General features: G+C 37.6%; 3 protein-coding genes across 7 annotated transcripts; 2 read left to right on the top strand and 1 right to left on the bottom strand.

The window, feature by feature from the left end:
- Positions 1-22,259: 22,259 nt before the first annotated feature.
- On the top strand, positions 22,260-34,205 carry PLA2G10 (phospholipase A2 group X). Its single transcript, XM_086473351.1, has 4 exons — positions 22,260-22,326; positions 28,374-28,539; positions 31,079-31,185; positions 33,889-34,205. Exons 1-4 carry the CDS (start codon positions 22,260-22,262, stop codon positions 34,032-34,034), a joined length of 486 nt encoding a protein of 161 aa, XP_086329477.1. The 3' UTR covers positions 34,035-34,205.
- Positions 31,852-42,371, bottom strand: BFAR (bifunctional apoptosis regulator). 4 transcript variants are annotated; one of them, XM_086473350.1, is made up of 8 exons: positions 42,336-42,371; positions 40,746-41,076; positions 39,698-39,899; positions 39,126-39,295; positions 38,325-38,469; positions 37,916-38,086; positions 37,200-37,402; positions 31,852-33,705 (listed from the first exon to the last, which is right to left on the bottom strand). In XM_086473350.1, the coding sequence occupies exons 2-8, from the start codon at positions 41,009-41,011 to the stop codon at positions 33,597-33,599; spliced, it is 1,266 nt and encodes a 421-aa protein (XP_086329476.1). In that variant the 5' UTR covers positions 41,012-41,076; positions 42,336-42,371; the 3' UTR covers positions 31,852-33,596. The 4 variants fall into 4 exon arrangements, with proteins under 4 accessions (XP_086329476.1, XP_086329474.1, XP_086329475.1 ...); XM_086473348.1 differs by lacking the exon at positions 31,852-33,705 and adding an exon at positions 35,111-36,303; XM_086473349.1 differs by lacking the exons at positions 31,852-33,705; positions 42,336-42,371 and adding exons at positions 35,111-36,303; positions 42,215-42,231.
- A 4,132-nt stretch (positions 42,372-46,503) lies between these two features.
- On the top strand, positions 46,504-108,771 carry PARN (poly(A)-specific ribonuclease). Of its 2 annotated transcripts, XM_086472859.1 has the most exons (24): positions 46,504-46,539; positions 46,938-47,015; positions 47,772-47,851; positions 49,442-49,509; positions 49,604-49,685; positions 50,426-50,486; positions 51,195-51,360; positions 51,570-51,635; positions 52,388-52,426; positions 54,365-54,407; positions 55,049-55,129; positions 57,266-57,322; positions 58,399-58,476; positions 59,641-59,684; positions 60,157-60,199; positions 61,915-61,990; positions 63,858-63,968; positions 64,053-64,122; positions 71,023-71,078; positions 75,650-75,736; positions 82,661-82,735; positions 98,631-98,820; positions 105,077-105,270; positions 107,899-108,771. In XM_086472859.1, exons 1-24 carry the CDS (start codon positions 46,521-46,523, stop codon positions 107,949-107,951), a joined length of 1,917 nt encoding a protein of 638 aa, XP_086328985.1. In that variant the 5' UTR covers positions 46,504-46,520; the 3' UTR covers positions 107,952-108,771. The 2 variants fall into 2 exon arrangements, with proteins under 2 accessions (XP_086328985.1, XP_086328986.1); XM_086472860.1 differs by lacking the exon at positions 49,442-49,509 and having other exon boundaries at positions 47,772-47,832; positions 49,655-49,685.
- The last annotated feature ends 23,559 nt before the right edge of the window (positions 108,772-132,330 follow it).

Below are 132,330 nucleotides of genomic sequence, written 5' to 3'. Positions count from 1 at the left end.
TTCTGCTCCCGCGCAACGGCGGGACCCGGGGCTTTCTCCGTCACTCGCCCGGGATGAGGATTTGTGAGCCCGGGCACTTGTTCCATCTGCTGGCGCTGTGCTGGAACTCGCAAATGCGTTTATGAAAGCTCCTTTGCCAAATAATAACTCACGAGTGAGCAGGAGGCGTGAGGACGTTGCTGTGCCGTGAGCGCCTCAGCAGCAGCCGTGGCTGATGTCACCGGCAGCAGGTGGCGGCAGGAACACTCCCCGTGCGACAGGCAGCACGTGCCGCCCGTAGGGCGGTGCTGAGTGACGGACACCTCGAGGGCTGTCTGAAACGCGAGGGTCTGAGGTTTTTCCTCCATACGTTGCTATTCTAATAATGCCACCTTTTTTCCAGCAGCATTCAAAGTGGCCATGTCAGCAGCGCAGTGACCAGTCTTGTGCAGATATCCCTGCAAATACGGTGATAAAAAAAACATTTAAGGCACTGATGTGGCCTGTATGGTAGGACTGTAGAAAGAAAAGCTTTACAGGTTTTAATGAATATAGTACACAAATTATGCTACCATTAACTGAAACTGAAATGAATACAGCAAACTACTAGTTTATTAGGTGAAGGTATGCTGATGGAAGGTTCCCTGACCTGGTGCAGCATACCTGTATTAAACGTTGTTCCGGTCTAATTACAGCGGAGGGACTGTAAGAATAAATTGCTGAAACTGCCTTGAGGCTTCTCCCAGCTCCAAAAGGTGAATTACCTCCAGCTGATCTCAGTCATGTCGATTCTTGAGACTTAGTGTTGCAATTTCATGGCAGCAGTCAGGTATTAAATAGTTAATGCTTAAGTTTATAGAATGAAATTTAAAAGCCCCGTCAGACTCAATGTGAAATTGGGCATTTGCTTACTGCAGAGGTGAGAGAAACAAAAAGAGTAAAAAAAAAAAAATGCATAGAACAACAATTATACCCATGGATCATAAACTATGAAATAGACCACAAATATGGTAAGCAGGCTTGTCCAATTCCACGTTAGTATTGTCTGAACACCGAGCAGCTTAAGAAAGCAAGCAGGATGATCATTTTCATCCAGAATAACAAACCATTGCTGAGTTAAAATCAGGCTGGTAGTAGCACAATGAAAATATTAATCCCAGCCGTTAATCCTTTTGATTTACAGGTATTACATAAATCACGTTGCTGATTTTTGTAAGCCTGCTGTTAGGATTGGCTACCTACCATTCACCTTTAGAGAAAGGCTTGTTGAGAAGTCCACCGATGGGCTGGCTACTTGAGGAGTGTTTCGGATGTAATACACACTGCAACAGCGAGCCTGGAAATTGCATCAGGTAAAGTTAAATTATTCACGTGTCCATACAAATACCCTACCTATCAAACATGTAGAAAAGAAAGTAATTTTTGTGTTAGAATTAACAAAATTGAACAAACTGTTCCAGTGTTACAACGAATTGTACCCTATAAAGCAGTTTTAGAAGCACAGCCATGTGTATCTTGGCACGGTGTTAAAGTGGGAGCTGTGGAGCCGTGGTTTCACTAGTAGGTACAAGGTGTGCAGACTACCTTGAGAATGTGGCAAGACAAAATAAATGTCCGACCACCACCAAGTTTTTGTGGAAGTAATATATTTAGCTTTTATATAAATCAAAATGGAAGAGGATAACAAGTAATTATCTTCCTTCCGTGTTTAAATTAATTACAGCATATAGTAATTAACTACTTGGAGGAAAAGAATAGTAGTTAAACCATCTTGAACTAACTTTTCATGAGTTAACTGATGAGAATTAAACTCACTACCTTTCATTTTAAAATATTACTTGTGGAAGCCTACATAAACTTACCCGATTATTATTTTGACAATTTCAACTGCTGACCTAGTAATACTGAGATGAAAAATGGAACTTCATTACTGTTGTGTGAGAGAGAGCTTAAAATGTTCTTTAAAGGGAATTTGGAAACACCCTATTTCTGTATCAAGAAGGAATTATCCCTGTACGCTGCTAGAACATGGCTAAAGTCAGCTAGAAAAATCTTGCAGTTGCTGTCTTGGAGAATTACCCTTCTCTTAAAAGCAGTTTTAAGAGGACAGATGTTTCATCACTATTTGTGCTGATGCTTTTAAACAAACAAGCTAGGTTAATTATTTGACCCTAGAAGGAAAAATCCCATGTGTGAGATCTAAGTAGATGCTGTACAGCTTTCCCACGCTTTGGAGAACAGCAGGTGTCCTGTGCTGAAGATGGCCCCTGTAGTAGAACGGTTCATCAGAACCATATGTTTTAGTTGCTTTCATAAGACTGACCACGAACCGAGCTGAAGTTGAATTCAAGGAATTCTGTATCTCAAGTTTCAAGCTGAAAAATAGGCCAAATAATGTATTGCAGGACAGGCTACGGTGAAATCATGCTACATATCACTACATTTAAAGTATTTCAGTTTCAGGATGCTTATTTTAAAATCCCACCGATTTTTTTTTCATCTTTTATTTGTGTTTTTTGTTATCATAGTCTAAATTTTAAGTTTAGAATTCCATATGTTCAGGAGAATCTCCTTTAAATGTTGCACTGCTATAAGATCTTGAAAGATATAATCTGAACAACAGTTGTTACCTGTGTCCCATTATTTGCAGGATGCTTTGAAAAATAAGTGTGAGCAATTCCTTTTTTCATTAGTTTTACCTTAAATCCAAACTAGCTGTTGCAACTCTCTTTTCTGGACTCAGAAATGGGAATTTCTGAGGTCATGACAGGATATTTGGCAGTAGAAGTGGTGACGCAGCTTCTCCATCATAAAGAACCCCTCATGTTCCCACACCTCTATTGCCCCCTATCTTCTGCAAATGCTAGAATTGTGGGGGGGTGGTGGGGTGGTGGTGAAGGGAATTGACGCAGCAGAAAAGCAGCGGCTGTTTCAGCTGAAAGACTGCCTGATCCAGTTCACCTTGCAGCCACGGTAACAGCTGTGTTGGCAACAGCTAAAGGCACTTTGAACAGGGTCCTGAAATTGTTGGCACTCAAGTAGACAAAGACATCAGAAGAGAATACGTGAGAGAAATCAGCCAAGTTCCACAGCACCTGACATGGCAGAAGTTGCAGTATTAAGTATCAAGATGAAAACAGCAGAAATAAAGATCGTCCTGTTGAACTAGGCACCCCACAAAGGACTAACACTGACTGTTGGTACGCACGGCAGCTGGAGTTACTCCTGTTGTCCTGTGGACACTGCTAGACTTCACACTGAGGTCAGGACATTCGCGGAATGGAAGGGTGACAGGCTAAAGACGTTCTTGGTGGCTGCTATTTCAACACCTTGGTTAGAGCAATACGTTTGTGGGTGAACCTAAGGGAAAATAAAAGGCTGGCATGAGCAGTCTTTTTCTCTATTAAGCAAATTAGACGTGGATTATTCACTTTAAAAAAGATAAAAATCCTGTAAGATTGTCACTGTTACTAAGGAATAGCTTTATTTTTCATCTTGATGTTTTTTACCATTCTATCATGACTGTCTATATAGTTACTAGCTTCAGGTTGTGATTTTATAATGATTTTATTTTCCTGGCTGAAATTTCTTAGAATAAAGTTTTTAACCCATTAGTTACTTATTCAGGGAAGTGTTTAAACTGAAGAACCGAGTCCTGCATTCCAAGAACACCCAAAGCGCACTCCAGGATTCAGTCACTGAAATATGTCCTTGTTGCTCTGCCGCTGGGTCATTGTACCTTCCAAGCTTGCTATGTTTCTGTCTGGCTTTGGATTCAGCCAAGCTACAGCCTGAAAAACGTGCAATCATAGATTTTTTTTTGAATAGTAGTTATTAACACAGAAGAAAATACATATTCTATCCTTTCCACTGCTTTTCAAGTAGATGTGTCCCTTGTTGTTAATCTTAAATTACGATAATATCTTAAGATTTATGAATGAGTAGTTAATTTTAAAAAATCCCTTGTGAATTCCCATGTTTAGGTAAAGTGATATTTTGAGCTAAGGAAGAGTTGGCACTTAGAGGAAATGGAAATTAAGGCATTTATGCAGCTGCTTTTTTCAAAAGCATGGCCAGCTTTTTTAAACATTTTTTTCCCACAATAAGCTTATAAAAAAACCAAGCAAAGGGACTTCTCTTGAACTCTGAAAAAAATTTTTGGAGAGGAAACAAAACCAGTCTGATTTGTATAATTCAAATGTTATAAAGTAGATTGCTTTAGAACCCATATTTGTTAGGTGCTTGCTGATCAGGAGGATTACATAGCTATGAACGATCATTTTAGATGAGTGGCAATAAGGTTTTTTCCCTTGTATTCCTTCATCTGCAGCATCTGAAGTCCTTATCATGCAACACTTTCTGACATGAGGACTACAGTTCACTGGAACTTCTGACGTAAATAAGTTATTTATGTGTAAAGCTAATTCCAGGAATATATTGCCTTCAAAACTGTTTTGGTTTTGCTGTTTTGTTCTATTTGACATTTTTTTTTAATTTGAATCAAGTCCTTGATGCTTTCCCAGACCCAGAATTCTACCCTATATATATATATACACTTATAATGACATGGCTCTCTTTCCTTAAGCAGCAGTTATGGAATATAACTACACATGGAATATATGGTTGTTCCAACTCCATCTGTATTTTTTTTTAACATCTGTAAAAACAGTCAGTTTTGGTCAGACAAGAATACATGATTTAGCTACTAACAAAGGAAAAATACTCAACAAGAAGAATGTAAACATAAGTTCTAGAAATCCTTCATCAAGATAGAGCTTTATACAAAACAACAGTATGAAACACAGAACTCCTCTGGTGAAGGCGTGCTCACGAGTATTGACCTGAATTAGCCAGATTGAAACAGCTACGCCATATTATATCTTTAGGAGAAGAGAAAGCTGCAGAATTAAACTGAACTAAATTTGATTATGAACAATTACCTTCTGAAGGCAAGTGACTTTACCAAAACAATACCCTTTATTTTAAATAATCATGTGTAGATTAAATGTAGTTTAACGTAATCAATTCTAACAGTCAGTCTGCCGTTGGTGGGTGTTTTGCTTGTTTTTCTGGGGTGCCTACACTATTATTTTTCTATTTTCTGCCACTACTTGACACTCCTCTTCTTGCTTAGGATACCCAGAGATGAGCGAGTGTTGTGCTGACCAAAGCAGGAAGCCTATCGCGCACTTTCCTAGCCGGCCAGTGCGTGAAGGAGAACTCCCACGAAAGGCACTGCCAGTCTTAGGTTTTGTTTCTGCTTTTTTGTTGGCAGTGGTGGATTCTTAATATCTCCATGAGGAAACACTGAGCATTGCAGGGGAGTTACACTCTGGGGTGTTTCACCCGCTCTGTTGTGTGCGTGCCATGCTGTTGAAACCCCAGCGCACTGCATTGCTGAAACAGCAAAAACTTCTCCTTTACACATGCTGATGAAATTGTACGTGGTCATTCCCAGCAGTTAGGGGTCAAATTATGGGCTCGACTCTTGAAAATGAGATGAGCTTTTTTTTTTAAAAAAACAGCAACTGCATCAGTCTGTACTCTTTTTTTGAAAGCCACACAAGAACAGAATACCCCATACTAGACACCACCTCTGCAGGAATAAAAAGGAGTTTGGAAGGTTTTTTTACTTCATTGTTTCTTAAACGTCTCTATTATTATTTGATTACCCTTAAACTTGAGCTCAACGGCCTAACAGTATCGTCCTACGCAAACGGCGTGTTGCAAAGTCGCGTTTCTGCCTCGGTGCCGTAACGGCCGCGCTCCGGCTCCGGTCCGTTCCCCGCGCCCGGCGGCCCCGCCCTGGCGCCGAGGGGATCCCCGCTGGCCGGGGCGCTGCCGGGGCGCTGCCGGGGCGCTGCCGGGCTCCCGCGGGGCGCTCTGGGCTCTGGCGGCCGCAGCAGGAGCCACGCCGCGGGCGGCCAGCAGGGGGCGCGAGTCCCACGGCCGCCGTCCGCAGGGCCGGTCCGGGGCGCGGCGGCTCCGTGTCCCACCCGACCCCCAAAAGCCGGCAGCCAACGGTTCTTTTAGGTTGCCGTGTTCAAAATTAGAAGGGACTCCTTGAATTTAAAGAAAGTCCAGCCATGGCCGTGCGGTATTTTAGCACCGACAACAAACGCATTAAGCGGGGCCGGTTGAAGTTTGTCCTTGCCGGGCACCGTCCTGAGCGCTGGCTGCAGGGCCCTGAACGGCCGGGGGATCCGCGCGGGGGGGATCCGGTGCAGTGTGTGGCAGTCACGGATGGCTGGTGGAATGAGGATGCGCACAGAGCAGCTAACTGTTTTTCAGAACGGGTGACCTGTTGGGGACCTTCTGTTAGCCGGGGAAAAAGGGGCGGGGGGAGAAGCGCCAGTCTCTGGTTTTTACCTTCGGAGTCGTGAGGGTTATGATGGGCAGATGGGAGAAGGATCTAGGGGGTTTTTTCCCCAGCTGGCTTCACTCCCTAAGCTATCCAAGTTACTCATACCTCTCAGTGTGTTTGGAAACAAATCAGAATGCACCACTTTGCTTTGGCAGGGGGAAGAAAAAGGAAAAAAAAAAAATAGAGACATGCTTGTTAGGCTGTCAGTGGTGCTAGAGGTTAGACTGTCTCCTGATGTCACACACATTTAAACTGGAGGAGTGGCAAAACTGGAACCCTGTGAAGCCATACCTGAAAGTCCTCTTTGAGCACACTGTCCCAAAAATGCAGTAGCTACGTTTGTAATCGTCACAATCAAGTGCCTAGCTAAGATACCCTTCCTAAGTGTTAGCTGTCCAAAGTATGTAAAGTATTAGAAAATTCAAGATTCATTTGCAAAGCCGCACAGAGAGCTTTGAAAATATGATTTAAAAATTAAATGGAAGACATAGGAGATTCTGTATTAATTTAGACAAGAAATACTAAAGAGTAAATGAATTCAAGAGACTGATACAAATAAAAGTTCTGCTCTGTAAACTCTTAGATTAACTTCAGTTTTCCAGCTTACTGAGCCTTGACACTGCATACCCTTAAGATCTGTAAATCTTTTAAGGTGCTTTACCATTTTCTTAAGGAAGTCACAAATCTGCAAAATTTCTTACGATCAGACATAAAGGCTGTAATTCAACAGAAATCATATATACATTGCTTCAATTCTTGATTTAATGATATCCGACCTATTGCAGCTGATTATAGGTAACTTTGGCCCGGGTAATGAGCAGTCAGAAGCTCAGATAGTTGTGGGGGCAGTTCTCACAGCACCTCACTTCATGTCCAGTGAGCTGGACACTTTCTGAGAGTGCAGAATATATCTTGAAATATGAAATACTGATTTATATCTATCATCAAGATACTTTAGGGATTCAAGGAAAGCACATCATGAGCATACTGATTTGTCACTTCTTTCCGAGAAGATTTTAATTTTCATTTTGTTAACATTAGTTAGTCCTTACAACTTCTCTAAGTAAAAGAATATCAGAACTTTTCTTACCCTTTAGAAATATTTTTTTTCTTACTATTTATTGTGACTAAGGAGGTTTAAATGAGCGATCTATGCCCACTTGATTTATTGGATTATTTTATTCCATTCCATTTTCTCTGTACTGTTGTCTTACTTGTTTGTACGTTATAAACAGGCATTGGAGATTAAACTGAGGAAAATTACGCCTATTTGCTAATATAATATTTACATCACTGTTGTAACGAGCTAACCCATTATCATGAGCTTCAGCTGGTTACATCAGGTCTTAATTTTATCATTTTCTTTTCTGTAACTATGGCTGCGCTGATTAATTTAACAATGTAAGGTGTGTCTGATTACTTCCTTTGGCAACAGAATGTCACTGCATCCACTGTTAGCATGAATCTCAGGAAGTGTTTTATTCAACGTATAATGCTTGTTGTAGCTGTTCTTTTTGTTAGATTCAATAACTTGATTTTTCACCTCAGTAGTCCTGTCCTTATTTGCTTGGCATTATATTTAGAGTTAACTACAACAGATGTTTAATGCTAGAGAATTCTAGTGTAACTGAAAAAATGGAATATGAGTAAAGTGAATTGATCTCTTTTCTATCACAGGTTATATATGAGGTTTAAATCTGCCCATAAAGATGACGAGGGAGGGGGAAACAGTGGTTTATAATCTTAATTCATTTAAAGAAAGGTGCTTTAGCAAATCAGACTGGCAGAACTGAAGAATGCCTTTCTATACAGGGAGAGTTCCCTGCCAGAACAGCAAAAAACCAACCTTTTTTTTAGCTTTGACAAGACTTAGGAGGTCTCAATCTCTTAGTAATATAAAAGCCAAATTAGCGTGACTTCTGTGGGCGCACATTTAGTATGTTGTCCAAGAGAGGCTAGGGAGCAAGGTGTACACTGACTCTGCTGTCTTTGCACATACTCATGTCTACTTTAGTATGGAGACTAGTCCAAAAGCAGCCCATTTGCAGAGCAATAGCTGTGTGCATGTCAAATGCTCAGCACCAATGCAAATTTCAGGTGTTTTACTTTGGAATAGCTTTAGTCTGCAGACATAGGTTGAATGAGGTGGTTGGAGCACGCCTTCCCGTCTCACTTTACCCCAAAGGAATGCGGGTCATGTGCTCTGAGATGGCTCTATAAAATGAACCAAAGCACACTATGTGGGACAATCGGTGTGGCTCACTTCCAAGCCAAACTGCTCAAAAATGCTAAGATGGACACACACTTTGCCAGTTAGATTGCTCTTAGCAGGAATGATCTCTCTGAAGAAAGTTTTGCAGGAGACCTGTGCATAAACGAGCAGGAATCAAGACAGATTTTCTCTTTTTGCGGTTGGGTACCCTAATCACAGAGTGTCACAGGTGTATGTTTGGTTCTCTGTCACTAAATAAGAGACACTCCAAATTTTTTCACAATTTCAACGAAAAGGGTAGAGGCAGTAGTTGCTTACAAACCTCTTTAAGCTGTCAACCAGATTATGCTTTTCATAGGTGAGCTAAGTAGGTTAAATACCTTCAAAGCCTCTAAACTGTATCTCTTATATGCTGAAAGCTATTGACACATCGGCACTGGGTCTGCTCCCTGCAGCCTTAGGTCAAAATGGCTAAACGTTACGCCTCTCTGCCTTGCTTAATCATATCTGTATGTCTAAAACAGAACGTCCCCACTCATCATATTGGCTCTTAGGAACTCTTAACTCTCCATATACTATGGAAGAAGCTCAGGCCCTTCACGTAGAGAACCAACCACCACAACGCTCAGTTATAGACCAATACCTTAATTCCTGCAAACAGTATAAGCAGTTACTCATCAGCTGATCTTAAGTGTCATCCTTATTCCAAAATGTCAGCCAGTCATCCAAAACTCAGGTTTATAAGCACTAGCAAAAATGGCAAAGTATTTTCAAGCTAAGTATAAAAACCTACTTAAGGAATTCTTCAGGTTTACCTCTGACACATTCCAAGGAATTGGAGTTTCAAGTCCTTAACAGTACTGTTTACTTTTTGCTTTATATCATTCTACTTTATATTAGAGAATGTGCTCAAAATCACAATCATTTTAATAATCTGTCTCCTAAAAGGCAGTGAAACAAAAGCCACATTACAAAATGAACACTGAAAAACTGACTGAATTTAAATAAAACTTTAAATAAGGAGTGGCCAGACTTGACTAGGTTCTTTCAAAGAAAATACTTTTGACTGAAAAAACAAAGGAGAATTAAGTTAGCTGATGCACTTGATCTAGCTTATTTCTGGTTTATATTGCAGAGCATCAAACTGATGAGAGATGTTTTCTTTACAACCATTACTGAAATACAGGATTCAAAATACAACTTTTTCAGAGGGCAGAGGAGAGAAGAGCCTTCCCACCCTCCCAAAACATATGCACACCCTTTTCCAGATAAAATTTGCTTGTAGAATTCACCTTTTATTCATTCCTGGCAATCTGCATGTCAATTCTTGAGTTTTTTTGAGCAAGAAACTGTTCTAAAATACAAAAATAATAAATAAATATAGCAATTTCTTTTTTAAACTGCAGAAATTGCCGGTAAGTAATGCTGCTGTGTATTACAAATTATAAATGGATACAGGAATATTTTGGCAATGTGTAGATCAGTCGTCATCAACAGTCATTTCACTAAGTGATCTAGCAAGCAACTGAAACTTAAAATGTGTCAAAACTAGGTATTAGAAACTTGTACGTTTTCTTTTCACTCCTCTTTTCTATGGAGAAGCAGATTTTTTTGCTCCAAATTAGAAAAAAACCCACAGAATACATCATAATTGTGATCCTATCAAAAGAGAAGTATTTTAAAACAGTATTTTAACTGTTATTTGTCAAACTAGAAGGATTAGCATTTTAGGGAAATCATAGAAGTAGAGCAGAAAAGCATGATAATGTTTTGGATGGGGCTTTGCACAACCTGATCTGCGGAAGGGTGTCCCTGCCCACGGCAGGGGGGTTGGAACTAGATGATCTTGAAGGTCCCTTCCAACCCAAACCATCCTTTGATCCTATGAATGCTGCTGTAGACACCCTAAGGAAGTGTTTTCTTTAAAGAATCATGCATTGTATCCCTCTGTCCAGCATGCTGGTGTTCAAGCTGGTGTAACTCTAAAATTATAAAATCTCAGGGATTTAATTGACTTTTGACTAAAGTTGCTATATAAACAACACAATCATTGGAAGTTAGTGGTTTCACAGGAATTATTCAGAAGAAATTAATATCTGGAAAAATAAGGTTAGCACATTTTCTTTTTATCTGAAAGAGTCGGTATTCTGCAGTATGCATACTGCTCAAGAATTTTGGGAAGCAAGTGTAAACTACTGTGCTTCCACTGCCTGATTTAGTAGTGCTGACAGAACTGTAGCTGTGAGCTGTATTGTAAGCATCTAGGTATATACGAATTACTCCTATAAATATATGCAATTTCAGAAGGGACAAGAGTTCCATGACACTGGACTAACACAGTATAGTTCCAGAGTTCTAATTCTGAAGCATGGAGGAGAATCCAGGTGAATCGGCAGTTTACAGTGGCCATTACAAATAATGGCACTGAGGGAGCAGCAAGACCTTTCACAACAGTCTTAGTCCACATGGGTGTTACAAGGCAGGATATAGGATACGTGAAATAATGGAGGAATGTCTTTAGGAAACAATTGCAATTGCAACAGAATTGCACTGTCATTAACATGGAAGTTGCTGCAACAGGCAAAGTCCTGCTATTTCTCATACCTTAGTACAAATCAACTTTTAATTTATTTCATGCTCTTTTAATCTGCTTTATAAATCCATTTTTGTATTGCTAACCACTTGTGCTTCCACAAAATTTGGGGTTTGAGCTTCTATGCTGGAAGACTCAAAACAAACCTCAGATGGTTGGGTTTTTAACTTGAATGCTGTACTCTAAAATGTGGCACCCCACCCACTGGCCGTATACAAAAGGAGGTTTTTAATTGACTGGAGAGTTAACATTCTTCCAAACCTCGGTCTGAAGTGTGTATAATTATGCGAAGTCATTGTTAGAAGCTATTTTAAAAGGAAATGTGGCCTGCCTTCTGAGGTTTTCCTGTATACATAGAGTTTGGGCACAGCAGCCTTTCTTTAAAACTACATCATTATTATTATTGATAGAATAAGCAGCACCAGCACACTTAAAAGCACAGAAAAAAACCACAAGCTGCTAGGCTCTTCCAAGTTTCTGTCTCCACCTTGCCACTGACTTTGTATAGAGCTTCAGTTATCCTGGGTCTCCTCACTTAGATTTGTAAAACTGAGCTTTCAGGTTGTAACCCTGTGCAGCTGTTGCAGTGATTATTTGTTTACATAAAAATGTACTTTCTTCTGTAAACTGCTGAACCTCAGGTATTGGGTAGTCTCATCCATTTTTCTTTGTTACCTTTTAGAGATAGTAGGAATGTACTGGCCTAACCGAGGACAGAACCTAACCTGTAGTAAATATTGTTTACACTTTATTTATGTTTTCTCAAGACTAAAGTTTCTCTGGCAGTCAGTTGAAACATTTTAGTATTGAACTTACTGCCATTCCTTTCTTTTCTCAAAGGCTGTCCCAATTACTTCTACCAAATATTTTAACGAATAAACCACCTTTTTCTTGCTGAGAAAAAAAGGTTGTCTTTATTAAATTTTATTTTTACTCTAAAGCTTACTATTAGTCAACCAGTTTTAAATAAACCCTCCCCTAATGAGGCTGTCCCATCTCTGCTTCTGTGCCTACTCTTGATTCAACTTTTTTTCAGCCACAGGCCCCTTACAAGATATTCTTCTGTTAACAGAACAGGAAGTTCATTATTTTCTAAAATTGTGTGACTCCAAATTTAATTATATACTTTAAGCAGATAGAAAATATGCCTTGCTCAGAGAGAAATTACTTGGGCTGGTACAAGAAATTTCAGGGCCTGTGGCATACAAGTCAGATGAGATGGTCAGACCTTCAACTCTTTGAATAAATGACAAGTGTCTTAAGAAGCCAAAGAAGAAAAGATGGTAGGCAGAAGCCAAAACAATGTGATGAAAAACAAAATTCAAAGACCAAAAAAAAAAATTGAAAGAAGCAGCCTACCAGTAAGCAGTTACACTTGTTTCAATGGCAACCCTTCTGTAAGGGATGGTGCTGCTCAGTGTTCTCACAGGTTCCTAAGTCCAGTATTTCAAGTAAAATTAGGACTGCTGCAGCTCCTCCTCTTCCTTCAATTTGCAGTCATAATGATTATAAGAGGACCCACCTAATTCCAGTTCTTCCAGTTGTGGGGTAATCAGCTAATTATGATTACAGAAAACTGAAGGGGGGGATGCAATATATGTACTATGGTACAAAATGTTTCTTTGTATGAAATAAATTGATAGTTTAGTGCTCATGTTATTTAGTGCTTGCTTTCTGTCCAAAGGAATATGCATTCCCTGTCCCTGGGATCGGGCATGAAGTCATTACAGAGAATTAACTACTTTGCTTTACATTTTAATTCTACTTCATTGCATGCATATGCAAAACATGTTTGTACAAATCCATAGGCAAACCATTTGTTGCTTTAACAAAAATTAATAAATGAAAAATACTACTTGGTTGGAAGTAAAGAAAATGAACCTTCAGCAGCATCTCAGCACACAATTATCCTTGAACTTCCATGCATTTAGAAGTGTGATGTACAGTATTGACATTTGTTTTTTAAAATAAATACTGCACAGCTATTTTCTCTGGTGGCTACCCGAAGGAACAAATTTAACCAAAAATTCAGTAGTATGGTATTTTACAGAATAAATATTAATTAGAATTGCTTATGTAATTAAGTTTGGGTATGGCTCCCCTTGACCCTCCATTCTAGATAAGACTTGGACACAAACAAAGATTATCTGTTCCTGTCAAATCCTTCCTAGGGATTACACGCTGCATAAACTAATAAGGGTTTATCTTTCTTCTTTCTGGGAGAGGAAATAACTAGAGCAACATTAAAACATTCATGTGGCATTAAAGAATTCCAAACAGAATTAGGAAATTAAAAGGTTAGGATTCTGACAGCAGTATCAAATCACCAGACCTTACATGCAGACCACACGTAAAATTAAGAATACTCTGCGTATGCAGTACTGTTTTGTTCTGTGAAGTAGGAATGTCAAGTATGCATGTTTATTTTAAAAGTTAATCTGAATATGGTCAGCATAAAATTTTGTATGCAGCACCATATTATTCCTATTTTTCAGGGTGCCATAGTCACAAAACAAAGCTAGACAAAATTTCCGCCATTCAACAAAATTTAAATGAAAATACTTATGGTAAAGTAACTGAGACACAATTAGAATGTGCTAAGTTTTACACCATAAAAAGGTAAAAGTATATGTAGTACTTGCCATCTGAAAGAGTTTCATGTTCTCTGTAAAATGGCTATTTGGGAATATGCCTGTTTATTTCTGCAAACTCTGAAAGGCTAGTAGGTGAAAGCTACAACATAAGTTTGAGACTAGGAAGTTACCAAAGAAGGCCTCAGAGGAATGAACTACTTTGTTAGTAGTCACCACCTTTTGACTGCTGGTTCTTGAGATCACCTATGACTTGATGCCATATACATTTTAGAATAAGTGCTTTAAAGAATTTAAATTCATTTGGCAAGATTCACATCTTTAACAGTTGAAGAGAAAACTGTATTTTTAAAGCTTTACTATGACTGATTCCTTGCTCCCGCTTTTTCTTGCTGTCTTTCACATCCTGATGCTATTTAGCAAGGCCTATTACACACAGTGTAGCAAACTCCCTTACTCTCTACAGTAAATGCAAAGAGAATGACGGTTCTGTCACTGCTAGTACAAATGGGGTAGTTCATGGCATTTGATGTATTAATTTTATGGTGGCATCTTATATGCAGTTAAAGCTTTTTCTCCTTCATGCATAGGAACAAGAGTCTTCATACTCGTTATTTTAAAGCATACAGCCCCTCTATGTGTTTGGGATGACATGAACGTTATTAGTTACAGGACCTGTAGACGAGAGTCCTTCTAGATGGCTCTCTATGAAATTCAGTAAATACAGTATCACCATTAGGGATTTGTTTTATTTTAAACCAAAGAAGCAATTTATGTATTTGGACCACGTCATCTTCCTTGTATTAAAATAAAATCAAAAAGAACACCAAGGCTTAAGACAGCCAAACCCATTGGTGTCCTAGTTTTTAATTTGTACATTGAAAATCATGCAAGAGTTCTGTATGTCTTTGAAGATTCAGTGAGCTCCAAGAGTTAGGTATCATCGTCTTCCCTGAGCACTGTCATATTTACAAGGTACTGGGACTCTACTTCAGCACCTACCTTCAGATTCAACTGTTTTCTTAGCTTTTTCTGACAATGAGTCTACAAGTCCCCTACTCATAAGTGTCCTGAACATGTCTTCTCCTGTCCATAACTGATCACTTTGAAGGGAATACAAAGCCTATAGAATCATAAACTCTTTCTTAGTTTTAGGAAAAAGTATTCTTAAGCCAATAATTGATACTGCAAAGAAGCATATGCTTAGGTCTTTATAATTACAGGATATATAAATTGTTCTAAATTGTTAATATTATGTGGTACCCATGGCGTGTGTTGCCTTCCAAATGCAGTGGAAAATAGGCCTACATAGAAAACTTAATCATGTGTTTGTCATGACAGCATAGATTTGAGAATGTATTTCAACTCTTACCTTCTATTGAGATGAGAGTCCTCATTTCTCACTGGAAATCAAAACAGCAGCTAGTGGCTAACAATCGCAGCTAAGCAAACATTTTACTGAACATTGACCTGCATGTTGTGCACTTACACTTCATGCATAGTCCTCAGCAAATAGCTATTACATCTTTTGGCTGATTTGGAAGTACCTGGTTTATTTCAGGTATAGCAAATAATGATGTTAGTGCTGACAGTTCTCTGGTTCAATTACTCCTCATCTCAACCACACTGCAAAAGCAAAGAGTAAAGACGAGAGACAATCCAACAGCAAAGAAAGATATCCAGAGCCTGCTTGACAAGTGACACATACTCAGTTCTTCAACACTGTTGAGTCCCTTTTTGATCCCACGTGTCTTAAGATACCAGATTTCTGGTATCCACTTCTAAATTCTCTAGCTAATCCAAACATTCCACATCCCTTAGTACTTCCAGGGTTTATTTTGTCTCTCAACAATACATTCAGTAACTTCCCAGTTCCCAAAGCAGTCTGGATGGCATTTAAGCTGTTTGAAGATAGATAGCTGCTGTGCTGCTTAGCCTGGGACAGACAAAGGGGTACATTCTACTCACCTTTCCTTTGATGGACACTTAACTCAGGGGTTTTATCCTCTGCAAAGTGTCCAATTGCCATAAAACTCTTCACAGCTGAGGAAGCAGACATCACAAACAGCAAAATTGTGGAAGAAAGCTGTAGTACAAGCAGACCAGACCAATAGGGCGTTGCACCATTGACAGGATGAAAACAATAAAAGGTGAACAAGTAAACGGGTAAGAAAAATCTGCATTTTATTTTTAAGCACTTTAAAAAAGTTAGAGATAACAAAGAGCCAGAACACATACTAAGAGGAAAAGTTACACAAACTCATAATATGTGCATTTCTGTCTCTTCCCTCTTAGCGGAATGTAGTCGGCACAGTCTATAAGTCCGTGTTCTATCTTCACCTTGAATACTGCTTACAGTTCTGGAGCTTCCCCCCTCCCCTCATTAAAAATAGAACGGGAAGAAGATTCAGAAGTGGTCCCCAAGAACAAAGGCACAAAAATGGAATATCAGAACAGTAAGTTAAAACAGTAGGAAAGTAGTTCTTTATGAAAAGGGCACTGCTTCTGTTTATCTAGACAAAGCTGGCTAGATAATAAAAGTAGGCAAACAAAGTCTCGACTCTCTTTGAATTTAGTACAGGTGACTTCCCCTGTGCATTCGCATAGCTTAGTTGGTGGTATGTGGAAAAAAAGGTTATCAATTAATTTGTTATTGCAGTAGAACAGGCCTGCTGCCTTCCCTGCCTGCAGGGCATAGTTTCATGAAAACCTTTAGGCAAAAGGAAAAGTGGCATTGGAGTCTCTTTTCCTGGCAGGGTGGAACTGCTAGTTTGAGGCTATCTGCTATCACAAAACCATAGAATCACGTAGGTGGTAAGGGACTTCTGCAAGTTGCTCAAGGCAGGTCCCATTAAAGCAGGTTGCTTTGGGCCATGTCCAGCTGAGTTGTGAATATCTCTAAGGATGGAGTTTCCATAGCCTCTCTGGGCAAGCTGTTTCAGTATTTGACCATCCTTTGTTAAAAATAAATAAATAAATAAATAAATAAATAAATAAATAAAAATTGTTTCCTATATTGAATTTCCCACGTTGTAACTTGTGCTTGTTGCCGCTTGTGCACCCCTGGGAAGAATCTGGCTCCATCTTTTCTACACCCTTCCGTTAGGAAGCCATAGACAGCAGCATGACCTCCCCTCACCGTCATCATCTTTACCTAAGCAAATTAAGCTCTCTCAGCTTCTTCTTGTATGTCATGAGCTGCAGCCCCCTGAACAGTTTGGTGGCCTTCACTAGCCTTGCTTTATTATGTCAGTGCCTGCCTTAAAATGAGACACAGAGCTCCAGATGTAGTCTCACAAGTGCCAAATAGAGGGGAAGAATCACTTGACTCCAAAGCTACCAGTCACGTTCAGCCCAATATGCAGCTGGACACATTCACTGCAAGAGCACACTATTGACTCACATTCAACTTGTCCACCATGACCTCAACTCCTTTTCTACAAAGCTGCTGTCTGTTCAGTCAGTTCCCAACCTGCCCTACTGCACGGTGTTATGGCAACCCAGATGCAGGGCTTTGCATTTGCCTTTGCTGCACTTCACAAGGTCCCCAACAGCTCATTTGTCCAGTCTGACTAGTCTATCTGAGTAGCAGCCCTGCCTTCCAGGGTATCAACCACTCCCCCCAATTTGGTATCACCCACAAACTTGCTGAAAGGTCACTCTATCCCATCACCCTGGTCATTACATCAACCATTTCAAGAATCCCAGTTGATGCAACTGATATAAAAGAAAGCAAGTCAAATACCCTTCCAGAGATATGCTAGAGATTTCAAAATCTGTTTTACAAAAATGCCAGAGTTGCATTGCTTCTTCTCTAGATATGAAAATAAAACGTAGCCCTAGGTTCCACAAGGAGCAGGCCCTGGGTCTTTTTCTGGGTGCAAATTGCTGAAATGTAGAACTTGACTTACACTGTGTAAGAAATCTTCTGGTAGGCAGAGATGACTGTCAAAATTGAGAGCTAAGCAAGCCTGAAATTATTTATAGAGCCCTTCCCTAGAATCTTCCAGTCTGTGGCTTTGCTCAAAGACAGACAATAGATTTCCCTGTTATAAAAATGGACAGTTGCATCAGAATATACATGGTACTCCAAGAACATACTTGCAATCTTGTTGTTTGCCTTGGTGATTGTATGCACAGGATGGACTTTGTGCTGATAGCCATTATGCTTAAGGAGCAGAGGGTAGAATCTGGAACGGAACAAAACCAAAAAAAGACAGATGAAAAAAGAGAACTGTAGGAGTAATTTGGCTCCTCTACATACATTATAACTGTAAACCAGTTTCAAGAACGTTTATGTAATAACAACCTTTCCAGCACACAACTGGCTGTTACAGGCAGCTACGCACTCGCACAGTATTTCCGCAGGATGGACAGAATAACATTGCTGCCAAAGGGCATATAAAGGACAACGCTACAAACATGGTCCCCAAAACTCTCTCAGAACATCTTATGCCACTCAAAGGCTTACTATTACCAAAGACATTACAAGTTATACTATAGGCTGATACAGTCTTAAATTAAAGTTGGATTTTGTTCTGTATGCTAGAAATAGATCTGAGATAATAACCATGTACATCGGAAAATATTATAAAATGGCTTAGCAGAACGTTTTCTAATCTTCCATGTGGAGCTTGTCTCTCCAAACTATGCTTTATAACTCTCGTAGTTTTTTGGAACAACATCCCCAACAAAACAAGCTGAAGAACACATTGGTAAACAGGAAGCATTGGTTGTGAAAAGGAACTAAGAGAAGATGGGAAGAGATGAAAGAGAAGAAAGCCAGCCAAATCTCTAAAAACAGGAACAAAGGCACCGACTGTTTCCAAACAAGTGCTTGAATAAGTAAACCTGTTTGGTTTGGGTTTTTTTAATGAAAACAGCAATGATAAAGAAGTTGATCGTGTACCACTTGGACATTCAGTATCTGAAGGAACATACACTTGTAAGAGAAGTATTCCGGGCCAGACCCATGTCCCAGTCCAACGTCTAAGAAAATATGGGGTCACTTAGGGACATTTGCCAAGCATAGCAATGACGTAAATACAGTCAGTTAACTTACTGCTGGGAAGCAGCTCTTCAGTTCTCATTCTGATACCTTCACAGTGAGGCAGTTTTTTTCTTTCCTTATTTTCCTCCAGGAGTCAGTGCCACAGAAGAACCCAATCTGGGACATAAGCTGGGATGCACAACACCAAGGTGCATTTTCCCAACTCTGCTACAACCATCATACAACACCTTGAGCAAATCACCCTGCCTCCATTCCCATCTCTAACAATTGGAAAACAATTTCTTTCACCATTCTTTATTACTTCATTAATTCAGTGGGGCAGCAAATATGTCATACAGCTTAATTGTGACATTCTTAATGCAGGAGGATCCTAATTTTGTAGGACTTCACTTAGATACCCACAGACCATACCCCACTGCTCTCAAAATCACTACCTTCACCTTCTCACAGCAAAGTGGATAACTTGAGCTTAGATTAATCACATTTTAGACCATTGTAGCACTTTTCATCAACATTTTAACATTTTTGATTAATATACTCTGTCATCTTCCTGCATGTACAGATTCACAGACACTGAGAAGCGAGGCTTTTTACAACCAACTTAAGTTTGACCATAATATCGCTATGCTGTGAGATGTTCCTCCATACAACTATGTGTCTTGTTTATATTAATCTATTCCTCAGATTTAAAACCAACTTAATTAAAGCAACCGTTGAGCACATGCAACCTTGTTTGAGAAAGTGTATTTCAAAGGCAGATGCTTCCCCTGACCCTGCACAGCACCAGCCAACAAAAAGAAATAATTAATCAGTAAGGGGGAAAATGCCATTTGTCACGTACAACTTATATCAGTTACCAAGTGCTTCAGATAAAGGGAAAGGAACACTACAAAAAGCAAGTATGACAGCTCTGCACTGCCATAGAAGTTTTTATTTAAAAATTTAAAGGGGATTTTAAATCTCATTTAAAAAAAAATCACTGTATCATTGTAATCCATATTAATTTCCAATCTGTTACTAGTATATTTTCTTAGCCGTATGCTATGGCAATTAACTGGACAACCTAACTTCGCCTCAATAAAAGTATTTCCTTCTACCAGATTTCTCCCCCCATTTCACTAGATGTTCTCCTTTGCACTTCTACCACAACTCATAGGAAATATAACTCCTGACTTGCATTTCGTACTTCATCACTTTATACAGTTTTTGTCCCTTCACATCTTTGTCTGCTTTCTGCTAGAAGCAGCTGTAGTCTGAACAGTTCAGTCTCACTTGATTTTTCAATGGGTTTGAGATTCCTTTCTTTCTGAGAAAAACCCATCAACTGCAGTAATCCAACATCAAGTGCACTGACACACTGCATCAGTCAGACTGGTGAAGAACAAACATGAAATGTAATTCATGCTGCTTCCCTGGATACTGTTTTCATTGTCATATCCAATGGTATGCTGGATGGGATACTGTTCGACTGGAAGTTCACTAAACAGCTGTTGAACGCTATTAAAACGTTCTAATAGGTGTGACTTATTGACCGGAAGAGTCAGTAAACAAATGCAGTAGAAGTGACAGTATGGAAATAGAGTAACAGTAATTAGCGATGTGACTCCATGAGTAATAGGGAAATTGCTTTGACCCAGTTGATGGCAGTAGCAATAAAATCTTAAAAAATAAATAAATTAACAAAATCTATCCCAAATAGATGGATTTTCTGTTGTGACGTGTACTCTACCAAGACTTCTCAGGGCAATTGACAACATTACGGTTGCCACAGATCCTACTTCACTAGTATTCCCACCCACCTAGGTTGGGAAACACAGTGGTAGCTGTGGTCCACTATGCTCATAAGACCCAAAAGACAGGGACAGCCAGAGCAACTGGCAGCATATCACAGCAAACTGGATCAGAAGCTCCCTGGCATTGATCGGCAGGAAGTCACGGTCACACAGCAAGCCTCCAACAACTTTCGTCCCGTTGCTCAAAACCCTGCTTTCTTCTGGTTTGTCATACCATGTCAATGCCTTGTGCTTGTTCAAGCGCCTGGCACAGTTTTGACTGGGCTAACATGCCATTTCTGGTGTTCTGCGTGTAGCTGCACAAAGGTGTATCAGGTGTGCAAAGGCATATCAATATCCTGCCTTAAACTGATGTGCTTCCACATTTATCCCACGCTACCCTAACTTCAGTGCCAACACAAACATTTCATAGAGCGTGGATTAATGAGAGCACAACAAACCCAAAGCTGATCTGTCTGTGCATGCTTTTTGTCTTTAGGAATCGGACCACATGTGATTTTCTACTTCAGATTAAAGAGGAAGGATATAATGCAGAAATCTGAGCTTTTTACTGCAAAAGTAGGATTATCCTTCAGTACGTGCATGAAAAAACATTTTATTTCTTTGGTGAAAACACCATTCACTAAGAAAAAAAAAAAAAATCTGCCAGCTGCTCTCCAATAGTAAGATGACATGACCAAGAACAAGTTCTTGGTAAGCTCTGTTAAAAAACAAAAAATTTTGGTTTTTCTTCTCCTTCCTTATACTAGCTGTGTAGGTCTCAATGGAATCCAACAGGGGTCATATCCTGGAATATAATAATGCCAAAAAAGAAGAAAACAAAACAAAACACACACAAAAATCAATACTCAAAATTGCAGGTGTCATGATTGCTTGAACAATTGATAGGAAATGCACTGGTTTCAGTGCAATAATAAAAAGTCTGAAAAAATACTTGGAATGTATGAGCAAGGGGAAAAATCATGTAAAAGCAAGTGGTATTGTCTGTGTTGAGAAGAGCAATGAAAGTGATTGCAGTATGGCACCTTGTAGCTTTTACAAAATAATACAAGAGTTGGAAAGGGAATGGAAAAAATATGTGAAGATTACACAAAAAACCTGCTCAGTATAAGACTCTGTTTTGGTTGAGGGAAGGTTAAAAAGCTATTTTGATCAAGCTACAAATATCCTTAACCAGTTTAGGAGTTGGTTGTTCTTTAGTTCTCCAAGAAAAGCAGCAATGGGAGGTGAAGTCCGGCAAGTTCAGACTACAGGTACAGCACATCTTTTCAGCACTGGTTATGATTAACCACTAGAATAACTTACAACACAGTTCGCTGCCACCTTAACTCTTCAGATCTAGATTAAATCGTCTAGGAAGTGCTGTAATGCAAAGAGAAATTATAGCTACCCGAGCAGGGAAGTCCTGGAGGAGGCGAGCGGAGCGGAGGCTCCCTCACCAGGGACCAGCAGGCAGCCTGACTGAAGGGTCCCTCCGTGCCCGAGTGGCAGGTCCCAGCTCCCCGCAGCTCCTCCCTTCTGGCCAGACGGACAGCAGAGCTCGGGCTTCGGCTCTGGCTCCGGGGGCCCTGACTCGGGCAGAAAGCAGCCTTTTATAGCCGGCCGCAGCTGCTCTGGCTCACACCTACCCGCTCCGCTCCGAGCAGGGCACTGCTGCCGGGAGCCCGCATCCCCGCTGCCCCCGGGAGCCGCGCAGAGCCGCCCGCCGCGCTGCCCATGGGACCCCGCCGCCCGGCGCTGCCCCTGCGGCCGCCCCTCCTGCTCCCGCTCCTGCTCCTGGCCGGTGAGTAGCGCCGCGGCGGGGCCGTGCCGGGCTCAGCCCGGGGCAGCCGGTGCCCGGCGGCGGGGCAGCGCCCCGGCCAGCGGCGCCTCCCGGGCTGGTGCTGCCGGGCGCTCCGTACCCCGAGGGACGGGGCTGGCGTCGGGGGGGAGGTGGGAGGAGCGGGGAGAGGGAAGAGCGTTAGGAGAAGCGATCACGGCAAGCGAGCATCTTCGCACGTGGAAAAGGAGTCCCGGGGCAGGCTGCCGGCCGCGCTCGGGCGGGGCTGCCCCCGCGGAACGGGCCGGGCTGCCGGGCTGCAGCTGCCGGCCGGGGGCTGCACCGACGGCCCTGCCCTTTCTCAACCTACACCTGCAACACGGGAGTTTTGCTGGAGGGTCTCACATGACTTATTTAACGTTCGCCAGGAAGGTGCAAGTGTGTTAAAAAGTTCACCTGGCTGCAGCCCGCCTGTGTAATAGTGATTTTCTACAAAGCCAATCCATTTACCCACCCTCTTCTCATGCTCTGAGCGCACCACTCTCAGAGCGTTTCAGGCACAGAGCAGTTCAAAAGCTGGGACCTGCTAGAACTGAGATTGCCTACAGAACCATAACTGGGTTATTCTGAAAGAATGAGTCAGGCTTTCTGAACAAGTTATGATGTGAGAATGTAATTAAAGGACCCCTGCCTCATACATGAGCATAGTCGACAACTCACTTTGCAAGTATTTAATTTTTTTTTGTCTCCTATGTCCTATTTATTAAGCAGTATTAAAGACCAGTTGTAATAAATTACAGTCCATTTACTCATAGTTTTTCTGAGGTATTCATCAGTATAGTATCTGAATGTACTTATTTCTTTCACACTTCTGTGAAAGTATATTATCATCCCTCTTTTACAGCTAGGTAGGCAGGCTCACACAAAAAGGCATCCAGTAATTTTAAGTTGCTGTGGTGACACGTTAGAACCCAATTTTACCTTTGACTACTTAAAATTATGTGGAAGTTCCACTACTCAAATCCTGGTTCTCACTGAGTATTGCAGTAGTTTGGTACTCCAAGCAGGCATGCTATTAGTAGGAGCCTACTATTAGCAAACATCGATACGCATTGTTTTAAAGTAATTAAACTAACCTCATGCTGAACCTTTGTGACAGCTGTAAGGATAAAACCCAGTTTTCCAGAATAGCATTCGGCTCCTTAATTAAAATATCCTTTTTCGTACATTTCTACACAGCTTGCAAATTCAACAAACCAAATCTTGCAAATAGAAGGATCCCAAGGACAAGAGCCTCAATTCTTTCTTTTAACAGATTCTGTGCACAGAATGAAGTGGGGGCGGGGGGGAGGCAATCACATGATTAAAGACCATAAGGTAAGGTGCTTGCATAATGAGGCCAACTTAAGGTCCCACCAAGCTCACTGCCCCAGTTCTGCTTCCTGACCTCAGCATGCCTCTGTTATTCCCTCTGCATTTTGATCATCCTTGTCTTCATCCTTTGCATGGCACAAACCTCAGCAAGAACATGAAGGGAAGCAATGAAAGACTTTTTCACTGCTTCTGCCAGCCTGGAGTGGTCGTTACAGAGAGCCTGGCTTCAGTCCGATAGCTCCGAGTCAGGCATCGCAGTCTCCCGTTCCGTAGGCAGTGAGGAGGAAGGGAAATGCAATTTACTTGTTCCTCAAGGCTTGGTCCGCAGTGTCAGGACAGGAAAATTTATCCTTTCCAAAAATTTAATTGTGAGCACAGTTTGTGGAGACAGCACATTGGTAGTCTGGGCAACAAGATAAGGTGAAAAAGGCCATTCCTGATAGCTTACGAAACAAGAGGAAAACATCTAAGGAAAAAAAAAAAAAGTTTCTATAATGCATACAGTTCAAAGGTTTCCACTTCTGGAGCTATCTCGGCGACGTGTCAGAAAGTCTGCTTATTCCCAGGTTTGAAGTTCTGAACTACTGGTGCACTATGACTGTACTAAGGAAATACCACTATAGGAAACCTTTCATGTATTTAACAACATCAAAAAGTGTTTCTGTAGACTCAGTCTTTGAAAGAATGGCTTAAAATTTCTTTTAAAACCATAAAACATCATAGACTTATATGCTAATGATTAATGTAGTTATGTAATTATCAAAGCTGTGCATCTCAACTATATCTGCAAAAATAATTACTATGTTTGCATTGTGCCTATTGCAAAGAGTAAAATGTTATGGAAAATGTGACCTTTCACAAAAAATTCACGTGTTTCTAAAATGTGGGATTTTCTTCCATGCATATGGAAATTTAAGGGACTGGATTTTTAAATGGTATTCTAAGCTATCCAGAAAACTAGGGGAAAAGGAGAGTAGGAAAACATCACACAAAGACATAACAATGTACAGTATTTAGCACAACTTGAACTCTCAAGAGCTTATACAGGCAACACACCAAGACAGTATGATGAAGTTCAAACTCTCCAAACAAGGCAGGGCTCAAATTTGAGCAACAGGAATTACAGGTTTAAAATCAAGCACAACACAAATATAATGTGATTACTTACTGTTACTTTCTCTCAGGCTGTCTTTAGTGTTTACTTAATTTCAGCCTTCAGAAGTCACCTCACGGCTTTTGATCTCTCTGGCTTTGTCATTACAAGCACAAAGACCACTGCATAGATTTATTTGGGGTTTTTTCTTTCCCCATCTGTTATTTTATGGCGCCTAAAGTAGCCTTAGGATTAGTATGGGTTTGGTTTCCCTTCAACCTTTACTTTTAAAGCAGCTACGTCAATCCAGTTAAATCTGAGTTTGCTGATGGACTAATCTCTTAAGTTATTTTCCTCTCCCAAATACGTCTTTAAAGTTTTCTTTCAAGGATGAAAACAGTTGAAACTTTTAACAAAGTTCCAATTCCTATTATGCAATAAGCACTGGAATTAAATATTACAAGAATATTAAAAGCCATAACAAGACTAGACTCATTGTCTAACTATAAATTACTGTTGTACACTTAGCTGTACTTATTTCCTGTGACCTCTAGATATCAAAACAATGTGGGTTTGATTTTTTTCATACACATAAAACAACAAAATTAGAACAAACACAATCTAGTTCCCTCCCTTGCTCCAAATGCACAATACTGTGTTTGACAGAGCTGCACACAACGTGCACAACAAACACAGAACCAGATTAGACATAGAGGGATGACACTATTCTTTCAGGAATGTATAATCAAACCTATAGGAATACTCTTGTCCATAAAGATAAATGTGAAGTCTTCATAAAAACCAACAAAACCACAGAGAAGATTTTAAAAACACACCTTAATCATGAAACATTTGGAAACAGGCAGAATGTCACTTCACACTCTGACTGCATTCCACAGAAGTTCTGATAAAAATACTTTGGAAATTTTATTATGTTGCCAATACACAAATGCTACCACCATCATACCAATACTCTTATTATTCCCATAGTTCTATGTGTTCTAGGATGGTCTTTCACTGGATTTATTAAACTCAGGTTACTAAGCTGTTGGGACAGAGACTTTTCTGTTGGTTATATTCAGAGGATCTGCAGTACAATACAGTCTTGGTTTCTATCTGTATGTCCAGATGCTCTAACATAAATAAATTGCAAGGATAAAAAATTCATGTCCTTTTCTCTAAGTTACATGGCACATTTTAAAGATTTATACTTAAGCTCCTCAGGGAACAGACAGTTCATCACTTCTACTTTACATGGATTTAAATCAAGGGCCTGGGATTTGCCCAAAGTTAGCAAGAAATTCTCCAACAAAACCAAGAATATGACTTGGAAATTCCTAGTTTTCTCTTCCTGTCTTGTAGCTCTCCTCCACCATCCTCCCCCAATTGCCAGGAACTGAGACACAATGTAAAAATTCTTCACTTTCTTCAGAATCACTAACATCATGCAGAGCAAGCGCAGCTTAGACCCACTAACATAGTTCCTTCAGACATTACTGGCTAGATGCAAGAGTCTAGCTGAATCTTACTAAACATTTAAGAGTATAAGCAGTTGTCATTTGTTATGCTGCAGCCTTATTGCAGGGTTTTTTTCAGCTGGGAATTTACTGAACCTGTACTGACAGCGAAGATAGCACTTTCAATGCTATCATAAAGCTAAGAACCTGGTTATACTTAAATGTATGCTTCTGCTACCCAGAGCTGAAACATGTATTCCAAGCTGCCACAGAATGGGAGATGATCATGTGTCAGTTCCACAACGTGACTGTTATTTTGACATCTAGAGCTACAGGTTCCAAAGAGTCCACCCAGTACACCTTATGGCCCCTTGGGAAGGCACAAGAGTATCTTTTCACCCAAAACCCTATATAACTAAGCAGTAGATAATATCCTGGAATGGGAGCCATCACACAACAGATACTATTCACTGTCTTAGCAAGGAAGTTTTAGTGCCAATGGAACAGTTTTTAAACAAAACTGCAAGCGACTACATAGCCAAGGAAGCTCTTTTAAATCCTCAAGATGTGATTGCCTTTAGTCAATGGCTAAAGACGCGTGTGCAAGTTTAAGCACTCATTTCAACATCCTCTCCTCTCCCTAGTTCATGAGGCCACAAAGCAGGAGGGAACAAGATCTGGGAGTAGTCGCCAGTCAGAAAAGTACTAAATATTGTCTTAGGAAGCCTAGCTATCTTCATAAGGAAGGATTAGCTACAAACATTCTTCCTAAAGCCTTTTTTTTTTTAAAAAAAAACCATTCTCACATATAAAACAATTGTATTTCTTAATGAGGTGATTTCATGAGATGTTTAAATCCCTTTGTTTCACGAAATTGTAAGTGCTGGAGGTCACCAGCATCCGACGCATTTCAAGTTACTCAGCTGTGCTGGGAACAGCATTTTTGTGGCAGATCTTCCATTAACTGATTATAGTTAATCATATAATCCATTATAACAGACCAGTCTATTATAATAGATTATATGATTATACAGATTATATACAAACTGTATAATCACACAGTTATTCTGGAAGAAAATAAATATCAAAGCCATCAATGACAAAGTCTAAATTTTTTTTCTGCTGTCTCTCTCACAGATATTATCAGTTATTAAATCTTAATGTCTTTCCCAATCTGTATCTAGTACTGGTAGTTAAGGTTTATAAACTGTTCTCATACCAAAATAAGTCATTAGTTTAATTAGTAAGACAACTCTAATTCCACTAATTTGTTTTGTATTCATCCCACTACTTAAAAATTGCTGCAAATAGCTTGGAGCCTGCACTGCAAGCAAATGCTGCCCATTACCATTAAGGGTCTTTGATGCATTAGCTCAACCTGAAGGATGCCATGAGGCCCTAAAAAAAAAAAAAAAAAAAAAAAAAAAAGAAAGGTTATCTGGTGTCTCAACAGTTTTCTGCTGCTCTGGACTTACTACTTTAGTACTGACACGGGATAGTTAAAGTTCCTAAATACAGCCTTGTTCTGGAGAAATAATGGTGAGAATCCCTTACAACAACAACAAAACGAAACAGAAAAAAAAGCGCAATCCTTCTAATTTCCCTGGAAATGACTCCAAGCACCTGTCCATTTCTCTGCTCTACACCCACCCCACCACCCCTGCCAGTTATTTGGCTTCTTTGTCTAAAAATGAGGAAACCCAGAACCTCATCATAGAGGATGTATTCATTCAAATGTAAACCCTTACATTCTACAAAATAACAACATGGGCAAAATTGCATGTTATGGTAAGGAGAAAATACTGCAATGCTTAGGGCATCTAATTTTAGCAAATCAGTGGACCTAGACCACAGAATACAGGCTAGCCCTTGTCAGTTTTAAGACTGGAAATGACTGAAGTCTGCCATTGTATGCTGCCCTGATGGGAGGAAACCACTGCAGCTATTCAGAATGTCATTCAGTATTCTGCTCACCATAGATTGGGGTAAAAAGGGACTGGGTCAAGCAGTGTGCCTCAAAAATGTCAAAAAGAAAACTGCTTTATTTTCAAGTACTGACATTCATTATCAAAGTTAAAAAAAACCCAACAACTATTTTATATCTGCATGTTTGATTCAGTAAAAAAGAAGTAGTTTTTCTTCCACAGTTTGTAAAGGCACTTTTGGGGAAGCCCATTTTAGAAATCGAAGAGGAATTCTTGAATTAGCCGGGGCCATTAGATGTACTACAGGACGATCTCCCTTTGCCTACCTACGTTATGGATGCTACTGTGGTCTGGGAGGAAGAGGATGGCCCAAGGACAGAGTAGACTGGTAAGAGTAACTATGTAATTAAATGCTGAATGTATGCAGATGTCAGAGTAAAAGGACTAAAATACGAATTAGGCCTATTTAACATTAGTGAGGGAACTGAGTTTAAACACACCTCAGACTGCTAAGAAACTCTGAAGCATTAAGACTGTGTTACTACTTGCCTTAAACTCTGATTGCATAAATATTGGATTCACAGTACAATTCAGTTTCTTTGCTGTTACTGTTTGGCCAAGAGCTGAAGAACTAAAGTAATCTTGGAGAAGCTTTAAAGCTTCTCATATTCAAGCGATCTATAAAAGTAAAAATTAAAAAAAAAAATTGCAATTGAAAAATCTTTTGATTCTACTACCATCCATCCCATTTTATTAGTATCCAAAATAATACGTAGAAAATTATGCAAAATTCAACCTGTTGAAAAAGAACATTTGAATAAAAGGAATTACGAATTGTTACTAAAATAATTCTAAAGCCAAACCTTTGTGTTTAGTACTAAATCTCAGCATATTGACTACCATCAGTTTCATTTATGATTGAAGAATAGCTGACGGGAAGATGATTTTCTGGTTACAGTAGTTAAATAAAGGTTTTATAGTTTCAAGTTTATCATTACAATGACACATTTCCCCACCATATGTGACATCTCAAGTTCAAGTTTTTGGATGTGTAATCTCTTATTTTAAAGACAATTTTGAGACTGTAGTTGCTGCTTTAAAGACTGGGAACATATACAAAAAGAAGAGACTGTTATTAGTTCCGTCATCTGTATACCTAAATGTAACAGGAGAGAATCTCCAGTTTGCCAGTCTTTCATTGTAGGCCATTTTTTCCACTTTGTAAAAGTCCCACGGTAGTAAGAAGCTGCTTCTTTACAAAACATGGTTAGCTATTTCTGGCGGGGTTTAGTAGCCACAGAATTAGCTACGGTTAAGAACAAGCCAGAAGTGAGTGTACTTGCTCTACCACATTTGAACAGAATCAAGAATTGCACCAATTGAATGTAGAGACAAACATTCTTACCAAGTTCAACGTGAAGTTTTGAGCTACGTTGTGGGCTATTTACATTCAGAATTATGCCTGAAAACAAATGAAAATACAGAAATACTTCATCTAAAGTAAGGACATCCATAATGGAATTATTCAAATAATTACTGCAATTTGAGTTTTCTGCCTGCCACTTTAAAACTTTCAAATGGAGAAAATCATATATTGCTGTCATAAGGTAAAATATAAAATCCTTAAGCATCTGTTTTTATTCAAAATGCTTAAAAGATGACTGAAGTCATTCTAAAAATTTTTTGTAAACACATGAAGATAGACTGCACTATGGCAAAAGAAGCCATATTTCCTGGTTTATTTACCTTAGTACTGCTACAAAGACTGACTAGATTTTTAAATTTATTTTATTTCTATACATGAAATGGATGAATTGAGCTACTTTGCAGGCATGTGCTGTTCAATTGTTACATACTGCAGGACCTTTAAATGGCGACTCGTGTGGAGTTACCAAGTAATTACTTAATAAGCATAGGAAAAAACTGTAATTGCAAGTGAGAGCTCACAGAATTAACTTCTGTTGCAGACATAAATTCCCCAGGCAATCCAAACACCATCTAAACATCATGTGCCTACTGCAATATGATGGTTTTAGGCTACCAGGAGGAAACCGAATGACTGAATGCAAAGAGCTCATGGATACATCCTGTTCTTCCGCTGAGTCAAAAAAGAAAGAGTTTAGTTAGTTTGTAGCAAAAACTTCCAAGCTATCTAATTTCAGGTCCTTGTTACCTCCCCTACTTGCTGGTCTGAGCTTGCAATGATGCTACACCAGAAGATTATTTTTTTTTAAGCATTAAAATATGCCATTAATGCTTACCTGTACTGTTTGGTTCCTCAATGTGATAGAAAGTCTATGAATTCATGTCCCAACTATGACAAGAACAATTTTGAAATCGTAATTTTGGGCAAATTTACAATTTTTTTCATGATACCGAGCAAACAGTTTTAGTTGTATTAAACAGCACATTTCGCCTGCTGAGCTTTTCTGCCACCATCTAAGGACTTTGCTGTAAGACATCATTTATGATAGCATGCTATGGCCTAACCAATCTTCTTGTCCTATCCCCCTACTGATGTCACAGTAACATCAGTACCTGGCAGAAAATACAACAGTCATTACCCGACAGACTATTCTGGCTTCTGATCTTTTTCTTGGAAAGGGTTGGCAGAGGCATAACCACATAAAAGTTTGTGTTTAAAATTGAGAATGCTTTAAAGATTCCTTGTATTTTTATCTATGAGGACGTTCAGCTAGATCAATGCGCATCAGACATTTTCCTCATCATTGATTACATGAAAGAGAAATAATAATTTTCCAGGTGATCTATTAAATAGTTCCAGAGCAGGTAACTGTTGGTACATTCGCATGTTGACGTTTGTTATTTCACAGCCTGTAGAAACGTGCTGATAAAAACCATCCAGATTACGTGACCGTAAATCACCAGAGTATGAATTAAGGCAAACCCCTTTCTGTCACTCCCAGGTGCTGCTTTAACCATGACTGCTGCTATGGTAAGGCAGAACAAGCAGGCTGTCACCCAAAGATAGAAAGTTACCACTGGGAATGTGAAGATAATGCTGCTGTGTGTGGTGAGTGAACAGTTCTGGTTGTTTTTTTTGTTGGTTTGGGGTTTTTTGGTTGGTTGGAGGTTTGTTTTTTTTTGTTGGGTTTTTTGTTGGTGTGTTTTGGGGGTTTTTTTGGGGAGTTTTTTTGGGTTTTTTTTTTAAACTTTTACCAATTGTCTCATTGACTTCATAGAAAGACATTTTCTTAATTAACTATAGAATTCCTATTTTACCATCCTTCCTTTTGTGACATTTGCCAGGGTAAGCTGTGCCTCCAGAAAGCACAGCTATGACAACCAACTGAAGGTAGTTTCTTCTTCTTAATCCCCACCTACTGACATACATAAGCAAACAAAATTCTGTTCTACCAGCTTATATTTCAGAAAACATTACCAAAACCCCCCTTTTTTTTTACTCAGCATTTATACACGTTGAGGAACCCGTGTTATGCTACTTCCTGCAGGTCTCCAGCTGGAAAGCAACTACAAACAGGAGGCAACAAAATGACAACTGCTTAAAAAGGATCCTTTTTATACTTAGCAGAAAATACTTCACACCATTTATAAGTTTATGATGGACAAGTTTTTGGCATACTTACCACCGATCAGTTGCACAGCCCACTGCTAGTGGCTGCAATTTATGAATGAATTTGTAATTACAACTTACAATTTCAGACACTGAGGTAATAAAGTAATTGATGAGTATCTTTATTTATCGAAGTAATACGTCCACAAGCCATAAAATGTTAATTTGAAAATATTTACATAATTAGTTTACAAGTTGCAACAGATGGCTGACCACATCCTGATAAATTTTTTTCAATTGCTCCAAAACATGAATGCAATATACTTGCCCTGCTGTGGTGTAAGAGAGAAGGACAAAGAGATCTCAAAGAAACAAACAAAAAATGTTGAACAGGAAACAGCAGCATTTCTTTTACATTACTTGTTCACAACTCCCAAAGTTTTAGCAAATATTTTCCAATATACTTCAAACACCTTTTTAAAATAATTTCTCACAAGCCTCTAAAACTTGCAGGGTTTTTTCTTGTCGTTAGGTTTTGGGGTTTGATTTGTTTTGGTTTGTTTGTTTGGGAGGTGTTGTTTTTAAATCAGGTGCTAGGTCAGTTACTTTGCATGTAATTTTATGCTGCTATCTAGAATGCAAATCATCTTGAGAATTGGTTATTATTTGCACCACAAAAATGCAGATCCTTATAAAAACTTGTTTACGACACTCAGTCTGAGTTTTTAACTGCTATAGTTTATAGGCGACAAGCAGGCTGTTCAGAGAAAACATAAAAACCTCTAATTTATAAGTCAATTTAGAATTTGTTTGACCTGAAATCAAATGAAAGTTTTCAACGGTCTTTCCTTTCCTCTTTTTCATTCAACCCTTACTACTTTGCCCAAGTGGCTACCTCACGCAGAATCTCTACTTGCCAATTTCCTCCTCTGCTCCAGCAGTACTAAACACCTTCCCTCTCAAACCATCCAACTGTCAAGTTACAGTCATCTGTATTTGACTGTAAAGGCTCTGCTCCTGCACAGTCCAGAAGCTGACATTTCAAAATACTGGCCAAGATAGTAGGCATGTCACCAAGAAACAAAGCTGAAGCAAAGTCCCTGACATACCATGGAGAAGATTAAGTTTGCAACAGTAACAAGAGAAGGAATAGTTCCTCTCAGTTAATGTGTTTTTTGTTCGTTTTTCTTTTGTTTGTTTTGTTTTGGTGGTTTTTGTTTTTTAGCCTATCCATGTTGTTTATGCTGCTTATTCTACTGAGTAGTTCTTAGGGTAGCTAGTTACAGCATCAACTTATATACATTAAGAACACTTCCATTTCCAATAGCAGAATTTGAGTTCATTCACAGCACTGAACACTTGTTCTGCCCCTAGCCAAATCTCAAGCAGAGATTCAGCTAAACTTTCAAAATGTGAAATACTCAGACAAAATACAATCAAGGATTCTTCAGTTTACAGATAGTTGCAGAGAGAAAAACACACACATTTCTGGGTTGGCACAGTAATACCAAAATATATTGCTGTAGAAGAAAATGTTCATGCCAAGAAGAAAGATTCACGCCAAGAAATCTGTTAAGTTACAACACTACAATTATAAAACAAATATGGCCAGACATGGATTTTATTGTAAACACACTTTACCTAACTTCTTACTGAATGCCTTAATAAAAAAACAGGCGGGCAATTTAAGCTGAACATGGAATATCTTTTGCATCCCTTATGTCACATATGTAATTTTAATGCTACATCCTTTAGTAGATTAAAGCATATGAGAAATGGAAAATATCTTCCCAAACTCCAGTTTCACTAGAGGAACAGGGCAGGCAGGGAGGGTCACATACCACTTTCTGAAGAGGAACCAGTTATTAGAGTTCCTTTATTAAAGAACATGAAGAAGAGTATTTAAGTCTTTATCCAATTATTGTATTTTCACCTGTCAAGGTAATTCCACTGACTGTTGTCACTAAACCAAGCCACGCGTGGATATTCTCTGTGGCCGAGATGTCCCAGCACAGCCCCCTGTCCAAAGAACATGACAGAACTTTTAAGTCTTACTAAAGCTCAGTACAGTTCCTATTGCACTTGAAATAGAAGAGACATTTGTATGGCACATACAGAACGTGAGGTAGCAGTTCTTGGTATTCCATTTGGTATTTTTAATTACCTCAGACTAACATCAAACTTACTGTGTTTTTTTTTCAGAATCACTAGAGGACAAATGTCAAAAAATGGCATGTGAATGTGACCGTGAAGCTGCCAAATGTTTTTCTAAAGCTCCCTATCATGCAAAACACCTTTTGTGGCCAGACTTTATGTGTGGTGAGATTCAGCCTTCGTGTAGGTATTAGACATATGACATCAGGCTTTATGAAAACTCTGTATGTATTTAAATCTAAAATGACCTTTTTTTTTTGTCACAGTAGTGACAACAAATTATTTTCCCCTTCCTTGGTCCTCCTTCCTGCCACCTCAGCCTCTCCACCCCAGAATAGCCAAAATAAACATTTATCCTCTTATTTACTTTCTACAGTGCGCGGACTAAAAGCAAGTTCATTAGTTCCGTGTAAGCTTTTATTGACTAAAATAGAAGTTTATCAGCTTAAGGAGTAACAGACTTAAAATTTATTTTGTTTATATTCAGATTCACAGATTTTTCAGATTCATAGTATCAATTCACTGTAAACATTTCATCGTCCCTCCACTGGCTATAAGATACAAACCAAACTTTTCCACTAACTTTTTACCTTGAACTGACTGGAAGAAATGCATGAAGTGATAGTTTCAGCACAAGGAGCCCTCTCGTCTATATTAAACAGTTACTATGAAGCCTGATTTAATTTTTGTATCTCATTCACCTTAAGTAATCCTACCTGTATTAAAAAATGCCCAATATAATTCTTTTTTTCCAATATTTACTTTTTAATTACAGTTTCATAAGAAGTTGTTCATTTGATATGGCTCAAGCTCCTTTAACTCTATGTATGCCTTGAAGTTTCCTGTGGGCACAGGGAGTTCTACCCTTAAAACTTCAGAGCCAGATTTTAAAGTACAAATACAAAGCATCGCCAAGACAGATACATGAAAAAACTTGCAATCACTGGGACCATAAGTGTTTGATCTTGGACAGCGAGTTTGCCAAGTTCAGAAGTGTATACACCTCATAAGGAAGTAAAGATGGTTTTAGCTAGGGTCACATCATAGTTTCTTGAAACTTTTTAGGAGAACAGTAACACGAATTGCTGAATAATACACTTTTTCATAACGGCTAATTTTAACAGTTTAAGAACCAGGAGTTCTACTTTCACCCACCTCAACTTAAAAGATGCAGGCTACAGAACAAGTTTGCACAAGTCAAAGCTACGGACAAGTACTTAAAAAAAAACCCCAACGAACAAACAAAAAAAATTCACTTCTTTAGAAGGGGTGAAGATTTCAAGACAGATCTTTAATCTTTAAAAATATTCATAGGCAAATTTAAAGTTCGTATTAATGACACAAATAAAAAAAAAAAACAACCTCAAACCGATGTAGAATGCAAGGGGATGAAGCTCTTGAAAAATGTAACTTTTGCTTCATCAAAAACTGTACATTAACAAATGGCAATCCTGTTTACACAAACTAACTTTCCAGTCACTATTCGCTCACAGATCTAGATACACACATGAAGTAAGGTGTAATTACAGCATTAGGTCACTTTTCCAAAATAATCCTTTTTAAGGGATAACCCCAAATTTAAGAATTAGCAACAGACTTCAAGAGGAAAACATTAGAGAAGCTGTTGATGAAGTTTAACTAATTTGAATAAAAGATTTTGAATGGCAATTACCACATTTTCCAAAAAACAAGAAAACTCAGTCTTTGCTTTCAACAGCAGGAATTTTAGAACAAACTCTACTGTGAGGCCGTGTATTTTGACAGTCACAACTTTACATGTAAAGTAGACTGAAAACACTGAAGTACTTTCAATATTAAGCCTCTCCAGGAAGAACTTCCCTTTGGCAAACTTACGTTGAGGAACACATTGCTGGTATGAAATGCTAAATTTAAAAAAAAAAAAAATTAAACCAAAAATCACTGTAGCTGTTCAGAAGACATTGATTTTAAGGCAGGCTTGAAAATAACCAGAATGCTTCTATATAAGTTTGATTTGATCAAAAATAGGGTGACATGACTGTGTAAGTTACATACAGCTAAATCAGGAGTGTAATTTTTTTTTTTTTTCAGTAGAAGATTCCTTTTGGATAATAAAGCCCATCCTCAGATTTAGTATCAGCTGGTTTAAGAGTAACTTACGTTAAGGCTTTTTTGTGTGTTTAAGTTAACATAATCCACCACTTTCACTGCTACATACATAAAGAAGAAATGCAAACTTATTTCAAGAGTCCATTTTTGGAAGCTAAACAGCTCAGAAGTTCCAATGCCAGTCACTGCACTTGTGTCTCCAGACGCCTTACTTCTTTAACCACAAGATCAATGTTTATAATCGGGTTAAAGTACAAGGCCCAGTAAAACAAACAATTGCAGACAAATTGAGGAATAAAAGGCCAAAAAATGGCAACGAAAAGACCCTGGGTTGAGACTTTCCAGAAATGTTTCCACATTCTGTGAGGAACAGTCCTGTGAAAAAGGAAGGGAAAGGCAGAGGCTTAGAGGAACTTTTTGTTTTGTTTTTACCCATTCTAAGAAAAGTTAAAATGTGCTGCAGCCTCAAATTACTTAGCCCGTACTCAGGTACCTGTAAAACAGGTATTCTTAAAATACAGTAATACTAGATTTTATATGAGGAAGCATTAAGTCAATTTATTCAGACCACAAATCACAGCAAGTTAAAGTGCTCAAATCCCAGTTTCGACATAATTACTTTCCTGTACACTTTTCTCTTCTGAAAATGTTCTGCCCTCTAGCTGCTGGCAGAGAAACTGAAAACCCAGTAAACCAAAACAAGAATTTCTCCTATGCAAGTTCTAAAAACTATAAATGAAAGACCACAGCAATTATGAAGTAATATTAATATGCCTGAATTAAGGCTTTATCTTAAGGCAGTAACTGAAAACAGCAATTTTGATCATGTATGAGAAATAATATCAGTGTAACTAAACTCATTTATGATCCTGAGGACTCATCCTTTAATAACTATCTTGTAAGCATATCATGACAAAATTCTTATGCATTTAGTTCTCAACTGACAGCTAATACCAACTACCACAAAAGACAATTCTCGAGGCAAGAGTTCATATTTACCCAATTGCTAAGAACATGCTTATTACCGTTACTGCACTTGCTACATCTGATCAGTAAAACCAGCTCTAAGAAACCCTTTCACATATTCACAGAAATAAAGATATCCAAGAGTAAGTGCTAGTACACATGCGGATTCAGACTGACGTGTTATCAACCTCAGAGTTGTGGTTACACTGTCGTTTCAGTGAGCACTGTGAAATTCTGAGACCGCTACTTTCTATTTATAAGGCCATGTACTTCCTACCCTCATCAACAAGCTCAGTAAGACTTACTTCAATTCTCTTCTTGACCAGAGCCTCCAAAGGGAGAGTAATTCCAGAACAGAGAGCAACATGGCATTTACAATTATAAATCTTGATGTCCAATAGTGCACATCCAGCCAATCCCAAGCAAATTCAGCTATCAACTGGTATGGCAAAAATAAATACTTGACAATGAATTCTCTCCACTGTTTCCAAGAAGGATCTTTAAGGTCCTGTAAATTAGGATAAAAAGACTGTTAATCAATTTCCTATTAAACAGATATATTACTGGCTTATTTACACTACTGTTGAAAAAAATGTTTTATCATACGCTGAAAACAGTAGTTTATCTTTACTATGGTTTCTGGTTGGTAATACTATAACCCAGTAATTTCCACTAGATTAAAGTATTGCAGACAGCCAGACGTTATAATGCCATTTGTTAAAATACAGGTATATTTTGAGTGAACAGCCTTTCTATAGTCATGTGAACTTCAAAAAAAAACAGTTTCACAGATTTAAAGTCTTAAAAGCCTTAAATCAATCTTAAGAGGTAATAGTCACAACACTGGTGATCACATACAGTGAAATCAAGGAACCACTTACTTTGTAGGACTTCTTTTTTTTTTAAAGTCAGACTGTAAATAGATTAAATGGTGAATAATTACATCATATGTTTTTATGCTGCCAGTCTTAAAATGCTTACAACTAAAGCAAGTAGCATATTTAATGTTTTGAACACTTACTAGTAGTTTTGTGACAATATCTTCATACTTGTCTTCTTGTGTAGGGCAAATTGTGTGAATGAAAGGTAGGAAAGCTTCTGCGTAATCAAACAAATATAGGTATAACATACTGAGTCTTGGAGAACTCTTCAGTGCATAAAGAAGAAAGAGTGATTTTCCTGGATTTACTGCCTGAAAGGTATCAAATTATCGAGTTTCAAACAATGAAAAAAATAAAATGAAAGGGATATGCCAGTTCTCAGATTTTTCAGACAATTGTTTCTCAAATACAACAGTTCATTAAACTGAGCAGTTTTTACAAGGGTAATTCTACTACCTTAACACTCCTCCTGGCTTTAAGAGAATTTTCTTTTAAAGATATTATTTTAAAAATACTTAATATACATGACAGACTTGATATAGAATTTACCTTATATTCCCAAAGGTTCTGTGGTGGTTTAACGCCTAAAGTTTTCACACATTCCAGTTCTGCTATAACAGCTTTTCTATGGTTACTGTTCTCTATACTGTAAGGCCCCTTCATGAAATCCTCCTCTGTCAGTGTTAGAAGTAGTCTACAAAAGCAGAAGAATTCAAAAGGTAAACAGTGCCTCTTCACCAAAAAGACATGACTAACAAGTTAGCAATCACATACTGAAACAATAAGCTACTGATAGAAGGTATCACCTTTTGGATTACATTCCATATCAAGTGTTCTGAATCAACTGTGTCTCAAAGCCTGGGTTTTAAATATCCTTCTTTTCAAGTTTTCTCTCGCCTGCTTTCAGCATGCAAATGTATCAGCTTGTTGGCTATTACTGAACAGTTCTTCAGTACTTCACAGATCTAGTCTGGTCTCCTGAAATCAAACCTAGAGCTCTTGGGTGGAATGCAACAATGCATGTAGCATATGAATATTTTCACAGGAAAGAAAAGGTGGGAGGGGTGGATAACACATTAATAGAATTTTACTTTCAGTATCATTTCAGTCTGTATCGTCAGCATTTTAAAAAGTTCTTACAAAATTTTCAGTCAGCTTGTTCAGTATCTACTACTAAGGTTTTCAACTACAAGGGTTAAAACTTCCCCTGAATTTTATTCTGATACATCAACACAGTACTTCCACAATCTATGTAATGAAGTACAGTCGTTTCACAATATACCATCCCTAATGAAAGCTATCCAGTAGTCCAATCAAATGATAGCTATTCTTGACAGTTAGGCCTCTCACCTTCCATTCACTTTCTCCAGTAAAAATCTTTCTTTATAATGTGAAGCCCATGGGCCCAGCTGCTCTAGCCAAAGTATCACTTCCTCAGCAGTCCATTTAGCAACAGGCTTGTGGACAAGATGATCTTCTTCAAATTCTCTGCTACTCCAGTGATATCCAAGTAGAACTACCTATAGGTAGATTTTAAAAAAAAAAAACCAAAGAAAAAAAAAACAAGGAGAAGGAGGGAAAAAAAAACAAAACAAAACAAAACAGATCCTTTACCTGCAAAGCAAATACATTAATGATACAAATAAACATGCATTAAGGGGCTTGACATGTAGAATCTTCCATTTTATGGACCCTAAAATATTCAGCTTACAAGAAAATACCAAGAAATTTTACCCAATTTGTCCAATTACTGTTTGCTGTATATTGCAATTGTAGTTCTTGACAGACAGCTCTGAATGCTACCTTATTTACTCACTCAGCTGAAGTCTCTTTGGTGGTGACAATCTTTTCTACGCGCATATAATTTATTTGATTGCATGCTTAATGAAGTAAATAGGGAAAACCAACCAGATGACACTTACTGCTACACAGGTTAAAGCTGTCAGAACGCCTGAGAAAAACCCTCCTCCTCGAGGATTAATTCTTCCTGTGTGAGGAACTGTAGGGATCTGGTCATTCCCATATTTTTGGAAGGTTGCTAAGCTGCGTGCTACATCACTGTTTTGTTGAATATCTTCTTTTCTTTGTTCAATGGCATCAGAAAATAGCTTTTCAATAACATCCCTAGTGGGAAAAATATTTGTCATTTTACTATAACCACTGATGCTTAGCAGTCAGAAAAGGGACTAATTTTTGCAATTTTGTTTTCCAGCCTCTACTAAAGACTATCATCTTTGAAAGCAAGAAAACGTTAGTTATTAATACTTAGTAAATTTAAACTTAAATCAATTACTTCCAAACAACATTTTCCTTAGCTTCTAAAAGATAGAGGAAGTTAAAAATTAAAAAAAAAAAATAATCTTTATTTCTTATACAAAACTAGAATCGTGTGTGCTACTGGCAAGCCTTGATTATTCAAAAATGCTAAGCAAAAGACAACATAAAAGGCTACCATCAATTCTACCACCTATTTATTAAAATATTATTTATCTAGGCTAAAGTATTATTAACACAAGAATTTGTGGGTAATTTGAGACAGCAAATTGATATTTCTAGCTTTTTTCTGCAATAAGATCACATTTCTTCCTATAATTAATTCCTATTACAGCAATAATTGCACAGTTATCAAAGATCATTCTAACGTAGAATTATTAGGAAACAGCCAGCTGTATTAAAAGATCCAAGTGTCTCAATACAAAAGCATCCCTCCTCTCCATCCCCCAAAAATTCAGAAGGGGGAAAAAAAAACCCAAAACCCATACCAAAGCCTATCAACCCACCCCTTTGTTCCATGCTGAAAAATGTGCTTGAACAGTGCAGCACAAGTGCCGAACACAAAAGACTTCAGGATTTAAATGTCTTTGTGACAGTTCAGATTACCAATAAACTGTGAAAATCTGCAGCAAAATCAAGAAACCAGGCCACTAATTTCGGTGGCTCCAAAAATCCAAAATGGCATAGTCCGCTCACCTGAGGAGGACGTTGACTTTGGGGAATCCTTCCCATTTTTCTCTGCATTCGGGGCATTCATTCTTCTTGGATGATACCCACCACAAGGCTAGGCAATGTCTACAGAAACTATGCCCACAGTTCAGGGTGGTGGGATTGACCAGAATGTCATAACAGCAGTGGCAAAGGAACTCACTAACTGATACTCGACGACTGATCTCAGGGGTAGGATGTGTTTCAGTTTTTGCCCTCTCCATTTCACGCTGTAAAGTTTCATCTTCTTCCATTTTCTCTTATGCCTTATGCAAACAGAAGGCTCTCTTAGAACTTCAAACCGGGTAAGGCATTACTTCTGAAAAGCAACAAGATAAACCTCATTAAAAAAAGAGTTACTATAGAAGTTTAGAATTGAAAGCAGTATAATTTATCATTGTAATTCTTTTCTCACTCTGATGGTTTCAAGCTTTTTAACTAACTTAGCTCTCCCCAAAATGAAACTTGATCTTCTACTTTTTCAACATATTCACTACAAGCTACAATGAAAACTAGATCCTACATGTAAACAGCTGGGCTCAATCTCCCTGTATTTTCTTTTCCTGTGTTGCATAACTCATGAAAGCGAAAGAAAAAGCTTACTATGATTCACATGACTTCTGGCAGTATCTTTAATCAAGGTTTTAGTAGAAAGACACCAAGCAAAAGAAATCTCATTAGAAAATACCATCAAAGATTACAAAAATAAAACACCAGTATAACATAATGATCTAGTTTACTCCATCACTTTTCTTTCCAAGCATATGAAACAAAACATTACTGACCAAGGTCAATGCTAGACATTGCTGGGCAATTTAAAAAAAAAAACAACAAACAAACCAAACAACAAAAACCTCGATCCACAAAGTCAGATGCTTCAGAATTATACGGGATTGATTTGGAGTGATCTGCTTGCCATCTCAGTGAAGGAACGAACTCTGTATTAACTTTACTGATAATTACTCTTTGCTAGTATTTCACAAAATGTGCAAATGAGAAGAGTTTAAGATTTTTCCAAACTTACCAAAAATATAAACCTATTTGCTTCAAGTTCCTACTATATTCTCTCAGATGGCTGTATCTAGTTTCTTAAAAAAACACTGATCACTTACTTATCAGTTGTAATACATCAGAAACTATTAAAAGCTATACAATTTTCTCCTTAGGCGCTACCAAACCGAAATACGCTTACATTCTCCACCACGTGGCTCCTGCTTACTGCTAAGTTACCATCTTTCCATCCAGATCAAGCACAAAGAGGTACGCATGCAAGTTGGTAAAGAATAAAAATTAGGAAAAAATACAAGCAGCCCAGAAATACAAAGCAGTAATGCAACTAGGATCCTCAGAGCGCTTACAGATGTGTCTTTTCCCTGCAAAGCAAAGATTGTTGGCTTTCTAAAAGACAACCCTGAAACATCATTTACAAGAGGAGGAATAAAAACAAGGTTGTGCACCTAAGAACACTCTTCTAGCTTTCCTGGAAGAAAGAGGCAACAACATTCCTGTGGGTGCAAAAATATTTCACCGCCCAGACTGTGCGCGAAATCAGACAAGGGTCAGAAGCAGAAAGCTTACTAGCAGCTCTCCTGCCTCCTCTTCCCGACTTCCGACCGCGTGCCCCGCTCCGCGCTGCTATCCCAGCCCCGGCACCGCTGCTCCGACGGGACGGCCGTTTCCGCCCCCGAGGCAAGGCCGGGCCGGGCCGGGCCGGGCCCATCTCAGGGCCGCCGGCAGCGCCAGGGAGCCCAGCCAGACGCCGCCGCTCAGGCACCCGCCGGCAGCAGCCGCGGGCGGAGGCTCCGGAGCAGCCCGGCCTGAGCCCCGCCGCCCCGCCCTACTCACCCGCCGGCTGCCGCAGCCGCCGCTGCCCCGCGGGGCTGGCAGGGTCGCGCAGCTCCCGCGGCCCTTCCCCCCGCCCCGCGCCCGCCGCCTCACGGGAAAGGCGGGTGAGCGTCGGCTCGGCCGGGGAGGGCTCGGCCCCCAGCGGCCTCCCCCTCCCGGGACGGCGGCGGGAACCAGCGCGCCCGGGCTCTGCGGCAGCCTCGAGAGCGAAGGGCGCTGTGGCAGCGGCTCCTCTCCTGCCCCGCAGCAGCACGCTTACCGCTGCAGTCTATCGAAGCAGAGCCCGCTTCATTTTATCCTCGAGCCTTGTACTTCAAAGCTTTTGAAATCACCGGGCAGGAACAGTACTACACTCATGTTTGTCTTCACACACTCACTCCCATAGTCGTGAGACTTGAGCTATGTTTTCTGAATGTATGTCCACACACCCAGGTCATCTCCCATCACAGAAACCGTTCAAGGTTTATTTTACAAGTTGAGATCTAGAGGCCTGACTTCAGAAGTAAATTAGACTTTTAGATGCCAGTTTGACTGCACTGCTAATGCGTACTGCGTCAGGCTGGTTCACACAGAGACAATTTTTACCACGTGAGAGTGTATCTATATATACAGACATTCACAATTATTTATACCGGTCTCTGTTCCCTTACTGCATTTCATTTTGACTAGAGTCCAAAGAAAATTGAGCAATATTTTAAAAGTACTGTTGAGAAATATTTTTTCACTGTGCAACACAACCAAGATCCAGTTCTGCCCGCCTTTAAAGTAATACATCAAAGGTTCTAGACAAATTTCCCATCAACATGGAATAAACAGGCATTTATGCTCAACTGCATATGCCATTTAAAGACTTTTATTTTTTTAACACCAAATTCTAGCTATAACTGTTCAGGGATCATTGGAATGATTTGGATTCCAAAGCAGTTTTCAGCCTTAGCCAAATACAAACTAAACTCCAGTAGCAGCACAGAAGTGCAGACAAGAAGGTAAGTCTGTACAAGCCAGCTTCCAAGGCTTATTTTATGAAAAGATCTACCAACCAGCTCATGTTTAAGTTTATTTGTAGTTCAATGAAATATTTGAAGTCCTAATCAGCAAATCCCCTAGCATACAAATATGACACCTCTTCTAGATCAGAGGAAGTTCACATACATCTACCTTAGTACATGTGAGGTGGCAATGTGGCCCAGAACATTTAGGCCTTGTTCTAGAACCTAGGCTTTTTCCTACTTTTTCTTTTGTATATTTTCACTTGGCTTCACATTCGATGGTCAGTAAAGTAACAGAACACACAAAAGTAGTTGATACAGTCTGCACTGCAGACTCACGTGACGTTGTGAAAATGCAGCCTTTTTGGTTTAGTTTATAAAACTTTTGTATACAGAAGGCAATGAGTTCTTGTAACTAGCTGCTTGTGCTGCTCTCTCCCAAGAGTACCCAGTAGTCTTGGAAAGCAGCCAACCTTTTCTGGTGTCACTTAAAAACAAGAGATTTGAAGAACTCTTATTACAAAGTACACAGTCACAACTGCAGTTGCTTTAATTTATGCATGCAAGAGAAACAAGAAGGTAATTTATAAGGCAAATATGTTATCTTCTGAAACTAAACAAAAGTGAAGACATGCCCTCTGAAACATTTCTTGACATACACAATTGCAAGCAGAAAACTTACTAAGGAATACTACACAGTAATGGAGACTAAGACTTGAATAAATATCATGCCAGTTCTAAATTCTTCTTAACACCTAAGAGCATTTCATTTTTATTGCAATAGACTATATAAAGGAAGACAGTAAACAGGAGACTATTCCTAAAGAGGAGCAAAGCCAGAGAATGAGGCACCTGGGCTGACAACTGCACCATCAAAGGTTAGATTTTCCTCCAAACGAGATCTCCTCAGAAAGCAAAAGGAAGGCAAAGTACTCCCATCTATCCAAGCTCTAGCTGTGCAGTTTGGGACACTGGTAACGACAGTGCCGAGTGCAAACAGAAGTAATCTAATAGTTAAAATAAAAATCCAAACCAACACAAAAGTAAATCTGAGGGGACTAATTGGACATTAGACCTCCAAATACATAAGCCATCTAGTATCAAATGGTAGTTCTGACTACTATCGATGAGGCAGAAATTGTTCCAGATGGGTAATTGTCCTAATTCAGCAGAGGACTTTGCTGTTACTGTCAAAAATCACTTTGTATCCTATATGCAGGGCACATTTCCAAGATGATGGCACCAGAAAAAAAACAGAGCATACAATACTATATCCAAGGTTAAACTGTATTAACATAGTGTAGATTATCGCACCACACAAGTATTTTTGAAGCTGCTATCACCAGAGTCAATGTTAACCATAATTGCACTAGTTTAGTCCTGCTATTCAAGTTCTTTATACTTTTTCTCCTTCCAAGTTAAAAATAACTTTTAATAACTAAAAAAACCCAAAAAAATTCACTCGAGTTTCAAATGTTTCCCTAAATACGTAATATATACACGTTGAAGCAGAAAATGTCTAATTTGTAACACATACTACTTCAATCCCTATTAAGTAACTGCACTTTATTACAGCATCTTACATTTCTACTTGCAGTTTAGCTTTATTTTGTAGGTGAATGAAGCAAAGGGTGCCCGGACTTTTCAGTTACCTGGGGAAAAAGTCAGACTTCTAAAACAGCCATCAAGCACTTTAAAGTGCCATGAGCACTTTAACTAGAAACTGCAGGAGTATTTCTTAAAAAACAGAAGATTAAGATGAAAATTTTCAGCTTCAGCCAATTTACTGCAGAATAGAAAAACCTCTACTACTATTTAACTAGCCTCTTACTGAACACCATTTAATCATACAGATGATTTGCTGAGAGTGCATGTAGAATAAATTGAGTATACTGAAAATCAGAACTTAATCTTGAAGAATCTTTAAAAGCTCTCTCTCCTCCCAGTCCTGCATAATTCTGTACCTTCTGCTCTATGCAGAAATTACCTCCCAATTTATGTGTAATTTTCCATTTGTTTTCATTCTGCTGGAGTTCTGGAAAAGATTCTTCATCTGCTGTGTAAACTCTAAACCTGCAGCACGTATGCTAAACTCTGTATACCATCCTTGCCCACAACTTCTGCTGTTGTGCAGCATCTTATCTCTTGGGCAGTTCTGTCTTTCCCCAGCACAGGGGCAGGGCTATCTTGCTGGGTGCTGAGATTTGCTTACGGTTATTCTACAGTGAGCTGTTAAAGTGCTGCCTTTACCGTTTTAACAGGAAGACAAATGCTTCTTCTGCAATACTTCAGGCCTACCAGTGCCTCCGGACTTTCCATCATTAAGGCATGACACCAGTAGCTCTCCCCTATCCTCCTGCTAACTCCTCAGCAAGTCCCCATCCCTTCCACCTTGCTGGTGCTAGTTCTGCCTTCCCGGTCTGAAAGACAAAGACCATGTCTTCCAGCACCTGCGGCATTTCAAAACACCTCGCAGAAAAGCGGCTATTTAAGACTCCTTTTCCTCTGGCGGCCCTACCACAGCTTCCTCGCTCCACAGCGGTTGCAGGGCCCTCCCCGGTCACTCGACGCGGCAGGCGGCTGAGGGCCTCTTTTCAGGCCTAGGGATCCGCCGCAGCGGGTTTGGAACAGGCCGCCCCCCCCGCCCCCACCCCGGGAGCGGTTCCTCAACCGCCGCGCCCCGTCAGGGCATACCCGGGGCCGCATCTACGAGTAAGCGACCGGTACCCCGAGAAATCCCCTCCCGCCCGCCGCCAGGCACCGCCCCGGGAGAAAATGGCGGCCGCCCCGCCCGCCCCCTCTAGGGGCTCACGTGGGCGCTCACGTGCGGCCGGGCGGGAGGGGCGGTTTCCGGAAGGGCTCGGCGGAGGTTGCGGGCGGTGCCGGGCCGGGCCGGGCCGAACTGCCGGCGGGCTGGTGCGGGCGCGGGATGGAGGTGATCAGAAGCAGTGAGTGCCCAGCCGGCCCTGCGCGCCCTCGTCGGGGCGCATCTCGCGGCCGCGGTGGGAGGCTCCGAGCCAGCAGGCGCAGAGGACGTCCCGGTGTCCCGGCTTCCTTTCCCCAGGCTGGCGGCGGGGTCCGGCCTCAGCCTCTCCTTCAGGGGCGAAGGGGGGTCCCCGCTCCTCCCCTCGCCCGGAGGGACAGCCCTGAGGGGGGAGGTGCGGCGGGCGGGCCTCCGCCCGCGCCTCGGGGCTCAGGGTGCGGCGGGCGGGCCCCGGGGCGGCAGGCCCCGCCACCGGCCCGTGCTTGCCGGCAGGTGCGGGCCGCCTCTGCCCGCCCGAGGGGCGGCGACTTGCGGTAGGAAGTCGTTAGTAGTCTCAGGTGTGTTTTACCCCTTTACCCACAGATTTTAAGGATAACTTAAACAAAGTATATGAAGCCATTGAAGAGTCGGACTTCCTGGCCATTGATGGGGAGTTTTCAGGTACGGTCACACCTGTTTTGGGGTTGGGAACCGTTGGCAATATCCGTGTCGGGTCCCAGGTGCCAGAGTTTGCTCATGTAACAACATATCTCGGTATTGGCTTGAAAAAGCTAAAGCTAGGGCTACCACAGAATCATTAAACTGCTTATTATGTGTGTGATGGGAAGGTTTTGGTCAAATAAAGATACATGTCATAGTCATGTTGCTTCTGCTCACTGCCCACAGTAATCTTCGAACATGTTGATTGGCTTTCAGCTGTAGCTCAGGAAAAAAAAAAGATTTTATATGTGTCATGAAAGTGAGCGATTGGGATAAATTATAAGGGAGGCACTGCAACATTAGGTTTTGCTAGACGTAGTGCTTGTGGAAGTACAGTTGTTGTTGTGTATTGCTTAATGTGACTTAAGTCATTCAATAAATCTATAGGCAGCACTCTTCCCATTTTTAGTTTGACTTCAATCCTATATTGCGTTGTAAAGACCTATCCACATTATGTCACTGTTACTGGTAGATCTTACCGTGTTGCTGTCGTGTTGAGTAGGAACCAGAGCAGCTGGGCTTTACTGCTAGAACACTACCATTAAACTGGGTGGCTTTTATGCTCACATGCATACTTCTGTGTAGTAGAAAATATTTCTTAACTGAAATAACATGTACTTTAAGTGAAAATGTTTTTCTTAAATTACCCATTGCATTTCTTTGCTGTGGCTAATTCTGAAAAGCTTACACGAAGTAAAATATGTTCTACTTTTTCAGGGATCAGCGATGGGCCTTCTGTTAGTGCATTAACCAATGGCTTTGACACTCCAGAAGAAAGGTATCAGAAACTTAAAAAGGTAAAGTGTTTGCCTTGACTAAAGTGAAAATGCTGGGAAAATGTTAGAGCTCCTTAGTTCAGAATGGAGACAACAGAGATAAATATGACAGAGGTCTGTAAAATTGAGTTACATAGAGCAGATGGGGATTGCTTGTTTCATTGTCTCTACTAAGAAGAGAATTAGTGCTGCATTAAACTTGCAGAGGTCATGGTCAGAAGAGACAGATGAGATTCCTCATGCAAGAGTTGGTAGAAGTGTAGAACTTGTTAAAGGAGTGCGAGCGTTCAAATTTATTAGTTCAAAGGTGACTGGGTAAGAGAAATTCAGTGACAGAGAAACTACATCAGGACTTGGGTTTGGGTTGTTGGTTTTTTTCCATAGGAGAGTTAAGCATCTCATCCCATGCTGTTTCCTGAAGTGTCCAAGAATCAATAAAGACTGTTTACTAATATTATGTTAAGAGGCATCACAGGATGAGGGAAGTACTGGTTTAGTGCTCCTGCTGAGAAACCAGGACAACAAATAACAAAAACTGGAGAGGAGCCTGTAGGTAAAAGGAAACCAAACAAAAAAGCAAAAAAAAAAATCTCACAACAAAACAACCAAACCCCAAACACTAAAGGAGACAATAAAAATAGAGACCAGTTTCTGAAGAGCGTACAAGAGGATGCCATGTTCTGTTTACTTGGCTGGATATGAGCCTTTGAGAGCTTCAGGGTAGCTGACAATTCAGGCTCTGCAGGCACAGTCAGTCTCTTGCTCATTTTAAGATGTCTGGTATATTGGAAGCTAGCCCCAAATTCTTTGTTGTCACCTTCTTAAAACTTAACTTTTACCCACTAATAAATTAATTTGCTATTTTTGGTATTTATACTCAAAGATGAGAGACAAGGACTAATTTCCTATGTACTGTTGCCACCCGTTATTTTTTCCCTATGATAGAACTGAATAATCTTATGTGTTCTTTGTGTTTAAAATTCGTGTTCAGCTCTCAGGAGGAATGAATCTTTCAGTGAGACCACAATGCTTGTTTATTTTCTCGTACATTTGCAGTGGTGTTAAAAACCTATCCAGTATTGATCCACCAATTGTGAAATACTAGAGGACATGATGATAAAATGTCTAGTGACTGTGCTGTCACATTGTCCACTGTTAGGCATGTGGATTAGAAGAATATGAAATGTATTATTACGTGTATTTGAAAACTATGTACAGCCAGTGTCCCTCACAGCCTGCTCTCGCACATGGGGAATGCAAGTGGATGTTGAGAAGGGCACTGACAGCTGCTTTAGATGCAGCATCTCTTGTGTGTGAGCAACAGGTGGAGAGGGAAGGGACTTCCCTCAGTTCTTGTCCCTTTACAGAATGGAAGTGCATACTACAAATCATCTTCGGGCAATAGTAAGATGATTAAATGGGTATGAAAACTAGTTTAAAAACTCTGATGTGTTTACTTCAAAATTACTAACAGAACGAACTTTAGTTAAGAAGGTTCAGATTTGCTTAATTTTGAAATGGAGAGAAATCACATTTATTGTGGATGCATCCCGGTTATCTTTAAATGTGTATTTTTTTTATTCTCATGCAAAGTTTTCCTTTCCTTTCCAGCATTCCATGGATTTTTTGCTCTTTCAGTTTGGCCTTTGCACTTTTAAGTACGACCACACAGAAGAAAAGTATGTTATTCTCTTATTCCTTGTTTTCTTAATTGAGTAATTTATGAGGTAATATTGATAAACTGTATTGACATGCAACTCATCTTTTTCACAGGTATATAATGAAGTCATTTAATTTCTATATTTTTCCAAAACCCTTTAACAGAAGTTCACCAGATGTCAAGTTTGTCTGTCAGGTTAGTAGAAAAACAAGTTTGATTTTGTTTGGTTAAGGTATACTTGCAGCAAGCTTCTAAAAAATATTGCCAGGGAAACTACATCATTGTAGAGGGAGAAGTGGTTGATTCTTTTAACAGCTTAAAAGGCAGAAAAACTTAAGTTTCTGGGATTTGATTTTTTTTTTCTTATAAAAGAAATAAGCATCCCTTAGGAGCAATCCCTAAAAATGAGCTTTAAGGGAACGTCTTTGACTTCAGTTTTTAAATTTTATTGCATTGTGTGGTTTCTGGAATTTGAGATAATGTTCCAAACCTGGCTAGATTATTCTTTTTTTTTTTTTTTTTTTTTCCCCTTCTGTTCTTGTCTGACTTCCTGCTCCCTTGCTTTTTCCGTTTGGTCCTTTATTCCCATCTGCTTATCTCACTTGCACTGCTTCCCAAGCTATTGCCAGCATTTTTCTGGTCTCAGATTTGTTCTCCTGAACCGCTTTTTGCTTTCTTTAGTTTTCTTTCTCCACATAGCTTGTTCATTCATCTTTATCCCTTTAGTGTATTTATTGTCCTTGTATTATGGAAGTTGAAAATAAATAACAAAACCAGCATAGCCTAAACTCTCTGTGGCTTCTTTAGGGTCACAAATGTGGTTGCTCTTGTCTTTGGACTTGTATAATTTCTTAAAAAGTGTAAAAATAACCGAATTGATCTTTTTATGCCACAGATACTCATGCCAATTGTGAAACTGTTTTCTTTTGTTGCAGAGTTCAAGTATAGATTTTTTAGCAAACCAGGGATTTGATTTTAATAAAGTTTTTCGCAACGGTGAGTTGTTTAGGCTTTTTTTTCTTTCTTCCAATGTCTGCAAAATTTGTGATGACACCTTTCTTCGTTTTCTGCAAAAAGAAAAAGGTGGCCGTTCGTGATACTCTCTTAACATGTAATGAAGTTCTTAGTATTGTTCTTATCTGATCTACAATTGTGCTGGTAGTTACTCCCTTTCCAAAAATTCATTGTATAGATACAACAGAATAGAATTCTCATTTAGATAAGTGCTTGGCTCTTTATTTTGGTTTGGTGGCTAAACGTAAATAGATAAACAAGTTACATAGCTGTGTAATAGATCAGTAACAACATTTTAGAAAAGGTATCAGTATGCTGTAATGATACAGCTGCTGCAGTCTGTTGTTGGTGATGCAGAGAGCAAGGAAGAGGAGTGCTTGTGTGTGTGTGGTTGTGATCTGCAGCTCTGCAGTCCTGAAGCTGATGCCGTGTGCAGATGAGGTGTATAGCTCGTAAGAGTCCAATGGTACCAGCTAATCGGGGATGTACTGGGTGAAGCCTGTATTGACACAGGTGAAGAATGGGGTCTAGAGCAGATGAGTGAAAGGGAAGGGTATGTTTTGAGCCTTCAGGGGTGTGACACTGGCAGATGCTTGGTTAGTAACAAGTCTTTGCTAAATCATGCATCCCTAATTTGTCTCTAATTATGATGAGCTTTAAAATGTCTTTGTTTCTCTTTTTTTGTTTTAGGAATTCCATACTTAAATCAGGAAGAAGAAAGACAGCTAAGGGAACAATATGATGAAAAACGTTCTCAGGCCAATGGTGCAGGATCTCTGTCATATGTTTCTCCTAATGCCACAAAGTGTCCTGTAACAGTTCCTGAAGATCAGAAAAAATTCATTGAGAAAGTAGTGTAAGTAAAACTGTTTAATATCCTCTGCTGTTGTTGAAACTAAAACATAAACAATAGCGACATGGTCATATATTGAAGCTATTTTTGTTATTTCACTGGTTGTGAAGTAGTTCTCTCTTCATTATGAATTGTTTTTTTGTCTTTTGGGGAGACCTGTAAACATCCTAAAAAGAAAACAGGTATAGAAGCAAATAATCTATTTCTTCCAGGGAACAGATAGAAGACTTATTAAAGAATGAAGAAAATGAAAGTTTGCGACTGGAGCCATGTACAGGGTCAGTTTCTGAAATTACGTATCTTCTAAAAAAAGTATTTATTTGGGCCATCTAGAATTAGGAGAAGAACAAGGAAGAATAATATCTTTACTTGAGTTAACTGTAGCGAAATCTACATTTGACTAATCTCTGAACATTCAGAAAACGTGGTATTTTATGTGGATGTCATACTCTGCTTTGAGCCATAACTTGTGCATGTACTGACCACAGATTTAAGTATAGCCAGGAAGTGTCTTGCGTATGTGAGCCTCCTTTTGCTGTTGCTGAAGTGCTCCGTAAGTCTTGGATATTTATTTTATAAACAAATTTCTTAAATCGATTGAGCTATCAGTTGTTCATAGTTGACACTGTGTATTGAAAATGGTTTTAGTGCATCTCCTTCCCAAAGTATATTTAGCTTTGGAGTCCAGATGCTTGGAGAGTATGGTTATTTTTTTAAAAAAAAAAAAAAATTTAGAAATACTAGAACATGGTGAAGTTGGTCATAAGGTAACATCACTGTATCTATATTCAGTAATCAGGACAACAGAATATTTGCTTATGAGAAGATATGTGGATAACTGTACAAAATGGTGTGAATGCCTTTACAGCTTGGCAACTGAACATCAGAATTCAGTAAAACCCTTCCAAGCCTATAGGGTCTGGTAACAGTGACTTAATCTTTCTACAAATGAACATGGAGCTGGCTTTAACTGAACTTTATTACTTTTTTGAAGAGGAGTATTAGTAACACACTTCTCTTTTGATTTTAGATTTCAGAGGAAATTAATTTATCAGACCTTGAGCTGGAAGTAAGTTACTGGTAATACCGCCTTACTATATATTTTTAGTATTTCTGATAAGAAATCTGGGTAAGATCTGATCTACTTAACCTCAAAGGTGATTCATTTAGACTTTTTTTTTTTTTTACCTTTAAGAGAAGGCTTATATAATGTTCTGGAGATGAATTGCATTAAACTGGTTTGTGATGATTCATTTGAATATTTTAAATCTTGGTATTTATTTTATCATTTCTGTCTAAATTCTGTGAATAGAACAGCACAGCCTAGAATTATGTAACAAATGGAACTTGACAGGATTTTAGTGAACAGAAAGTGCATGTGCTTATACGGATCGTGGGCTTTACTTGAAAAACTACTAGTTCCATAGTAGGTACTGGTATGTGTATAGTTTTCTGTTAGATGACAAGTATAAGCATTTCTGATGACTTAAACATCATAATTCTAGTCGTAATTTTCTTCTCCTTTCTTGGCTTACTTTATCCCTCATCTTTCTCTAAATATATCCCTTAAGTCCTTAGGAGAAACTGTAAGGCTGTGGAGATGAAATTTTCATTGTTCTGACTGCACTAGTGAAACATGGAAAATATAGTGGAAATATTTTTTTGTACATTTAGTTGATTCAGTGTTGCAACAATATCTGGCATTCTGTTACTTATGCTAGAAGTGGATAAAATAAACTTTCTCTCTATAAAATGGAATCTCAAGAAGTAAGCTTGAGAACTAATTGAGAGAGAGACATATTTTCAAGACTTCTGTGTGAATTTTTTAATATGTTGATAGAATATCTATAGCTTCCAGTAGCACATAGTGTCATGTTTGTCTGACACCTATTCTTGCATCTTCTCTCAGTGGATGGAAGAGTGTGTTCATGAATTGTATTTTTTTGAGGTTCAGCTGTGTTGCTTTATGTGTATACAGCTGTGTACATTGTGTGTGTATATTGGTGAGAGAAAGCAAAGTTGTGACGTTAGCATGGAGATAATTAAAGCAGAAGACAGTGGGGTTATTGATTGCCCCTGCGTCCTGAACTCTTCACAGGTCACTTTCTCTATTGAAGTGTTCTGTTGGGCAACAGTGTTTTGATGCATCCAAGGTCTGTGACATGAAACAGCTTGAAAGTGAGGTCTAGGCTCCAAACTGTGTGAGAAGTCAGGGTGGAGAGGACACAATAGTATTCTAGTTTGTGTTCTCTAATACTAGTTTTAGTAGTAGCCAGAGGATGAAGGAAACATGCTGGTTCTGCAGTGGTTAATAATTGTGATGAGTTTATTATAATAGGACAATCAGAGGAATATTACTTGTTAAGCAGTGAAAGACAATATTCTCTGACCTTGCTGTTGGTTGGATGCTCTGTGGCTCTGTGTGTGGTAGTACCCAGGTAATTAAAAGTGATTGTGGCAGAATGATGCAAGGAGTAGCAGAAGTAACAACATTTGTATTAGTGTTTCCTATTAGAGCTTACTGTTAGCAGGACATTCGGGGTTGTTTATAAATCCTAGAATAAGTGACACATTAAAAGCATGCAATCACCAAAGAAGCTGTCTTGTGGCTGCAAGTAAATGAGAACTTTCTCACCGGTGTTTTCGTTTTGGATTTCTTGAAAGCAGAGATTCTAGATTGTCTTGAAATATCTAGATGAAGTTTACTTAATATTACTAGCGTAAGAAGTTACAGGTTCCATAGCAATAGGATGGGAAATTGCATAAGAAAATACATTTTTGTGCTAGTTACTGTGAGGTAATGTAAGGAGGCCAATTTAACTAGCCTCCAATTTAACTTCAGATTTTCCATTATTTTAAACTAAAAAGGAACTTCTAATATTTCTTTTGCCCTTAATACATATAATTATAATGAAACATGAAATTGCCAAATCACTGTTGTGGTTTCAGTATGCTAAATGCCAAATTAGTAACTACTTATATGTGATTTTCATTTGTTTTGCTGTAGGTATCCAAAAGGCATCCATGTTGAAACTCTGGAGTCAGATAAGGTAACGAGGCATGTTACTGCCTGTGACGTATGTTCTGTTTAAAGGAAATAGTATTTCTCAATTTTAGCAACTCTCCTAACTTTTGGATCTAGCTTGAGCGAAATGCGAAACATTTTAAATGGAATACAATGAACTAGTTTCTCAACATGGAATCTGACCGATATATGAAGCGTAAGCATATGCTTATGTGGCTTAATATTATTATTTTTTTTAAAAGGATACTAAAAGGTATTTTCAGATGTAGTGGATCTGACGTTCAATATTGGTGAAAAGTAGATCTTGATCTTAGAGGAAAAATAGTGGTATCACATTCTGTATCCTCACTTCCTAGGACAAATCTCTGCTTCAAAAGATACTTGAAATCCACTATTTACAAGGAAATGCTGATAACCTTTCCTCAAAAGCAAAAAGTGGATTTAGTAAATGTTAGGTTTGGTGAGTGAGTCTAATACAGCTTTCTAAAGTAGGCTTCTGGGAGTAGGTGATGAAGTAGTGCTTACAGTAGAAACAGTCATGTTTCCGGTAACTGTTGCTGAGGTATGACTTAATTTTCTTTCCAATATAAATTTACAGAAGCTTGCAGTGGTCTTAAATATGAACTTCTCAGAGTCATTCCTCAAACTATACGTTTTTGATTTTAGAAGGAGAGATATATTGTTATTAGTAAGGTAAATGAAGAAGAACGGAAAAGAAGAGAACAGCAGAAACAAGCAAAAGAACAGGTAAATAAGTTCCATTTCATTCGCTTATGTGAAAAAGGGATGGGGAGAATCTATGACTTCAATCAGCTATGCAAAATTGTGTGATAGGGTTTGGTGGAATTTCCGTTTTGTGTGGCTGTTGTCTTGAAATGGATCCTCCAAATTCTACCAGATAACTTTAGGCTTCGCAGTAGAGCAGGAAGAGTTGCAAGACAATCTACAAAATTTTAAAGAATGAGTAACTGTGGAATACTGAACCAATATTCTGGAGCAGTGAATTCTTCCTCATATGAATCTGCTCTATCAGAGAAGCATGGTCTAGTAATAGGAAACATCAGTTGATTGCATTTATTAGGGATACATGACAATAGCCATTGCAAAAAGTCTTGCAGAAATTCTCAAGCAAGTTTTCATGTTATTTGGATTCACAGTCTGTTAGAAAACTTGCTTGTTCTTGGTTGTCCTGTACATGTCCTGTTAACATGTCCTGTACAATTAATATGTCGTCTGACTTTTCTTGAGAGAAACATGCTGCACATGACGACTGTAGTAACAAGTTGACTGGAAGGTCGTGTCTGGTATGTTCAGGCATCATTGTTTATGGGACTCCATATTTTGCTTACTGAGTCTGACACAAGTATCAAGAAGTCATAGGACTTGAATTGTGGGAATTCTTGATCACGCTTCTGTGATATGTGCTTATGTGTGTCAAGATAATGTAAATTTGGGTGGAGCAAATACTTGCATGCAGAATGCCCCTTAAGAGGGGAAAGAGGTATCTAATAGAGACCTCAACTAATGTGACATCTTTTTTTTTTCCAAAAGGCAAGTTAGGGACAATTTACTGCTACAGTAGATTTTTCTGAAACAGTTTTATAGGTGTATTACTCACTCTGACTAGTAGCATTCAAAGCTGAACTAAAATAATAGTGAATGTTTATATTGAATTTTACTTCTGGTTGAACAAAGACAGAAAACGCAAGGCAGAAACTACTTCCCTAGACCTGAAGAAGAAAAATCTGTTACACAAAATTTCTTTAAGTGAAATGAAGATAAATGCTGTAGTCAGATCTGCCCAAACCAGTCTGAGTCAGTTTAAAATATGTGACTCTCATTATATAATATTCTATTTGTAAATTATTGTAGTTGTGTAATATTTCTTCTTTTTTTTTTTTTTTTTTTTTTTATATAAATAGTGAAGAAAGTATCTTCCCCAGTCTCAATGTTAGCATAAAAATACAATCTGATTTAATAGAAATAACAATCAGGATTCATCATACACGTTGCATACATACAATATATGTAAAAACTATGGCTGAAGTTATGTAGCTTAATTTTAGTATCTTCTTGAGCTGTTTCCGGTCTCATAGCTGTTGAGCACTATTGAAGATAATGTATTGACAATGAACCGACCAGAGCTGTGTTGGTGTGGTTGGGTGAAGTGAACTTTCTTTGTAGCAGCCTGTATATTGCTGTGCTTGGCATTGGTGGCTAGACCAGTGTTGATACCGTACAAGTGTTTTGGCTACTGCTGAATAGTGCTTGCACAGTGTCAAGGCTTTCTTCTCTCTTCCACCCTCCCCAAAAGCAAGTAGGCTGGGGGGTGGGCAAGAGGGTATGTTTTTGGTTATGGTGTTTGTCTTCCCAAGCTGCCTTTAAGCATGCTGAGGCCCTGATTCCCAGGAAGCGGCTGGACATCGGCCTGCTGGGAAGTGGTGAATGAATTCCTGTTACTGCTTTGCTTGTGCATGCAGCTTTTACTTTTGTTACTAAACTGGTGTGTACTGATCTGCGAGTCCTTTTGCCTTCCTTTGAATTTGTTTTCCTTTGTTGTTGTTGTCCTCCCTATCCCCCAGGAAAGGAGAGTGAACAAAAGGCAGAGTGGGTGTTTAGCTTCTGGCCAGGGTCAGCCCACCACGATAGCTTGTGACTTGGCCTACTTTGCAGTGAACTAGAGCTACATATAAAACTGGAATTCTGTCAGCAGCATCCTGCTTTCACCTCGTGTGTTTTCCAAATATTGACATTTCCTCTGTGGTCTGTTATTGATTGTGTCTGAGAAACAGTTTGAGCCAAGCTGGTGTGTCTGCCAGTTTGCAGGTACAGTTTTGACAATATTTGTATTTGTTTCACTAATGTCAGAATCTTTGCTTACAGGAAGAATTGAATGATGCTGTAGGATTTTCCAGAGTTGTTCATGCCATTGCTAATTCTGTAAGTTAACATGATTTTTAATGTACCTTTGGTTGTAAAAACCCCAAAATTAATTAATTCAAAGAAGCAATTATTTTGCTGTTACATTTTGGAAGGTAAGATGAAATACAAGTTAGAGTGGCTTCTCTTTTGTTTGTTTATTTGTTTTTCTTGAAGTTGATGTTGCTTCATGTTTTACAGTGGTGGGTAGGGTAGGTTACATAAGCTCTTAAACTAATGACTTGAACAACCTCATTATCTGTAAAAGTTAACAATACCAATTTCTTAGTGTTCTTAACAAGATTCTCTTCAGTAAGTAAGGTTTGAGGACTTTTATTCTCTGTCCCAAAAAGATTGTTGGTTGGTTTTTTTTTGTTGTTTTGTTTGTTTGTTTGTTTGTTTTCCTGGCAGTTAAAGGCTTAATCTGGTTCTCTTCTACTTACATAGTTAAAATAAGCTATAGCTTTACATCTGTCCCCTTCAGCCCAATTATTTTCATGTAGTTGTTATAGTCTGCTGTTTAGAGGGGGAAAAAAAAAAGTATACATATATGCATATTATTTTGTCTAGCAAATGGAAGGATGCAGGAAACATTTGAAAGCATTTTAAAACATTAAAAAAAATTCTTGTACTTTTCCAAGAAGGAACTTGGTTGTACACAACATCTGGCATGAAAGGTTCTGCACTGTGAGAAGCCAGAGCACACCCCTAATAACTACTGTATGTTACAACTGTACAGAGAATATTGTGGGTTGTTGTAAAAGTTGTAAATTAAAAGGTAGTGGACTGAGAAATCTCTTGACTTCACTCTTAAACAGATTGCAGTTGGAAACCAAGTTTAAGTAGCTGTTCTAGTGCATCTTCTCAGCATTTCAAGCTGCTGCTGAAGGCTGTGATCAATGGTTGGGAGTAGAGGAAAAGGAAGTGGCTGCTGTGGGAGAATAGAGGAGTCTGTGGGGCAGGCAGAGAGCAAATCGGGAGATTTCTATTTGTTCCCGGCTGTCCTCAGCTAGCATTTGGGATAGATGCTTTTCACGTGTTGCCCTTACAGTGGCCATGATTGGAAGTGTAACTGACATTTAATGTTCTTTTCACAGGGCAAGCTTGTTATCGGGCACAATATGCTACTGGATGTTATGCACACAATACACCAGTTCTATTGTCCCCTACCTGATGTAAGTAATCTTCCGAGTGTTCAGGTGATGAAAGAAATGCCTTAATGTGTTTGTCTTCAGTCTTATTTCCAAACTTTCTTGTGAATGGATGCATATGACAGTGTATTAGAGCAACGGAAAAGTATTTTAAAAAGAACACTTGTTACTTCTGGGCTACTGCCTTATTTTATTAAATTTTCATGTAGAAAGGCTTAGTTGGATTGACTTCTCCTTTGCACTTTTAAAATGTTCAAATTAAACATTGGAATTGAATTGTGGTTTCTGCTCATATCTGTTAGTTCTTCAGAAACTGCTTGGATAATGGCAGGTAAATTTAACTGACTGACTTGTTAAGATACTGGTTTGGAGCTTCGGCATTATTGTGTGGCATTTTTCTCTCTGTGTGTGGGAGAGTGGGAATATGTGTTTTCATATAATATAGTACGATCTACAGAATGATGAGAAATGTTGTGGCAGGATGATGTTCGTTGGGCTGAAGAGGTGGAATGTCTGAATAATTGGAGGGAGCATACTTTCATGACTGCAGGAAGGCAGTCTAACACTTCATGACTGCAGTTGTCTAAGAATTAAGTTAAATTAAGCAATGTATTGGCACTGAGGACATTGTCTGAAGAAGCCAAAGGTCTCATGGGAAGGATGGCCTGCATGATGGTTATATTGCTTGCAATCCTCAAGGGCTTGTGGGTGTTATGGTAAAGACTTTATGAGATGGGAGAAAGACGTCTGGGACCTGTTTGGACGGAGTTGGAGCATAAGCAGTTGTCAGTTGTTCCTGTACTTTGGACACTTGGAAGATTAAACCTGTAGCCAGTCAACTCTCCACCCGAAGTGACTGCTTATATTCCATTGACTTATTAAATTTGGTAGAACTGTTAACACAGCTGGAGTTGGAGGTAGTCTAGGTTATGTAATAGGATAGGGTATTGGAGGTGATAGAGCACCTCTCACAAATCACAGACAGATCAGAAATAATTAGTTCTAGGTAATTGCAGGTGGTGTTTATGGTAATGCTGACAAATACTTCTCTTACGAGGTGAGAATTCAGTCACTGTATCTCGATTTTAGAAGCTTATTTGATAATTGTAACTACTGCTGTCTATCATCCTGAGACTGATAAACAGTTAACTTATTTGGATTTTATCTTCTGGTTTAATGTTAAATTAGGACCTAAGTGAGTTCAAGGAAGTAACATCATGTGTCTTTCCCCGGTAAGTTCTTACTTAAAATTTTCAACTATTTTAGTGTTGCTTTAGCAAGCTGGTATTGTTTGTCCTAGCCCCGTAACCTAGCTCTTACTGGAAAAACTGTGAACAAGTTAGATGAATATAGTTTTTTAAAGTATTCTGTAGCATCTCTTTTTCAGAAGAGCAGTGCTGTTGCTCTGCTTCCTGGCAAAAAATACAGCTTTGGTGCATGGTCGTTGGTGGTTTGAATCTGTGCTGTATTTGGAACAAGATTTATTTGCTACTTACTGTTTGCATCTCTTGCTATTGCTTAGCTGTTGTCCTTTTATCATGCCGAACAAGGCCAAGGAGTGTTTTGGCCACTCTGAGATCTCAGAGTAATTTTTCAGTAGGGTGAAACTGCTGTTTCCTGGCTAATAAACCAAAACTTTTTTGAGGATATGGCAAAATGGGCATTCTTCAATTGCAACTTATTTAGATCTTACTTTGTTTCTAGGCTGTTGGATACTAAACTGATGGCAAGTACACAACCTTTTAAGGTAAATTAATATAATATTATAGAATGATTTGAAGATACAAGTTTGCATTAAGTGTATATTGGAACAAATTAATTTTTTTAGAGAAAAACGTCTAACAATGTTTTCTGTGATGCTCCTTTTTTGTAAAAGAATGCTTTTTCTTAACCCCTTATCTAAACTTATGAAATTTTTATAATACAAATTTTTACTTTTGTACTTGTGACTTTTGTGTTTGTTGCAGTTTTAAGGTAACTTAGCAGCTTTGAATTCCAAAATATGTACAGTTTTTGCTGCTTAATATGTGATTAGCAGATTTTTTTTTTCTACTTTGTAAATTAGCACAAGACTGCATATCTCCTCAGGAGAAAAAAAAAAAAATGCAAGTGTTACTCATGACCAAATAGGGCTTGGAAGCTACTTGTATACTCAAAGCTTTAGAATATTGCGAATGCTGCGTTAGATTTGTCTAGAAAAAGATGCTTGAACATCATCATTAGGTTCTGTTGTGGCCTCCTGTTCAGTGGGTAGTCAGCAGGAGAAAAAAAATTACAGGTTTCTCTTAAAACCTCTTGCAGCGTGAGTTTTATTCTTTCAAACAAGTATTGAGATAAGTGATCATAGTCTCTTGCTTTCCTGTGTGCCTTTGGAATGAATTAATTAAGAAACATGCTGTTGAAGTAGCATCTATCTTTCTGCATACTTCGCTGACTTTATAGCATTGCATAACAGAAAATCTCATTAAAATATACTTAGTAGATATTTTCAGGTTTGTCTTGCATACTGCTGTTGTAAGAATAGAGGTTTTATGAAAACTAATAATCCTGCACGGGTTTTATGTTTGGTACCGTTGTGTTGATATTTGTAATTTTTACAGTAGATGTTTGTGTTATCAAGTGGTGCTTTGGAATGCCAATATAGTGCATCGTTTGAGCTTATTCATTGTACTGAGTTCTTGATAACTTTTCAGACTGCAGACTTGATGATGACTGTCTCGATTTAGAACCAAAGGAAATTTGGTCCTCAGAAACTTCAGACAACTTTAAGAAAGATTGTGCGAGAATTTTTGTTTTCTCTTGCTGCTGATTCTGCATGTTTTTTCCATTGTACTAATTGAGAAAGTATATTTGATTAAGAACTTCAAGCAGTTTAGTTTGAAGAAATTAATAATCTGTATATCTTTTTGTGACATTTTATATAGACATATATAGATTCAGTAATGCAACTCAGCTAAGCTGAAGTGTAGGAGCTGCTTTCTGATAGTTGGGTTTCTTTATCTATCCTTGTATTACTTTCAATCAGCAATATTTACACTTACGAAACTGTTCAAGAATGTCCAGTCAGCAAGCACGCTTCAGTACTCACCTTGAATGCCTTCAACTGTTAGGATCAATATTTAGGAAATTTTACCGTGCTGTTTGCGCTGCCTTTTTCCCTGCCACACGTACTGTGCATGAAACTAGCTTCAAATAGAAATACTACCTTGGCATAATTCATCATCAAGAATTCTGAAAAGTGTTAATAAATGTTTGTGACTCATTATGTTGTAGGCGAGGCAAGTTAACTTTTTAAAACTTAACTTGGCAGACTTCTCTGTTGTATTAGTTTTAAATTAAGCTATGTGTAAATCCTTAGAGAACACAAGGTGGCAGCAGTAAATACTCATTTTATTGTATTTCATTTTAGTTTCCAGGGAATATGTGCTTGGCATTGGCAGTCAATGGTGTCTTTTCTTGCAGGAGATCATTAATAATACATCCCTTGCAGAACTGGAAAAGCGTTTAAAAGAGATTCCATTCAGCCCTCCCAAAGTTGGTAAGGATATATCAAAACAGTCTTATTTCTGAAATGATTTTCTTTTTCAGAAGAAATAAGCATTTTGATTATTTTTGTTCTTTGTCTGAAATGTAAATTACCCTGTTAATACTTAGTGTTTTGATGAAAGGGACTGTAAACGTGAGCAATATACGGATAGTGCAGTTGTGTTTGGAACTGTCAGTGGAAGTGAGTAGGAATCCTTCTACTTTATTTCAGATAATAGAAGAATGGATGTATTCATTCAACAGCAGTTTCATTATTTTCTAATGATGACATTTTGTTTTCAGGTTGATTTTTGATGAGTAACTTGAAATTGTTTTAAAACTGGTTCATTTGGTTATTATTGTCCTTCAGATCAACGCCAGAGCACTCTAATAGGCACTTAGACAAACAAAACCAAAAAAACTTACACAATAGTGACTAGTTGTGTGTGTTCTAGAAATTATTGAAGTTCATTTAGAGCTTCCTTTGCTTTGAGGTGAATGAAAGGATATTTAAGGAAAGGGCAAGCTTATCTTAAGGTTCTGGAATTTTTCTTAAGCTGCTGATTTAGAAAAGGGAGGGCAATGCTGAGTAGAGTAGAGTATGTTGGAAGAGTAGAGTATGTTGGAAGGGAAAGTCTCAATACTTAATCAAAACCAGGATGGTGGTACTTTTTTACATTGCCGAATGTGCAGAGCAGGTGCACTTAAGCTGTAGTAACAGGAGAGATAATAAGATGGGCAGTGAGCAGGAGCTGTTGGTGCCTAGGCCGATGTAGTACCATACATGTGGAGTGTACAGTAATTGCGTGCAGACCTTTTGGTGGCATATGATCTATAGCTTCTTCTCAGGATGTAACATAATGTGGCAGCTGTCAGGTACTATTTTTTTTTTCTGATTTAATATAAAATAATAATTTTACCAGTTCTTTTTTTTCTTGAGCAAAATATGACCATAATGGTTAACTGACTCAGAAGTGTTAGTATTTTATCAGAGATGATTAATGTGGTTCAGAACATCTAAAACAAAGTAGGCTTAAAAATACTGAAATACTTTTGTTAACTGTTCATTTATGTTTTCTTTTGGATACGTATCTATTAAAAAAAGAAAAAAAAAGTTAAGCACTAAGAAATGTCCTTTTCAGCTTAGCCAGTACAACTTAACGTTGCCTGAATCTCAGACAACTTTATTTTTTAAATAAATATTACAAGGGCTCATCTGAAAAAGGTCTGATGTTTTGTTGATCTAGTTTTACATGTAAAACTTGGATTAAAATTTCTTTTTACAAAATATAACAAGTATTTATGCTTACATTTTTCCATTGTATAAGTTACGCTAGTATTTCCTCTTTTCAGGGGAGTCCCTATTGAGTTTTCCACTCACAGAGGTGATTAAAGGGATACTTCTCAAGGTCTTCACACGAACACCAATAAAGACATCCTTTAATCATTTAGTTCCATCTTCATCATTGAAAAATCTGACCATAGGTCAATCAGATGGTTAGCAAACAGGTTAATAGTAGAGTTTTCAATTAGTCTGAGCGTCTGTTCTTTCAAGTGCAAGACAGCGAGGAAAAAAGTATGCTGTGTAGGGAATCCTGCTGTCATTGTGATAGAATTAATATTCCATTTTGGCTAAGTAGGTCTGTGAATTAATAACTTTTTAATAGGAAGGAGTTTCTGTCCTAGGAGCCTAATCTTATTTAAAAATACAAAACAAAACTATGCTTTTTTTCAGAACTTCTGAATTTTCAGAACTTCTGGAAATTGTATGAAGTTACCCAAATGATGTTATGCTCTGACAAAATAACTGTGTGGGTAAGCATACAGGGCTGCCTTTAACTTCTGTGATAATCTGTTTACAAATTATTTTTTCTCCTCAGAAAGTGCAGAGGGGTTTCCAAGTTACGATACAGCTTCCGAACAACTTCATGAAGCAGGATATGATGCTTACATTACTGGACTGTGCTTCATCTCCATGGCAAATTTCCTAGGTATCTGCGTAGTCTTTTCAAACCTTCTCCTTAGTGCTGTCTGTAGCTGCTTGTTACATAGTGAATTTCTTCTTCGTTCCTCAGGTTCATTCCTCAGTCCTCCGAAAAACCATGTGTCTGCCAGATCGAAACTCGTTGAACCTTTTTTTAACAAGTAAGTAGTTGTTGTATTAAAAGACCTGCTGAATCATGAAAGTATTAACACTAGCTTAGAATGTATCTCTAGCCTCAGAATCAACGGCTAACTGCATTTTTCTTTACACTTCAGTTTTGATTGGCTTTCTGGTTCACACTAGTAGCGCTGCGGAGAGGCCAGAGTTTGTGAAGTAAATACCTTTTCTTCTGAAGGGAATGGTTTACTTTCTGCTAACCTGTCAGAGGACACTTAGAAGAGTACCTGGGCTGCTTTAATGGCCATGTTCATGCCAGTGTTGAGAATACGTTTACAATTTAGAAAATTGTTTCTGGAGTAGGCTTTGGGAGTAGTGGAACTGAAGAAAAACTGCTCAGGTGTTCTTTATGTTGTAGGACACTGTCAGAAACTGGTGATAGTTAAAACTTGAGTACGCTAAACAGTCTGGAAGAACTAGAATATCTCTATTGTAATATCAATCCAGATAACACAAAGCTAGTGTATTACCGTTATCAGGTAACCCATTTTTAAGAAATTGTAACAAACATACATGATTAGTAGTTTATGGGACGATGCTATGATCGGTATTTTTCTTTTGAATTGGATCTTCATTGAAATTACTTGAACAAATTTTTGATATTTAATCTGTAGATTCTACCTTATGAAGCTTCTAAAGATAGTATAATCTGTCACATAAAGGGAAAGGAGTTGAAACTAAAAAGCTGCTAGTGCTTTAGTCTGTTTGTTTGTTTGTTTAAACTCGGGAGAAATTCCATCCTTTCAAACCCTATTGTATAGGAGTTGGCAAAATTAATTATTTTAGCTTCACATGTCCCACACAAATGAGGAAATAATCACAGTCAATGGCTTTCAGCTTTCATTGGTCTGGAAACCAAATTACTATAGTGACAGCAGTTAGGTGATTCTCTTGACACTGAGACATGTGAGGCAGTAACTATATATTCTAGCAGATGTTATAAATTATGTACATTCCTTAGATTGTGGATGGACCTGCAGTGACTGCTTGATTTGAATGGGAAGGTGGTGGTAGAATTGATCAGCATAATGTCATTTTAAGATAGGATTTGTCACAGGGTGGTTTTCAGTAGCACCAGCACACACACACGCCAACTAGCAGATGCCTGTTGAGGGGATTGTTTTTTCAATCATTAACCAAAGTGCTTTCAGTTGTTTCTTGAGATGCATGTGTGCAACAAGTACAAACTGAAACTTCTAAAACTGTCACAATAACATGTTAAATTTAAGATTTTCAAGTTGTGTACTTCAAATGTGACATTCCTGTAACAGTGACATTTTGAAGTTTTGAGAGGAAGCCTACTGTGTCTTGCTTCAGAGTTAACACTGCCTGACGAAAGGGAAAGTTGGCAAAAAATTGTAGGGAGAGCAGCTTGCTTTTTAAGCAAGAACTGAAAATTACTGTTTACAAGAAAAAAAGAAAGTTTATCTATTCTGTTATTATTCAGAAATAGTAGCTTCTTGTTTCAGCAAAGCTATATATTATTTTTAAATCATGGAAACTTGGAAGACTTGCCATGTCTTACTTTCACACGATCTTAGAAGCTTCGCCATATTCTAACTAGCACCTGCCACCTCACCTCAGCCAGAGCTTAGAGATGAGACTGTCTCACCTTTTCCTTATAGTGAGCAGGCCAAGGCTTATATTTTTAAATATATTTTTTTTACTGTAATGCAAAAATAACAAACCAGAATAAGGCAGCTCCATTTCTTTAATTATTTTTTTTTAAAAAAAGAAAAAATATTTAAGTACTTGTCAGAATTAGCGCTGTTAGATATCTAAATGAACAAGTCTTCTGCTTTGTTCAGTGTGTCCTTGCAGACCAGATCTCTATTTCCAGCACTTGGTCTGTTTAGCACCTGTAAGTAGCATCCAGGATCTGTGCAATTTACATAGTTGTCTTAAGGTCCCTAGGAAGTATGTTGCTTCTGGGGCTTTTTTGCAGGTATGCTCTGGGCTGCCAGCTAGGTTCCTGATACATTTAGTTTTTTCTAGTTTGTGGTCTAGAAGCTTTCCCTAGCTGAGCATCCTCTCTTCCTCCTGGGGAGAAAAAAAACTATCTTCCTCCTTCCTCCAGAAGTTCTACCTGATCCTGTGGGCAGCAGTCAGAACAAGGAAACCTTTTCCTTTGTGCTGTAGTCATGTTCTTCAAGCAAAACACAAACTACAACATGCAAACAGTAAGCTAAACAAATGAAAGTTATACTGTCACAAAAGTGTTTCCTAAAAGGAGCTGAACAGAGTAGTTTACTATAAAGCGATTATTTAGAAGCAATGTTCTCAGTTTGAACTATTATCAAGGTAGTCTTGAAAATGTTCTTTAAAGCAGACCACTTTATGATTCTTTGGGTTGCTTATAAAGTCTTAATTTCAAGATCTCTGAATACTAGGTGTTAATATTTAAATATAGTTTAGAGATTAAACTTTTACATGATTGGTGTGACTGATAGGATTTTGGAAATATTTTCTGTTTGAATACACTTGTCACTAATGTGAATAGTGGGAGTAAATTTAAAACTGAAAAACCAAGCTTCGATTTTCACAAACTTAGCCTTCGAAGGAAGATAATACTTTTTTCAGTAGCTATTTTGACCTCTTTCATTATGCTGGCAAAGTTACAGAACTCCCTGCCTTGCTGTTCAAGAGTGGTGGCCTGTGTATAGGTTAATGTTCATATAGGTTAATGGTGAACGTAGGTAAGATCTTTAGTTTCAACTTCTTGTAAGGGTGGAACTGATTAAAAACAGACATTGCCTTAGGGTTGTTTGGCTCTTTTAGGCATAATGCAGTAACTTACACGACAAACAACTCAATAAGCCAAGAATTCTGGAGATGCATTTCTATAACCTTTGTGCTTCATTGTATATACAACATCTATGAAAAATCATGTTCATGTGAACAATCTGCTGTGAGTAGTACCTGATGAACACTTAGGAGTTGAGATGATGGGACTTTTTATATTGTAATATCTAAACTCTTTTATGTATGATTTGGATGCTGAATTGTGTTATATACTTTGGAGTTGATTTGATTTGATTTTTTGACCTGTTTTGTTTAGAGCACTGTCTATTCTCTTCTTCCATGTCTCCCTGCCCACACCCACAAGCCCCTCACGAACTTCTAATGACGTTATTTTAGATCTCTTGGGTTGTTTGAATGTTGTGGGTTTTTTTTTTTTCTTTTGATGTAGCTGGAGGCAGGGGATGAAAGAGGTGTAGAGAAATGAGAACACCATGCTTTATTGAGCTGAATAACATGATGGTCTATAGAAATATAAATTACCTTAGAAATATTTTTTTTCACACAGAGGGATATCAGAGGCTGAAATTGGTGCAAATACCTTGGTTTTGTGCTATATTTGTGGAAGATGTCTCATCACGGAGCTAGGTTCTCTGGCATGTATTGCAAATCAGTTAGTTTATCCCTCTACTTTTCTGTATTAATTTCAGTTTCTTTGCAAAATTATTGCAAAAGAGGGTCAACGTGCTTTTCTGCAGTTTGACTGATAACTTTTTGATCGCAGTATAGGAGTAAACAGTTGCTGTCCTTGTGCTTTTCAGCCACATGTGAGCTAGACTGGTAAATTGATCTGGGTTTAAAAAGATGCCTTCTCTTCTTTCAGCTGGATTAGCTTCTCTACACAATTCATCACACACAGCTGTGGAAACTTTCATCCTAGCTCAGTGCAGAGAAAGAATGTTGACTACTCGAGACTACTTATGCATTGCTGTGAGGTGGCGTGATCACAGCCTTGCTCTCATTATTTTACTTGACTTGCCACAGAAACAATTGCTTCCAAGTGGCTGTTTCAAAATACCTCAGAGTTCCTAGGATATTGTTGTATATTGAGAAATAGACCGCTGTCCTCTGACCATGTGATCTGGCTGTAGCCTCTAAACAGTGTAGGAAATAACGTGGGTTTTTTTAGCTTGGTCAGTATAGCTTTTAAATAATTGTCAATTAATATAGTGAAAAGGAATGTCATAGGTACAACTTAATGAATCTAGCTAATTTAATATAAAGCAGGCTTTATGTTCCATACAGAACAACCTTATTAGTTTAAGTTTTCTCCAGATAGATGAGGTATCTTACAACCATAATTATTGATATTTAAATATGGATTATGCTGCAACTGTTCATAATCCATGTGGTGTAAGGTAATGCTACATGGTGCAGTTACTGGTGTAATGTACTTTAAGTACACAATATGAAAATTAGTATTTATACTATCTCTTTAGGGAGTGTGCGGTTTGTGTGTGTATGTGCTGTTTAGAGACATAGTTCTTTGACCAAACGAATGTAGGATTTGTCTCAGAGGATAAAAACCTGATCTTAATTAATCTCAGGTATATGCATTTTTTTGACAAGTGTGTTGTTGCTGTTGGTCACTGTATTGCTTTCCTTTACATGATAAACCTTGGGGAGGGCAGCTTAACTAGTATTCTTCCCAGAGGTTTTTGTTTTATATTTCATAAACTTCATCTTTATTTTTATGAAAACTGCTACCTAGGAAACTAAGGTGGTAGTCTGAGTACCTTAAAAAGTAGCTGGTTCCAAGACTTCTGTGAAAGCTTTTTCTTCAGATAGCTCAACTTAAATCAAATCTGCCTTTTTTTTGTTGTTTTTTTTTTTTAAACTTTTGCTGTCCTGCATGGATGATGGACAACCTTCATCCAGTGAAGACTAAACAGCTTTTACTGACTAGCTGAAATACTGTATATTTAGGTTATGTTTATCCCCTGCACTGGAGCCCAAAGAAGGCTGTGGCTTCTACTAACAGTGAGATTTGACAGTATTTCAGGTGAAGACATGAGCACAATCATAGGTAATAAATGGAACTGAGCGTCTTTTGACAGCCTGAAGTCTAGCTTACTAGCAGAGCATAGATCCCAGACCTACAAGTTCTTTTCTGCCCAGCTAGGTGCCCTATGATGGTGGTATGAACCTGCCTGATGTCTGCCACAAGAGAGATGGAATATACTCAACCTCCCTTCTATTCCTCCTTGGAAGATTTGTCCCACACTCCCTCTTTGTATTCCCCCTCTCTTTGATCTCCTAAAAGATACCCTTATGGCCTGATCACTGTGTCTCCTGTCCATTGTTTTCTGGGTGGATGGTTTTTTTGGTTTTGTTTCTTTTTTGAGTAATAGCACTGCATGTCCTGTCAGTATTACCCCAGATCTCTAGGAGCTGTCAGAGTAAGGACCTTTTTTTCTTGTTTCCTTGTGGAAGCTGTATTCTGAAGCTAGATTTATTCTCAAGATGTCAATCCTGTCCTGTTCAGACAGATAGCTGTAATGAAGCCAAGGCTACAGGAGTATGGTACCTAAAGGTAAACATAAAAAACAACTCTGGCTCCTTTGTGAAATATCTTCATTACTTAGTGCTATGCTGGAATTGTTAAAATTTCTAAAGTTAATTGATGCTGATGTTTCTAATTGATAAAATTCCTTTTAGGTTCTGCAGTGCTCAGGGGAGCACAATGCACATTATACCGTATCTTCCCTGAGACTCGGGTAGAAAAATTAGATAGAATCACAGAATCGTTAGGTTGGAATAGACCTCTGAGATCAAGTCCAACCGTTGACCTAACACCACCATGCCCACTAAACCATGTCTGAAGTGCTGTATTTACAGGGTTTTTTGAACACCTCCAGGGATGGTGACTCCACCACTTTCCTGGGCAGCCTGTTCCAGTGTCTAACCACTCTCTTCAGTAAAGAAATTTTTCCTAATGTCCAATCTAAACCTCCCCTGGCGCAGCTTGAGGCCATTTCTTCTTCTATCACTTGTTACTTGTGAGAAGAGACCGACCCCCACCTCACTACAACCTCCTTTCAGATGGGACAGTGTGTATTGTAACCGGCGCCAGTTCTCTGAAGACCCTCTGGCTCTCATGTGAACCTGCCATATAGTCCGTTTTCTCCCCAGTGGTTTGGGTTTTTTTTCCTTTCTCTGAAGTTTTTATAGTAGAGGCAAGTTATCAACTGCATTCCAGCAGACTGTTCAGTGATACAAATAGCCATAAGGACCTAACATTCAAAATCTTAGAAACTAACAGTGAGTGTGGTATGATACAAAGAACTTCTAGGGAATTACAGATCAGTCTGTATGCTTAAAATGTTTTTATTAGCTGTTTATATCAGTTATTACTTAGTTGAATACTGTAACTGTAATCTGATAAGCATTGTAGAACCTTATTTCAGCCCTCCAGTGAACACTATACACAGCAAATGTTTTGTAACAGCAGTCTGGCATCTATACCTATGATGTAATTTTAGTCTACTTATGATATTTTGGAGGGAAATAGTTTTCACAGCTGAATATGAGCTTTTATTGAAAGTGTTTCTTGAATGTTTCGAGAAACTCTTCAGTTACATGTTAAAGGACAAAAGACTTGTTCTGGTTATCTCCACTAAAGTGTCATGATAGCTTTTGCAGTTTTAGGGTTTTAAGATCCATTCTGTCTAAAGCATGATGCAGTGCTCAGAGTGGGAAAGTATATGTGTATTTAGAATGATGGCTTTTGCTCTATCGACCATGTAACTGGCTCTTAACTGCACAGGACTGCTACTTTCTAGTTATTCATTTCCCCACTTGTTTTAATTGGTTTTGGCAGTAACAGTTTGGGGCTGCTTTGTTCTTGTTTTGTTGAATAAGTAGAATTACTAGCATGATGCCAAGTAACTTTTTAAATCTAGGTTGTTAGATAGTGGTTTGGACTTAATTAAAAGGTCTGTTTGTTTTAATATAGTTTAAGATACGGTTGGGATGATGTAATTCTCCTTTTTCAGAAGCAACATGTAAAAAACCATAAAAAGGAAAGCTTATTGAAAGGTCTTTAAGCAGAAATTTGCTAATGGTCCTTTTCTATTTTGCTTCAGGCTATTTCTTATGAGAGTAATGGACATACCATATCTCAATTTGGAAGGACCAGACTGTAAGTAGCTTACTTCATTGTAGTCTTAATATCAATCTGACAAATTTCCTGGAGGTGGAAGTGTAAAGATTAATTATCATATATCTAAAGCATGGGACATCAGATGTGTTTAGGTTATTAGACACTTGTCAATTGATCTTTTTTTTTTTTGAATGAAATAGTAAAACTGTAAGTTCTTCAACTTTGACCAGAGAATCTGCATTATAAAGGGAATTGACTAGAACAGATTAAATTCTTGTAACTAAATGTAACAGAGTATGAAGTTAACAGCTTTGTGGTTATTTTGGGTCACAATTCTTACATACCATACAATGTATAAAGCGAGGCCTTAACACTTTCCCCCTCTCCCCTCACCCCAGCAGTAAATACAGGATGCAAATGGTTCTGAAAATCTTCTGGCCATTTTACTTCACAATTTGCATGCATCAGTACCTTTACTTAACTTCAATCAAAACAGCAGAATTCTTTTGCCACATGAGATTATGATTACATAAATGGAAAAACACTACCTGAAAGTTGTTTCAGGTTATGGATCTGGGGCTGTAATAAGTTGCTAATGCATTTAAATGAAAAGATTTTACTAATATAAAGGTCCTTACTGTTATGGGCCATTACACAATGAGGGAGAAGACTTTGGATGAGTGTTAACAGTGATGTCTTGACTTACGAAAATGTGAAGCCCTGGAGGTCAGTCTAGTCCTCGACTAGATGAAAACTTGTTTTATACTGTGAAGTCATATACACAAGTATTTTAATGATACCTGTCTGGAAGCAATATTGATGTGGAGGCATTTTGCACTGCATGCATTGGAAAGGTCAGACTGGAGGATGACCCTTTAGTTAGATGCCAACTTAATAGTAACGGAATGGAGTTCTGGAAAGATCGAAGTAACTACTGGAGAGGAAAATAAATGCTGTAAGGGCGTATATTTAAGTTTAAATGCAGTTAGGTGATCAGATCACTGAGCTCTGGCTCTGCGGACCTGTTGGAATGGTTACCTAATCATGTTGCATACTTCGTTCCCCAGCTGTTTGATATTGAGTGGAAGAATGGATAAATACTTTGGGTCATTGAGAGAATGCCAAAGCTACTAAGCTGTAAAGATGCTACTTTCACTTCCTAGCCAGCTTACAGGATTGTTTTGGTACTTTGCCAAGAAGAGCTGCCAGAAAAGAGTCTGCCTCTGAAAGTCTGTCTCTTCTATCTGAAAGCCACTCCTGTAGAGCGGACTGATGCAGATGTTACAGCAGAATCTGAACCAAGACTTTCTAAGCTTCAAAACAGAAAGTGCATCTAGGGTGGCATGCTTGGCTGGCTGATTTAGAAACTGTTATTTCTGTTCTGAGATTTAGACGCTACTGTAGGTTGAGGAAGCTGTGTGGTGGCTGCTTGTCTGTAGGGGGCATTTTTGCAGAAAAGTAAAGCCGTGCAAAGTATAAGGCCACACTTCTGTGGTAGTACACTTGGAGACTGTATTTATTAAAAAAAAAAAAGTGAGGTGCAGCTAACTAGGTGACTGTCGTAAGTTTTGTTGTGTTTGTCAGTTTGTCCTGTAGTGTTATAGCAGGTTTGTGCAATTTTTCCAGAAATAATGGAGTTCTGTAACATATGCTAGGTCAAATCATGTTGAATATGTGAAAGTGACTTTCACAATCTTCTTTTGTTACTGTGTATTAAAAACTCCTTTAAAAAGAGTGAAGTTGCTGCACAAAATGACTGCAAAGCAGAATATGAATCAATATTTCTCACCTGAGTAGGTAGAAGGTATAGAGGTTTAACAGGATTCAAAGTGAATTAAAAAATAAACAGATACTGGAGCGTTAGTAGTAGTCTATTCTTGCTAATCAATAGAAAAAGGCTGTTAGAACATCTGAAACTGGAGTTGGTACAGTTACAATTCTGTACTGCTGGATTGCAAATACTTAAACCTTTAAATTGCTAGCTGTTCAACAGGCTACACAGCAATGAATTGATCTTCATTGGCTTTTTAAGACAACTTGTCGGGTTTTGGTGTTTATCTTGTATAGTGCCCAAAAAATTGAATTCTGGTGCTTAAAAAATTTTTGTGTGTTTTTTGGTTTTTGAAGTAGCACATTTAAGGAATGAGACTTCACCTCAAAGGTGAAGCAAAGGGATTGCTTTCTTTACCTCTACTTGTATCTCCATCCAGTCTGAGGCTCAGGTGCTCATGCAAATCTGTAATTTGTTAGCAGGGAGTTTTTGATAAACTCAGGCTAACCCAGCTTGTTTTGAGCAAAACAGATTAAAGCACTTCCAAGCAAAGCACAAGTGGCTGGTAGCTATAACGCCTTAATACGGAAAACAGTTTCGTCTGGAAAAGGCTATATTCCTGCATACCTCTCTCTAATGCCAATTTTGTTTCAGCCAATATGACCAGACACGTGAAAAATTTACCCTTTTCTGAGCTGCATGGGTTCTGTTGACCAACGAATTAGATACCGCGTTATAGTTTACCACAGGGTCACATTCTGGTCTTTCTGTTTTTGCAGCTGAAAAACTAAGTTGTTTACTTACAGGGAGCAAAACAAGTAGTTACTCAAAACAAAACTTATGAAACTTATTTACCCCAACTTCATTAAGCATGATTTTTCTTTTTACTGTTCTAATACCGTAACTGAATTCATGCTGCAGTCTCTTCCTTAGAAGATGGGTGCGTTTGGAAGTCTGTGTCCTATTTTCATGACATGTTTAGGTTAGCATCTTGAGTTTTAGAGGCCTATTTATAACTGTTGAGTTTATGCAAGACATTAAAAAATATTTCTGAATAAAAATTCTGTTAAACCTTTGGGCAGAGGTGGGAAGGCTTAAGATATAAAGCACATGAAAATCTATTCTATCTATTCAGGAAACAGTGTAGCTGTTGAAAGGTACAGTTCTCAAGTTCGTGCACAAACGAAGCCTTACCTGTGGAATAGAGTTACACCTGGAAACATACACGCTTTTTGCTATGAAGCTCATACCAGGCTGAGGACACTACCACTTACTGTAATTACTAGTCATAACTAAATTGTAGCAATTAGTAATGCTTAGCTATATTTATGAAATGAACAATGCACAAGGCTTTCGTCAGAAAATGGTGTAAAGTTGCATCTTACTGAAATGTGGCAAAAGAAACCCTAGCAGGTTTGCCCTTCTGTGATGGGGTCAAGTACACATGAAAGTCGGATATAGCAATAGCAAGTGGTTGGTGGTCTGATTTTGGACACATGTGCTCCTTGAATGAGATAAACTGTGAAAAACTCTCCTACTTTAATGCTGAAAGCTAGGGAGATCAGAAACTGGAAACGTTTGGATGACGAAAGTATTCAGGAGGGAAATTCACTAAGACAAAAGTCAGTCCCTGTATCTCTATACCCAAAGAAAAGAGGAGCTCTTCCTGAGAGTGGTTCTGTGTGGTCATGTTAAAATCTGATCATATAAAGCTGTATGTAGTGAACCCTTGAGTTGCCTTTAACAAACTGGAGCAGTAAATTATGGAGTGGAATGCACTTTAATGGTTCAGCCTCTGTCTAACCTCAAAGGTAAAATGACAAGGGAAGATCTAGCAATGTGTCATGCATAAAAACATAAATCTCTGCAGATACCTGTGGAGAGGCTCAATTAATGATTTGTAAATATTTTGATAGGAAAATGGAAAATACATCAACATCTTTGCACCTTAAAATGTAGTATTCCACTTGCTTCTTTTTAAAATACGGTAGGAACTCACAGGTTCTAAAAACTCAAGCACCTAGTGAAAGGAACTTCAGTCACATGTACATTGTGGTGATTTCTTATGTACAAATGATCTTTACTGGGCGAGGGCAAAGGTCTGTCTTGTTCAGTAGCCCGCCTCTGATGACCAAAACTAGACGTGTGGGGGAAAGTGTGTAAAAGGCAGATGTATAGTGATAATTTCTCCTGTACTCTTACTTTATCTAGCAGTTTGACTTGGATTCTGTCTCTCAAATTCACAAAGCTCCAAATAACTTTCAGTTTACGCTAAAGACTTTCTTTGCATTTCTTTAGATGATGGCCTTTATATGCTATCTTTTTCTTGGTGTAGTTTTTAATTTTTAAAAAAAAAAAAGCCTGTCGGTGAATGTATTCCAGCTTGTATCTAATGTTATGTGAAAACTGAATTGAACATTGTTTCACAGCATGTTTTTTATTGACAGAAAAATGGCAACATTGAATTGTTGCTAAGAATTTTATAAAGCTAGAGCTGGAGCATGAAGAGGCCGATGTTTTTGTGTTCTGTCCTTGAACTTGGTGCAAAGGGTGGGAAGGGCTGGATTTGTGGGCATTTCCCACTGCATGTAATGTTGTTTCAATTTCTTATACAGATGAGCTAGTAGGATTTAATATGCCAATTTCAAGCATAAATGCAGGCACGTTTTTGTTGGTGCCTGATGTAGCTTCATAGATCTTGGCCTATTTTCTTATTTAAAAAAGAAAAAGAAGGAAAGAAAAAAACCCTATATGAATACACTGGGCAACTTTTTTTTAGGATATTCTAAAGATACTAGTAGTGACTCTTATTTTAACAAACACTTATTTTGTTTCGCAGTGCAGCCAAAACGAGATCATGTTCTTCATGTTACTTTTCCCAAAGAGTGGAAGACTAGTGACCTTTACCAGCTTTTCAGTGCCTTTGGTGAGTGATATTGTCTATCCTTCCTTATACTTTTTTTTTTTTGCACGCTTTGTCTTTAGCAAGTACCTCTGGTTTTGTTTGTTATTTTTAATCTGTGGGATGCAGACTTGCTCCTAGTATAGATACGGATGAATCACCTTTTGTAATTTTTGAGTGGCGTCCTGGGGACTTTCCTTGTAATGATGTGTTGAAAATGTCTGCCCTGATTAACTGCTCTTTAGAAATCTTTTTATGTGGTACTTGTTGAATATTGTGGTCATTTGATCCTTTTGTTTACAGCCTCTCCTGGGAGGAGGTACAAGTTTATGTAGGTGGGTAAAGAGAACAGGGATGGATGTGAAAGGCAGATCAAGGCTTTAGGAATAAGGTCCATCCTCCAGTCTGCTTAAAGCCATACGCTAACATCTGTGAGTCTTGGCCAGCAAGCAAGCTTGAAAAGAGCCAATTTGATTCCAACCACGAAAAAAGCTATTGAATAACTGGGGACTAGTAGTCCTGGTGTTCCTTTACTAAGTATTAGTATATTATGTAGGGACATGGAGATGCTAATTAATTGACAGTGAACTCCTGAAACCTAACTCTTGCAGCACAAAGCAGTAGTTATGCATTGTGTCTCTAAACCAGAACAAGTATGATCTTTCATACAGCCCTGTGTTGGATGTTGTTTCCAAAGTTTTTATTGCAGATTGGATTCTAGTTTTTTATTGCTAGGTAAGGTAATGTTTTGAAAGATCTTTTGGGCTTGCAAATAATTTTAAATTATTTTTCTGGGGCACTTTGGTGAGGTTTTTTTTGGGTTTTTTTTTGTTTGTTTGTTTGTTGTGGCAAAGAGGTAATTTCTTTCAATTTCTTAAAACATTTAATGTAAAACAAAAATTACAATCTTACTAAACTAATTTTTTGCATGATTTTCCAGAAATATTTGTTTGCAATACTTAGATTATTGAAAGCAGCTATTTGCCAAAGTGTTTATTGGGGGGGGGGGGGGTGTCACTTTCTCATTTAAAAATATAAAATCGTTGCTTTACATTACGTTAGTCTTGGCAGCTCTAAGCAGAGCATGTATGACTGAATTTGTAATTTTGCAATTCCTAAAAATTTTCTGCTTGGTGCTGTGAGAGACTAGTTTGCTTTCTATTATGAAATGGACCTTTCTGCTTTTGGAGACAAGCAAATGAAGAGGGGTCTGTTAAGTTAATACTTAATCATTGTACTGCAGTTGTTTCAAAGTAATGTACCACACTTAATTAATTGTCAGAGTTTGCAGCGTGGCAAATGGATTCAGGGCAAACCTGTACCTAACATCCACTGAAATAATTGCTGTGGTATCCATGAGGATGTTTAATCACCAGTGAAAGGATGGAAGTCCCTCAATTTACTCAGTCTTGTCACTCCTGTGCTTGCTGTGGGTCACCACACTAGTTACAGAATGATGCCGTTGTTCTCCTCTTCACCTAGGACTGTGACTTGGTAGTCTGTGCGGGATGTCTGGACCTATATCAAATTGACTCGTTTCCTTCTGACTTTTTTCATCTGTGCTGCAGCGTGATGCCAGTGTAATGCTGGGTAGGATTTAATATTCCCGATTGGAAAATCTAGAATGTAGAAAGTTACTGAGATTCTTCTAGAGTTGCTGTTACAGGACATTGTTTCTATAGGCTTTTAAAGACTCAGCCATGTCATTTTTATTTTATCAACTCCTCCCTGTGTTGGTGTGAACTGCAAGCACAGATCACTACCACCAGGGGTCGTACTTACATGTCTCAAAATACTATTCATTTTTGAAATTCCCATTTCTCTCACTTCTCAGATTTCAGAGCTGAATGTTTTCATAACTTGGATTTACAAACTCCTGGTATTTGGGGTAGTGCTTAATCGATATTTTGTTTTAGGTCATATTGCCATGGTATCTCAAAACAAACTACAGATTATTCCTTCCAAAATTCTAGAAGTACCCGTGGTTTTACAGTTATAGCTGGACAGAGAGATAGAGAGTGGTGCAATGTGAGGTTAAGTGATTTGCTAAAAGCCAAAAAAATATGGCAGTAACAGGCATTAATTATGCCAATTCATTACACTAGTTAAACAAAAGTGGGTTTAAATTAAGTTTTTACCTGGATTAAAAATCAATTGTTAAATTGAATAGCAACATTAATGACTCTTTCTGATAGAAAAATTATTTTGAATTTGTTTTAACCTAGTATGAATTGAAGCAAAGTTGTAATCTTCCATGAAGCTTCTAATGAAAGCAGTGAAACAGCTGAAGGGGCTGGAGTGTCAGACTTGGAACTGGTTTACGTTTGCTACTCTAGAAGGGCTGCTCATGATTCTGAAGTCTTTCAGTACTGCATGCATACCAAGTGGACACCTGTTCATGCAAGATGGTTTTATAGTCTCATGGGTGAATGTAGTTTCACTGTACAAGTACTTGCAGTACTTTGGAGTCTCTTAGAACACTTACTTTCTTTAAATTCTTAAATTTGTATCGTTTATTTGGTCATGCTGATGTGAAACATGAAGGTATTAAAACAGTATTTGCTGGAATACAGCTTTTGTGTATAGCCTTCACTTCTACTTAATGTCTTCGATGGGCTTTTACTTAAACACATGCTATCAAAGTATTATAAAAACTACTACTTAAAAATTTTCTGAGTGAGTGGAGTCAAACCTATGGATTGTATTTTGTGAGAGCGTGAGAGTTGTCTTTAAGAGGGAGGTGAGCGCTGATGTGGTTCATGGAGTCATAGTGATCTTGAAGGATGCATAAATTACTTTTAAAATGTAGCGAGTCCTTTGTGTGTTTAAATTTTGTTCTAGTAGTCCAAGCTACTATATAGGTGAGTTTTAAGTGACTCTTAAATACATTTTTGAGACTGGTTTGCAAGTTCCGTGCACTGTGACATCTGTTCCTGTAAACCACTGTACTGCAAACTCGCTGTTTAACTTCTCTTAACAAAAAAAAAAAGTGGAGCTTGAAAAATATCCCTTTCAGAGGTGAACAGTCTAGTTTAAGGAAAACTTCTGGCACACAACATTTATATTAAGTATTCTTCTGAGCTCATGTTCATACAGACATGTGAGCTTTGAGTATTGTTTTTTTTGTTTGTGGGGTTTTTTTTGGGGGTGTGTGTGTGATTTTTGTGGTGTGGGGTTTTTTGTTTCGTTTTTGTTGTTTCTTTTGGTTTTGTTAGGGGGGGTTAAAATTTTAATCCTATTTTTCTCTGTGCATTTCTGGCCTTTCCTCCTTCTTCCCATGCCAGTGTTTCCTTCAGCTGTTCTTGCTTTCTTTGTACCCTGTCTTCCTGCCAGAAGGATGGAAGCTTTGTTAACCCTTCTCAATTATTCACCAGGAAGATGTTGTTTGTGTTAATATATGCTTCAACCACTGCTTGTAGAATAAAAGCTTCAACTATTTCTATTGTCTGATGCAGTCAGTGTCCAGAAACTGTTAACAATTCCATCATGGTGTCAATGTGGTCAATTTTTTTTTTCTTTTTTTTTTTAATTGTAAGAAAATGGAATATATTAATAAACTTTGGTTAAATGACAGTCCATGTAGTTGTGTTTAATTGCTGCTAACAGCTGTGTAGGAAATGTATGAGAACCAAATGTGTAAGAGCCAAAGTAAACCAAGTTTCTAGCAGTCTATAACTTAGGAATGCATGAGCTAGAGGTCAGGCTTGCATCTTTTAGTTTGAGCCTTTCACAGCTTTCTGTAAATCAGTCTAAAATTGTTCTTTATCCCATATATATTCTTGTCATCTACAGTACTTGGTGGCAGTTCTCCAACTGCAATTAATCATGAAGTGAAAAATTTGTTTGGTTTTAAATCTTCTGTATATTTTATTAGATGTCCTTAGTTGTTTTATAATGAAATAGTGAATGCCCTCTGTACATCTTTCGTATACTTTCTGTTCTCATATCTTCCCCATAGGCATGTACAGGCATCTTCCTTAGAATTTTCTTTTGAAGGCTGAGTCCTAGTTTACTTAGTCTCTTACACAGAAGCCTTTCCATCCCTTTGGCCATTGTGGTGTAAAAACTGAAGGACGTAATCCATCAGTATAATTTTATTCTGTGGATTATCATGTTGTTTGCAAGTTTGTGTTTATATAGAGAGGTTTTCAAATTTATTTATAGAAAAAAACATGTTACTTTGCACCTTCATCTTGGAAGCAACAGATCAGATTGTCATCTACGATTTGGGTGAAGATGTTTTATTTCACTTGATAATTTTTCACTTGACACTTCTTTTAGCAAGAGACATTGTTTGACGTTGCATGTGCTAGCAAATGGACAAGGGATCATAGAGCCTGACAATGGTGTTCTTCAAGGTATCGAAGATACTTGATCTATTTTGGAAGTGTAGAGAGAGAGGTCTTCTCTAGAGCTGGTATTCTGTTACATTGCTGTATATGGCTTACTTGGATTATTAGCCTTTCAGTAAGCTGGCATGCGGCTATGTTGATTGCTAAATATTGTCCTTCAAGTGCAGATGCATTTGCTTTTCAGATCTTTGTTGCCCTTTCACCATAGTTTTGAAATGCACAATATTTACTGAGTGCCTAGCAATATTGCTGAGTGATTTAATTTATTAATCTTTTCTCTCTTAAATTCTTATTTCTTAATAATAATGAAATGTGACATAGTCTGAAAAGAGTACCTTTTAAGTGTGGAGAATTGCATAAGAGCATTTGTTGTAGCTCTCTTCAGATTGCAGCTCAATGTCCATTATTTAATGTTTGACTTTTTCTTAAAATTATATATATAAAATGTGTAAATCTGAGTATAAAGGCAGCGTATGTTGGTAGATCTTGGAACCCTTAATTATCTAAAATGCCAAAGTAATTTAGAGTGCAGCAGCGAATAAGTATCTGATACTGAAATGATGAGCCATCAATAGGTTGGCTTTTTATTTATTTATTTTTAATTGGTACTTAGTGAAAATAGGGGCACTGAAGTCCATTTGAGTAGTGGCTGAACTCCTACAGGAGATTTTAGTCCATCACTGATCCTCTGATATTTTATGATAAGGGCACAATTGCAAGATGATCGGGAGATTTTTTCTTTTTGATCTTTCTTTTGGTCGATTATTGGTAGATATGGAATTAAGCAACCACGTGTATAGGAGAGGGACAGAGTTTGGACAGCACTTCCATGCTGAAGAATTACAGAAGAGTATGGTCTCAGATGTCTCAAATGATTGTTTAGAAAATTTTATAATTAGTAATGCAAAAAAGGAGGGCTATTGCTATACAAAGACATTCAGAGCAATAACTTGTCCATGCACTTGGAACAATATTTAATTGTGTAGTAACTTCTAATATTTAAAGGAAGCTTGGTGTCAGGGTCCTACCAACTGCACTACAATTTTGAATTGCAATCATAAATCTGCTTGGGCTTTTCCTGTGTTGTGAAATGTTAAGTGTCCTGCCAGAAGCATGTTCTCCCTACAGTAAAGACCCTTACCCATAGGCAGCAAAGATCTATGTTCTTCAAAGACTGAATCATTAGAAATTGTATGTATTTGCCCTACAAAGTGGTTAAAGAAATTCCAACATTTGACTTCTCAGAGTAGGCTCTTAATAGCAGCCTTAGCGCTTTAGTATAAGGAAACGTCAGAAAGCGTACTGAATTAATTATGGTTTTGGCAATGATCAAAATTATTATAACTTAGTCCTGAATAGCTGGCTACTCAAATGTATATCTTTTGTATATGCAAACTAAATCTAACTAGGCTTTTCTTTTTTATGATTAGAAAATCTGTTTATTGTCTGACTGGATTTCCAAAAAGACTTCTTTAACCTTGTAACCTGTAGGCTAAATTAGATTAAAATAGGTTAAACATCAGAAAATAAAATGTATTTTAAGCCATTTTGCATCATTGTTTTTAACCTTGTCATGTCTGAAGGTTAAATGGTGGTATAACATTATATATAACTTGATTTCCTAGTCAATCTGAAAAAAATTGCACCAGTTTTCAGTATCTGAATTGTACTAACAGTAGAGCACTTAGATAGGGACAGAAGATGTAAATGGATTTCAGACTATAATAAGACCTTGTGTCTGGAATGGGAATCCTTTCTTCCGCTTTTGCTTGATTATGAGCTTTTTTTAGTGCTAACGTGACATTTTAAGCCATTCACATAGAAAAGGCATTAACTGCTTTATAAATGGAGGAACTTATTTCCAGTCACTGTTCCGTTGTGACAGTTTCCAAATGAGGTCCATGATTTTGTGCATTTATCCTCTTATTTACTCAAATTAAGTTTTCATTGCACATCTAGGAAATGGTGTATAGTGGGATCCAAACAAACCAGAGTGAAGGTTTAGAGTGTCACGATAACTGGAGTTCTTCATTTGTGTGATTGATCTTCTCCCCCTGCTCTACTGGAATTTCTTATCTTTACTAGTAAACTGGAGCTTGTCCATGCTGTGTCTTTAGGAAATGCTGCAGTTCTGAAGGATGGATAGGTTTTAAAACCCAATGAGCTGTTCTTTATTTTAGCACAGAGCTGAGATTTTTATTGTAGAATCATACAGAATACATGAAGGGAGAAATAAAAAACCCCAAAGATTACTTGAATTTTTACAAGATTTATTAAAAAAAAAAAAAAGTTTTGGAGAAGCAGAAAAATACTCTTGGAGTGAAAAAGGTATTAGATGTCTGTTTCCTTTCGATCCTTTACTCTAGTGGGTCTGAGGATATACAGGATGCATGTGCAGCCCTAACAGTCACTGCTTTCTGAACAGTTCCAGGCTCATGTACAACTGTGTGTGCATCATGCACCCTTTACAGGGGACAAAAGCCTTCTCAGGTGAAGTTACTCTTAGTTGACTATCTTATGTCATGGCACATTAGATAAAATCTGTGACTAAGCCTAAGATAAAAATAATCATAATAATTTCTTTTGTCTTTTCTAGGTAACATTCAGATTTCATGGATTGATGATACATCGGCATTCGTATCATTGAGCCAGCCAGAACAAGTACAAATAGGTAAGTGTTTCTGAATTTACTTCAGTATTGAGGCTTGGCTTCAGCTGGCTCCTGTAAAATGCTCTGAACCAACAAGGTCTGTCATTCTGACTTGGTTCAGATGCTATGGGAGGAACTAAACTTTTATAGTACCAGGACGTGTATTGCAGCAAAGACAAGAAGCTCAAACTGGACTTGCTTGAGAGTTTTGTGTTTTGTTCCATGACCCTCTAATTACCTGAACCTGTAGGCAGAGTAATGCTAGTTTCTTCATTTGATGCAGTATTTATTGAGATTATTTACTGTTACTTTGCATAAAGCAGAGCTATCAAAAACTGATCTTTGCCTTCAAATATCCTTTGGACTGATATACATGTTTGTTCATTTACATTTTCAAGTAACAAATGCAGTGGAAAGCCTTTTGGTGTATCATGGAACCCATGCAAAATAATAGTTTCTAACAGTCTGGACTGCTAATGTGTCATAGTTTTTGTATTAATAATGTGCAGTCTCTGCACACCTTAATTTTTTAATTTTTATTTGAACTTTTGAGGTTAGCTTTGAAAAAAGTTCATGGTCGTAACTTCTACAGGAAGTATACATGTTAACTTTCTTCTTGAAAGTTGATTTGGTTTGAGTATTTTTATGTATTGCTTCTGGGTTTTGAATTTTTGGAGAGGGATTATTTTAAAGAAAAAAAATTTCTGTATCATAACATAAATACTCTTAGTGAACCAACATTCCTAATGCACAGAATTAGGACAGGTAGCAGTATTTTACTATTTACAGTTGTGCAAGGTACTCTAGAAAGAACTATTTCCAGTATAAGAAGCTGACTGAAAGCAGAGAGTGAAACATTATCCAGATATCATAAGAAAAATACGGAATAAGTAACACTCTTGAGAAATCATAAAGTAAAAAACAAAGGAAGAGACCAACATATCTGCATTTACTGAAAATACTGCTTCCAGTTATGAGGAAGAACAATCTTTTTGGGGTGTGGGGTTTTTTTTTTTGTTGGGGTGTTTTTTTTTCCCATTTGGTTTGGTTTTTTGTGTTGTTGTTGATATTGATTTGGGGTTTTGGAGGTTTGGGTTTGATTTGTTTGTTTGGGTGGGTTTTTTTGTTTTGTTTTGGTTTTTTTAAGATTTTAATTGTAATTGGATCCACAAGCTCTTAGTGTTTCTTTTGGGCATGTATTTGAGGACTGACCTATAAACTTACTGCTGGGAACAGTGGCTGGAAGTGGACCATTATACATGATGATTTGGGAGATGCCATGGTAGGGCCTTCCCTATTTACTGAAATGCTTGCATCAAATGCTGTGGAGTCAGTAAGAAGAGCAGTATACATAGCGCTTTTGATTAAGTGGCTGAAATTTTATTGCACTTAAAGAGCTATCCTGCCAAAATTCCCGTGAGTAAGGTCTAAAACTTAAAAAACAAATCAGAAAACCATACTGAGTTCAGCATCATCTATCTTTTGAAGTGCGAATAAAGAAGCTTTCAGGTTCTGGATTTTTCTAATTCTTTATTAACATCCTGTGGGTGTTCATCATACTTCTTTATGTATGCATATCTTTGCAGAGGATTTTGTGTGCTTACCAGCAGCCTCCTTACAGCAAATGTTCCATAGCAGCAAGAGCCATTGTTCTTTAATCCTTATGTAGATACAAGGACCATATAACTTCTAGTGAGCAGTTCCAGATAAAGAATTGTTCCAAAGTAAGTGTGGCCCTATTTTAGCTAGCTGTGTAACTCAGGAAAGCATTGCTGGCACTTCTTGCATGTGTTGTCTTTAGTTTCTTACATCTGAAGCATTCATGATTTGTAAACTGTATGTATTATAGTTAGTGGTGATACCAGCACACTGTCAACAGTTTGAGGGAAATGCTGTTCATGAAGCAGCAAGTACGTTACAAGATTGGAGGGAATAAGTCTCAGTAGTCTAAACTATCTTAAGTAAAAAGGTACTCTGAGCTGTGCAATCACAAATATAATTGTGAAGTAGCAACTTACCTGAAGTGTCTGAAGCTTTTTATTTCAGACCTGATAAATCTTATTTGGAGTTTGGCCTCCATGTGTGAGGCATAGGCTGAGAAAAAATTGAGTAAAGGGTCGGAATTGTTCCACGTTTTTTGTCTTTCCAAGAGGATTTGTCTTTGTGGTGAAATACAACAAAGTTGTGGTTTCTGTTTTTTAGTTCAGATGCCCTAATGTACAGAGTATCTATAGGTCATTGTAAGCTTCTGCGGTTTTTACCCCCTCTTTTGAAGCTGATTACTTGTTTCTTTGAGTGGGACTTGCAAGGCTATTTGTTTTCAGTAAAAACCATGTCTTTTGTGCCATTTCATGCCTCTATAGTAACTACCCCACTGCTATCACCTCAGTTACTTACCTGTTGTCTGAATGCTTGGCATACACATTCACCACCACTGGTTTTTTTTTTTTTTTAAATTTTATTTTTTGTTACAGCAACTATACATTGTGGAAAGAACTGAATGTCTGCAGAATATTTAAACTGAATCTTTCTGGCACTGCTCTGTGTATATGTTTTTTGTTTTGGTTTGGTTTTTTTATGCTTTGACAAACAGGGAGGCTTGTTCTGTGGCCTACGTGCTAGGAAACAAGTTATTTGTTTGAAAGCTCAGGTGATTATAGTATTTCATAGATTTTTATGAAATCAGGTTAGTAAAATCTCATATATTGAAAGCAGTCAGCCAACCAAGCTGGTAAACTGTAGCAACCTCAATTACAAAAAGCTGTGCGATTTTTACTGTAAAATCACTTAGACATCCTGTGGTTTTTTTCCTGTAATAAATACATCATAAAATCAATTCTGTTATTCTATTTCCTGATCTTAAATTCTTTAATGAACTGCTTTAGCAATAAAAGTCACTATTTGTACTTCTGATTTAGTGAGCTGTGATTGAGTGAAGAACCTAGGAAAAACTAATTATGTGGCCTGTTTTTTAACGTGTTTATATAAATACGTCTACATCTTCTGGACTATATAAAAAGCCTTGGAGAACTGTCAAACAATGTGATACAATGCTGCAGACATGTGTTTACGCTTACCTCTTGAAAAAGATGTTTCTGGTTTTGAGCTGGTATTGATATGTGTAGTTAACAAAGCACACATGTGCAACAAAAACATTTATGGAAAATAAATGGATTGAGAACATGAAGCGTATGTGGAAGTTTCTCTGTATTGATAAGGTGATCAGATTTGCATTATATATGAGTCTAAGCACTGTAAAAACATACAGACTTATTTTGCATCCCTTTGATAAGGGAGCTCTGTGTAGAAAATTATGAAAATAGGATAAGTTTTGTAATAATCTGCATGAAGTGTTAACTGATTCTAGGTTACCAAATTTTTTTTACACTCAGTTCATATCTGGAAGCTGTCTTTATTTTTCAGTTGAAGCAGCGATTCAAATGCTGAGTATTTGGCTGAACTAATGTAAAGTTATAGAATCAAACAGCAGTTCATTTAAAGACTCATTTGCAGTTATCCCTCAATGTACATACTCAGGATAACCAGTTCATGAGTCTGGCTTGTTTCTTAAACTTTTCTCCAATGCCTTTTTATTTTGTTCGGCTTTGTAGGTGTTAAAACAGAATTTGAAACATGTGATTTGTCCATATTGCTGGTTTTCTGTAACCATATCTAAAGGTTGTATTGAAATTGTGATAATCTTGTGTCGTAAATGCAGGGTGTTTTTTCCATGCTGCTTTGAAAACTTGAAAAGCTTGGCTTTTACTTTGATTTTTACCCGATTAAAAAAAGAGGGGGGAGGTTGGAGGAGGGAATTTTTTTGTCTTCAAGTTGTCTTTCACATTTCAAATAATTAATTAGAATTAATTTTCTTGCTCATGCTTAACCTTTACATCAAACAAATAATAGAAATCTTAAAATGTAACACTTTGTATAAGCTGTTCTATGCTGTTTCTGCTGCTTTTAACTCACCTGGCTTCAGGTATTTTAAATGGACTAAAAACTTGTTCATTTACACCCTGGGAATCTGTTGGATTTCTCATGTTAATATGCATAGAAATCTTGTTTTGAATAGGTAGGTGGTTAAATGTATCTGTTCATCCTCCAGTGCTCATTAACACACTGTTACTGAGTTATGTAATATCATGGATGGTAACCATTAAGACCTAGTAAAAAACTGATTGATAAAACATTGGTCCGTATGCTTTTCTGTTTAAAAAGTATAAATCTGATTAGCTGAATTAAACTAATTAGTGGCTCTTCAAATTTGACATGGTAGTCAGCAGTGTATATGTAGCCAGAAGAATGCACATTCCAGTTTTTTATTGGTTAAAGTGTTACCCTGAAGGGCCTGTGAATCTTTGCATGGTATAAAAAGACTTGTTCCCTCTTCCACTTATTTCCCTCTGAAAAAATAAGTAGGGGAAAGGGCAGTATTTTTACAGGCAATTCTGGAGCTGCTCCTAAGTTTCAAACTGGATATAGCATGCTTAAAACACATAAATGGAAACCTCGGGAAACAAGAAGGAAATCTCTTAACCTTCTCATTTTGCTGCTTACAATAATGCCCAAGAATCTTCTCTTTCTTTGGATATTCTTGTGACTTGCATATTGGAAGACTCTGTAATTTAGTATAAGTAGTAAAGGCTTGTTCTTATATAAAATCATATTACTCTTTACAGTTACAACATAAACTTCAGCTTGAAGTGGAAGCTGCATCAAGACAAATGTTAGTTAACCGTTTCACAGTCACCACAGAGTTAGGTGCCTGCCATGTGTATATATGCAAGTTGTACCCACATATTTAGTGGAGGAGGATTGTGCTTGAGTTCTAATGGGCTGTGTTCTGTGTCAGTTACCACTCCTGACCTGCTGTGTTGTCATGTTAAAGCAAATAACGAGTTTGTGGTGGTTTAGATGGCTCTAATTTGTCACTTTCTGCAATATGCTCTGCTGTAAACTGATTTCCAAGTTACAAGCACCTGGAAACAATAATGGACAATAAACACAGTCTTATCTGTCGAGGTTTGTTGTTCAAGGTAGGTAATTAGTAAGAATTTGTTAAATGGTTGATATTCCTTTAGGTGGACATCTGGGAGATAAAACTTACTGTTGCCAAATTGTACTTGTTGTGGTCTCAGCATTTCTATCAAACAGTGGAGCACATGCTTTTTAAGTGTGTGGCAAAAGGTAAAACACTGTGCACTCTTATACTTGATAAATACAAGAAACTTCAGAACCAGCTTTTGGTGTACAACTTCTGGCTCTTATGACTTTAAGCTTGCTAGATAAGCTTGCTTTTGGATGCTGTTCAGCTGTATATATTTGTAAAGTTGGCTTTTCATCTGGGAAGGTTAGTGTGAAGTAAGTAGTATTTCAATGCTTCTTGACTTACAGGGGTCTAGACTTCATACAAATAATCTGGAAGTGGTGGGGAAGATAAGAGAGACTTCAGCTTGTCTTAACTTTGAAGTAAACCCAGTATTTTATTTTAATTAATAAATTGATGTCACCTGAAGTATTTCAGTGTTTCAATCATTTCAGTATCTGAGCCGTTCTGGGCAGTTAACTGGTTTGTGAGTCCTCAGTTAATACTTTGTATTAATGATAAGCTCTTGTTATTCATGGTTTCCTTGAATTTTGATGCCAACTTTCAGTGACTATTTAGTTTGCTGATCTAAAAAGGGAGGTTTCTTGAGATGTCTTTGCACTTGTGGAGTCTAAATGTACTCTTAAAAATGTTGTTACTTGAGTTAATTTCTAAAACATGGGAAAAGTCTTATAAATGTTAGATTTTTAAAGTGCTTGGAAGTAAAATTGGGTTTTTGTTCTGAGACATTTGGCAAAGTTTTGGAAATAATGGACAAGTTTATCAGTGATACTCCCAAAATATACCTGGTTTATTTTCCCATAGCAGCTAATGCTTGCTCGTAATTTTTTTTTACCTAAGGCTTAGGTGCAGTTTAATAATGTTTATGTTCTGATTATGAGCAACTTTTAAAATATTTTAAGACGTGGTTCAATTTAAGAGTAAATTTAACTTGAGAATCTTCCTGAGAATGTTTTTCTTGCTGTTTTAAAATGCAATAAATACACTTAACTTGAAATTTTAAATACATGTGAAAAGCAACTGCTTGTCATAAATGGCAAGCATTGAAATAATGTTAAGTTGTTCCACGTGTTAGTGCCCCGATACATGACCTCATATAGAATTTACTGTGTGCAAGATATCTTCTTCCTCTAGGCATTGAGTAGGCCATTGCGTTTAGACAGCAGGGGAGCAATGGGCTAAAAGCAGGTGCAGCAGCTGAAATTGTGGTGGCCTTTCAATGATTCTTGTTTACATCATTAATCTTTCTGAACTCGTGAGTTTTTCAGACAGGGCTGGACTTTATGGTTTGTTAGTGTTTTATAAGGTTTACTATAGAACCTTCTACTTAGCATGAATTCTTGCCACCACAATATAAAAATGCACACATATATTTTGAGATTGTGTGTATATCAGTGTCCTCTCACTGAATCTGGGGAAATGGCATGTAGCATCTGCTTGTATTACCCTGATTCTCTGAAAAATTATATTTCACATGACTGTTCTCATCAATAAGATAATGTGAAATCCATGTCAGATACATACTCCGGGCGGAAAACTTCTTAACGTAGACCAAGGAAGCTGGAGTCATACTGCAGTATGTCATATCTCAGCAATTACTGCTGTTTTACTTTTTTTTTCAAATTATGTGCAGTCTCAAACAGTTTCTCTAGCTTTTTGTGATTTCCTCTCTCCTCCCCCATGTAATTTTGGATTCTTAACATCCAGAAGGTTTTGATGTTTTAGGAAAGCATGGTTTAAATTTTGCATCGATGGCTTTGTCTATGATGCTAAATTTTCAGTGTGGAATCTTGTGTGATACTTTTATGTATATACATATGTATGTATGTGCAGATAAATATATATATATATATATAAAAACCTTGGTATTTCTCATGTTCATTTTTGAGCGGCTTGAATTCTTGTGCTGCATCAAAATGGCATTTAAGATGAGAAACTACAAGTTGTAATAATTGTAGTAAGATATGATCACCTTGTAGAAGTATGTTTTTACATTATTTTCATGCTATATGTTTTTAAAAACATATATTATCTTGAAACTGCTTATAGTTTTTTCAAAAGATGGTAATGGTTTGTTACACATGCCTGCATGCTATGTAAGGACTTGAATGAAATGGACTTTCACTAGGAAGACCTTAGCAGTTACTCTATAGGTTTTGCACTCCTCATGGATAATAAGGTTTATCAAAATGGAAAAGTTAAAGATTTAGTTTTATTTGGGGTGCCTTTTTAGATGGTGACAGTATCAACACACTTGTTTGATGCAGTAGTGAATATGTTAATTCTGGCAATGAGGTGCAATCATTCTGGTGGCAAACTGTATCTGATGGGTGAACTCTTTATCTGGATGGTTGTTTTTGAAGCACTCTAACATGTGGAACACTAATAGGTGCTTCAGCTGAAGATGTCTATATTAATCTTGAACAGTCTTCTGGACAGCACTGCCATGAGCATGTCTCCAGGCTCAGTTCACTAGTTCTTGTTCTGAAGTAAGTTCTTAACAAGTGTCAGAAATGTCATCAGATTTTACAGGAGTGTGCTTCCTGCAACTGCTCAGCCTTAGCTGAAATGTTTAATTTGCTGGTATTAAAACATAGCTAATAGTTTGTGCTAGTCTTAATCCTTCATGGTTACATAAAGGGAATGACTCTCTTTCCCCACTCCAGCAGTCAGATCTCACTGCTTTTTTCTTTCTTTTTTTTTTTTTTTCTGGTTGTATGTCCAGAAAAAAAAAAAAAAGGAAAATTCCTGCTGGTTCAGTGAGGTGAACTGTCTCATCAGCAGGTCAATAAACACCAGAAACACTATAAAGGAGGGCACAGGACCAGGTGGTTTGGAGCAGGGGCTAGGGAGCTACGCATGGCATTCTCTCATTTGGTAACAAGCTGTTAGCTGAAATCAGCTCTTGAGCCAGCCCATGGGTTCTGTTTCTTTTGGAAAGGTTTTTCAGATCTGAGCTCTCTGTGCTTTGAGTAATAATAGACCTTGAGACCTTCTATCTGACTGGAAAGGAAATGTTCTGTACACTTTACGCTTTTGATTTGTAGATTAACAGATCTGAACACTTTACTAGTAGTTCTGGAAATTAAAGTTCTCCAGTGTTGATTTAAAACCATTTCTGTACTAGTAAATGCAGGGAATGAGATGTAGTGAATTTCTACTTGTGTTGTTCGTGAATCTTGACTATAACAAGAAAATGAATTGCTGGTTGACGTATTCTAGTCATGGTTTTACAGTGGAACCTGTAGTATAAATCATAATAGAGAGAGCTATTTTATGACTTTCAGCATTACTGATGCAGAATTAAGAGATCGATTATAGACTTGCCTTCAGGCAGCTGCAGCCATAGTTTTTCTCATCAATTGAGAAAAAAAAAAAACACCACAAAAAACCCCCCCTGTACCCTATAAGTTTGAATATAGTAGGTTTTTTCTTAATATAATGTTGGAAGTCTTTTGACTACCTTTTCGTTTGATTTAGGTTTTTTGAAATGAGTTAATACATTTCACAGCTTTTGTTTCAATTACTGAGGTATTTAAACAGGGTGCAAAGTATAAGTAGCTTGAATTCTTTCAGTGATTAAATAACTTCACCTTTAAGAAAGTTAAAGTCCTTTATCACAATCTGCATATACATGCATAGTGTGAAATGTCTCAGTGGACTATACTACCATCTGTGTTCTTTGTCGAGAGAAGTATTTTGAGTTTAAAACGTTGTCTAAGGATCCTTCCACTTTCTCTGCCATGCTTCGTACTTGGCATTTTTTCTTTCTTCTGTAACACTGTTTTCTTTCAGATCACCTGTTCATTTTCCCGTTTTCTCCAAAGTGGAGAGTCAAAGACTTACTTTGGTTTCCTCTCTAACTTGCCATCCTCCTTTGCAAGGTGAACAGGAGCTTTGTCATCACATTGATACTTCTCTCTGCTCTGGATTCAGATGTCAAAAGAGATGACAATCTTTGTAAACCAGTCTTTTTTAAAAGTCTGTTTTAGAATCTGTATAGGCACCTTCTGCTATCTTAGGCTAATACAGGTGAGGAGAATGGAAGGGTGTGGTCAGTACCATGTACAAATTGGAATTTTCAGTTTTGATACAGCCTGCATATAGTTGCTATTATCAAATACAATGCAGAGACTGGATCCTTCAAATTCTTAAATTGCTTTTCTCCATCAGTCTCTAGTATACAGACTCCTTGCAGCAAGGAAATAGATCTTCACTAAATGTAATTTGTGTTTCTGTGCAGTCAGTATGTAGCTTGTGAAATTAGGTACAGAGTTAACTAACAAAGTGGATGTATTTTGTAACTTGGAAAAATGTTGTCCTAGCATAGCAATTTGTACTTGAACATTTTGTACTTAGTTCTGTGTCTGTGTCTCTGAGCAAAAGTAGGCTTTTACGATTTTCTTCGTGGGTGCCAAAGATTAATGTGGTATTTTTACCTCAGTTGATTTGGGTTTTTTTTCCTAAACAAAAATTTTTAGACATCTAAGTTTCTGAGCATGTGAAAATGATCAGTCAAGTGTTGTTTGTTTTATTTTAGTAAATGCAATACAGATGATTTCAGAGAGCTGTATTTTCTTAGAGTAGTTTGAACAGGTGTTCTGTGTTGGCAAAATTGATAAAAAACTTAAGTTCTCTAACAAAATGTTGAGACTTGGCACTTATTAAATACAGTACCTTCCAGCCTGTTTAATGTTTGGGCAACTGAGGAGGAGCAATGCATATGCAGAAATTCGATAAAATCCCTTGAGAAAGTGGGGGGGGGGGGGGGGGGAACGACACGACAAGCGTGTTAAATAATCGAAAACTTGTTGAAGCATGCATATTTTATGATTGAGTGCTACAACTGGTACTAAGAAATTTGAGACTTCCTAATAGTTACATTGAGGCTGCTTTCCTTATCACTGAATAAAAATATGGCATAAATAATTCTGCTGATCTCTGAGACAATTAAATGTAGTTATATTTCTGAGAGTACATTGAATACTTTAAAAAGTAAATACTTTTTAACTTCTTCAGGGCTTTTGAATTTTTCCAAGTGATGCTTGGATCCAAAATCACAGTGCATTATAGGTTTCAAACAATTAGGCTCACGCTTCCACATGGTTAAATGTTTGTACCAGTAAAAAATTGTGAGTTTTAACTATCGCCTGACCTCAGAGCAAACCAAGACTTTCCCTTCATGATGCTTCAATGCAGGATTATCCTAGAGGATCTTTTGTGAGATCTCAATACCTTGTTTTATTTAATTCTCAGATTTTTTGTAATAAACTGTTTGCAGTGAGGGTTTTTCTTCTCTAACCTTCCTTGAGGACACGGGCCCTGAAAAGCACACTGATGAAGTGTCACTTCGTTCAGCAATGCTGGGCAAGTTCGCTGTAGTTACCTTGGCATGTGCAGAAGAGTTTCAGTGTGGCAGTGCAGCTATTACGGAAAATGGAAAGCAGGCAGTCGGGCTTTCTGTAGCTGAATTAGCAGCTATTTTTGACTCTCTTCAGTCACAACTGAAATATTTGTTTGACTCTGTTAGAAGTAGACCAGTGCAGGATACTTCGGTTGAAAGTGGAGAAAACTGTTTTCAGGATAACATTTCATCTCAATAAAACCTTTAGCAAAGTGTATGCTGAATACATCCAACTCAGCAAAATAGCTGCCTTGCTGGTGTGGGTTGATGACCAAGGCTTTAAAGAATCGTGTCTGTTGTATGTAGGTCTTATGCTGGTAAATTAATGAGACCTTAGATCAATTTTGACAATAAGTGTTAGGTGGGTTTACTCTCCTAATACTCCACTGTGCCATTCAGCTGATTTGTGATGAGTTGATGTGAGCATTCCAGTCGAAAAAGAATTTAAAAAAACCCAACCCAAAACCAAAAAAACCCACCACCCAACCCAAAAAACAACCCCAAAACAGCAAGCCAACAACCAAATACACCCACCCCCACCCCCCAAAACCACAAACAAAACCCCAACACTTCAAAAGCAGGATTTAAGGAAACATTCAGGTTTTGTGGTGAAATACAAATGAATTTGAATCCTTCTAACCTGCTGACAAAACCAACACAGTTTAGCTAATTTTTTTTTTTTTTGTAACCAGACTTGAGAAAGTGGTCTAATCCACTAAGTTTAGTTGTTTTTTGAAATTATTCTTTTGTCAGGGCTAAGAGTAACATACTATGTAAGGCAGTTATTCCCAGGATCACTTCTTTCCTGCTAAATAAACTTGTTTTGTAGTCTTCTAGATTCTTCTGCATGCCTGTGAAATTTTGAAAATCACTGAATAACACAATAAAGTAGCCAGCTAGTTTAGAACTTCATTCTCTTTATGTACTGGGAGAGAAGAGAGCACAAAGACGGTGAGATTGAATCTGTGCTATATTTCTGTGTTTGAACAAGTGCCATTCATGATTAACTCAGGGTACTACATGGACTTACTCCAAATGAAGAAACATTAGGAAAGAAAACTAAATACAGTAATTTATTGGTACGAATCCGTAGAGTCTGCCTCCTTCCTAATCTTGAAGATTGCTCATAGTTTTAAAAACAGTTCATTTAGGCTGCTGGGGGAGGGAAGGCTGTCCTGGTGCTGTCCTTGCTCTTTACAGCGTTCTTTATTTTGGCTTTCAAAACAGATTATTTTCAGAAAAATATTAATAGTAATAGAGTAATTTTTATCATATGCTTTTGTTTGCTTGTTTGGGGTGTGCTGGTCCTTCTGGAGGTGGACCAAGGTTTCATTTCACCGAGGTTTTGTGTAATACTACATAGACCAGCGCGTGGTTCCAGCCCCACTGCCAGCTCTGCTACCTTGTTTTAGGCAACGGTTGGCCAAGGAACTAGTCAAAGGGCATCAGATTAGGAACTAATTAGTTTACCTGCTTAGATGGAGAAAAGAGGCTGTGATTGGACCAGGTTTGAAAATAAACTGATTTGACACTAAAGAAAAATGCATTTGACAGGGACTATCCTGCATGAAAAAAAACTGGGATAAAGAACCAGAAATAATGAATAACATCCCAGGATAATGGGATGTAGCTTGGTTAAGTTGGGGAAAACTGATGCCTAGTGGTAGCCTTGCCAGAGAAAATAGGAAACAGTGAGTTTAATATTGAAGAATGTTTAGAGTTGTTATAGACTGCAAGACCAATATGAGATAAAGACACACCCAGAAAAGACTGAACTGGGAAAAAAATGAAAGGAGACGATAGGGTAAGTGCAGAAATCAGCAGAAATGTTGGCTAATTAGTGAAAATTCTGTCAAGTTCATGCATCGCGCTCTGAGAGAAGCCAACAGAGAGTGTGCCTAATGCTTTTTTTATATTGAGTCAACACTAGCAACTCGGTAACTTTCATAATCCTAGTCGGAGAGGCTGGAGAAGTGCATTTAACATTTCTGGTCCAACTAATTAGTCGTGTATGTAACAGTTGTGTGTGTAACAGTGTGATGCCTCGCATCAGGAATTGTCCAGGTATGCTTAAAGGTCTGAAAACTGCATATAGGCTAAAAAATAGAACGTTAATATTGCAATGCTGGTTTCACTAATATTTAATGTAATCTAGGTTAATTATGCTTATGCATTGGTAAAGTCCGTGGCCACGTGATCACATACTGTTTCTTCTGGATTCATGGCTTCTCTGGGAATATGTTAGTACATTTGCTGTGTAGGAACCCAAGCCTGATTGAATGCTTTGTGTGGTGGACTATTTAATTCCATTTAGATTAATTTAAATGATACCCTCTAATTTGGGATGTTGAGTTTTTACTTCTGCTTTCTGTTTATGAAACAGGCACATAGCACTGCTGCTTCAGCTCATGAGCTTTAATTTGAAACAGTGGACAAAGCCATGATGAAAAAAGTGCACATGCAAACTTAGAAATTTTTTTAAAGCAGCATGAATAGCCCTAGAAGTCACTAAATAAGACTGTGGAATCATACAATGAGTAATGAGAATAAAGCAAAATACTGAACTAGCTACTCACTCATTGAACACTGTCTGTGTGACTGAGGCAGCAGTCTCATGTTCTCAGTAGAATGTGATCAGATAAGATTACTGCAGCATCTGTACAGAGGCCACTTTAAGGCTTCACAGGTCAATTTTTGCTTTAGTATTTCATAAACTCGAGTGTTTAGTATTGCAGCCTTAATCTGTGTAGTTCTGTGTATTTATTTAATTTATGTGTTGGGGTTTTTTTACCTACACAGTTCACTTATGTATTTGTCTGTTTATTAAGAGGCTTAATATTGTCAGTGGCCATCTGTCAGGATTTTGCTCTGCATAAGAGCAAGGACTTGGTGAAAGAGTTATCTTTGTACACATTCCTCTTGGATCACTCAGTGACAGTCAGCCTGTTTAATAGCTTGCCTAATAACTAGGGAAGATGCCATCCACTGGAAATCCTTTTCCTAAAATAATGTGCAATTACTATTATTCTACTATGAGATAGAAACTTAACTTTATGGCTGCAACTAGTGTAATGAAATGCAGCCATGTGGTGTTTGTTACTAGATCAGGTTTCTCACAGAAAGATTTGTCTCCTGTCTTATGATTTAAATAAATAAGCAAGCAAACTCCCTAAGTTCTCTTTAGTTTGTTATAATTCACAAAGCAGTTAGCAGTGCCTTAGCAATGTAACTGTATTTGCTTTGTTTGGCAATATGGACAGCATTGATCAAAAAAGCGTCAGGGAAAATGTATCAAACTTTTACAGGGAGCTGTTCTTTCATTCAACACCATGCAAGACTGATTTCTCTGTGTGGCTCCTTAGACTTCTCCATACGCCTTCATTTCATTTGTTCAATGCATGAAGCAATATATTCAGCTTATACCTTTTTTTGTTAAAAAGATATACACATGTATGTGTGTGTGTATATTTGTGCGTGTATGTGGAATATGAATGGGTTGCTATAAAATAAAGGCCTTATTTCAAAAAAAGCAGAGTTGTCTTCAGAAATAGTGACTCTTAAACAGATTTATTTTAGAATTATCTTTAGGCTGCATAAGGATGATTTTTTTTTTAAAAAAATATTTTTTTTCTCCTTAAATGCAGGCCTAGTTTGTCAGGGAATTAAATGAAAGAGGCGTAACTTTGGCTCTTAGTTTATAGCAAAGCAAATAATGTGAAATGGTTATTGTGTTTTAACAAATCACTGTTTATCAGATGATCCATTGTAACTATGTGCTTGATTTTAGCAAGTAAAAACATGCTTGAGTTTAACAAAACAAATTTTACCCTGAGGAATGTCGGCTGGCATGCAGTAACTCCAGTGAGCATTATTAATTCATTCATGATGCCTGCACCATAACTTCATGGGCAATAAATATACTCCTAATTCTTACAAACAAATCCTGTAGCTTCACAGTTCAAAGCAAATATAAGGAGTGTGAAAGGAGGGATGCATAACATCTCTTGGTTAGTGCAACAATCTCATGAGGCTATTAATCATAATTGCTGGTATCTTTTCTTGGGATTAAAATTAAATGTACAATGCTGTTGCCCAGTTTTAAGTGAGTTTGAAAGACTTTGCAGCAGCATCTGTGTGCCATGACTGGTATTATAGGTAGTTGATTTCACAGTAACAACAGTAACGTAGCCAATATGCAGGATAGATGATATGTTCTGAAAGAGGAAAAAAACCAAATCCACCCATCATCTTCACCTTTTCTGAATTGTGATGTTTATAGCTTGCTATAATAGCTTACTCTTTCTAGGGCTTGGGCTAGAGGTAATACAGAACACCTGTATTCCAAGATGACAACACTTCAACTAGAATCAGAAAGTTGGATACACATCTGAAATTTCTACAAAAAGATTGGAAGTATAATAATAAAATCGGGATTATGTCTCCACTACAATTACAGTATTTTAAAAAGCACAGCCCAAGTATTTGAAAAACAATCCTTTCTCTGTGTGTGTGTGTTTTGTTTTATATTTAAACTGGTTTACTGGTTGGTTTACAATACTTTCTTCAGTGAGCTAGGCTGAAAACAGCAGAGGACACCAGTTGACAGTCAGTTTAAAACTATTTGCTGATTCATCTGTCATAGTGATGGCCTCAGGCCAGAGCTTGGCTTGCAGACTAAAGGCTGAGAGCTGTGAAGATGCTGGGACTTGAAGGAATGTTGGTAAATTGTTGCTGAGTGAAGGCAGCGAAAGTTTTTTTCTTTATTTTTGAAGTGATTCTAATTTTGTATTGACAGAATGTCTTCTACCTTGAACTCTCAGTCTTTTTTAGTAAATGGAGACCAAACATTAGAAAGATACAAGGATGGAACAGCTGGATATTAGTTCAGTGCTGCTTCCACAGATATCTTGTGCAACCAAAAATGCAGCTCAAATAAGCTTATGTTTCACAGCAATCAAACAGAGTTTTGGCAGCGGCTTTGCAAATGTCGTCTTTTCCTGGCAGACTTGCAAAATAAACCTGCTGGGTTAAGTAATGAGACTAAAAGGGAAAAAATCCAGGAAGTCTTTTCTTGCCAAGAAGCAATCTGGAAGAGGGTTACAACTGAAAAATTGATGGTTTCTAATTTAAGAGAAAAGTCTTAAGTAGTTTTAACCCTTTTTGTATGAAAAGGGTTAAAACTGAGGAGAGTTTTGGATATCCAATTCAAACATACCATGTGATTTTCAGAGAGTACGCCATTTTAATTTTTTTTTTAATCACTAATAATGGAACTAGAACTTGTTTATATGAGCAGAACAAATAGCTCACTGCCTTCTGCTTTTCAAAATAAGTTCTTTCAGGAGAGGGCATGCTGTCGTTTAACAGTGTTTTGTATATAACATCACTCTTCTTCCCCATAGCTGTAAACACCAGCAGGTATGCTGAAAGTTATAGGATCCAGACATATGCAGAATATGTTGAGAAAAAACATGAAGAAAAACAGGCAAAGAGAAAATGTACAGAAGATAGTTGGAAGGAGATGGAGAGAAAGCGGTTAAAAACTCAATGCACACCTTACGTTTCCCAGAGTCGATACTACTGTGTTAACAGGTGAGACTTTTCCTGCATTGCCAACTCTTGTATTTTTATTGCATTTTTATTAGAAGTCTAGCAATTTTGGGGTAGTTCTTAACCAATAGGTGACTTTTTTTTCTGTACATATTTCTTTGTATATAAATCAGTATTGGTACATCAGCTGTCACAAGATCGTAGGGAATTTTGTCACAAGTGTGATTGGTCAGGTTTTTAAAATACTGAGACCTTGAGGGCAGGTCAAATCACAGCTTCTGAGCTTGATGTAGCAGTACCATTTCTTCCAATCAAAATAAAAGAATTATTTTCTTAATGCATTTGACACTTCTGAATCACTTGTGTTATCTGGAAACTTAGCTGTCATCTTATACCCTTGTAAAGCTGTCTTGGTTTTTGGATGGCTTTCCATGGTGATAATACTGCCACAGAGGAGGGTATAAATTACCATTTTGAGCAGTCCTGATGAAGTTGTCCTTATGCTTCAGAAATAGGAAGGCAAATGATGATATTTTGAATGGCTTTAAGCTTTTGGAGTAAAACTTGAAAAGGGTTTTAGTTAATTATTTAAAGACAAAGTTAAGTCAGGAGATGCTGGTTTTGATTCTGGTATAGTATGTTGTATGTGTATTTCTTGTTCCATTTTTACCCTTTCATATTAATGACAGGTTTTGGATATGATGGTAACAGGAGGCTTCTTTCTCAGTCATCTGTGTAGCTGTGAATGGGAAGGGTCTTTTAGTGTTAATATAATTGCATAATTAACCTAGCAAGTTATTGCCATTCTCCCCCCCCCCCCCCCTTCCCTCCCCCAGATTCTATCAATAATATGTAAATTAAGTTTCAGTGCACCACACTGCATGTTATGTTTCTGTCAGGTGGTATTTTGGGTTTTTGTTGTTTATTTTTGTTTGGGGCTTTTTTGTGTGTGTGTTTTTCCTGTTTAGACAGACCAAATGAGACGATCATAAAACCAACACTGAGGTCTTCCTGCTTTATCTTTCTGGGGAATGCTGTGATAAGTTCTAGCTCTCATTATATCTTCCTGTAAGTGTTATCTGTCTTGTTCTGCTCTTCTCACTTAGATGAGCTTATGATTTGCCTACTTTGCAAAATTAAATGCAGGTGTGTATTTTGGCTAGCTGTCAAATGTTCATGGCTTTTGTCATGGTGGGAATTCTAAATGTGTTAGAGACATGTTTGACCCCTAAAAACCATATGGAGGAACCTGGTGATAAAATCCGTATCAAATGAAGTTAGTTTAATTGAACTATTGTACTTAGGAAAAATTGGGAGTGTGTGCTGTGAAGAGATGAGGAGCTCTAAAGGTTGTCCTGGCTAAAGGTTTACATGTGGCTAAAGTTTAGGTCTATAGTTAGGTCTGTATTATCACATCTTGAGACTACTGCAAGGAAATACTAAGTCCTAGTTTTATTTCTACTAGAGGAAGTATTTCTTCTCAGTGAACGTTGTTTTTTGGGAATCTCACAGATTTCTAGACAGATGGCAAGAGTGGCAGCTTATGGTTTGAACCACAGACAACTTATTCTTTTAACATATATTTTGGAAAACAGGAAGTGCAGAAAGCTGATTGGTTGTTATCTTGCAGAGAAGTTTGAGGACTACTGCAAATGTGCAATTTGGAAAATTGAACAAAATTTTCAGTTAGTTCTTTCCTTAAAATTATGGTATACAGCAATGAGTTGTATGCCTAAGCACTTAACCTCCTTTGAAAACTTTTAATCTATTCTTTCTGGTGTTGTAAAATTCCACAAGAAGCAGTCTTATTTTTAGGTGATCAACACCTTGATAGCCTTGAATAGCAGCCTTTATTTTGTTGATAGAACTTCTTTTATAATAGATGTTACATGAATTTTTGTTCTCTTGTTACTCCATTAATAAAGTGATCTGATTCTGTCCCAAATTCCCTTTCATGCAGGTTTTTTGACATGTTTTTCTTACTTTCATTTTTATTTGTCACTAGTTAGTGTTCTTTTGTCAGCCATCTTTTGTAAATGCTTCCTAAGTGTAATCCTGTTAGGTATAACATAGGACTGCAAACCTTGTGGTCTTTCAGTCCACTCAGGATGAACGATTTCCTTTTGTTTTCAGACAAGATATCTCAAAAATATTTATTTATATTTTTATGTAGTATATATGTTTTACATATCTATATTATGTATAAAATACAATAAGTATAACATAAATATTTATATAAAGCAATCAGGACAAATATGTATCTGTGCATGTATGTGTGTGTATATTTGTCCAGATTAATTAAAATCATATATAGATGAGCACTTAATACTGTGTTGTATCTAGCAGCTGATCTCTTATAGTAGCTTCATGTTACTACATCATTTTTTTATTTATTTCTTGTTTAATAAGCTTGCTGCATAAGTTTCTGCCAGGGAGCACAGCTGCAGAATAGCTCTTTCTCTCCATGATGATAATATAGGCTGGCTACTTTTTCATTCAGTAATGAAGTTGTTGGGTATTTCTTTTAAGGAACTTTTGTATTAAATTGACAGATTAATAAGTATGTAACAAAGGTTCTTTAATTCCAGTCTTACTAAAAAAACTGTGGTCCCGTATTATAGAGGAACTACTCTTCAGAAAATGCAGTGTAATAGTATTATAGCAGTCATAAGGTAAAATCACTTACAATTAATATATACCCCTGCATAAAACTTACTACTGTTAGATATCAAAATTGATTTTAATGGAAATATGCCTGATTATTAATGTCAGATGGAGAAGTAGAGGGAAAAACTGATGCATTTGACAAAACTTCAGGTAGTTGATAAGATCCCCTTCTCTAAAGCCATTTGTTATTCAGAATGCACTTTTGAAACGGACGGATCATGGCCTCTCATGTCTTCTACAGTACCAGCTACATTCTGCTTAGCAAATAACTGCCTGCCATCTCTGCCAGGACTGTTAGGTGCATGGATTTAAGGTCTTTAATAAATATTGCAAGCAAATTATTATAGTATTCTAGTGTTATTTCAGGTGATTTCACCTGTTCTTAAGCTGAAATGACTGATTTTTATGATGGGTCAGTAATTACCACCCCCCTCAATGTTGTTCAAAGTGACAAGAGAACACATGGTTTATGTTTTCATTTGATGGAAGTAAGCGGTCCTTTTAAAAGTAGGACATGCTTTTCCAAACCAGAAAATATTTAATGCTATCATTCATTACAATTGTTTTCCCACATTTTGCCCTCCATCTACTTGTTGATTCTTTTAAAATAATTACCATAGTATTAGTCAGATTGCTGCCATTTAGTAGCTGAAATGACATTGCAAAGTTCACGGGCAGTTTAATCAGGTGGAGTCCGTGCTCTTTCTGGCAGTAGTGATACATAAGTCCTCCATATCCTGTTGATTCATCAAATTGTGTTGAGTACTAGTGTTGCTAATCATACTGCTGGAATTTAACAAAAATACTGTATTCTTTGTTGATTAGGATTGTATTTAATAGGAATAGAAATAGAGAATAAAATCTAGATTTTCTGTTTCTACCGCCTTCCTGCAGTGGCACTCATTCATCCTTACCAGGTTTGCCTGTGGGCTGGCATTAAAATAGGTCAACAGAAGGGAGATGTTGGAGAAGAAGGACTAGGGGAAACTGCCGTCATTGGAGGAGCTTGGAACCCCACCTACCATCATCACTGACTAATGTGGAAGCACTAAGTAGATTTGCCTACTGGCAATGTAAGATAGGCTTTTCTTGTGGTGGGGGGTTTGGTTTGGTGTCTCCTCCTCCCCCCCCCCCCCCCCCCCCCCCCCCCCGAAAAAAAAAAAACCTTGGCTAGAAATTTTATTTAAAAAATAAGAACAATCTCCATTTCAATATAAAAAAAAGAAATTTGAGAGTCTCTTTAAATATAGTCTTTTTTAAAAAGTAGCAATTATTGGCTGGGTAACTGTTGTGTATGTGTGTTTTGAAACCTAGGTGCTACATTTGTCAATGGATAATGTAAGACTGTCTCTAAATGGTTCAGGTATCCAAACAGTTGAGGATCCTAAAAAGTATATCTGAATTGGACAAATACTGACAGCTATTAGTTTGTTTGTTTCTTCCACTTCGTTTAGTTGTTTCTCAACAGAGTAAGGAAATTGAGATAGAAATATGGACATATTCCAAAATAGCTGGTATAATTAGAAAACTGAACTTTGCCCTGAGTAGTGCTCTAACTCGTATGTACAACCATGCTGATCTGCTGCTATTACCAAGTGAATAAATAATGTTGCTGTAGTCCTTGAATCTTATTTTAGGTCAAAGAAAAATAGTACACAAAAAAATCAATCCTTAGCCATCTAGAATCCATGCAATCAGTGAATGAATGTAGAATAAAATTAATATTTTGAGAGAAAGCAAGAAGTCAACAGTTCTTGATTATAAGATAGATATATTTTGGGTTTTGTGCTGCCATTTTTTGGGAGTTTTTTCCCCCATTAACATATCTGCAGGAAGAACATAAGCCTAAAATTAATTTTTATTTGGTACTTTGATACACAGCTAAATGCGCATCTAGAACTTGTTTCTCATTATTTGCAATAACTTCTCAAGAGTCTAAGTTGAAAAAAATTAAATTCATCTGTAAGACCTTTCAAAAAGAGAGCTTCTTCCTACAGAGTGCAAATTCCCTTCTAAGAGCCCAGTGCTCATAATATGTCTAAGAAATCCTGGGATCATAATTTATGGCTCCCGAGTTTTATTTACGTATGTATTTTACAGAATAGCTCTCCCAAAAGTATAATTCATACAAACTTTTCTAAACAATGTTTAAAAAAAAAAAAGGGTTTTTGCATTTTCCAAATGCTCTTTCTTCACTGGACTTCTTTTCTTTCCAAACTTAGTTTTTTGCCGGTTTTACAGTATTGAAGCGCGTATGTAGAATAAATAGTTCTATCCAGCTTTTTGTCTTTTATTGGTGGTAGTTGTGGTGTGACTCAAAATAATGATTTGTAAGAAATCATGCAAGAAGGCCTTCTGTGTGCGAATGTTTGGAGGAAAAGCCAGCTATTCATCAAAGTAAATGGTGTTTGTGCTCCTAAAGTGGAAGTAAGAGCATGAGGCGTAATCATATGTTTCATGTTTGTTTATTGCCTTGGACATCCTAGAAACAGTCTGTTTTAAATTGCAAAATGTTCAGCTGAAAAAATTCCATTTCAAAGCCAAATTTAATAGTCCTTTAGCTGAAACCGTATTGAAACACCATAATTCCCAGCTATTATCAATTAGAAAGAAGAAATAAAAGAGCTTGTAAAGCTTTGTTCTGTAATTCAGTATTAACTTTTGTTTAAATAAAAGAACAGAACATGACTTAGGTGCATACAGCCATTTTGTGTAGTCTTAATGAAAAAATAAAGGTTTGTAAGACTAAAACTACCTTTTTTTTTTTTAGTTGGATGTTCTAAAAGAGCATTAGAATAGACATTTAAGTAGCTGATAGTCACATGACTAGAAGTTTGTAATGGGAAATATTTTTATTTAGCTGTGTTCTTTCTTATGCCAACTTGATTTTAATATTGTCGTTTGTTTTTCAAGAAACTTAACAATAGCATTTCAGTCAAACGAAAATCTATGCAGTGTTATTTCAATGTAAGCTGAATGAACTGGTGCTCTAAGTTTATCTTCGTACTGTATTAGTCAGGCTTCATTCAAATATTTCCTATGAAATGAGTGTGCAATTTTTTGTGTGCTTTTTTATTTTACCAGCCTGTTGGATGGTAGGACTCTTCACTTTAAGGCCTGGTTTAAAGTTTATTATATGGAGCTTGATAGTTTTCTCTACCTTTATATAATAGGAATGTTTTTAAAACTGCATATAGTTCCAGGAGAGAGGATGAAGTTAGCATGTAGAATCCTTCAATATCAAGATGTGTCTTTGAGGGTTAACAACAGTGTTAATAGAGAATGCTTTACAAGAGCTTTCAAAACAAGAGAATAAAAATTAAAACTAATCAGGGATAGAGAACAGCTTTAATTACATTTGACTTGAGTGATCTCATTGGAAGAGCAGCTAAGCCTGTGACATCTATAGTATAAAGAATGAATATCTTCATCTACATAAGACTGGATTAGTTAGCCAACTTACAGAATTTTATAGTTAAGTCAGATCTTCCAGATAACGTAATTTCATGGTACACCACTTACTACAATTTATTCCACTAGCTTTGTAAGCATTTAATAGACGTAGAACAACTAGTACCAGTGTTATAGTTATTCTTGAGTTCTTCATAACTACATTTCTTCTACATTGCAGTTTTACAGGTACTGGTACAGTGGGAAAGAGAACCATGAGTCCTATTCAGGAAGAAACTGGTTCTGATGATATGGAAGAGGGAGAAGGCCAAGATCCAGAATATGATCAGACAGACTCCTGTGCAGAGTCGCTTCCAGATGGTGAGAAGAGCACCAAAAGGTTCAAAAAGATTAAGACAGAGCAAGTTCCAGCAGGTAAGCGCAATGTTCGTCTGCGTGGTTTTCTGTTCTGTTTGGAACTACCCTAGGCCTGAACAGAATGGAAGTTGCTTTCTTGCATGTCTTAACTTTTTTGAACTTCTGTGAATGTAATGGGTAAGTCACTGTTATAATATTTAAACTGAAGATTGCATCATAGGAATATTGTTTAAAAAAAAAAAAAAAAACAAAACCACAACCAAAAAAAGCCACAAACAAACAAAACCCCACCTGACACCAACCAAAGGAAGCAGGATGTAGTTGATTTCTTACTTACTTAATTACTTAAAGTAAAGCTCTTTGAATATTTTTAGCTGTTATTAATCTTTTTTTATGTGACCTTCTAGTTAAGGTTACCCGTTACGTTTTGGATATTTTAAGGAAAATTGAAGGAATTCTGGAAGTAGGAGTCTAGAGTAGATCTCCCTGTTAATCCAGTACTTTATCACAAAATGTAAGGTTAACTTAATGTGGGCGTTTTCCCTTAAGCTTGATTGGATGGAATGGAGTCACAGCATACTTGATGCACATGGCTTGACCTGCCAGATGTATGTCATTAGACAACCTCTTGTTGCTTGCGAATGAGTCCAGTTTTGATAAACCTACCTGCTGCTCTGAAGGCTAATATGTGTGCCCTTTTAATTAAGCACTTTAAGACTATGTATCCTGAGAATATTACACTAACATCCTTTATTAGCAATAATTTGTGAGATATTTCTGTAAGTTGAGAAAATGGAATTTCACAATCTGGTCAGAATATTATTTACCTCTACAGTTAAGCCATGACTTTGATAGTTTACCTGCCTGCCCCTCACCGCTCTTCTGGCACACTGCTTGCAACAATGCTGGTTTAGGTTGAGTGCTGTTTGACCCGGTCAGGCTGCTGTTTTGTATCCCTTGGTATAAATAACTAGGCTGCAACTCTACTGAAACCGTTTCCTCTCTAGAACATTTTCTGAGCATGTGCTGACTTTTGAGACAACTCAATGAAGGAGTAAGCTGCCAGGCAGGTGCTGATCTGTTGGGCTCTTGACCGTATGCAGGTCCTTTGCATTTATGAATCACTTAACTCTGTGGTTTTTCTGATAATGCTTGGCAAGACAGTGATGAAAAGAGAGTGTGTTTAAAATCCCTTCCAAACATTTTCGACAGGTGCATCATAGTCACCCTTAACAGTTCTTGCAGTGTACCACATGCTCCGAGTAAGCCTTTGCTTATTTGAAAGGCTTACTGGACCATGAGCAGATCATGCACACTTCATGGGCTGCTAGTTGTTGAAGCTTGAGGAGATGCAGATTTTGAAAAGTAGTTGTAAAAGTTCAAATTGTGGATTTGCCCAAGTGATTTTTTTTTTTTTTTCTCTCTACTGTTACGTAGTTTATACATCTTCTTTTTTTTTAATCTGGTTTAAAACTCACAATGTAACACCTGAAAAATCGATAGTGTTACTAATACGAATTATAAACCCAAATCATCTTTTTCTTTCTTCTAAAAACTGTTTTGATGTATGCATTAGTATATGCAATGTTGTGTGGTGTTTGTAACCATAGCCTTTATTATTCTTTGTTTGATTGAAGACTTTTTCACCTAGAGTTGACGTAAGAGGTTTTTTGTAGACTTTAATACCTACATATTTTTTAGCCAAAGTACTTTGAACTGTTTGTCTAAGCACAGGCAGGTGACAATTGGATGACTATGTTTCACCTGATATTTTTGCTACGCTGTGTGACTTATTGCAGCCTGTATAAAAAAAAAAAAAGGTAAATAACCTTAGGTGACATGAATTTAAACCTCAAAAGGTTATACTTTCATTGATCTATTTATTTTTTATTCTATTTCACCTTTTGTTAGGAATTGATTAGACTATATTAAAAAATTAAGTACTATCTTAATCTGAAGCACTGCCTGTATTGAAGTATATTCAAATATCAGTAGTTAAAACTTCATTTCAGTTCTGCTCTAGCCACTTTTATCCAGAAAGTGGGATTGTATACCAAGCATCCTTTTTCCTGATTTGGTAAAATTTTCTTAGCTGATTCAAAAGCTGTGCTTGGAAATTACTTTCTTCTTGTAGTTCAATAGGGTAATTGGGCGATGCAAGCATATGCAAAAATGACAAGACTGTCTACTGTAATGCCAAGTATAAAATTCATGCTCTTTATTTAGCATTATGGCAATATACATTATTGGTATTAGTGTGATTCATCTTTCTTCTCCAATTAATTTGGGCTGGAAGTATTCTTCACTGCTTTAACTGCCTTAAACAAGAATAACTGCAAGTACACTTGGGAAATAGTATTATTTAACTTTATCATCCCTGTTATTGTAAAAACAAAATTACTTGGATTAAAAATATTTGTTAATTGCAAAATATAACAGTTACCATTTGGGTAAGAAAATTGACGTTAACCTTTTTCTTCTTTCAGTGCCTACTCATGAACAGTCTCTTGGTTTCCCTTTATAGATAATGACTTGCCAGTAATATATCTAGAGCTTCTCTCTGGAGGAGAAAATACTTCTTTGTATGCTCTGAAAGAATAACCACATTCTTGATTTAGTTTTTATTCCTTTCAGTGATTATGTATTGAAGTCTTTAATGTATTATTTCATGACTCTGTCTTTTAGGAAGCCTCACAACTAGTTCCACTGGAATTTTTGAAGTCCCTGAAACATGGTAGGAAATAACTGCCTTAACAAGTGGAATGGATTGAAAGCCGTTGTGAGAATACACCTCTTGGAAGCCATACATTATTTAAATAAAGCGGTGTTAAGAAAGCAGTATGTGTCCTGAAAATCAGTTTAATTATTTTAAACTGTTTATTGAACAATCACTGTCAATTTTACTTGTATGTATATTAACTAGTATATGATTCATTGTTGATTGTGTAAAATCCTTGCTGTCATTAATAACGTTAGATTTAAGAAGCAAGACTACATGTATTTTGGTCTCCTACTTTGGCATGCTGGCTATAAAATGTACAAAAAGTACTGGCACTCCATGATTTTGTGCTAGGCTGTTTCCTGTGCTTGAGGGGAGTTGCCACAGATCTCTTAATCTTTAGCTATTTTTTCAGGCAATATCAGTATGCTGTCAGCATTCTTGAAACAGGTAGAACTTCAGTTTCCCATATTGCTTTCTACCAGTTACTTTATCTGCAAATCTTTTCTAGTTTTCCATTCTCTAACCCCACCTCCTGTGCAGCCAGTATTCATCTAAATACCAACTTTACACATACCTTTACCCTTTCAAAAAATGGTAACTTACAAGTTTCTCAAACATTAATTTCCTGGTGGGGAGGTAGTTTTGCTTTGTTTTCACATCTATTGCTGTTTTCACTCTTAAGTCTTGATCTGTTTCTTCCTTCCTTCCCCAGCTTGTGGGGTTTTTGTAAAAATATTTTTTGGTACCTGTGACAAACCTGCTAACTGCACCAGCCCTTTATTTGTTTAAAAAAGAATCTGCATTGGTAGATTTCGGAAAATGTTTGATATTTAACATTTTTGTATCATGGAAATAAAACCAAAAGATGTATTTCCATAAAATGAAAATTAAAGACATTTTCTTAGGAACTGATTTGTTTTTATTTATTAGCTTCCGAAATGTTTTCAGTGAACCCTTCTTTTTTCCTCATAATAAACCAGGTTTTTTTGTCAGCCTGTGATTAACAGACCCTTTTGGGCCATGGACTACTCTCAAGATATTTGTGAAATGTAACCAAGAAAAGGAAGCCTGTTGTAAGATTTAAATCACTGTGTGTTTCCCTTGGCGGGGGGCGGAGAAGAGAGTTCTACAAATCAGTGAGTTCAAAGCCATTGCTGTGGAAGAGTAGAATACTAAGATGGCTTCATCAGATATTATTTACATTAGAGTGCAAATCACTGTCATTTAGACAGTGCAATAACCTGTTTGAAGGTATGCCAAAATTTATGGGGTTTGAAATGATTGAGAGCTATCTTGTACTTGCATCACAAAGGAAAAAATAATTTAAATAAGTTAAATGTGAAATGTTTTGTTTCTAACCATGGAATACTATCAGACGTAATATAATTAAGTTGTTGGGTTTTTTAATAGCAGCCATATCATCACATTCTCACAGTAAAATGTGGGGAAGAAGACAGTGTTATTAGTGATGCAAGGGGAAATCGGTAACTGAACCCTTCTGCTTTCAAGGATCCAGAGACTTTTCTTCTCAGAGACTCATGACCTTAGGAGTAAATACTTAAATTGCTTTTGCCTTGAGTATCCAAACCTACAAAGAAACCGCAATTTAGTTCTCAGAATATATGCAACACTGAAGGAAAAGTTATGTAACATTCATCTCTTTTGGAGGTGATTCAGGCAATTCATACAGTCTCCTATACAAATGTTGCGCAGGGGGTGGGGTAGGGTGGTTGTTAACTGTATGTCCTGAAGAACTGGTATAACGTGATTTGGGAGGGAGCTTAGAGTTATGATGTCAAAAGGATACAAAAGCATTTAAAGGGATTGTCAGAAGTATAGGTTAAGAGGCAAGGAAGTTTCTGCTCAAGAGCTAAAGAGGGAGGCCCATGCTGTTGCAGAGAATCTACCTGGCCTCTTTACCCGTAGGCCATTAGGATCTTCATGGTACTGCCTTCACTCCTAAAACAGCAACACTTAATTACAAGCCTTAATTATATTGCAATACGATCCGTTAAAAACTTGTTTCTTCAGAGTAGGCCATGTATATCCTTCTGTAAACTACAAAGGTTAATAGATATTCCTGCTATTTCTACCTTCCTCCCCTCCCAAATTGTTGTTTTGGAGAGCAGGATGTTATTTATCTCTTCCTGTAATTAATACCTCTTAAGAAAATAGCGCTCTTCCATTTTCTAGTCCTTATATGTGTTTGATTTTACCAGTTAACACCTAGGTAAGCTACTAAAATGTGACTGGATGCGGGGCTATATTTCTAATACTGACTTTGGGTGTAGGACTGTTGGGGTCAGTGACAGGTGGTGTCCTAAGAAGTAACTGGCCCCATTGATACTGCATCCAACCTCATTATTTCATGGGGTTTGGTGCACTTCCTGTGGTTTTACATTCTTTTCCTTCTAGAATTCATTTATCTTCTTAAATTAGATCCACATTTGTTTCCTAATCTGTGTTTAAAATATGTGCATAGAATGTAGATCTTTACAGCATTTGTTTCTGAAAAACAAAGCTGTCATCACTAGTCTTCGTGGCTACGACGTTTGCTGGGTCTCGGTCTCGGGGGGTTTTGTGTACTGTTGCTTAAGAGGTATGGCGAGGCATCGGTCTGGCTGCTTCAATATGGAGCTGGGATAGCTGGTAAGCTGCTGAGCAGCTCTGTTTTGGCCCAGTAAAAAGTCAGATGCATCTGTGTAATACTTTGATTGATTGAATTACTTTTATTGAACTATTTCTGTCACCCCCACCCCCCCTTCATTCACTTTTTCTCTCTGGGGTGGGGGGGGAGCCCTGGGATCTGTTCAATTTTAGAGCTATTGCTTTGCTTTCTGTTTGGAGGAGCAGCGATGGCTACACGTAGTTCGGTGTCCGGTACAACTGTGCCTGTTCGGGCCCAAGCCAGCTCTGGGCCCGGGCACCTTCTCCTGTTCCGTTCATCTCTGCTGGCGGGCGGGCGGGCGGGGGCGGCGGGGGCTCCCGGCTCCCCTTTCCCCTCAGGGCCGGGCGGGCGGAGGCGGCGGCGGCTCCCGGCTTCCCTTTCCCCTCAGGGCCGGGCGGGTGGAGGCGGCGGCGCTGCCCTGCGCGCCGCGGGGTGGCGGGCCGCGGCCGGGCTGAGGTGCAGGCGGTGAGGAGCCAGGGCAGGGTGAGCGTGTGTGCCTTCATGTTGTATAGAACAGCCAGCGTTACCTTGCTGTTAGTAGTACTGAAGTGAAAGATTTTCTTCAGCAAATGGGCAGGGCCTTTACTGCAACTGTGAGTGTCCTGTGGAAGGTTGTCCTTTGTGGGGTGGTTAGAAGTGGCCTGTTCCTTCCCGTTGGCTGTGAGAGGAGGGAGCTGGGAGCTGTGTGGGGGTCCGAGTGGGGGGGACCCTTAGAAGCACCAAGCAACAATATATACAATAGTGCTGGAAGTAGGAGTTGAAGAAAATGAGGAATCTCCTTGAGAAAATGAGGGGATTTTGTGGGTAGTGTTGAGAAAAGATGGGACCTTGGGAGTGTAGACCCAAACGTGAGACAATCTGAAGAAATGGCATGGAGAAGCACGGGGGGAGTCTCAGCGGGCAAATGGGGTAGGTGGGTGGAAATCCTGCCTCTTCAGACAAATAAGAATGTGTTTATTTGACTGAAACTTGACCCTGATAATTTATCAATGGTGATTGAGCACTCCATTGTTTGCATCAGAAAACAAGTTCAAATGGTAGAACTTCAGTTTTCGAATCCATCTCAAGCATTTATGGATGAGAAGTATTAATTTGTGTTAGAATGTACAGGATTGATAACACAGGGTATGGGAAGTTGCTGATAGACAAGAAATATGGAGGAAAAGGTAATTGTGTAGTGTAGAGTAAAAGAGAAGACTGCGAGTGTCCTTGTAAGGATGGATTTGAACAGGGACAGGTAAGACAGAATGAAGACTAAGAGAGAATGAACTATCCCATGTAAAATTAAGATTGCTGGGAGTGCAACAGCCTCTTCTTGGTCTCAGTTTTGACCTTTTGGTTTAGACCAAAAAGCTAAAGACTTTTGATGATTTAGATGGAGGACTAAATTTAACTATCGATCCACTGGCGAAACCAAGAGAGAGCTAGAAAGCTAAAATTTCTGGTGATTCTGAGAAAAAATAAATGTTATAACTCTTTTCTTTAAAACTTTTGAGTTCTGCCACCATGCCCAGAAAATGTCTGGTACCTGCATGTGTTCTCTGTCTTTACATTGTGGTAAATGTAATGCAGACAAAAACATCCTTGGCAGTTGAGCTTCAGAGCATACACAAGAAGACTCCTGATAATCAAAAGTTCTTGGCTTCTGAAGTGTTTAGACTATTGCCAGCTGACCAGATGTGTACATTGAAGAAGATTCCTCAAGTTACTCCACAGTACATTTAGAAACTGAATAAACACTTGCTTGTCCGTATTGTACTGTTGTAGCTTTAAACTTACACTAAACGAACATTCCCTGTCTGCTTTATGGAATTACTGCCACACTTTCATTGGGTGAGGAGCAATAGATGGTGGATTAGGCTGGGATTTATGGGGTCAATATACTCATATTTAAGATGCTCTTTTTGCTTTAATAGGTATGCATGAAGCTCCCTTAAAAAGTGTGTTTTTTCTAGCAGAATAATTATTGGCAACCATAGACTTCCATGAGCGCTATAGCAGATCACAGGTTGGTCCCAACTCAAGACAAACTCATATGGAACACCTCTAGTCATAAATGCAACATAGAAAACTTTCAGCCAAACTGTGAGAAGTTAACTTCCCTGCCCTTATATTAATTTCTTAAAAATAGTCATATTTGTACATGAGCAGTCTATAGTCTGCAAGTTCTTGCAAGCAATTCTCGGGTTTATCACCAGAGTGACCTTGTATGATGTGATTGGTGTTAGTGTGCAGTTGAATGTGAAAATCTGGAGGTAGTGGCTGTGCCAACCCAGTTGTATCCTAATCTGTGATCTGTTTACAGCCCATCAAATGACTGAAAATACGATTGTGTTAAAGCTGATTACTTTCAATTCAGCCTTTGAAGTTACCAATTCCTTCTGTAAGCCTCAACAAAACTTTGCACTGTTACTGTGGTAAGAACGGCTATTTTGTTTGATTCTAAAGACTTTATGAATCATTTTCCCTCAGTAATGGATGTAAGTGTACATACGTACGTACATATATATCTATTTTAACTTTTCTTTAGTATCTTTGTCTTTTTCAAATGTGATTTCAAACTTAGAATGTTCAAGGAAGACTGAATATGTTTAATTCATATATATACTCAGGGTTTTTTTTTTTAATTAGAAGTTAAATTACTTCGTTATGTGCTGCTTCATACTCTTCAAAAAGAAGTCTGCTCCGTGCATGTACAGTATACATGTCTAACTCTGCCATTTAAAGGTTTTGCATTAGGCAAAGTTCCTTGCCACATTTGCAATAAATAAATGATACATATTTGCTCACAATTCCACAATAATTTAAAACTGACCCTCCATTTTGTTTGGAAAAAATCTACACTTCACCCTTCCCTTTTAATTCTGTCTTATGCTCGATTTAATTTGAGTTATCGTGTCTTTAATGTGCTGTTGAGAAGCTGCCAGTTATCAATAGAAGCTTTTTACTACAATAGTGTAGAACTGCTGAAAGTGGAAACAATAGTTCAATTGTCTGGTCCTGTGATGAGCAGATTGTTTTCGACTAATAATGCAGAGTTACAAAGAGATGATTTACCAGAGGATTGCACCTCAATGCTACCAGTGTCCATCGGATGTAGACTAATAGCCCTTTCTGCTAGATTGTACCATCCTAGCCTGGGTTTTTTCGGTTGTTACTAAAACAGAGTAAGGAATGGTTATGATGGTACTAAGTGATTAGTCTTTGAAGAAGTTAATGGGAAGTGTTTGTACTGGTAAATTTTAGGATGTAAATGAGGTGTTGCTTGAAATGTTTAATATTCTGTTCTCCTAAACCAGATCACTGTATTTTCAGTACTTTAATCAGGTTTCTTAATTGAAGTAAATTCTTCAGTCTCTTAGAGGGTGCAACTCTAATTATGCGTGGAGGAATGTTTGAGATTCACACCTTTGGTTTGAATTATTTCCAAGAACGGGAATTTAACAATTGATCAAATACCCTAAATTTCACGTTAGACATGTAAGTGCTCAGAAGCTTTGAACAGAATAACGTTTTCTTCCTATGTATCATGTCCTCACATGTCAGCAAAACAGGCTTGGCCAGGAGTTTTCTGACCCTTGGCTGCAGGCAGTAGCGCAGACCTTCCCCCCAGCCAAGCAGCCTATGCCCATACAGGATGTGTGTCCGTACCTTAGGTACAAACCACTAAATGTTGTTATCATGCTCCCATCAAAGGCCTTCAGCTTAGGCATCTCTTAGTCTGTAAACTATATGCATGTGTAAACGTAGTCCAGTTGAAAAGCAAAGCAAGTGTGCAGAAAGGAGCACTGCATTTACAGATCGTTAGCTGAATAGTAGTCTGATATAAGCTCCTGCCTGAAGTTAAATGGAGGTTCAGTGGCAGAATCACTTGTTTAGTGCCCTATAGTCTTTTCATGCCTTGCTTTTTTTTGGAGGAAAGAGCTAGAAGAATTAGACTAAGCGTAAACTAAATATGTACCAGTATTTTAAACAGACAGTTTTAATAAGTACTTGTTTTCCTTACAACTACTCTGAAAGATGATTTTAAACACTCGAGATGACAGTAGCAATATGCTGATTGAGTATGAGTACTAGCTCATACTAAAGTCTAAATTTAATGTAGCTTATCTTACCAACCTTGTAATAGCAGCTATCCAAACTTTAAGAAACTGTTTGAGTTTATAAAAAGAGTAAAGAAGAGAACACTGCTGAATTTAGTATATTCCCATACTAATACCACTCTAAGGTTAGCAAGGTGGAGCTATTTTTTCACCTTGGAAGGACTCTGTAAAAGAGATGCTTCTAAAATTACTACTCCAGCATATAAAATAAGTCTTATAAGTAATAGTAGAAAGTAGCACTTTTCTGAGGAAAGTGCAAAAAAGGATACAGTGTTACAAGAGGATTCCCAGTTATAGTCTGACAATTTTCAAAGGCTTGAATGCACAAACTCACGTCTGTGTGTTCAGAAGAGAACTGGTCTGGTTTCTTTTTGTGTCTATGATATGTAATCTTAGGGTGTATGTTATGAGCAAGAGCTAGGAGCTTTATACACATGTTCCAATATCTTGAAAATCAGGGTTTCTTACTCTGTCTTGCCAAAACATATACTCAGGCCTGTATGTATTTTAGTGGAACAGAAGATTTTTCTGTCAGATGCTTTCAGTCTCATGTAGATGTTTTCTCAGTTTAAATAAGGACTTTGGAAAGTTTTGTGTTTTGCTTCTGCAGGAGTTCAGGTGAGATAGTTGTGGTATGTTCTGAACTGCAATTTCTTAAATAAAAGTAGTTCCCTGCTTTGCTTCCCATCCATAGTTCAACAGTATAAGTTAATGCATGCCAAATTGAACTATGGCTGCCACATTGTCATCCATTTCTATTTACTAAAATGCTCACTCATGTTAAATAAGTCAAATGCTGTCTTGTTCCTTGAGTATTTTGTCAACACAGCTGTACTACTGCATTCAGAACTCTTTGAAAAATGTTTAATGTTTACATGTAGTTTTACTTGTGTATATATTCCCTTTATATTTAGGAATAAATTTTTGGGTCAAAAATACTCCTGTGAATTGAACATAGAGTACAATTTCAAATGTAGGCGTACAGTCTAAGGTAGATTTGTGAACTGTAATCAGTATTTAGATTTCCCTTAATCATTCTGGCAAATAGATTTCAGCTTATTTCCCTCGGCAAGAACTGAAATTATCACGGTGTTTTGAAATTGCAGTCTCTTTACCTCTCACAGGCTGTTTTATGGCTCAGGCAACCTGTGTAATCTTAGTTTATTAATGGATAGAGCACTCCATTTCCACCTGCAGAATATTTACATGAAATGGAACATTAAATTAATTATCTGGCACGGTGACTATTTGACATACTGCGAAGGGTTGTGGAACCAGTGTGTGGCTGTACAGTCATGCTACCACCAATGCAAGAGAATTCCTGCAAGCCAAGGCTGGAGGCACTGGCAAACTGCTAATATAAGAGCCTGAAGAGCAGGAAGAGCAGTACATTGTCAAACATTATAAAAGCTAGAGAAAACTGGAAGAGTTGTTTCCTTGGAGGCTGAAGACCTAATCGAAAACCTAAAAAATCCGAAAACATACTGAAAGAAAATGGACAGAGGGTATCAGTAAAGATGAGTTCGTTAGTTGTTAGAATCTTGAGTATGTCTGCAGATTTAATATTTCTTAAATAGAATTGAAAAGGCTTGTGCAAATAAGACCTCATGTAGGCAGTGTTCCGTGATGCCCTTTGACAAGGAAATGACTAGTGAGGATTTAAATGCGACACTAGTTTGAGAAAATAAAGGGTAAAAGTGTTGTCATGTTATGCTGTATAACATGGAACTATATTAATACTGCCTGTAAGTGTTGAGTACTCAGCTGGAGCGTGAGATATATGTATTCTACAGACAATCGTACCTTCTGTTGATGTGTCTTGTCCTTGTTAGGGACAATTAATACACAGTCACTTGCATGTTCTGTAACTGTTTACACGCACGTCTATGGTTACTATTTATTTCCCATAGCTCTTCTGTTAAATGACAAGTGTGGTATTTAAATCACAAATCTTTATAAAGTATCTACATTTTTTTTAATACTAACAAACAATATGCAAACATTTAGTCAAATAGACATTGGAAGATGAAATGACCAAATGGTTTGTATTATGCACATTTCTTTCCTTGCTTCTTTGTACATTCTTAATAAGAACCTGGGCACCTCACTTAATCATTTAATTTCAGGTTGTAAAAGTGAGCAATTTTCTCATCAAGCATTCCTGCTAGATTTACTATCTGTATGTTTCTTTGAGACAGCTGGAAGATTCTATATATACTGGTAAATTTTTCAGTTTTCTGCTTAGGATGATTGCTGGTAATGTTACCAGATTTTGGAGAAAGGCATCACTACAACAAGACGTGTTTGTCTAGCAGTTATCTTTGAACAGAATATTCCATTTCTGTTCCATTCTAGGTTTGGGGGGAGGTTTGATTGTATTACAAGGTACATTCTAAAAATAAAATATGAAACTGTGTTGTCTAGATCTAAATGTAAGTATTTCATGACTGCAATGAAATGGCTATATGATAAGAACAGGAAAAATAAGGCCAAGCATTGGCATCTCAAAACTGTGGGAAACAGAAAAGAGTAAATGATCTTTTTGGCCTATAAATCTGCCTGAAGTTATATTTGCTAGCAGTCCAACTGTAGAAACTTCTGGGAAAAAGTAGCAGGAAGCTGACACTTGTCTAGTATTCTGACTAACTTAAGTGCTAGCTAACTCGTGTTCAGGAAACTTGTTTTTTGTCTTTTTTAATGTTAAAATGTGTTTGCATTTCAGATAGATTTAGGGTTGTATCTGGCAAAATAGTCAGATTATTTTCGTCTAAGGAGAAGTGAATTGCTTTCCCAGTTTAATATAGTCTAACCTAGAAAAACAGAAAGTGAAAATGTTTACTGTAGTGAGATGTAAATACAGGGACTTTTAATAGATGAGAAAAATTTGCAGGACTCTTGCATTAGGTTTTACATTTTTTCCATTGCTGCTCTTGCTCTGTATGTACTGAACCTAAGAGACATAGTTTACTCCACAGATTAGAAGAGCCTTACTAAGAGCTAGCCATATTCAAAGTAATAAAACAGAATCATCACACTGAATTTTCAAAGCATGCAGTACAAGCAGAGTGGTGCCAGGCTCCAGACTTTTTTTCTGTGGAATAGAAATCAGAGTGAATGATAGAAGAGAAAATCTGAACTATGCCACTGATCCCTCTCGGTGGGTGGATCCATTTTAGCATGCTCTGGCTGGCTTTTGAGTAACTGAAATTAGTACTGGAAACTGGAATGGAAAAAATGGGTAATATAAATAAGTTAAAGCATCTATAATCATAGATACATTTTATCTGTTTAATAATAAAACCAAAGTAGAAACTTAACAACCCTAATAAAATTCCAAATATCCAAAAAGAAGAATAAGTGGAGAACTTACATAGTTGAGTTGAAAATCAGTGCTTTACTTCATTAGAAGAAGGTAATGGCTTTGTGATTAAATGAAAGCATGCCCCATTCAAGAGCACAGTCTCCCACTCCCCCTTCATTTCCTGAAGTTTGAGCCCTGTTTAAATTGCTGTAAAACTGCTTGGCACTTAATCATGCTCAGACATGCCAGTTCATGCCCTTCTCTGGGATCGAGCTCACTCTCATGTGTCTGCAACTGTCTCACACCTTTCATGCTCTGAAAGACTTTTTTTTTTTTTAGCGCTGAGTTCACTGGAAGCTACAAAGGCAAGCCTCCGAGTTTAAGCCGCTGCCTTGTACAATGCCCAATTCTCATGCAATACATGCTGCTGAATATTATATTCTACAGAATCCTAAACTTGGAAGCTGAAAAGCTGCTAGAAATCATTTGTCTGAAACTATCAGAGTGATAGTCTGAAACTACCACAGAGTGATTTGTCTGTATTCCACCCTGGGATATTTATCTGAATTTTAACACCAAAATGCGTGGTTGGTGGGAATTTGCAAACATTTTGATCTGTGTTTTTATATGCACTTGCCTCCGATTTCGTAACAAATACGAATAATGACTTTTTCTTCTCCTTTATTTCATTTGTATTTCCATTGCTCTGTGGAGGATTATACAGCAGCATATAACTTATCCTGAACAGTTCTCAAATGTATTTTCAAACTTTATGTGGAATAAGATACAATTTAAGGGAGTCCCTACTTACCTTCACAGTGGTTTTAGTTCTTGCAACACAATCTCGTTCTCAAAAGATAGAAGTCTTTGATTACTGGAGCTATATGGCTGGGAGACTTTAATAAAGTATCTTCTGAAAATGCATATAGCTTGTAGATAATATTTATTGAGATGAAAATTGTGTAATCAGTACAGATTTACTGGCTTTAAACACAGATTTTTTTTTTTTCTGTAGTGGTGATAAAATGTTGTAAGGTTTTATTTTGTATTTAAAAAAAAAAATCAGTCCAGTCTCAGATATTTTTTTCTGGGGTACTTATATTTAGCCATGAGCTGGATAAAACCTCCCACCTGAAAAGTTTGCATATTTATGCTTATGCTGTAGCAAAGCTCATTTAAGTTAAGCTAATATTTTCATTACTTTAAACTTAATTTTTGTGAATTTCAGACAGAGTTCTGACGTTCGTTCTCCCTGAGAGATAAAATTCTTCTATTTTTAACTTACTCTTTACACAAATTCTGGGGTGTATCTCAGACATTGATTTATGTAGGGGTGGACAGTGCATAAAGTGAAGCTCAGCCACTCAAACCTACATAGGTTTAAAGCATTTTGTAAATGTGAATTTAATATTGTATTTAGCTAAAATTTCTAGTTGAGGATAGTTCTGTAGTGAACCTCTGAAGATTTATGGTGTTATGAGGGGAAACAGTACAGTATTTCCTATTTTTGCTAGCTCTGTATAGAGTAATTGCTCTGGCAGTTTTACCGTAAAATCATATCACAGAGAACTTCACATTTTGCCAACAAAATAAAACCAAAAATTTTAAGATTTTGTTAGATTCTGGGGGTGGACCGACTCCAGCACTTAATGTGATTAATATTGTAGAGCTGGTTTACTCCTACAAAGCTAGAAGAGAATGCTCTGCTTAACTTTTATGTTTCATTTGTGTAATATAAGTGTATTCTATTGTTTTGTTTTGTTCTGGTTTTCTTCCCTTTAATAGCCGCCTAAAAGGAGCAGCCACTGAAATGCTAAAAGTGAGGATGAATGACACATTGTAAGGAAAGAGGCTCTACGCCAAATTCCACACATTTACACTGCCAACATTTATCCACAGTGTTGGCAAAGTGGAGAAACACTTCTGAGCTGCTCCGTTATTTATGAGACAGATAATTTTTTTTTCCTGGTAGGACAGCACTGGATAATCTGATTTTTGTCACCGTCAGCTTAGCCACCAGTTTTTAGTGTGACATCGGGCAACTCACTTTAACCCATCTGTGTGTCTAGTTTCTCCATCTGTAATAGTTCTATTAGTACCAAGACTGAATTCAGTTAAGATCTAGGAGTATGTTGTATTTTTGTGTGAGGCATTATTACATAGGAAAAGAATCATCACTTACATTAATTTAATGAGTATTTACTCAGTTTGTCCATAAAAGCAATACATGAGGAATTAACTGGTTTTCCATCTGTTAATAAGTGTTTGACAAAATTGGGTATGACAGTTTTCTTCCGTTTCATTTGACAGATATGACCATACACATTTAAAGAAATTCTGCCTCATTTTGTCTTTCTGAAGTCTTTTTGGGATCAGTCTTCCCTGTGAAATACCATGTTTTACAGTCTTAGTCCTTTCCTTCCCCTCTGTCTCCCCAACTGAACTGTGTTATTCTGTCTTCTAATCAAATGTATAGGGGTGGTGTTACAGACTCTTAGTTTATGGAATGATTTCCCCCGCCCCCTACGCTTTTCTTGTCCTTAAAAGACCTATAATGCAGCTTTTCCTGCTATTGTAAACTCCCAACAGAGAGCATGAAGTTAGAAACGTGTGTTTACTCAGTGAGAACGTTAGTTTGAACAGTGTGTACTAAGTCCTTGTGCGTGTGGAAGTTAATTACTGTGTAAGAGATGTCATATAGAAGTTAATTCTGGGAAGTTGACTAAGGCAAAAAAGACAAATTCTTACTTTTTGAATTGCCTTCACTACAGTAAGCAATGAAAGCATGTCTAAGTTCGAGCAGGTAAGTATTCACTGTAAATGTAACCTCTGTGTGACACTGCTACACAGAACCTATTTTTCTATGCAACTTCAATACTACACAGGAATAATCAGCTGTGAGGAGACAGGGGAAATGAAGTAAAAGAACAATTAGAATAGCTATTCTTCAAAATCGTAGTCCAGGTTTTCTTGTTTAATAGTGAGTGTTTATTGGTCTAGGAATGGAGGTCTGTGGGATAACAGACCCCTTTCTTTCATCTTGGTATTTGTAGGAAAAGTCATTACTTTTTCTTGAACTCCCCTGAGAAGTATCTCCTTGTAACAATCTAATTTGTCCTCCTTTTTTGAAACAATGCTGCAATTTATTTTCATATTTCAACTTCCATTTAGGCTGTCTTTGTATTCTCATAGTTTTATTTTTTGAGTGAAAATTTCAACATTGATTTCACTTTCAAGATCAAGATTTTATTTTTTGTTTAAGTTTCAACAAAGTTCTTTGTTCTGTTTTATTCCAATACAATGTTTTCTCTTATACTTTGTTTCAACTTATTAGGACTTCTAAGTAGAAAGTAAAGATTTTTTTTTTTAAAGGTCACATACATTTGGCCAGCTAAGAGTATTGTTGGTGAGCCAGATATCTCCAGGAGAAGGCTTATAAAGGTGGCTTGAAAGTGTCTGGGGTTTAGAAACCACACAGTATAGAAACTCATAACATACCATGATTTATGCAGAGAGAGACAGTTTGTTCATTGAGTCTAGAGAAAAAGTCTCTGGGGCTTAGAAAGAAAGGTAGCAAACTCTAAAAAATATTTTTAATTCGCTTAGGATATAATACCTCATGTATTATATGCATTGCCTGCAAAGTGCAGTATTTGACTGTAATAAAGCACCTCAAGCACGTCATTACTTGAAATTAATTTGGTCCAAAATAACTAATTTAGCCAAATTGAACATACGTAAGTCACTTATACTTTTTTTTTTTTTTTAAATTTACAGTGTAAACTTTAATCTCGCTGTGGTATAAATATTGAATGTGTATGGTAAGAGAGGGATTTTTGTGCAGCCTAACTTAGTTTATAGCTTCCTGACTTCCAACTGTATTTTTTGTTTTCCAAATTGCAGCCTTAGATTTCTGCGACAGAAAATCACCTCTATAAACAGAAATAACATAATTAAAGCTTCTGTTTAAAAGCTTGTAGAATCTTTGTGCACACAGTGATCTCAATTTAAAAGGTGAACACTTTCTAGTTTTCACATTATTTCCCTTGTCCTAAAAGCAGAAGTAGCATCTGTTATTTATGTCACTGAGGGAGACGTTACAAAATTTGCGATTGCTCCGTCAGCTCCCCAGGAGCCATGTAGTAGGTGGTAGGCACAGGTAAACTTTGTGTTGGGCAAAGTTTGTATTTCTCTCAGAATTTTAAATTGGCAACATGAGTTGCCAAACATTTTCTTTCTGCGTTAATTTGTCTGCTGTTTCTAAGGATGAGAAACACTTAATCATCTACTCCTAAATAAAAGACTGAAGTACATTGCAAATATGAGAGAAGGATTAATTTCACTGAAACACCTAATTAAAGCTTCATCTAGTTGAAGCTACACATCAGTTTCAATAGGAACAAACCCTTCTAGAAGATGGTTCATCTCATGCTAACACAGGTTTTGTCTGATGAGAATGGTCTTCTGGAGCTTCCCAGCTCTTTTCCTGGCAGCTGCAGAGCAAAAGCAATGTCAGAGCAAACTGATCTTACCTTTAAATGATGGTATATTTGAGAGGAATTTTACCCAAAGTGCCCAAATGAGGATTAATCAGAAATTGTAGCTGTGGTAAAAAGCTCAAGTCTGTGGCGTGTCACAGTCAAGGAGATTAATTCTGTCTCTGAATTAATTAATTAATTAATTTTGGACTTGAAAGTAGTGCTTCTGCATCTATAGTATGTCAGTAAGAAGTATGGGGGTCTGGAAAGTTTAGTACCTTCTGAGATATTGTGAAAAAAAATTAATAACAATTGATTCATAGTGAAGTATGGGGGAAGCCAGATGGTATATGTGCCTCTACACTTGTAGACAGCCACGAATATACCATGAGGAAACAAAGTAAATAGTGCTGGTTCTTTTTCCTTTATATTTTGCAGGCAGATGTAAATCACTATTAATAGCAAGAAAGTTAATATGTAACAGATTATAAAAGCGGGGAGGCATCTTAATCATCTGTCTGCTAAGGAAAGTCTTTCAGAAAGTCAGGAATGTCATAAACATAAGTGAAACTACAGAAAAACAAGGTAGAAAACTATGTCAACTAGGCATTGCTTTTTCCATATACTACTAGTACTGCATTTTTCAAGAAACATCTTTACCTTCTCTAGATGTCATTATTTCATTCTAAAGAATGGATAACAAGATATTGGAAAGAGGAAGAAGAGCTTTTCTTGCATGCTTACACTTATAGGTAAGCAAGGAAATGCCTACGAGGCACCATGACGGGGAAATCTCTCAAACCCTCTTCAGGAACTCAGCCTGCTGGAGTGGAGTTCTGGAGGGCCTTTATACTAGTGCAGACAGTACGGGGAATAAACAGGACAAGCTAAGGATCGGTGTGTAGTGCAGGGCTGTGATGTTGGGATCACAAAGATGAGGTGGGTTGATTCCCATGACTGGAGGGTTGCAATGGAGCCATACGGGATCTTTAGGAAGGACAGGATGGGAAGATGAGGTGGAGGACTTTCCAGCTGGAAAAGAGTCACCTGGCATAGGCCACCTGACCCAGAAGAACCAGTGGATGAGGCCCTCTGAAGACAGGTAAGAGCAGCCTCAAGTTTCCAGGCCATGGTCCTCCTGCAGGATTTCCATGACTCCAATAGCTGCTTACCCTCCTGTAAGAAGGCTGTGCATTGACGTGGGTTGTTCTGGAATGGATAGGAATGTGGTTTGTACTGTTGCTGCGAACAGAGGTACTCACTTGCTTCGAGTTTCAGGGTTTGTTCTTCATGCCCACTGACACCTGACAGAGGTAGTGTATGTGGACGTGCACGTAACTTTACTATCACAGGAATTTCTAGAGAAATATTTCTTGTCCTGGTGCTGGGCTGTTGGACCCTTACGCAACAATGGGACAAAAGACATTGCCAGAAATAGTGTGTGGATGGGAAGCAACCTGAACACCTTGTGAAGCCTTGGAGGTAAAGAAAGGGGGAGGATAGAAAAGACAAGTGTGACTGAGCAAGACTGATAGAATTGCAATATTGAAACAACATCTAACATGCTTGCTTCTGTTTGAGGTTATTTCTCCTTGAGTATACATAGAGGAGATTTGTTAAGATAAAGGAAAAAGTTAGAAATACCTTTTTTAAAAAAATGTAATATTTACTTAGTTTCTTTAGTGTAGATCACATAAATCGGAATCAAGACTCTTTCTAAGATCAGGGAATAAGAAGATGCGACAAACTGTATTGTAGGAATTGTTAATCTCTGTAAAGAAATAGGTACATCTTGAGTGAGCTATTTCCATTACCATAAAAACTATCAGACTAACCTTTGACCCGTGCAAACACTAAATTGTTTTGATTTTATGGGTGACCATATGCAACAGAGTTGGACCTTCTGATTGTTAATTCACTATGGTGAATTCAGAATGATGTCCCTTATGATAAAGGTATACATCAAAGTGTGAGTGCAGTTAAAACATCAGAGTGTTTTTTAAATAGCAAGCTTTCCTTTTGATTTAAGGGAGCAGGCAGGAAAAGTGTATTTAAACTACCTGGTTTTAATTACAAAGCAAACTTTCCTTGACAGTCTGATTTTTCACAATTAGTAAAGCATCAAAATATGTAATCAATAAACAGGAATTAAGACAATACAATCCTCATTTGCAGAAGAGCCAAATGATGTAAAAAGTTACTTTTTATTTCAAGATAACCTAATTAGGACATTAAGCCCAGGGTTTCTAAAGATTCATTGGTTTGACCTTCCTGAAAGTTTTACTACAAGCACACGCTGGTTTTGATATTTCTTTCCCAAAAGCATATTTTAATTTCTTTGACTTCCATTTAAAAATTCTTAAGTGCATCTTTGTGGACTTTGTATATACTAAGTAAAGAAATGCTTTTTATTAAATGCATTTTAATAAAAAGACAAATTAAGATAGAAAACACCCAAACCAAATGTATTTAGGGTTGAGGTTAATTTTACTTTTGCACAGGCCTAGGTAAACCAATAGATCTTCAAAATGGCTGGGTTAATAAATAACGGTATTTGATGAAATACTTGGAAACTAAATCAACTTCGGACAACAAGTTAGAGTTCAAGCCTTATGCAAACAGGCGCAATATAAGTGGCTTGAATGGATTTGGTTATTGACATTTCTTAGGAGGCTGAAACAGACCGAGACAAACCTTTTTGAAAGGCTATACACCAGGGAGAGTTGCCAGTGTGTTTCTTCCCCAGAATTTTAAGACCTCAGTTTTACCTCCTGGGGAAATCTCCTATTTGAAATATTATAACTCTGCCATTGTTACATTTGCCAATATTGTGTCACATTTGCAGCATGAAATTTACTAACTTACCATGCGGTAGCTTGAACTAGTTTGCACACATACAATTAGAAATTATTAAATAGGTTTTCCCCTGACAAGCTTAAGCAAAATTTTATTTCAATAAACCAAACCATTAGGAAGCCATCTGTTTGAAAATGATCTAGGACTTTGAGTTTAGTATTTGTGTCTACAGTACATGTTACTGAATTGTTGACTCTTATATTCCTAATTATGTGAAACCCACAAGCAGGGATATATAAATCTTGGGATTTATATACTAACGATAATAAATTTTTGTGATTGTTTGCTGCTAGAAATTGTCAAAACAGGAATTGATTGGCCTCCTAACTCACAGTTCCTTAAAGAACTGTAGTGTATGCAGTCTCCATCACTTTCTTAACCCATAATTATTTTTTTTCATGAGTTAAGTGGAGAAATAATGTCATACACATGGCAAACTGTTAAAAAACTCATGTTATTCTACCTTTCGCTTAGCGGTTTCCCATTTTGTACTTTACTTTGGATGGTATATAAAGGAAATAAGCAGGTGGAAATTGGGTCATAGGAATCTTTCTGGTGCCAAAAACCAACTTAATGGAAATTGTTGAGCATAGCTGTATTTTCTAAGAAGCTTCTCTGTTCTCATCTGATTTTGGCATAATATTATGTATTATGTATGTTTGAAACAATTGTAAATTAGTGCTGAATCTGTTTGGCTCTTATCAGCTCCTGTTAACAGCAAACATACTTTGTACAGATGTATGTTCATTGGAAATAGGAAATTTTTATTTGAAATGTTACAGGTTTACTTTTAGATTTTGTGATCTTTAAATTTCAATGTTCTTAATCTAGACAAGAGCTGAAGCTGTAAAACTCTAGTCTACTGAAGGCTGTTTATTAGGTTAATGCTTACTTTGAATATTATTAAATAAGAACAGGTTTTTGAATAGGACTGACAATTGAATGGGTAGATTATATACATGATCTATTTATTTATCTGTTTTTCTTTTTTTTTCTTCTCTTACTATCTGTCTCAAAAAAAATTACCATTTGGTAATAACTCACGGTTCCACAGAGATCAACAGAGACATTGTCATTATGTTAGTCACTATGAAAACTTTCTTGAAAGCTGTCCTTAGCTGGAGCTAATTCAGAATAAAAGCTTAGTGTCTCCCAAATGAGACCCTTGACAGCTGTCTTTCTGCGCTGGTCAGAGCTGATCAGTGTGGTTGTTCTCATCTCTCTATGGCTCAGACTTTGCCTAAACAGCGTATGCTGGCAAGGAGCAGGGAAAGATCAATCCAGAATTCACCCCTGTTGCTGACCTTGTGTCCTGGAGACACCATTCTCTCTCCTCTGGGAAGAGTGTGCTTAATAAAGCATGGAATTATTTTTGTTTATTTATTTGCCTTTGCTCCATAGATATTTAGCTTGAGTTCTGAAAAATGTTTATATGCACAGGGAACTTTTTTGATAACTTTAGGTTCCTACAGATGTCAGGTGATTAAAAGGATCGGTAGTGTCTTGGACTTCAGTATCCAACTACACTAAATCTTTTTGTCCATCCAGGCCTTATTTGCACAAGCTCTAAGACTGTACCCAGAATCAAATTACAGTATTTTCATGTATGTAGCTGGTATTTAAGAAAATTAATTTCCTGCTGTTTTTGCGGAATAGTAATTTAAGGTCATCAGATAATCATTATCTCCAGAGAGCCAAATGCATGTTCACCTGCAATGTGAGTTGCAGTTACAGGTAGATGCTGTACAGCAGCACTTGTAGGTCAAATGGTATGCACTGGCTGGGTAGAAGAGGAATTGGTACCCTGCTGTGGACATCTTCGTCTATTTCAGATCTTTCTTTTCAGACACAGTACATATTTAGGACAATTTAGTGTGTCTTGAACTGTGTCACCTCCTCAGATAACTTCCCAAGCAGAGGGGGAATAATAATGTATCTTTGCTAGAACTCGGGTTTTACTTGGGCTTATAACTTGTTTTCCATGCCAAAACCAGCTAATGCATGGTGCTAGCGTATTATCAGCTATGACAAATAACAAGAAAATAAGGTAATACAGGTGCTAAAATCTTCAAAGCAGTATCTGTATTTGTACAATTATCGATATTGACTAAGTATTCTAATTGAAGGTTTGCTTAATGCTCTCCTAGAAGGGGCTTAGTGGGTTTGTATGAAAGAGAAATACATATAAAGCTTTGTTCAGTGAAAGCAGACGCTTGTCCTATCTGTAAGGCTCAGTTTTGAAGTTCTTCATATGATTGAAAAAACTGAAAAACAATAAGCTGTTCAATTTTGTCTAACCCCGCATTATTGATGTATTATCTTTTGTATAAATTTGATAACTGACTCATGGTTTGCAAATATCAAACCCAGAACTATTTCTGAAGAAATAAGGTGTAACTGAAGGGGAAAAAAATAAATAGTTTCAGATAATGAGAGTGGGTACTCTGACATCCACAGGATGTCTGAGTCCTAATGTATATTAAAATGGGTGGACAAATTTAAATGAAATAAGTGATTCTGGGCCTCTTGGAATAGGAAAGCATCTGTCCATTAAAAAAACAGCATAGACACACTTCAGAAACAAAAGCAATCCCATAATTGTTGCCTTCACTTTAAAAAAAAAAAAAAACCAACCAAACAAAAAAAACAACCTCTGAAATGATTGTGAGTCAACAACACTTGATGTGCCACACAGGAGAATAAGACAGTAAAATGTTTATGAAACACATCAACACACATGCTGTCTCATTAATTTTTTGCTGTTTAATTATTTTCCTAGTGGATTTTTTTACAAACAGAAAAGATTCTTGTTTATTCTTTCACTTGGTTTTCACAACTTGTGTCTCATTCTTTTAGGCCTCCATTAGATAAATTTTCCTAATTATTTCAGGAGCTTGACAGCAATGATACCGATCCGTAAAAAATAAACAATTATCTTCTGTTCAGTTCCGTTCTGACGGAAGTCAATGTAATCTCTCCTGAGTCAAGATGCAAAATCAGTGGGTTGTCAGTGGCTGGAAGAAATAATTGAGGAGTCTAGATTGCTACCCAGTTATTTCAGAATAAATGTGAGGTTCTGAAACCCCACGTTAGCTGCAGGGGTGACATGAGCTTGTCCAGGAAGGATGTCTGCATTAAGCCTTGTCCCAGCAGCAGTCCAGGAAGGATGACTGCATTAAGCCTTGTCCCAGTTTGCAGAAAGAACAAAGAAGGTGGTGATCTGCCCAGTAGCGGGCTCACAACTGCAGGTCGCAGCATTGGCTGCCTGAAAGCAGGCAGGTTTGTCAGAAGGAATTACTGATGTGTGGGCAGTGAGACTAAAGAAAGCTAAATTTGTGTTACTACCATTATAGTTACTTTCGCCAGGCCACTTTATAAAAGACATTTCTCCAGGTATGAAAACTGTTAAAGCCCAGTTCAGCTTTCATGTACCTAGCATTCTGATTTCTGATAATTAAATAATGTTTTGAAATAATTATAATTCTAGTGTCTCACTGTTAAGTTTAGATAAGTGGTAACTTACAATTACGTCAACAGTTTAGAAAGATACTGATCTAAGAAGTTTAATTCCTGCAAATAAACCTTAGGTTATATAACTTTTTTAAACCAACTCATTTGTTGCTCTAATTTCCGTTTTGGAACGGAGATGAATTTGTTTCTTTTTCAGAAACACTTACCCAGAATAAATGTGTGTTATACAGCATTTTGTTTAGTTACTAGGCTACTTAGCATAATTATATCTTGATAGGATTCCATTGCTAAGGAGGATCAACACTTTAATCTTACCCTCTTTTTGTTATGCATTGTCTAAAATTTAATAAGGACACACATAACTAATTGAAAAAAAAACACCTTACAGGGTTTTTTTTTTGTGGATTCAGGCATTTCACAGCATGGAATTAGAGGCTGTTATGCTGTCTGACAAAATACCAAAAGATTTTGTGCGTATCATCAAATTGCTGGTGTTATTTTTACCATTTCATTGTGATGTAACACGTGATATTTCAGAGTTTGTGGCTGGAATAGGGAAGATTTAATGTCCTTCACAAATTCTTTGTAATTAAAATATTAAGAAACAGATAGAAATATTTCAAAGGAAAGGTTTGGATTTTTTTGTTACAAACTTAATTCAGCCTTGAGATGAATCCTCCTTTTGTTGAATTGCTGAATAGACTGGACAAAGAATGTGATATCTAATGTTGCACAAAAATCTTTAATTTCCTAATATTTTCATACCTGACTGACTAGCTGTTCTTTAAGACAGATTTTTTTGAAAGTTTGTATACAGCACCTACTGTTGCTCTATGCTTTTGGGATACAAAAGTGGTAACTCAGTGAAAGATCTCAGATACGTTGACTTTGCCATCCTGAAGTGAAGGGCTTTTTTCTAAATGAGTATGGAGTTCCAAAAGATATTTGAACTTCATATTTTGCTCAGCATTGTTTTTCCTCATTTTTCTCCCTTGAGAATCAAGCCTCCAATTCAAATTATTCTCAAATAGATATGCATAAAGAAAACAAAAAAAAAAGCTTCCTGTACTCTTCTGCAGGACTAGGTTATTTTACTATAATTAAACGGGTATGTGCTTTATATAATTCTTTTTTTTTCTTTTATAAAAGGCGTGTGATATTGAGATTTGATAGAGCATCTCTTATCCTACACTGGAATAAATACATTACTTTATATAGTTGGAATAATAATCAGTTTTATATCTGTAAGCGAAAAAGTGAAATGCTGTAGAGGAAATGTTTCTGGAGAAGTATTGTATGAAACAAGATTTTTGCAAACAGTTGTCTTTTTTTTTTTTTCCATACATTTGAAAGAATTGTTTGCTTTTAAAAGTTTGGATAGATGAGTAATTTCGTTTGAGGACATTAGGATCTTCTCATTTAGTATGAATCTGATGACAGTCCTTGAAATGCCTTTTGAAAGAAAAGACAAAGATTTCATAATCTCTGTATCAGAGATTATGCAAATTCATTATATGTGTTAATACTTCCTTCATTATCTTTGATGTCTAATTTTACAAGATGTTGAATTTTCTGTCAGCTAAGTGACAAGGATTTTGCCATACTTTAAATTTTTTTCTAAGTAATAAGCCCAAGAGAAGATAGAATGCTCTGGAAGAAGTTACACTACACTTTGTCAGATTTGGTCACATGAAGAATTTCTTTTGTTTGTCAGGATTTCTCATAGAGTTAGGAGTGGGTTAAATTTGTACCTGGAATTTTATCATGTGAGTCACAGTGAATTCTCTAAAAACAGATGTTTTGACTGGGTGTCCCAGGTGGAAAAAATTGGCCACTTAGATCTCACTGAAGAACAGTTCTGTAGTTCTCTCTTGACCTTATTTTTTATTAATGTTTTATTGTTTCCTGTGTGGAGAAGAAAAACCCCCAACATTCACACAGCTTCTTTTTATGGTCATGATTCACCACTATGGAAATCAAGCAAAGCTTGGAAGAATACTGCATGATGGCTTGCCAGTGCTTTGAAGTGCATGGCAGTCAGAGCTATTTGGACACAGTCTAACTTGAACATTGTGCTAATGTGTGATTTCCAAAGTTTCTACTTGTGGTTCTCCACCCAGAAAATTAGAAGACAATGGCAGTGCACCCTCATACTTTTGTCCTAAGAACACATTAGAAATACATAATAATGAAGAGGAGTTGAAAATATTAAAAATGCAAATGATTATCCTGAAAAGTTGCAGTCAAATGATTCTTATGAGTAGAGAAGTCAAGGACAGAATTAGTTGCCTATAGTGTTAAGAAAACAGCTCTGAATGTTGACCCTATCTTATTTTTCGTATATCTAAAAATGGTTTGAAATTCCAGTTTAGTAGCTTGGTTGTAATTTTACAATATATTGAAGAACATGCATTTTCATTAGGAACTAAAACTTATCTCAGGCAGGAAATCTTCCTCTGGTATTTGGCTAAGAACGTAGGAAGATTAGCAAGATAAACGATTAGCAGCTCAAATTTTGTTAAAGTTATTTAATGAAGAGAACTCAGGTAGTGAAGAGCCATTTGTAAGTATGATTGCATGAAGTGTTTCCAAAAATCATCATAACTATGTTAACTTTTATTGAAAGTTAAAATTGGACAACTGACCTGCAATTTTCAACTCATGCAGTAGTGAGAAGAAACACAGGCTTGTTGCCGGCTTGATAATGTCCCATCATCTGGAAATGAACTAAATTGCTTTGTTTCCATTCTAGCTTAGAAAGTTATAGAAGCCGATATACCTTTAAGCTTTGTTTGATCAGAGTTGGAAGCAGGTTTCTCTCTGGGTCAGTTTCCAGTCAGCATTATTTATCTTCTGTTGCTTGGTAAATGTGAGACTTTACTGGCTACTTGCACATGCTCCCCCTACCCCAAGGATGAGTACTGACAGCTGTGTCCCTAGGTTCTCAGAGAGATTGAGCACATCTTTTCCTTTAGCCCCCATTTTATTCGCTCAGGGTTTACAGTTCACCTCTTAGAAACGTTCGATAGTTGAAGTAGAAAGATGCACAGATGCAAAAACTCCATAAAATCAATGATTCTTTATATTAGCTGGCAGAAAATATCATACAGATGAGAAAACACTAGATATACTGTGTATGCTTCCTTTCCTCAATTTTGAATGTTGTTTTGGGCATAGTCTGTGTGCTCCATGTCATCCATCCATTTCTGTACATAACTTTTCTAACTTATGTTGCGCGCATGTCTCTGTCAGAATTCTGAAGCCAGTATCCTTCCGATTTGGCTGGCCATAGTTTGCAAAGCATGCCTCACTGTTCCTTCTCCATGAACAAGTTTTCTGTCTCTCTGTGATTCATGGCATTTCCTAAATGCTTTAGCTTTTGAGGTCCAGTTGTAACATTGGACCTTCCTTTCAGTTTTTTGGGAAATTCCATAGCTCCAAACCCTGGCTTGCAAGAAGAGTTTGGGTGAATTGATTGCTGTCTGGCTCAGGCACCCCATTGGCCTTTTATTTTCTCT

Source organism: Leptosomus discolor, chromosome 14 (genome assembly GCF_034619465.1).
Source record: "Leptosomus discolor isolate bLepDis1 chromosome 14, bLepDis1.hap2, whole genome shotgun sequence".
In the NCBI taxonomy this organism is placed as follows: Eukaryota; Metazoa; Chordata; class Aves; order Leptosomiformes; family Leptosomidae; genus Leptosomus; species Leptosomus discolor.
This window is presented reverse-complemented; position numbering and strand designations above follow the sequence as displayed.

Bases quoted from the DNA above. Each gene is read 5' to 3' on its own strand.
- PARN (XM_086472859.1), top strand. The intron at 47,852-49,441 runs GTAAAGTGTTTG...TTTCCTTTCCAG, and splicing joins GGTATCAGAAACTTAAAAAG to CATTCCATGGATTTTTTGCT. The intron at 54,408-55,048 runs GTAACGAGGCAT...TTTTGATTTTAG, and splicing joins AAACTCTGGAGTCAGATAAG to AAGGAGAGATATATTGTTAT.
- BFAR (XM_086473348.1), bottom strand. From the start codon at position 41,011: ATGGAAGAAGATGAAACTTTACAGCGTGAAATGGAGAGGGCAAAAACT. The intron at 39,900-40,745 runs GTGAGCGGACTA...TTTTCCCACTAG, and splicing joins AAAGTCAACGTCCTCCTCAG to GGATGTTATTGAAAAGCTAT. The intron at 38,087-38,324 runs GTAAATTCTATA...GATACCTTTCAG, and splicing joins AGAACCTTTGGGAATATAAG to GCAGTAAATCCAGGAAAATC.
- PLA2G10 (XM_086473351.1), top strand. From the start codon at position 22,260: ATGGGACCCCGCCGCCCGGCGCTGCCCCTGCGGCCGCCCCTCCTGCTC. The intron at 22,327-28,373 runs GTGAGTAGCGCC...TTTCTTCCACAG, and splicing joins CCCGCTCCTGCTCCTGGCCG to TTTGTAAAGGCACTTTTGGG. The intron at 31,186-33,888 runs GTGAGTGAACAG...TTTTTTTTTCAG, and splicing joins AGATAATGCTGCTGTGTGTG to AATCACTAGAGGACAAATGT.